This window comes from Gopherus evgoodei, chromosome 1, assembly GCF_007399415.2.
Source record: "Gopherus evgoodei ecotype Sinaloan lineage chromosome 1, rGopEvg1_v1.p, whole genome shotgun sequence".
In the NCBI taxonomy this organism is placed as follows: domain Eukaryota; kingdom Metazoa; phylum Chordata; order Testudines; family Testudinidae; genus Gopherus; species Gopherus evgoodei.
Window position 1 is genome coordinate 201,535,931 of NC_044322.1, and position 144,179 is coordinate 201,680,109.

Consider the following 144,179-nt stretch of genomic DNA (forward strand, 5'->3'; position numbering starts at 1 on the left):
TCATTTGAACTCTGAAACTCTTACATTCAGTTGGGTGTGTATCTTGCACTTCTCAGTGGCCTACCTTTTCAGGAGCAGTATGGGCGTTGGGTATTCATTTCTGAGGCCTCAGAAGCATTGAATGCTTGCAGCTCTAGCTGAAGTCCAGCAAAAGTTGTGAGTAGTTGGTACTTCTGAAAATCAGATCCAGCATGTCTCAAGGAATCCAAAATTAGTGGGCAGTTTTGAACATTTGGCTCAATCTGTAGCTGTTGCAGTCAGAGAGCAATAGGGGAGCCTTCTGGTGGCTAATCGAACATCTGTAAATTCCAGTGAATGGTAAGAGCAGTCCCTGAAGCCCAGTGGATGCCTGGCATCATCATGTTACAAAGGTGGTTTCTGAAGACTGTCATTTAGTCTTTACCATAGATAGGGTACGCTGTCGAGTTGAAATTGCTGTGCTCTAACTGCAAGTAGTTCAATTTGTTCCTAATTTAAATTCTGACATTAGTTTTGTGGTTTGCTTAGTGTGAACAAGATGCTTTTTATTTATTTTTGTGTGTGTGAATCATTTGACAACATCAACCTAATTCACAAACTTTACACTCTGCATAATAATCATGCAGGATAACTGTAGCTTCTTCAAGTGTTCAAGTTTAAGAAGTGCTGTTGCATCTTTCTGACGACTTGAGGAAACCCTGCACAGATGGCTGGTCAGAATTACCTTCCCCTTAAAATTTACCTTGGCTATCTCATGCATGATGTAAATTATTTGGTATGGACACGTGTGGGTATAACACGGTACTGAACCATGGAATTATCTGTACATTTTCAAATGAGTTTTTGTGAGAGGTTGTGGAAGCAAGTTGGTTAGAAAATTGTGGTGTTTACTCAGTACTGTCCTAAAACAGGCAATACCCCAAAAAGGGGAGCCTTTAGGAGGCCACGTCTTGAGTATTTAACTTATTCTGTTTTATTTCAGGTACCTGGAAATAGAGTGGGAAGCTAAACGAAAAACATACCGGGAATTCAGCAAATCAACAATGATGGATTTCTGTCCCAGAGTCCCGAAACAGGATAACAGCAGTGATTGTGGGGTATATTTATTGCAGTATGTGGAAACCTTCTTCCAGGTACAGTATAAAAGTATTACAAATGTCTGCTTATAACCTTCTTCTGGGTGAAATCCTCAAATCCCTTTGAATGCCTAATGGTGAGGCATAATATATTGTTCCACTTGAGGAAGGGGAGAGAAGATCTACCCTTAACCTGGAAGCAGGACTGCAGGGCTGCCCCCTCTGGTTTCCTTTGCAGCTGGAGTATAGGCAACTGCCCTTCTGTCTCCCTTGTGTAGAGTTTTCTGGCCACTTGATCCAGTGTAGCTTCTACCCTCAGACTGTCAACTTTCCTGGTGTATTTGACATCTGTGCAGAGCATGCTTTTTTGGAATGTGGGGGCGGGGAAAGAGGGAACCCTTGCATGTTTGCCGTTCCCCTTTCCTACATCCCTGAATCAAAGTCCTGTGCATGGACAGATTTGTGTGGATCCTCAGCCCCTGGGCAAAATTCTCTGTGCAGAAGAGCATGATAAGCTCCTACGTAGATGTGAGCCAAAGTTCAGCACTGATCTTTCTGAACAGCTCATTTTCTAGCCACTTGGTAAGGTACTCTGATTCTTACCTTTTTCTCTTCATTTTAACTTAATGTTTAGATTTCACATTTTTCTTCCTCTGAATGATTAAATGTGTGATCATTTAAATAAGTAATTCAAAGAAGTTGGTTTAAAAAAATCTCGTATCTGCCCACAGGCTGGGCTTGTGGAAGCTGATTTGTGGCATCCAAGCATCTGGTTTAGTTAGAACAAGCACGTTCTCTGCCCCCACCTCCATTCTCCTTCTTCACCAGCATAATGTTGTATAGAGGTCCCAGTGCCAGAGCAAGTATTCTGTCCCAGCCATCTTGTCTGAAGCCACAGGGAAAGAGGTCCTGGCTTAACCTGCAATCTCCCCCTCTGGTGTCCTGCTGAACCCTGTAAAGGCATTCTTCATGCTTGTCATTTCTTCACCAGCAGACAGTCTGGCAGGGGAGATAGGTGGGACTGTTATTCTGTTAGAAAACTTCATCCTGCAACATACAATTTTCAGGGCCACGTGTGACTAATTAGCTAGAGTGCATAATGTGCACATGTGTGCTTTCTCTCGCCCCCCAGTGTCACCCTTCTTTCCCCTCCTAGCCTGCTGTCTTCCCACTCCTTGCTAATTGCAGAATGTTGTTTCCTCCCTCTCCGTGAATTAAGATACATTCCCAAAGGGTCATGGTTCTACAGATGCTATCCTTTCAGATGGGACGTCCTCCCTTTCTCTGTCTATGTGAGTGTTGGGCACAAGAGATGTCAGAATCTATCTCCCAAAACTAACCCTTTAAAAGGGTCTTATCCAGTTTCCTGAGGCAAACTGCTACGGTGTGTAGCTTAGGCCTTCTTATACATTTCCAGTCTTTAACATTGTACAGCGAGTAAGCTAGGATAGTGCTGTCCAGTCTCAGCAATAGTGTGCATGGAAGTCTAGTGAAAAAGCTGAAAGTGCAAAGATTTCTTGTAAAAACTACTTTTTTTGCCACCAGGCTCCTGTTGTTAACTTTGAGCTACCAATGCACTTGGAGCGGTGGTTCCCTCGTCGGGTAGTGAGGAGCAAACGGGAAGAAATTCGAGACCTGATCTTGCAACTGCACTTGCAACAGCAAAGCGGCAGCAGCAGCTAATGAATCTGTCCAGCCAAACCTGGCACAAACATTTACAAAAAAATTGCTGGAAAGCTGCTTAGGAGCGTTTAGACTCTTCCTTATGAGAAAAAAAAATGCCACATAGTATTTTTGTTCATTTGTTGTAAATTTATTCTGAGGCTTTATATTTGAATTGTATGGTTAGGGGGTGCAGGGAGGGCTGGGTGTAGGGTTTAGATAAAGCATAAATATGTAATTTAAAATTAATATTTGTTGGCTAACTGAATTTTCACTTGGAATCTGGAAGCAGCATACAGGTATGTGCCGTAAAGATGTGAAAATATTTTAATTCTAAGGAGTGTGTTCCTCCCCATTTGTTACATTCATGTAACTCTGGGAGCTGAGTAAGCATATAGGTGTCATATGTGATGCCTCCTTGTTTGACTGACTGATAATATCTCAGACCTATTATTGTAAGTTTCCCCATGTTGCAATTCTCGTGTATAGTATGAATACTATGTATTTTTTAGTTTGAGAATATAGTACTGAATCTCTTTAGAGATGCCTTTTGTGGTATATTTTGTAATAAACTGAATCAGGAGTAACCTGCACCCAACAGGAGATCAGCCTGTTGAGAATGGAAATTGCTGTTTAAGTATTTCCATCATAAAACTTATTTTCAGAGGATTTGAAAACATTTGCTCCAGGGTGAAGCTTGAAGCCTTGCAAGGTCAAAAGTGAACTTTCTTCTACATTTTTAGATCCTTTTTTTCCTTAACCAAATTTTTAGAAAATGGTCTTGATTTTAAAATATAAATACATGCTGGTTGCAAAGACAGTAAATTAAATCCTCCTCATCTTACTCTTGTGGGTTGTCCTATTGACTCTGATAGGATGACTTGCATCTGTATAAGACAAGCAAGGTTTGGCCCAGTATGTTAGTTTTTGGGGCTTTAATGTGAATTATATGCACATACCTTCACTCAGAAAGACTCATATGCATATATGTAATTTGTCTTAAGAAACTGCATACATATTACAGTGTCCATTACTGCAAACAATTAGGTCTGTACAGAACTTTACTGGTGGGAGTTGGTCCTATTGAATCCTATTGAGTAAAGATACTCAGATGTTTAAGAGTTTGAACTGGGCCTTTATTTGATAAGCTAGAACAAGTGAGTGTATATATATTTAGCCAGTTTTTCAAAGAGACGTTAGTCACAGAAAGGTTTAATGACCTTTTAATATATGTGTATTTCTCCCAGGGTCACTAATGGGAGTTAGGTGGTTGTGTTGAAAAGGAGCTTTCTTCTGTTCTCTGTGGTAAGTCAGTACATGTTTCAGAGCTGCCTTGGAAAGAATTGTATTTCAATTAATCAGCAACACTTCTACCCTTCCCACCCCAGCCTATGTTTTAAAGCAGCATAGCAGCTGAGAACCAGAAAAAGCTGGAGCCTTCAACACTGAAAGTGAATTGCAGAACTAAAATGAAAATGGAGGGAAGGCCAGAAATGTGTTGAATGCTCCTAGAACTGAGGCCCAGGGCCAGATCCTCAGCTGGTGTAAACCAGTGCAACTCAGTTGACTTAATTTATATCATTGGGAGGATCTGGCCTTCACTGTAGGAGTGCACTCAGCACAGAAATGCATTCTGTCTCAAACCAGGAAGTGCTGGATGATTTTATGGGGCGAGGAAAAATATTTTTAAACCAAGTTTCTTTGCTGAGTGCCATTACCTTCTGCCTATCTTCAGCCAGCTTAGTGGAGGCAGTCATTATGCATTTCTGGGCTTAACATAATTTCCTTTTTAGTTTTGCAGTTCACCGTTTCAAGCTTAAACTATAGCAACTTCATTTCTTATTTGCATGGGTTAAGAGCATCAGTCTTAGCCTCCATGAACATGTGTTGTTTTCCTTACCGTAGCCACAGCATCAGAATGATTATAGACGTAAGTTTTTGTATTTATTGTAGACATGGATAAAAGGCTAAGTAAATAAATGTATATGGTCACACTAAGCTTTTTCAGTTGATGGGTATTTTTTCTCGTGAGCCTGGTAAAGTTGTATTATAAATTGGTTTTTTTACTACAGTAAAATTGGTTTTCATCATAAAATAGTACTCTTTTAGATTGGCTTGTTTGTACATTTTTAAAATAAAATAAGGGGCAATCTTTTAAAATCACTTTTATGACATCGAGACCTTCCTTACAAATTGATGATGGAAATGTGTTTTGAGAATGCCAGTGTTTGATATTAAAAATCTTTAAAAGTTGTTGAACTTGATTATTCCCTTTTTTTTTATAACCAATGAGTTCGATATAAGCTGGAGTATTTTATCAACTTGTCACTTACCTACCATATCTGTTGTTAACCCATGTGGGTTTTTTTAGTTTAGTTTTGTTTTTTTTGAGTACCATAACATATCTAATTAATTTTGAACACGGCTGTTCACAGCTCCTTGAGTGAAAAGCATTTAATTCTTTTTGAACCAGATTATTGACCCCAACAAGTCTGTTTTCTACCTGGTTCAACCAACCATATTGCCTCTCCCTTTGTCTTCCCTGCATGATGGAAGCACTGTGTGTGTGTGAGGGGGGAGGAAGGGGTATGGCCAGAAAGCATTGAGCTCTGGAGATCCCTGCTTTCTGGAGTGGCACTTTGGGGGCCTGTCATAAACAGATGGTTAAGGGTTAGTGCCTCTTTTACCTGTAAAGGGCTAAAAAGTTCACCTAGCCTAGCTAACACCTGAACAGAGGAACCAATGAGGGAACAAGATGTTTCAAAAGGAAGGAGGGAAGTTTTTCCTTTGTTTTAGAGTTTCAGTTTCAGCCAGAGTGAAAAAGATCAAGGAATCAGCCTCTTATCAGAGTAATAAGTTTTAGAAAGGAATAAACAGATTTATGTTTATTTCTGTGTAACCTGTCCTATGCAATTAGAGGTAGAATCAAACTGGGTATTTGGATATTTTTTTCTGTAACTAAATTTGTGCCCAGGGGAACGTCCTCTGTGTTTTGAATCTGTTGTCTGTGAGAGTAGCTGGTATGCTAATCTCTCCCAGAGGGTTTTCTTTTACCTTTCTTTTCTTTAATTAAAAGGCTTTTTCTTAATACCTGATTGATTTTTCCTTGTTTTTAGATCCAAGGGGATTGGACCTGGACTCACCAGGGATTGGTGGGGGAAAGGAGGAGGGATGGTTAATTTCTCCTTGTTTTAAGATCCAAGGGATTTGGATCTGTGTTCACCAGGGAACTGGTGAAGTCCCTCAAAACTACCCAGGGAAAAAAGTAGTGCTTGGGGTATGGTGACAGCGATACCAGATCTAAGCTGGTAATTAAGCTTAGAAGTGTCCATGCAGGTCCCCACATCTATACTCTAAAGTTCAGAGTGGGGAAGGAACCTTGACAGGGCCATTGAAGGCAACATAAATTAGAACCACCCTGAGACTGCTCTGACTTGCATCAGGGGCCAAACTGGTACAACCAACTTTGCCCACATGTTCCCTAACCCTCCAGCTCCTGTGTCAAGCACAGTATAGTGGACTAGGGGATTGAGGGCATAGAGTTTAACACTAGTTCAAAAGCTACAGTTCATAGCAAAGTTTATAACTGTGTGTATTACTTTGGCATCAGGATGCTTTACTCTATTTAAAAACCTATAGTTTACAAAATATTGGTCTATTTAAACTGAAGGTCACCAAACTCTGGTAGTGCCAGGCCAGCAGTGAAAGCAGGTTTCAGAAGATTGCTTGAGTACCAAGAGAATGCTTTGGTACCAAGTCACAGAAAGGTCAATTCCAGAAACTCACCGCAAGAGCAACCCAGCAGAAACTAAGATGAAGATATGAGAGGCTGTAGGAAGTAAATCCTTGATTAAAATGTGTAAATGACTAGCCATCAGTAAGCATCAAAGGATTGAGGTACTCATACATCAAGTATGTGTTTTAAAAAGTGTTTTGTGGGCTCCTAGATTTGTTTATTGGAATGGAAGGCATAGACCTCTAGTAATTCACCTATCTTATCTGAGACTGAACTTCTAGGTCTTGACCCTGAAATTAACTCATTTTAGTGGACACATGCTACTCCCTAAAAGTGAAAAAGATGGGGGAAATCAGACAGACAGCACTCTTACCTTGATAATGGAGAGGCGGGGGATGCTGCATTAGGCAACGAGGGATCCAAATTCTCCTGTTTCCAGATTTAAGCTCAGCAACCTAGAGTCAGAAGAAAAGGCCTCACGGGGATTGAGAAAATTTTCTTAAACTATACAACCATACTGGTGTTGAAAATATTGTGAAAGGATAAGTGCAGGCATCCTGGCATCATGGTTTCACCCAAATTACTGAGCAAGGTAAAATGTGTGCTCTAGATCAACAGCTTCAAAGAGGAGGGAAGACTAAGACTACTACACTGGAAAGCTTGTGAGCAGATTAAATTTAGAAGTGTTAGATTAATTTAGTTGACTATTTCATTTCCGAGTTGCTGGTGCTTACTCAAATAATGCACAATAATATGTTGCTAAGAGATTGTCGTATGATTAAGATGTTGCATAAAGTGTAATCAGACTCCTAGCAATCAAATCACAAGAGACAATTTAGAAGCTTATCATCTGAGCCATGGAAGAGGGGAAAAGACAGGAGGATTCTACAGACACCTAAGTCTTAGAACTGTTAATCGTTGACATATCTTGGACATATCTTTATTTTGCATTGTTTATTTTCTGATAAATGATCTTCCCTGTTACACTCAGCAGAAATTGTGGTTGAAATTTTTCTATGTTTCTGTGGTCTGTTTAATTCAGAAAATATATTTGTTTGTTTTCTGTATGCACAACAAATACCAATAAAGAAATTATTTTAATGCTGTGTGTTTAAAATGATGTATTCGACAGGTTTCTGTTGCCCTGCAGAAAAATTGTAACACAAGTCATATACTTGCTTCTTAGCAGTGACACAAAGATAGTTAATAGGAAAATAAAAAACGTGTTAGAGCTTAAATGGCCATGAGAAATGCTAAGGCAGGCTGTGGCTAAAGGTAGTCAAGCTTTGTACTATCCAAGTGCTGTGAGTGGAGCTGAGTACCTGACACTCTTCAACACCACTCAGAATTTGCCCCTCTGCCACCGTATCTGTGCGAGAAAACTTTGTACCTGTTTTCCAGTCAGAGTGCAAGCTTTAAGACATAGACAGTGTTCAGGCGTTTTTACCACTGTCATAAAAATGTGCTCAGACTGGGTTTTGTTGGGATGGTCATAGTGGCGGTAGTATCTGAGCCATTGTCTGCATTAGCGTTTGTAGCGTTGATCGTTTAGGACCAACTGTACAGTGGTGGATAATGGGAACAACATTTTCTCGTGTAGATAAGGTATTTGTGGGAGCCAACAACCACCAGTGTTGTTGCAAAAAGAGAAAATGTCTAATATCCTCAGGAATCTATAATTTGAAATTTTCTAATCTTCACTTTTAAAGGAAGATATGAGGAAGATCTCACTGCTTTGTAATATCATGACCTCTGTTACTTAGCATAAGGAACAGACAAAAGCAAAAGTGACTTATTTGACCCATAAGAACTTACTACAATATCCTAACATTCATTTGGGTCAAAAATCATTCAGCCCTGATAAAAAATAAGGATTGAAAGGCTAACCAACCTACTTTTTTTGTTGTCTGGTGTGTGTTGTCCACATACCCCTAGTAGGAGCCATCTGTTTCCCTCCCCATATGCTGTTCTTGATTCCTTTCTGCCTGTAGACTATGTTCTTAGGACAGGATTTCTCATATTTGTTCATAATGTGGATGATGATGTAACAATGAGATTGTCTTATGGGCCACTCCCTTCCCATTTGCGATTATGCTGATGATCTTCCATTCAGGATTGGATAACATCCTAGTGATGATCACAGCAATTTCCTTATATGAAAAAATGACATTCGGAACTTATGTAATTTTCCAACACAGCAGGACCAGCCAACTCTCTTTGGACCATGAGCAAGTGCTCCACAGACCACAGTTTGGGAGCTTACATGTTAGGAGCAATTGATATTGTGGTCAGAATACTTGGATTGGTGGTGATGTCATGCCCATTTAGTAAGTTCTCAGTGAACCTTAACACTCCATGACACATTTCTCCCAGAAGGCAATCTGAAACGGCTTCTGTTGCTGGGTGTGTCTCATTGCACCATGTTATGGTAGCATCCCAATTTGCTCTACTCTAGTTCCTTATTACATTTAAAGTTGCTGACTTGTTAACCAAACAGCTGTTTAGACTTGGTGTCTGTACAGATGCCTTGTTTATACTATTCATAGGCTGGTTAACGTTTAAAAAGAGCGGAGAGAATCTGGGAGCGAACTCCCATTCTGCTATGCTAAGGACAGGGGTATTACAGAGTAAGGTCTGCTATAATCTAATGTAGCAGTACTTTGCTAGCTCTGTCACCTGAAGAAAGAAGTGAGTAGAGACACATTGCTTCATTGCTACCTACGCGGGGGGTGAGGATCTAAGTCAATCAGCATGTTCTTTTAAAGCTTCCCAAATATTTGTAACTAATACAAGTGGAGGAGAAGCAAAGACGTTAATGACGAAGACCTTCCACTGAGGAACTGTTCTTAACGTGAATTGATATTGTTTGGCTAGCATGTGTAAAAGGGAAGGAAATTGAAGAGCCAATGAAAAATGTGCGTAATTAAGTGTGAAAGGTACTGTCCTTGTTAACGACATGACAAGATCCGGTAAAGAGCTTAGCTGGCCAGATTAAAACTAAAAAATTGTCTCCTCAATCCATCTGCTAACTCCAAGGAGCTTGCTTTCAGCACCTTTTGTTATTTCTGAAATGAAGTGGAATACTGTACTTCCTTTGCAAAGAAAATAATCTCCGAGACATTTTGGCTGACTTTTGTTGTGGTTTAATAATAATAATCCTTTTGTCAAAGACAATTACATGTGACGTCAGGAAATTTTCGAGAAGGGAAGGCACCTGACTGTGTGTTAAAAAAGGATTTTTTCCCCCTTGCCTTTGTTTTTTAGCCAAAATAAATATGCTGAACTTACCTTGGAAAATCCATCTGGGTGTCTTGATTTTTGTGTTGATAGAAGGGGATCTTCAAGTATTTACAGGTAACACAACTCTTATCTTCATTCTCATGTCCTTGTTTTCAATGGTTTAATGATAGCACTATCTGAACATGAAAACAGCTTTTTAGTTTAAAGTATGATAATATGGAGAACTACATGTGACCAGGTTCTGCTCTCTAATAACAGTGTAAATCGGAAGTAATTTCATTGTCTTCCACAGAGTTATTCTAGATTTTCATTGTGGTAACTGAGTAGATGTAGCGAGACTGTTAAATTTTCATATGTGACCCTTTCCAGGTTTTGACCAGCATGAAATACCAATGAAACCATTTTTTATTTGTTGCTTTTTCTTTATAACTTACAATGGAAGGTCTTAATATCAGAGATCCTGCAGCTTTGCATAGATGTTTAAGATGTTATTGTAGTTTAGAAAGAATAGGGGTTTACCCCCGTGAACCTAGCCAGCATTTTCTTTTCTTTTCTCGTGGTTATGCACAATCTGGCTGTGGCTTTCTACTCCAGAGGAGGCTGAATTTTGGTGGGTATGTACAGCATACGGGGCTTACTCCTACATACATTGAAATGAAAAGCAAAGTTCCTGTTAACTTTAATGGTGCAGAGTCAGGGCCATGGTCTTAACAGCACTTTTGGATTGAAAGTACTCTATCTATCACCACTATTCCTGTAGTGAATGCTTCTGATACCTTATTATTCTTCCTCTACCTCACTTTGTCTGCTAACGATATTCCCCTGGACTTGTAGAATTCCCCTTGGACTTGTAGTTCTGGGTCATTTGACTATATGATAGAGAATTTTGCTGACTATGGTTACCACTAGACAGGCCTCTTCCAACCCCACAGCCCCCATGAAGTTGTGGGCTTTTTGTGTTTGGGCGCTAATTAAAGATAAAAGTAAAACAAGTTAAAGCCTTTAGGATAATCTTTTTCTTTCTTTCTTTACTGTGCCATGTGTTGGAACTACATGGGGGAAGGAGATATAATGGCTGACTGTTAACATGCTTCACAATTCAATCCAGAGATATGAAAATCAAACAAGATTTGTGTAGAAAGGGAACATGCAATAGAGAGTGCATCTCTACTCCTTAACTTAATTGTTCTCTTTCCTTATTTAGACTCTGAATCAGCAAGCCCTTAAGCACACATCACTTTTCTCAGAGGGGTAGTTCCGCTGACTTCAATGGGCCAACTCATATATACAAGGTTAAACATGTGCATTGGTGTTTGCAGGATCAGGGTGATAGTGCTGATAGTTCATTATCAAGATGCTGCAAAGAAGTTAAAATTCTTTAAAATACAGATAGGTCCAGCCAGCCATCATCAGCACAGAATATTTGGGGTAGACTACTTGTAGTGTGTCAGAAAACCACTGGGCATAAAAAGTTGCCAGCTCTAGTGGTAGCTTTTTCAAGGATGCCTACCTATTTGGAACTAGATTTAGACCTTAATTGGCAACATGAGAGAGACCAAGGACTGAATGGGCTGTAAAGACAGAACTCCCCCCACCTGGTCTCTCCCAGTGAGGAGTGAAAGTTTTTGGAGCAACAATGCAGGGGAGGCTTTTGCTGCTATGGCCTATGCTGTTGCCTGTTTTGTGTGTAAATGGAGTACTTGAGTCTCCATGGTGGTCAATATAGCACTTTCCACAATGCCAGCACTAAATTAATATTTAAATACCAATTCATAAGCAGTTTTTCAGTTGAGACCACTCCAATAGGAGGTAAAACACTGGGCTTACCTTGATTTTAAACTTTTGCCAAGTGATCATGTGAAACTAATTGCATGATGAACCAGACAAATGAAAATTCAGCTAGAAGGTATACATTCCCTTGATAACGTGGTAAATTCAGAGGAGCTGGGGAAATCACAAACACCTTTCCTATGATAAATGCTGCTCATTCTCTGCTACCCTGCCCACTTGCACCAGTGCATCTGAGAGGAGAAATGTACCCTTTTAAAATGGCTAATGAAAAACCAAATCCCTTTTCGCCAGATTCTATGGTTCTTAGTCAAAACTGCCACTGAAGTCAACTAGAGGTTTGCCCAAGTTAAGGACTGCAGCATATCAGCTATAACTGTGCTGCCCAGAAATCCAGGGCAGTGTGTTGGGATATATAGAATGGTGTAACTCTGTCAGCTGAGTCTTGCATATGGTTTAATTTTACAGCAGAAATTTATTCCACTGCAGAGGAAATCGAAGGTAAGGATGCTAGACCAACAACTCAACCCAATGGCTGGCAATTAGTAAATCCTTCCCTGTCTCCTGAGTCAAGACAACGTACTGAATTCACAGGAAAGGAACACCTCAACAGGCGTGTGTTGTTTCGAAGGAAGAGGTCCATCCTGTTTCCTAGTGGAGTTAAAATTTGTCCAGATGAGACTGGTGAGCAGGTCATTGCCAACCATCTGAAATACTTCAGACTCCGAGGTAAGTGAGCGCAGGGAAGCTGACACAGTGCTCTATAGCAGTGTTACGGTAAGTAAAGATGAAACCATTGCATGCTTAATAAATAATTGATTTTAAAAATTCATTTTAAAAGTGTAGTATCTGTTATAAACATTAATACTTATCGTACAAAGAGGCCCTAGGTTAAGTACATTACCTAAGAAATTTTGCTTTTGTTCCTTGATAACTCAAAATAATTATGTATGAGCTAACAACCCCCGCTAGCCACACTTACATTATTAGTGGGAGGGATAGCTCAGTGGTTTGAGCATTGGCCTGCTAAACCCAGGGTTGTGAGTTCAGTCCTTGAGGGGGCCACTTGGGGATCTGGGGTAAAATCAGTACTCGGTCCTGCTAGTGAAGGCAGGGGCCTGAACTCAACAACCTTTCAAGGTCCCCTCCAGTTCTAGGTGATTGGAATATCTCCTATTATTATTATTATATTTATATCGTGAAGATATCTCAGTCCCTGCAATCAAAGATCCTCCATAATAACCAATACAGTTATACCAATATGACTTCCTATGTGGACATTCTTATTCCAGAATAGGAGGGGCTTTTTCAATTGAATCAATGTTGCTTTGAAAGGGGTTTAAACTTAACTGGGAAAAAACAGACACTTTTTTTTCTGGATAAGGGTCCATATGGGAAGTTATAACAGTATAACTGGTATTACTTACCCATGTAGGGAAAGTTAGGCTCCTAAGTTACACAGGCCTGGTCTACACTCTGGGAAATTAGGTTAGTGTATCTATATGTCACTCAGGGTGTGAAAAATCCATTCCCTTGAGCGACAGTTAAACCAAGCTAACGCCTGGCGAATTCCCCCAGCGACCTAGTTCCTGCCTCTCAGGAAGTGGAAAACTCAAACTGACGGGAGAATCCTCCTGTCTGTAGACAATATCTTGACTTAAAATGCTACAGTGGTGCAGCTGCAGCACTTCACTGTAGACAAGGCCTTAGACATTTTTGGAAATTCTGTCCTAAGTGATTTGCCTAAGTCACACACAGTCTGTGGCAGAAGAGGCATTGGATCCTGGGTCTCCCCAGTCCCAGGCTAGCTCTCTAGCCACTGGATCATTCTTTTTTCTATGCTCAACAGTCTCACATCCCTATCCCCTCTCAATTTTTGAAGTAGTAGCCAGATGTAGGACTTCCTGTAGTGTAGCCCTGTTGAAATCAGGATCCCTTTCACACACAATCAGTAGTGGTGCTAGTCGATAATGTAAACTCCCGCTCAATAAAATTCCTGAGGCCTAAATGTGTGCCAAACTTCCAGCATTAAAAAAAAAAACACTGGAAGCGTTGAACAGTGGGATGACTTCTGCAGCATAAATTAAATACTCTATCCAGATTCATTTTACGGCATTGCCAACGCAAGCAAATTAGGCTGGATCATGTCAGGTTCCTGTTATTTAAATCTGGGACTGTAATGACAGTTGTCCCCCTTTAAGAAGGGACTGTCGAGAAGTATGTGGAAGCTCTCTCTAGCCATTCTTCACCTTAGCTCCCTCTCCTCTTGCATTGCTCCCATCTGATCCATTGATTTTCTCTGTTTCTGCACAGCACTCTCCAGTTGCTAAGTATATAACTGAGAAACTTACTAGTTCATTATCAATTCACAGAGACCACTTCAGAGGTCATAGCCACTGAATACTTCATTTTCTTTTATAGCTAAGCTCATCTGAACCCAACATGAGCCTCACGAGTCAACTAAAGACAGGACCCTGATTGTTGAAGAGACCCTGGATCCTGATCCAAAGCCCATCAAAGTCAATGAGAGTCTCTCCTCTGACTTCAAATGGGTTTGGATCAGGCCCATTGTGCACAAGAGGCATGCTTCTGCTTCCTTTAAGTCAGTGTTAAAGCTCCTGTTGACTTCACTAGTCAACAGGCCATGTTAGTGGAAGGTACATTGAAATAATAAATTCAGAGAACACAATGAAATCATTTATGCTCTGTAGAGCCAGAGCCTTATTTGAATATTAAATTGTGCCCTAGTGTAAGTGAGGAATTTTAAAGATTGTTAGCCATGTGCCAAACTTTATGAACTTTCCATTACATCCCTCTAGAAGCATTTTACTGGGTTTCTTAAAAATACTCAGATCTGTATGTTTTAACCATTGTTATTTTGTCAGTCCTGTAAAACACCTTCATTCTCACCATATCTGTCCCCTGAGTACTGGGGGTGACCATAGTCATCATGATATTCTTTCCTCCTATATTTTTTATCTAAAGGGGTATTCCAGTAAAGGAGGTTCTTTAGTTTTATGTGGACTACCATAAAAGTCAGTACTGCTACAACGGAGAAAGAAGTCAATTGTCATTCTAATGTCATGGATTATTTTTAAGCCATAGTCAAAACATTAATGCTGATGTGACTGTTTTCCGCGTCATACTCATTCTATCTGTATCTACTTTAGAAGGGAACAGGTAGGAATATATTTAGCTATTTCTTTTAATTTTATAAAGGCATCTTCCAACCAGGATTCCATATTTTTTGCCTAATGCAGTCTTATGGCTCCCAGCTTTACTGGCTTCTGTAAGGTTCTGAGAGCTGCTGAGGTTGCCTCTGCTTTGTTATGGGCTACAAGCTGAGTGCTCATCTCTTGTGACTAGATCTCTCCATGGAGAATTTTAAACAGAACTTCCCTGTTACTTTTTATGGGGAAATTCTACTTACAAATCAAATGTATGATGTGGCACCTGGTGTTAGACCTTCTGTAATTCACAGAGAGAACAACACAAGAGGTACTAAAAATATATGATGAAACATGAAAAATTCACAGTGATACTGAACAGGGCATATAGAAAATCAGTATTCTCTAAACTTAATTATGTCTGCATTTTCAAATCTATTATTATTAGCAGTCTAGTAATACCAAGAGGTCCATCTAAGATTACAGGCATCGTTGTACTGTGCTGTACCTCTCCATAGAAGAGACCAAGGAGCTGACAGTCTAAAAAGGAAGGATTCACAGCATGGAAGAGGCAAGCTAGGTTCAGGGAGGAAGTGACTTGTTCAAGGTCATGCTAGCAGGGCAGTGGCAGAGCCAGAAATACATGCCGGGTCTTCTGTGTCTCATTCCAGTGCCGTGTCACTCTATCCAGGTGTCAGCAACCTTTCAGAAGTGCTGTGCCAAGTCTTCATTTATTCACTCTAATTTAAGGTCCTGCATGCCAGTAATACATTTTAACGTTTTTAGAAGGTTTCTTTCTAGAAGTCTACAATATATAACTAAACTATTGTTGTATGTAAAGTAAACAAGGTTTTAAATATGTTTAAGCAGCTTCATTTAAAATTAAATTAAAATGCAGAGCCTCCTAGACTGGTGACCAGGACCCGGGCAGCGTGAGTACCGCTGAAAATCAGCTCGCGTGCTGCCTTCGGCACACATGCCATAGGTTGCCTACCCCTGCTCTAATCACATACCTAAATCGCAAAACAGCCCACTACTTGTCGTAGGGTTAGTATTTTTTTTACTTTCATTAGCAGCACTGTCTGACCAATCTAGGGTTATTGCGGCCTCTGCACTCCTTAGTGTTTTATACCGCTCTATGCTCTTTGTAGTGATAGTCATAAAGAGACTGTTTTTAAAAAAAGAGTATTTACAGATAGAAGTCAGCCTATCTAGACATTTATATCATGTTTGTCACTGTAATATCTGACCATGTAACAGAATATTTAGGTTTATGGTCTAATAGATATCTATGAATATCTGTAGAGTTGATATGGATACACAGTTTGGGTTTGATCCTGCCAACTCAGGGCTGGTGCAACCATTTAGGTGACCTAGGCGGTCGCCTAGGGCACTGGCATTTGGAGGGCGCTGGCATTTGGGGGGCACCATTTTCTTCGGCAGTGACTGCGGCGGTCGGATCTTCGGCCGCCCCGGTCGCCACCAGAATTTAGGCGGAGGGAGCTGGGGCAGGGGAGCACGGGGAGGGCCACCAGCAGCAAGTAAGGGGGGAGCGGTACGCAGGGGAACTCCCTGTCCCAGCTCACCCCTGCTCCGCCTGCTGCCCGAGCACGCCATGGCTGCTTCACTTCTCCCATCTCCCAGGCTTGTGGCGCCTAAGCTGATTTGTGCCGCAAGCCTGGGAGGTGGGAGAAGTGAAGCAGTCATGGGGTGCTTGTGGGTGGAGCAGGGGTGACCTGGGGCGGGGGGGGTGCCTCAGGGCGGAGGGTGGGTGGTGGGGAGCTGCCGTAAGGGAGGCGCCTCAGGGCAGAGAGGGAGAGCTGCCGCGGGTGCCTCAGGGTGGACGGGGGGAGCTGGTGGGGGCGCGGGGGGGGAGGGAGGGCGCAAGGCGGAAGTTTCCCCTAGGGCACGAAACATCCTTGCACCAGCCCTGTGCCAACTGCTGAGCTTCTAGCCATGGATAGAGGGGTGTATGTGAAATCAAAACGCAATAGGTGCTGACATGGGAGTTAAAGGCACTTGGCATATCACAGGATCAGGCCCTATATGAGTATATGGTGGGATTATTAACACATGCTCTTTTAAGATTAACTTCTTTGCTGCTGCTGCAAGTTTCATGTGATCTGTCAGTAATGTTTGATTGAAAGACCCTAACAGAGAGGCTGAAGTTTCAACTTGTTACTCAAACCTTTACTAAAGGTGAACAGAAGCAGGGCCGCCCGGGGGGGGGGCAAGAGGGGCAATTTGCCCCAGGCTCTGCAGGGGCCCCCACAAGTTTTTGGGGCCCCTGGAGCGGGGTCCTTCACTCGCTCCAGGGGGCCCGGAAAACACTTGCGGGGCCGGGCCCTGGAGCTTCTTCTGCTCCCGGTCCTCGCTGGCGGGGGGGGGGGGGTGTCCTTCCACTCCAGGGCGGAAGGACCCCCCACCAGCGAATTACCGCTGAAGCGAGACTTGCCGCTGAAGTGCAACTCGGTCTTCGGCAGTAATTCAGCTACGGGGGGCCCTTCCATTCCGGGACCCACTGCCGAAGTGCCCCGAAGACCTGCGGCGGGGGCCCCCCCGCCGCCAAACAGGGCCAGCTCTAGAAATTTCTCCGCGCAGGGGGCGCCTTGCCGCTTGCTGGTCCCGTGGCTCCGGTGGGAGCCTGCGGATGCTCCACCGGAGCCACGGGACCAGCGGACCCTCCGCAGGCACGCCTGCGGGAGGTCCACCGGAGCCACCTGCCGCCAGTGGCCCCAGGCCCCCGGAATCCTCTGGGCGGCCCTGAACAGAAGTAGCGTTAAAAACAAAAAACTAATCAACCTTACTGAGTGGCCAAAGCTGATAAAAGGCATTTTAATTAAAGGGGCTAATTTAGTAAATCAGTGCATCATTTTCTCTGCTTAGTCCTTTTCTGCATTGTTTCCAGCCAAGCAAATTTTCATGCCTGATTTAAAACACAGACAACACATTCTAGGGTTTGTGATGGAAGCAGTGATTCAGCCTCTCCTTCATCTGAGATCGTAGGTGTTCGCATGTGCAGCTAAAAAGCTCCATTTTCTCCAGAGATATTTTTCTCTCTGTACTGCAGTGCTATATGGAGGTGGGTTGTGTGCTGTTTGAAGACTTAGTGCTGCTGTTGTTGTGAATTCTATCTTCAGTTGTTTCCGTGTGCTGTCTAAAGGTTGCCGTGTTCAACCCCATATGCATTTCAACAGCAGAGGAAGGGATCTGTGTGTGCATATATACATATATTATAATCTGTTTGGCAAGTGTTCATGAAATCTTTGGATGAGAAGTACCTTAGAAGTGTCAATCATTGTTTTAATTACTATGACCCTGAATCTCACATCATTACAGACTGAGTCATGCAGTTCCGCAGAAGCAACAAGAGAAGATATTGACATCCTGCTGCTTCAGAATAGACTGTCCTCCCCGATTCAGAACTCCTAGTCAACCGTACACGATTCAACTCTTAAGAAGCACTAATGGGATTAAATGGGGATAAAACTCCAGCACTGCCCACTTACACAAATGACCAGCAAGCTACTCCCCCACCCCCTGCTAGGTGTCCAATACTGTCATATGTCGTCCCTCCTGTTAACCTCACAAATCCTTGCGTATCAAGTGAGATGTAATAGGCTAAGTGACTCTCTCTCTTCAGAAAGCTAAATGCTAAAACCAGAGCCAAAAACACACAGTTCCGTGGGAATTAGTGTGTCCCATACGAATGGGTGAGGGGCATGTTATGGGCGAAGTTTCAACGCAGGATTTCAGACAGAGAATCACATGGAAGTCTTAAATGGTTATTTTCAAAAGAACAGTGCAGCCTGCAGGGAAGGGAATTTTAAACAGAGACTTTTTTCCCCTCCAAAAGATCTGGTCATGTCAGTGCACTCTCAAACTGGATGTAAAACTACGCTGACCAGATAGCAAGTGTCAAAAATCGGGACAGGAGGTGGGGGGTAATAGGTGCCTATGTGAGAAAAATACCCCAAAATCAGGACTGTCCCTATAAAATTGGGACATCTGGTCACCCTATGTAAAACTTCAGTGGAGATAGTAACACTTAACTGCCTTTGTTAGAGGCTTTGAATTCTACCGGTGAAAAATATTGTAAAAATGGTAAGTATTATTCACATATGCACAGCGGTGTAAGCATCAGGTTTTAAACACCTGCACTCCTTCACCCCAGGTTAGAATCCTGGTAGTTTCAGCTTCCTTCTTTCACAATAGATCAGTTGAGTTTCACACGGTTTTAGTGTGTATAGGGTTTTCTGATACAACCTTTTAAAACCAAGGCCCTGTCGGCTCTGCGTGGGCATTAAGAGCCCATGGAACTTTTATTCATTAGAGTGTGAGTTTGCACCAGTGTCCTGAGCAAAAATTCCTGCTTTTGCCTCTAGTACAGCAAACTGGTTGTTCCCCTTCTAGCTGGGCTGTAGTTCAGTGGTGCATTAAATGATTTTTGAAGCACCACTCCTTGTGGATCAAAGATGCTATGTAAATGTAAGATATCCATTTTGAGAGAGAGGATGGGACAGGCTATCTGATTTCCATTCCTGGCTCTGCCACTGATTTGCTGTGTGATTTACTAGAGTCACACATCCTCTCAGTACCTCAGTTTCCCCATCTGTAAATTAGGGAGAGTAATACTTCCTTAGCAGTATTGTGTAAGGCTTTAGTAATTAAGGTTTGTAAAGTGCTTTGAGTTATTTGGATGAAGGGTACTAAAGAAATGCAAAGTATTATTATTTTAATATTTTCTCTCTCTTTCAAGAGTTCTGAATTACCATCACTAGGTATGGATGGAAGCCATTTCCAGTAGAAGCTTCCCTTTCCACCCACATACAACTTGTAACCTCTTTTTTTAACTATCTTGAAAGACTGGTCTTGATTTAGTGATGGTTTGTAATCAGTATCATCTGCTAAGGATTAAGGGGGGTTGATCAGAAATCCTGTCTCCTCCATGGGCTGATCCTGCAAACACCACCAGGTATAATCCCATACAAGTCCAGTAAATGTTTTTCCAGAGCAAGGACTAATGAAGACTGCAGGATCTAGCCAGATGGGCAAGCTCTTTCCATTTGTGTTGAGGGCTAGCATGTGTACTCAAATGGTTTCTGGCAGCGTCACTGCATCTGATACTGTATCAGCATTTCTGTTGATACCAGGGTTTTTCAGGGATTCACAACTCGCTTGAAGAACTTCATTCCTGACTAAACTTATCATTCATGGCCTTGGTGTATGCGCAGACTTCTCTTTCTTCATTTTACTTCACATTTTAAATATGGCTTGGCAACTAAAGTTGGCAACAACTAAGAAGTTCAGTCATCTCAGCTGCTTTTTGCATTCAAATCTCTAAAATGGCTTTGATTTCAGCAATGAACTTTGATATGAATGATGGCATAATATCGTTCCAGAAAGTCTTGAGAATGTGGATGGAAAGGAGGAAGCTTGGGGATAAGGCACAGGACTGTGATTTGCAGTATGTTCAGTACCCAGGTCTGCCACAGACTTCTTGTGGGACCTGGGGCAAGTCACTGAATCTCTCTGAGCCTCAGTTCCCCTTCTATAAAATGGGGATGATAGCACTTCCCTAGCTCACGGTGGTGTTGTGAGGATAAATACATTAATGTTTATGAGGATTATCAGATACTCTGATAATTAGGTCATACAGTATCCTAGGTAGATGGAACATACAGGAAGAGGACCACATCAAAGGGTTGTGATGCTGTATTTTGCAGAGTGATTGCGATGCATGAGTGGTGGCTGCTTTTCATAAAGGATTAAACTCGGGGAGGTACTCAGCATATGCAGTTTCCATTGATTTCACTGGGACTTTGCAGATGCTTGGCACCTGTTAGGATTTGGTTTAAGATTTGTACAGGATATGCAGTGTCCAGAGAGGGTGGGAGGGGGAGGGAATCCTTTTGTAAACGTACAGAAATTAAAACAGAATGCTCTGCTAATGTGTACTAGATTGATACCTTTTCTAACCATCTGGGTTCACCCCACCTCAGATCTTGTCTCTTTTTGGCCCTAAGTGAACAAGAAGAGAAGCCTTCCTCATTAAATGTTAATTTAAATACTTAATGAGGAAAGCTTTCCTTCGTTATGGTCCTCTGCTTGAGTAAGCGAATTTCTGCCTTGGAATCTTTTAACCTAGAGCAGTGTTTCTCAATGACTGGACCAGCACAGGTCCCTGAGATCTCCCTGACACAGTTTAGAAAGGCAGCAAGCCGGTCCCTGGTATCAAAAAGGTTGAGAAACACTGACTGCTGTTATCTTCTTTCATTATGTTCCTCCGTTCAGTTTACAGTTTAATCAGTGGTGTTTGAGTGGCAGTTAACATCTCCCTGTTGAAGGCCTGAATTAATTCAAATGCTTGATCACCACCCTTGTTTGCTTTGCACTAAATTCTTCCCTAGGAGATGCATGGCAACTCCCACTGAAGCCATCTGGAGTTGAACTTGCACATGTGAGGGCAGAATATGGCCCTGGGTAAAGAGTGATAAGTGAGACAAAACCTTTGGTAAGGCTATGTCTACACTAGTGCTTTTGTCGGTAAAGCTCTTGTTGGTCAGGGATGTGCAAAAACACCCCCCCCCCCCCGATTGACATAAGTTATACCAACAGAAGCACTGGTGTGGACAGCACTGTGTTGGTGGGAGACATTCTCCTGCCAAAATAGCAACCGCCACTCATTATGGGTGGTTTAATTATGCTGACAGGAGAGGTCTCTCATGTCGCAGAGAGCGGCTACACAGGAGACCTTACAGCGGTGCAGCTGCATCAGCATAGCTGTACCGGTGTAAGGTCTCTAGTGTACACATGGCCTAAGTGGGTTAAATGTTTTGATAGGAAACTGACAGCACAGTGGGATCATGAGGCTCAGAAAGCAAGATGAAGTCATGGGACCTGACTGAACAGTGCACGATGCTTGTTCACTAATGTGTCTCTCTTCAAGGCCACCTTACAGATGAAAGCTGAATAACCAGGCATTATGTTACTGTTGGTGGAAGAGAATTACCATGCATGGCTTTGAAAAATATAGCTCAAAATGGCTTTTGTCTTGATAGCTTTGAAGGACCCCAAAGTGGAGACCCAGGGTCAGATTGAGCAAAAAAAGAGAAGCAAGGAGCCTCCCCACCTTATAATCCTGTACAGAGCCCAGTCACAGCTGACTTGGGGAAGTAACCTACCCAAAGAAGGTGAGGGAAGAGCCTCTCTGCCTTTCCTCCAGTATGGGCTATGACCATTTAAAGGATGGAAAGTATGGGTGTTCTGGTGTATTTTGCCCTCATAGGCCAACGAATTATCCAGAATGCCTCTGGGGATTCCCACTGCAGTACAGTCCTTCTTCACCCTTCCCTCTCCGCAGTGTGAGCAGTGGCTTACAGCCACAGTCCTACCGTTAGAATCAGAAGCTGTCTTCTTCAGAAAAACACATGGGCTTGTCTAACAGAGTGTGAAGGCTCTAAACATGTGGGAATCTCTCATGCCTTCATCCTGCATACACTTCAGCAAGAAAGGGTTCTGATTTCCCTTTTTTTCTGTGAAAACAAAAGCTATATGTATTAACAGCTGTGTAAAATAACAATGACCAGTCTTAATTCTGAACTGCCTGGCTCCTGTCAATTTACTTCAAGCCCTTAATGTTGGTCTTAGCTTTTTGTCCATTTCTCCACATGGCTAGAAAAACACCAAGGCACGTTTACACTGGCAGAGTTACAGCGCCAGCAGTTACAGCACCGCTCAGAGAACATTGAAGGGAAACCGCTGTTGTGTGTCCACACTGCCAGCTGTCTGTGCAATAGCTTGTTCACATTTGTGGTACTTGCAGCACTATTTGGAAAGATGCACTCTGGGCAGCTATCCTACAGAGCATCTCTTCCTCTTCTGCCGCTAAGACTTGTGGGAAGGCAGAGGGGATCATGGGGAATCCTGGGTCCTGTCCCAATGCCCCATGATGTACTGCTTTGCATCCCAGCAATCTGTGTGCTTCCATCTGCATTTGGCGCCATCTTTCAACGGTTTGTGTACTGCATGCCCTGCCTCTTCAGGCTGCAGGAATGGATCCCGAGCTGTTGACTAGAATGCTGCTCACTCTGACCAACACGTCATGAGTGGCAGTGGCGTTATTCCTAGAACTACAAAGGCAAGAGGAGTGCAACATTGATCTTGCCACATGTACTAGCTACAACACGAGATTGCTTGTGGCATTCATGGAGGTGCTGACCAATGCAATGCCGGTTTGGGCTTGGGCAACAAGCACTGAGTGGTGGGATCACATCGTGATGCATGTCTGGGATGACCAACAGTAGCTGCAGAACTTTCGGATGAGGAAAGCCACTTTTGTGGGACTGTGTGATGAGCTCGCCACAACCCTGTGGTGCAAGGACACAAGAATGAGAGCTGCCCTGTCACTGGAAAAGCACGTGGTGATTGCACTGTGAAAGCTGGTTGCTCCAGACTGGTACCGATTGGTGCCTAACCAGTTCGGAGTGGGGAAAGACTACTGTTGGACTCTTGTTGTCGGAAGTCCGTAGGGCCATTAATCTCCTCTTGCTCTGAAAGACTGTGACGTTGGGCAACGTGCGTGATGTTGTAGATGGCTTTGCACAAATGGTCTTCCCTAACTGCAGAGGGGCGATAGATGGCACGCACATTCCGATTTTGGCACCAAACAACCACCTAGGCACTGAGTACATTAATTGCAAGGGGTATTTCTCAATGGTTCTCCAGGTGCTTGTGGATCACTGTGGGCATTTCACAGATATTAACGCAGGCTGGTCCGGAAAGGTGTATGACCCACGCATCTTTCGGAACACTGGCCTGTTCAGGAAGCTGCAAGCCGGGACTTTCTTCCTGGACCAGAAGATCACCGTAGGGGAAGTTGAAATGCCCATTGTGATCCTGGGAGACCCCACCTACTCCTTAATGCCATGGCTTATGAAGCCATACATGGGGAAACTTGACAGCAGCAAGGAGCAGTTCCACAACAGGTTGAGCAAGTGCAGAATGACTGTTGAGTGTGCTTTTGGCATTTAAAGGCCTGCTGCTGGTGCTGCCTGTATGGGAAGCTGGACCTGGCCGATGATAAGTGTGTGTTGGCAGTGTCTGAAGGAGCATGAGAAAGAGTTTTGTGACAGCGGCTGCATGGGAGGGTGGGCGTAGGCCTGACCTGAAGAGCTAGTATTGCCTGGAGCGTGTCTGCTTGGTGCTCCATAATGTATAAGAGCCCTTCTGGCATGCCACATTCTCCTTTTGGATCCTCGTCTCGCTGTTCTGCCACTCCTTCAATTCTCGTTTCTCGGCGGTGGAGTGCATCATGACCTCATGCAGAAAGTCCTCCTTAGTTCTTCTTGGCTGCTTTTTAATTCGGCACAGCCATTCAGCTGCCAATAACAAAGAGGAGACTGGGCTCCCAAGGTCATCTCTGTGAAGTTTAAATGCAACATTTTCAGAAGCAGTATTGTTTGCAACACAGAGACCACTGATTCAGTGATTTAAAAGACAGCCACTATTCACATACCTATCACTAACTGGCTGACCCCAGGCAAGCACATAAGAGCCACAAGACCCCCCAAATGGTTAGTAGCCACAGGGGCAGGGTAAATAACTCTTCCCAGACCCTGCTGTACACTGAGCACTTGGCTCTTGGGGAGAACCAGCACTGTAGGGGGAGCCTGATAATCATTCCGGTTCCCTCACTTTCCACAGGATGTGTGATCATCACGGAAGATATCTCGCTGCTGAGGGTGAGCAGGAAATCAAGGGAGGGTCTTCTTCAAGACTGTGGTTTCTGCCCTTGCCCTTATGCAGCTCACCTGTGTGCAGCAATAGTGCCCCCCCCACCTCCATTGTGATGGCACAGTGGCATGGGAAAGTTACCATTAATGGGGCAAGAAACAAAGCAGCTCTGCTGAAGAACTTGTAGCAGCGGACTGCCCAGTATCTCCACAAGAGTTTCCTAGAGATCTCTGAGGGAGATTCCCATGAAATGAGAGAGTCAATCAACAGCCTGTTCCACCACTCACACTAGGCATGCAGTGGGAGACAAGCCTGCTTTCTGCAACCCTCCTGCCTCCAACAATTCGCTTCAGCGATTCTCAAAATCAAATCCACTTACCAGGGGCCTCCTCTCCTGTTTGCACTTCGCCAACATCCAACAGCTGTGACTGGCTAGCCTTCTCCAAGTCATCCTCTGCCTCTGGGTTCCCCTCCACATCCTTGTCCAAGATTTCCTCCTCTTGGCTCAGTCCACTTTTGACTGGCACGCTAGCCACAGAAGTAGCCGTAGTGGTCTTTGCAGGGGAGGTTAGGTTGCAGCTGAGTATTGTGTCCAGCTCTTTGTAGAATTGGCAGCATGTGGGCACAGCACTGGAGTGGCAGTTTGCCTCCCGTGCCTTGTGATAGGCGTTCCATAGCTCCTTCATTTAGTTCCTGCACTGCAATGTATCTCGCTCATGGCTCTTTCTGTCATGCATCATGAAATCTGTCCAAAGGTATCATAATTCTACGACTGGAGTGCAGCTGTGACTGCACTGCCCCCTCTCCCCGAATGCTGATGAGGTCCAGCAGCTCGGCATTGCTCCAAGCAGCATTGCTCCAAGCCTGGTGCATGGAGCAGGCATCACAGCCCAGAAAGATGCACTGAGACCACTGCATGTGTCACTGAGCAAACAGGAAGGGGACTTTCAAAATTCCAAAGGAATTTACGGGTTGGGGATGAAGGTTGGTCACCTGAGGGCAGGGCAGTAGAGTTCAAAGTGATGACCAGAGAGGCATTGTGGGTCACCTCCAGGAGGCCAGTCATAGTGCTGTAATTGACCAGGATGTCTACTTTGGCACCGCAGTGCTGTAGTCCCAGGGCAGAAAGCTGTACGCCTCTCATTGGGGTGTTTTTTTTAAAGTGCTGCAACTGCGCACTAAGTGGCTTGGCAGTGTGTACACCTCAGGAGTTATACCGCAGAATGCTGCTTTGCTGCACAGAAACTTGGCAGTGTAGACAGGGCCCAAGTCTTTTGCTTTAAAGGTGGGTTTTTAATTTTGAAGACTGTTGGCCATATCTTTATCTTTTCCTAAACCCTTTTTTGGTCTCCTATCTCATTTGCTTTTATCGCCTTTGAATTTGAAAAGGGTAGTTTTTTCAGGTTTTATTATATTTTAATTTGTTTTCATTAAGTTGTGCAGTGTATAGAATACATAAGGCGAGGGAAAGGCAGAAGGAAGGGATACTTATACATAAAAATGATTTTGTACTTTTGAGGGGGAGGGGCAAGGGATATGACCTTTAGGGAGGGGCAAGGTGGGGGCGGGGCCTCGGGGGTCCAGTTACCAGGAATTGGGAAGTAGACCTTTATTTCACAATTTGACCCATTGAAATAAATAAGGTAATTTGCAGAATAAGTGTACTACTCAGTGGGAACGTGGATGGCAGAATGACTAGTTTGTTTAGGTTGGCAGTCAGCATATGCAGTCATAGTGCTGGAATCAACACCATTGGAAATCACAGTACAAGTTTGTCGAAGACTTTTATTCCTCCCCAAATCCACAGGGTCACATGGGTGAATTCTCATCAGACTATTTAGGAGCCAGAAATAATTTCTTGTCAACAGACCTGTGACTTCTAAATAGTGTCAGTAACGTGAGGCTCTTCTCTGCTTCATGACATAAGTATTAGTTAATGTATAACAAATCAAGATATGCAATAGCGTTTTTCAACAGGCTAAATCCTCCCCAACAGTTACCCCCATATATCATTGGTTTCATTGGAAGTGACTAGGTATAAATGAGGGGAGCATTTGACTCCCCATCCCTTTCCCTCCTCCATGGAAAAAACGTGACCATATTTTTCCAGCTAAGGTTGGTTAATGGCATCAGAACCCACAGATGGCGCAGCACCTGTGAGATTGGGATTCAGGGTTGGTTGGGGGGAGGACTAATTCTAATTGAAAGGAGACACAACAAATCCCTAATCTAACAGGAGCTGATTGGGAGCAAATGTGCATGCTGCAGCAGCTTGTAGTCAGGGGAAATACTGTTGATCAAATTAATTTTAAAAATGAGATTAAACATATTTAAGACTGTTAAAGAAAACTGTCTGGGATTATTACCGCTAGTTATTACTTGCATCTAGGCAGCCAGTACTTGGTCTGTTGCTGTTTGAAAACCTTGTGAGGTCAGACAGAGCCTCTGCAAAGATTTGCAAGAGATGTGTCTTTGCACTTCAACTTCCATCTGTTTCATTTCACAGTTACAGCCTGTTTGAAAACTCATCCCAACCATTTAGAATGGGAGTACGATAGATACTACACTGCATTGGATACCTGGGAGGTCCCTATACGCCACTATAGGATACAAATAACTCCCAATGAAATCAATTAGTTACTTCTATCCTGTGGTATTAGAGTAGTGTTCTGGATTTGAGGCTGATCTCAGGCTTTTCTTAAACCCTCCCATCTGAGGGAGAGCGGGAGGAAACATTGCAGAGGTTAGTGGTGATGGTTTGAACTATGTTAGTGCCCAGAGGTCCCAGTCAGGATCCAGGCCCCATGATGATCTTTGCCTACCAAAGAGTTTGCTATCTAAGAAGGCAAGTGACATACACAATCAAATACATACATTTTTCGAAATATATATGTACATTTGCCACTTTGACTTATGAATAGATAAAATTAAGTTCCACTTCTCTCAATTTGCCCTTCAACCTAAGCAAAAATTGACTGATTTTTGCATAGACATCACAAGATATATGAAGCAGTCTTCAGTAGTCATTACCCAGTTTTTATACTGCTCTACAGACCAAAGTAATCAACCTGGAAGCTGGTAAGACGTCACTGCAACTGCCAGAAAATTGATATATACTTCATGCAGCTAACACTGCATATACAGTATATACAGTACTTTATTTTGCACTAGCTGTAGCCTCTGAGTGATCTTCAAAACTACTTCTCTGTAGAGTGCACTGCAGCAATCCAGCTTGGAAGTCACAAAGATCTGGATAACCGGCAAGCTCCACATCAGAGAGAAATAGTTAAAAGTGTCTTACCAGACGATAATAGAAAAAGGTGTTCTTGCCTACCAGTGCCATCTGGGACTCCATGATCAGTCAGATGTCTAAGAGCACCATTAAATTGTGAAACAGTTTCATAAAGTTATAATTTATAAGCTCAGTACATCCAGGAAATGCCCATTCCCTGCATGTATGGAGAGAGATAATATGCATATAAAAATTTCCCAACAGTATCTCTGAAAGACACCAGACCTTTTAAATTCTTAGTTAAACCAGTGCAATGTGTTTAACCCAGAATGCATCTGACACCTAGAGGTAATTGTAACCAAGTTTTGGTTCTTGGCAGCACAGAGAGGGGTTTGCTTTTTTATTTTTTGTTTTGTTTTTTTTGTAAGCTGCTTGAAGAAAATTACTTTCTTAAGAAAGATTCAAGATCAGTTCAATATAGGGTCTGGCTGAGTCTGTCAGACTTTCCCTGAAAGCAAAGCATTCCTCTGCCAAACTACCGTATATAGCTAGTGGAGGAAAATCTCATAAATCTCTCTCCTCCATTTATCCTGGGTCAAAGAGAGGTTCTTGCATGAGCATTATGTGACCAACTGCTCTGACTGGAAAACAGAGAGAGAATTGAATTGCTAGAATTTTTTTTGAGTACAAACTAACATTATATAATACTGGTAAATTTAAATGCTGGCTGCACTTTACCTTTGGTACCACAATACTGCAGTTAATATATATCTTCTGTGTAGGTGCTCACTTTTTAAAGTTAGGAGCACAGTGTACAAGGGATAATTTTACCCACAGTTGAAATGCAGCTACTTCTGGAGTTCAACATGGCAGCTGTTTAGCAGAACAATAGTTTATGAGTGAGAACATGCAGATGAAAGATGAAGGTAGAATGTAATTATCCCAGCAGGAATTTGGGTAGAACACGGGTTAACATATTCTTGGGAAAAGAAATATGGAGTCTTTCATGACTTAAAGTGACCTGAACCTCTGTTGTACTAGTACTTAAATGGCTTACATTACCATTGTGCGAGAGTTCCTCACAACCTTTAATGTATGATACTCACAACACCCCTGTGAAGTAGGGAAGTGCCATTGTGTCCATTTTACAGATGGAGAACTGAGGGCTATAGATACTAAGTAAGTTGCCCAAGTCACACAGGAAGACTGTGGAGATCAGGGAATTGAGTGTGAGTCCCCTGAGTCCCTAATTAGCACCTAAACCACTGGATCATCCTTCCTTCCCTCTCTTTTCCAGTATGCACTGCCTCCAGCAACAAAGTGCCACCCACTAACACCATGCCTGCTCATTCTGTTAGAAATGGACCAAATTCTAATTTTCTGCAGAATTTTTTCTATTGACAGTTTTTTTCCATTTTTAAATTTGCAATTGTTATTGAAATTTCAATTTTTGATGCATGAGGGGAATTCTGCCATGACACTAAACTATCAATCAAAGTTGGTGATGCAAAAACTGAAAGGCAAAAATGCAAAATAATTAACCAAGCTAACTTCTTCATCAATAATTTACACTGAATTATTTTTTACAAAACGTTCAAATATTCATTTTTGATAGGGCTTGTTTTCGAAGGAAAATGTCCACCAGCTTTTCTGAAAAGGTATCGTTCTTTCCAGAACTTTGGAGGGGAAAATACATCATGGGAATGACTGTGCAGGTTTTGGGAATATGACAATTTGCTTCACTTTCTACCTCTTTACTTAGAGGCCTTGAAGCATGTGAGATGCAATGTTGCCTATTCTTGAGAAACTTGGTGTTTTTCTTAAAGCCCTGGCTCCTGAAATCATGTGAATACATGCAAATCTCAGCTTTAATTTAAGTTTCTAGCTCTCTTGGTTGCAGTTGAAAGCTTGCAAATGTGAACCTTGGTGTTTCAAAAACCAGAAGGCAAATAAATGATTTTTTTAAGTCAATTTCATGGTTTCTGGGGTCTAACTTCTGATTTTTTTAATACTTGGAGTTGGCAATACTGGAGATGTTTATATTTTCCAGAACACAACATGTCAATGTGACTTTTATTTTAGATTAAGGAGAACAGCAAGCAAAGTCAGAACAAATATAAAGTCTCTATTAGGGAGGCTACAATGTGTGCCTTTTAATACATAAGATCTTCCATTCTGAATCCCCCTCAAAGCCCTGCCCACTCACATATAGGCAGACAGACGTCATATTACTCAGAAAATAGAACTATAGCTATCCACACCCACAGAGACCCTCCACCTTGTATTTATATTGTGTATTTCTGCTTCTCTAGTGTGCCAGGAAGCAGTCTGGGAGGTCTTCAAGACATTCTGGGACAGACTTCCAGCACATGAAGAATATCAGTACTGGATGAGTTTGTGTGAGGAAGGAACTATGAGCATATTTGAAATGGGCACAAACTTCAGTCAGTCTGAAGAGCATCAGAGCCTGATTAAGAAGGTAAGTGCAGTAGGATGGGGTCTGGTTACCAAATCTTTTTCAGAAAACCAGCATGGATTGTTATGCTCCAGTGTGCAACTTCAAATGACAATGAAAAAGATGGATTTTTTTTTAAAGTACATGACTGAGTTTTGTGGTGCCTGGATTATTAACGTAGAGGTACTGTGTTAGGAAGATAAGGCACTATGCTCCCTTGAGGGAGAGCATTATGATGCAGAGGATGTTGCTTTAATGAGTACCTCAGTGCCAATCACTGCAATGACCTGGCTAGTGTGTATGTGGAACCATTGCCTTCTACTGGATGGCATCAGGCTTGTTCAGCTGTGTATCATAGGCTGTCTACAGCCAATAGAGGTTTTATTTCTGCTCAGATGGTAGGCATTTGGGGCTTCGGAGCAGGAGCCTCAGTTGAATTCTTGCTCTTACCAAGCTGAGCAGCACAATGACAATACTGACATTCTGGTCACCACGTATTTGCTACACAGACATGCACGTGTGCATGATGTGCAAATGTGTGTGTTTGTAGACATTAGACTCAATATTCTGCCTAGAAAGTCTGTGGCCTTGTCTACATGGAGTGTTTACACAGATTTAACTAAGGGGTGTGACTATAAAACACTTTAGCTAAACTGGTACAAACCCCTGTGTGAACACTTGTTATTTTGGTTTAAACCAGGCTTATTTTATCTTAAATCAGTTTGGCACAGCTTTAAACTAACCTGAAATAAACCACTCTTAAACCAAATTGGCATGTCATCCCACGGGTTTGCACTGGTTTAACTAAACCATTGCAAGTTTGTATGTTTGACATCTGTCCCTGTAACAATATTTGTTTTAAATGGTTTTGCAGTCCAGGCACATATTTCTTATTTGAAGGGAGTTGATGGTGGAATGTAAGACGTCATTTTTCTTTAATACAGAACAGTTTTTCATTAATGAGGAAGGCTGTTCTAAGATGTATGGTGGATTCTCTGATCTTTTTAAAGCCAAATATCTCCATTACTTTTGAAGATTGGAGATTTGTGTGTACTGATGAGTAAGTTAATGGTTGGGTAGACTTTGAGGAATCTTAGGAGCACAAGCCTATAGGATGTGTAATGTATTGGGGGGTGTGTGTGTGTGTGTGTGTGTGTGTATGTTCCTTTGCTGGTGGGAATATGAGATCAGCTCAAGTATTTGTCATGGTCTACTTGCTAGTGACTGACCCACAGGAGATATAAGCCTGAACAGCCCTACAGCTAATGGTGCTTCTATCTGTGCTCATTGTTGGTTTTCGTAGATGGATGCTGGTAAAGTCCTGTTAACCTTCATAAATATGTAAGAAATTTGGTAGTGTTGCAGCTATCCTTGGAAAAGTTTGCAACTAGATAATGAATAAAGTTCTAATGGAAAATTGTAAGGGAGTTAGTTTTTTATTTACATTTTTTGAGTTTATTGTTGAGCTACCTAAAGTATTATAGTGGTATGGGCAGTGGAGAGATGAAGGTTGTTGTCTTCTAGCCTTTACATATAAAGGCAGGCACATTCTGATGCATCTTTATGCCCACTGTTGCTTCAATGTTTTGGATTGAGTATTGAATATTACATGTGAAATCATTAAAGAATGAAGTGCTTTAAGTCCAGCAATTAATTTAGGTTGAATTGTTGTCCATTCTCCTATACAAGGATGATTCTGTCTCTCGTGCATGCACTCACACAGCGTTTCTGTTCCCATTGCTGCTTTCTACCACTTACTTCTGAGCTCTTGGACTACTTTGCTCCACCCTGAAATTTCCACATGGCTCCACACTGCCTTCTACCTTCCCAATACATCCAAATGGCTCCCCCTGAACATTTGATCTGGAAATCATTGAGATAAAATAAACATGGAACCCTACCCTACCATTTTCAATTGGTTTTCAGAGAATGCATGCGTTTTAAGGCAGCATGAGGACTTTAGTTTGCATAGATATACACTTTATGATTCTCTTTACTTTCAATAACATTTTTCCTCCTAATTGTTGCTGCTTCATCCTTGAATGGATAGTGTGGCTTTCGTGAGCCATTGGCTGACTAAGTCTACATGACTCCTAGATGACTTTCTACAGCACTGGGTTGTGTCCTGTTTCTCTTGTCCTTTTCTCCAGCTGAGATGATGATGGCGGTTGTGTGTGAAACCCTTAGTATATTTATGGAAATTTGCTTTCTCTTGTGAGAAATAATGGAATAATGGAATAATGGAATCGCTTGTCCATTATTTGCTCTCCAATGGCCTTTGTCTTGAATTTTTTATGTTCATAAGGCTGTGTGACATACCCAGGTTACAATCTGGACTGATGAACAGGTGCGTCCCTTCAGTTCTCTAACTTGGGGTGCCTTTTACACTGCATTGTTGTGAGAGCAACCACTCCTGGTCTGCTCACACACAACCTCCAGCATGTAGATTACTCCCAGTTTCACTATATGTGTTCTTTAGCCACTCACTCTTGAATTACACTGCAGAACAATACCAGGAAACTCCTAGTCTAACACTTTCCCCCAGAAATGTGCATCTTGTACTGCCCAGCTCTCTCTGGACAATACAAGCTTATAAAGAGTCCATCATTTTATTAATAGAAAATGATATGCACAAATCCTGTTATCCCGAATGGAGTTTCCCAAACACACTGGCTTAGATAAAACAATAAAACAAGTTTATTAACCACAAAAGGATAGATTTTAATTAAATACAAGTAATGAGGCATGAAAGTCAGAACTGGTTACAAGAAAAATAAAAGTAAAATGCAATGTAAAAGTAATGTCTAACTGAACAACCTAGAGTGATTTCAAAGCAAAGGTCTCTCTCACCACATGCTTCAGTAGCCTTACTGGCTGAACTTCTTTCCTTCTCCCACTCTAATGCCACTTCCTTTGCTCTTCAGCTGTTGTGGATGCCATCCGCAAAGAGAAGGGGAGTAATAATTTGGGGCTTTTGCTCTCCCTTCTTATAGTTCTTCCTCTTCTTTGAGAAGTATCTCCAGCTGGGCTTCCGGTGACAGAAAATCTGTGTGGATAGGAACTCCAAGTTGTTTCTTTGTCAAAATGTAGATTTTTTTTGGTCACACTCTCTTTCTTGCTGCTACTTTACCAGATGATGGTCCATTTGATTTCATTGACACCTGGTTGAGGCATCAGTTGGCCTTTTGTCTGTGGGGAACTGGTTTATGGCTGCTCCCCAGACTTGGAACATGTCTTACTAATACCATACAGAGGAATCTTATAACTTTACATACAATGCTGCCACACACATTTTAGCAGGACAAAACTGATCAGTCAGTCATGAGTTTTGAAATGATATCTCACCAGGCATACTTGATACAAAATATATCATAATCCTGTGAAAGGGATGAACACAGGGGTACAAACTGTCACAGCTTGTTTCTGCAAGATGCTGAGCACCTTAATACCCACCCTTGACTTCCTCTTATGGTGTTCAGCATAATAATAATAAAATAATAATAATATATGGAGCTATACCTATCTCCTAGAACTGGAAGGGATCCTGAAAGGTCATCAAGTCCAGCCTCTGCCTTCACTAGCAGCACCAAGTACTGATTTTGCCCCAGATCCCTAAGTGGCCCCCTCAAGGATTGAACTCTCAACCCTGGGTTTAGCAGGCTAATGCTCAAACCGCTGAGCTATCTCTCTCCCCCCATCTCACAGGAGCTCAGCAGGATGAAGTATGTGAATGGTCCACATACTCAGTTGCTTAACAGAAAGAATCTCTTCTGTCTTGCACTGTAGTAAACAGCGAAGCAGCATACACTTTGTTGGTAATTCTGCGGTGTATCTGCTTGTGTCTCAACCACTTAGCCCAGGGGTGGGCAAACGTTTTGGCCCAAGCGCCACATCTGGGTATAGAAATTGTATGGCGGGCCATGAATGCTCATGAAATTGGGGTTGGAGTGTGGGAGGGGGTGAGGGCTCTGGCTGGGGGTATGGGCTCCAGGGTGAGGCCAGAAATTAGGAGATTGGGGTGCAGGAGCGGGTTTTGGGCTGCAGTAGGGAGGATGTGGGGGGGTCAGGGCTCTGGCTGGGGTGCAGACTCTGGGGTAGGGCTGGGGATGAGGGATTTGGGGTGCAGGAGGGGGCTCTGGACTGGGACTGAGGGGGATCAGGGCTGGGGCAGGGGGTTGAGGCACTAGGGCTGGTGGCTCAGGAATGCTGGCTCCGGGCAGCGCTTTCCTCAAGCAGCTCCCAGAAGCAGTACCATGTCCCCTCCTCCGGCTCCTACACGGAGGCTTGGCCAGGCGGCTCCGCGTGCAGCCCTGTCCGCTCTTAGTGCCACCCCTGCAGCTTTCATTGGCTGCGTTTTCCCCCTGCGCCCCAAAGCCTATTGAAGTCAATGGGAGTTTTTCTATTCATTTCAAAAGGTTTCTGATCAGGTTTATATTGCACACCATGTCAGATTCTCAGATAGTTTAAGTCTGCATAGTTCCATTGAAGTCAACAGAGCTGGATCTGGCCCTAATTTGTCAACTGATTTCCCCAAGATGGCTGTTGTGTTCTTTAATGGCACTTTCTGTATTTGTGCCACCACACAGCTCAATAAATACACAATTCAGTGTGCTGAAAACTGACTTCCAGTCAGATTTTGTTTTCTCTGGAGCTCCATGCCGCTACTTATAGAGCTTGCAACATTTTAAATGTCTTCTTTTCCTCCTCTTCCTCCTCCTCCAAATTTTAATAGAATTATAAAAATTGGAAATGGAATAAATTTCTTCTAATCCATCCTCTGCCAAAGCAGGAGAGTTTCCTACAATATAGTTTCTAAAGCTCTATTCCATCCACATTGTACTCTAAATAAATTATCTGCCATTAGGTCCCTGCTAACCTTTTGTAGTTGAATTCCACTGAGCTCTCTATACAGCCTTCATCCTTCCCCATGTCATATCCCCATATTTCAGTAGGAAGGCCTAGAGCTCCTGGATTGCCAGAATTTGCCACTACACATGTTCACTGCTGTACTGACTGTCTTACCAGATCAGTTTTGCAGTGAGGAAATATAGCTGTGGTCACCGAAATCTACCACCAGAGGATTACACTTTTACTACTCCAAAATTGCAACACTGCTAATAAGCCATCATTGTCTTTGTTGCTGTACATTTAAAGTTGGCTGCTTAAACTTAGTGGTGACTTCTATTGTACTGGATAGTTGACATTGTCCTGGCATTCTGTTTTAGCTGTTTAAATTACCAAAACAACTAAGCGTTAGCTGCTGGTTTAGCCACTTGTTGTGACCCTTCTTACCTTTCTGGCTCATTTTTCTCATTTAAAAGTGACATTTCTTATTTCACATAAACGCTGCCATTTGGAATCTTCAGAGTATTGGTTTTTATTCTAAAAAGATGATGATGTGGTGTCTCCTCTGCATTTATTCCTCACTTCCCTATAATTTGCTAATCGCATGCAAAGGAACCTAGATCACTGAATTAACATCAGGCCTCTCTCTAGTCCTATACTAAGAAGATTAGAGGTGAGCTAATTGCCAGTACTTCCCTTATTTCTCCTTTTAACAGTTAGAGCATGCTTACATGCCCTGCAACTAGGAGACCAGGAGATGTGCAGTCTGCCTCTGAACTCACTTCTGTTTAGGGTCTAGGTTAAAACTAGGCTGGAATTAGGGTTGCCAACATTGTATTTCAAAGATATTGGACTGTTCTCTTAGCACGCCTGACCCACCCCTCTCCTGATATAATAATAGCCTTCAACCTTCCCCACTCCATATCTCAATAAATAATAATAATAAATAAATGAGCAGTACTTACCTAGATTCACCAGGAGTATTTCTTGCTGCTTTTTGCAGCACTCAGCAACTCCCGATGTTGTACAGAGATGAAAAAATAAGGGACGTCTCTTGTAATAAGAGACTTTTGGCAACCCAAGTTGTAACTGTGCCCATTAAACACTTATAAGATTCACAACATTCTTTATTTTATAGCTATAGTATAGGATTGAGTGAACCAGGTCAGAAAAAATGACACATTTCCCTCTCCTTGCTTGTATTATAAAACATTTCTAGGCTTTGGAAACCCCCATGTTTCAGGCCAGAAGCTAATTAGAGTACAACCTCAGAGTTACAAATGCCTCGGGAATGGAGGTTGTTTGTAACTCTGAAATGCTCGTAACTCTGAACAAAATGTTACAGTTGTTCTTTCAAAAGTTTAAAACTGAACATTGACTTAATGCAGCTTTATAATTTTACTATGCAGAAGAAAAATGTTGCCTTTACCCATCTTAATTTAAATAAAACAAGCACAGAAACAGTTTCTTTACCTTGTCAAATCTTTTTTTTTAATTTGCCTTCATTTTTTTAATAGTTTACATTTAACACAACACTGTACTGAATTTGCTTTTTCTTTTTTTGGTCTCTGCTGCTGCCTGATTGTGTACTTCTGGTTCCAAATGAGGTCTGTGGTTGACAGCTCAGTTCGTAACTCTGAGGTTCTACTGTACTAGCTAAAAGATAGGAAGGCACTTTCTTTGTGGGCAGGCTGCCGTAATTGTCCCTGATGGAGATTCTTGTTCCTTCCTTTGAAGCAACAAATGCTGGCCATTGCCAGAGATAGGAAGGTGAACTAGATGAACCAATCAGTAGTCTGATCCCATGTGGCAATTCCTATGTTCTTTCTTTCCATTCTCGCTTTTTCTTCTTTCTTCCCTTTTCTAAATGTCTCATCTCCCACCTCCTTTTCCCACTTTCAGAGCAACCTCTTCAAAGGCTCTGAAATGTCCTGTTATCCTATTATTTTTCAGCTTCATGGACTCCATGTTCTAGTTAGGACTGGAACTGGAAATGCTGTAACACTGGTCAGATATCCAACCAAAGTTCACTTATTTAAGGGATGTGGAGAGTGTTTAGATAAGCAATACAGATAGGCTTTTGTGATGCTTTTCTGGACTGAAATCCACACATTTTGAGACTCCCCCATCTCTAGCATATACAGTGCAACTAATACAATATTTTGTAATGGTTTTTTCATACAAATTGTATCCTAAGATGCTTTGCAGAAGTGTTAAGTATATAGTTACAGAGTTAAAAGAACAGAGAGGGAGAGAAATGTAATAAAGTACACGCAAGGGGAAAAAGATGTTTCCAGATGAGATTCAAAATAGATGTACGATCAGTTATATCCACAATTACTTTACAATGCTTGACAACAAGACGGGGCCTTGTAAAAATTATAGAATAAACACTAGAAATCTGTGCAAAAGTTCTAGCCTCATGACTTCAGTATTGTCATGGTATAATTCCCCACTCTGAACCTTAGCGTCCAAAAGATGGGGTACCAGCATGAATTCCTCTAAGCTCAATTACCAGCTTAGAACCTGTAGCGCTGCCACCAACCAGGAATTCCAGTGCCTGGTACACTCTGGTCCCCCCCAAAACCTTGCCCGGGGACCCCCAAGACCCAGACCCTCTGGATCTTAACACTAGGAAAGTAAACCCTTTCCTTCACCGTTGCCTCTCCCAGGCTTCCCCTCCCTGGGTTACCCTGGAAGATCACTGTGATTCAAACTCCTTGAATCACAAAACAGAGAGGACAATTCACCTTCCTCCCTCCTTCTCTTTCCCCCTCCCAGACTCTTCCTGAGAGAAAGTAATCCTGGCACAGAGAGAAATCAGCCTCTCTCTCCCTCTTCCCTCCTTTCTCCTCACCAATTCCCTGGTGAATCCAGACCCAGTCCCCTGGGGTCTCACCAGAATAAAAAAAAAACAATCAGGTTCTTAAACAAGAAACTTTTAATTAAAGAGAAAAAAAACAGTAAAAATTATTTTTGTAAATTTAAAATGGAATAGGTACAGGGTCTTTCAGCTGTAGACACTGGGAACACCCTCCCAGCCTAAGTATACAAGTACAAATTAAAATCTTTTCAGCAAAATACCAGTTTGAACTCCTTTCAGCCAAATACACATTTGAACTCCTTCCAGCCAAATACACATTTGCAAATAAAGAAAACAACCATAAGCCTAACTCGCTTTATCTACCTAGTACTCACTAGTCTGAACTTATAAGAGCCTGTATTGGAGAGATTGGAGAGAAACCTGGTTGCACATCTGATCCCTCTGAGCCCCCAGAGTGAACAACAACCAAAACTAACAGCACAGCACAAAAACTTCCCTCCCTCAAGATTTGAAAGTATCCTGTCCTCTGATTGGTCCTCTGGTCAGGTGACAGGCAGGCTTACTGAACTTGTTAACCCTTTACAGTCAAAGAGATATAAAGTACTTCTGTGCTATTAACTTTTCTTATCTGTTTATGACAAGTATAGTATCAGTTTTTCAAACCATCACCTAAGTCTAATATTTGGTGGCATGTTAGGATTGCACATTCCAGACTCAGATACTGAATGAGTAGTGGTATTTACATCCATGATCATATCATGAATCACATGGCTGGCTCTGGTCACAAGAATACAGACTATCAATATATGGTGGTTAGATGAAAAAAAGATTGCCTTCCAGGAGAAGAAATAATTTGTTTTAAATAATGTTTATAAAAACATTTTGTGACCTTCAGTTCTTCGAGTGTCCCCTGCATATTCCCATCGTGGGATGCACCAACCAGTGCAGGCTGGACATGAAACCTTCTGTTAGCAGTGCCTGTTAGAGCATTCATACACCCCTTCTCCCCATTCCTTGAGCATGTGCTGAGGGTGCCTGTATAAAAGAGAGCACGGTGTTGGTTTCCACCTCAGGTCCTTCCACCGCCAATGCAGAGTCTAGTATATTGGTCAGTTACGATTCTGTAAAAGAGAGGGAGGTGGATTGGAAGTGTGAATATGCAGAGTGCATCTCAAAGAACCCCAGCAATCAGTAAGTAACCTTCATTTTTTTATATTGGTCCAACTTTGTGTCAGGGCAAGTGTGGAAAGGGGTAGATGTGTGACTACTGTGGAGAAATGCAGGACTAATGAACTGGGCATCAGACTTGTTGCTGTAACATCCAGATGATGTTCACTTATCTGAAAGTGGCTTTTGGCTAATGAGGTGCGGATTTTGTTGCCTTTACACTTTGGTCAGTTAACCAATCTCTCTCTCTCCTGCCCCTCTCATCTGTAATTCTCTCATCCTCCCACTCCCACCCCTGAGCCAGACCTGCGATAACTCACACTAGGCTTGATCCAGCAAAGCACAGATGTGGAGTGTTGCACATATAAACCTAGGCTAAAGCAGACTGAGAGCAGGACACAGAGAACAGGGGAGACTGGTCCTGCATTAATGAGAGCACTTCTGTGCAGCTGCCAAGTTACTGCTGCCCAGTGGCAGGAAGCAGGCCAAAGAGGGTATTTGCAAGATGAGATTTGCAAGGGAGACCAGGAGATGGGATGGGATGGGATAGAGTAGCTGGATAGGGTATGCCTCATTAGCAGACTGAGAATCTCTTAAGCCCTTGACTTCCCAGACATGATCATTAACTGTCTATGCCTGGCCCTGATCTTTTCAGAGTAGGAAACCTGGAGGGACAGGAGGCATGAGTCTGATTTCCATGAAGTGTGGAGCCTGGCACTTAACTGTACTTGTGTCTGTGTGGAGTCTCTGCTCACACTCATGATGAAGCACAACAAATTAGGAATGTGGACAATTTTAACATCCAATTAAAAATAAATCAATAGTACACTCTGTTAGTTGCCAGAATATAGGTAGCTGACAGGAATTTTAAAATAGTATGGCATGGGCTGGCATGGTGTGTGTGTTGTGGCCCCACAGACTTGCAGGGGCCAGGAAAATTGCATTATTTACATTTCAGAACATTTGTTACTAATCAGCAGCCATGGAATCATAGAAATGCAGGACTGGAAGGGACCTCAATAGGTCATCTAGTCCAGACTCCTGCACTGAGGCAGGACTAAGTATTAAGTTCTGTTAGTACATAAGACTTGTTAATGTTAAATCTTGACTGAGAGAGTCCTAATTTTGGAGACTGTCATCTGGGCTGTCAGCATCTTTTGTTTAGAACCCTCCATTGGGCTTTTGATGAGGCCCACTGCAAGTACATATAATACCAGTACACAAAAACACTGCTGTGTATCGGTGATCTCTGTGGAATGTACCTGACACAAAACCTAAAAAGGAAGGCAATGCAAAATGAAGTCTACCACAGTACACACCCTCTCTTACCCCCACCCAGAGATGAACACCTCACAACTAGCACAACCCTCATCCACCACAAAAAATGCACCGCAACCTTAACTATGACCCAGTAAGAACACCAGTCTTCCAGCATCCCTTTCCCCAAATTCCATCCATCCACCTCCATCACAAACAGACCAGATGTCCCCCTCCGTTGTCCCTTCACTTCACAGTGTTGTCAAGTGATGCAGGTTTGGGAAGTTCATGCAGTTCCTGGTCTCTGTCAAAAGCCAACAGCTACTTCATAGAAGATCCTGGCTGTTGTAAACCTCCTGCTCTCCCAGCACGTAGGATTCAGATATGATGAATAGTGCTGACCATTTTTGCATTCTTTTAAAAACAAAACAGGAGACAGAACTGACGAAAGGCCCCAAACCTCTCCTAATGTATGCATATTTTGTAGTTTTGGGAATAGAGGGGACCAAAATATCATGGAACTCAGAATGTGAATTTATTTTGTGGCCAGTTTTTATTGAAACTGAAACTAACCAATTGATTTTTTTTTAACTCCTCAGAAAATTCAAGTATCTTTTTCACTCCATTATCCAAGTTGTTAATGAAAATACTGAACAGCACTGAAACCAAGACAGATTCCTATAGGACCCCACTAGATGTGTCCTTCCAGTCTGACCACAAACCATTAATAACTACTCTTTGAGTAAATTTTTTCAACCAGTTGTGCACTCATAGTAATTTCATCGTTTACTTCTGAGAATGTCATGTGGGACTGTCAAAATCCTTACTAAAATCAAGATATAACACATCTGCTGCTTCCTCTCGATCTACAAGGCCAGCAACCTTGTCAAAGAAGGAAATTAGTTTTTTTGTTTGTTTGACAAATCCATGCTATTACTTATCACCTGCTTCTCCTTTAGGTGATTACAGGCTGATTGTTACAAAAATTTTCCAGTATCCTTCCAAGAATCAAAGTTAGGCTGACTGGTCTATAATTCCCTGGGTCCCCTTTGTTCCCTTTTTTAAAGATAGGTACTATGATTGCTCTTCTCCAGTCTCTGGTACTTCACCTGACCTCCAGGAGTTCTCAAAGATAATCACTAATGGTTCTGAGATTACTTTAGTTAGTTTCTTAAGTACCTGAGGGCAGTTTCCATCAGGCCTGACCAACTTGAAAACATCTAATTTACTGAATTTCATCTTGTTGATTTCAGACCAATTCTCCAATTTATCAAGGTCATTTTAAATTCCTATCCTGCCCTCCAAAGTGCTTGCAACCCCACTCAGCTTGGTGTCATCTGCAAATTTTATAAGCATATTCTTCAAAATTCAAGCTTTATCCAGAGATCGTGATGAAAATTTTGGATAGATAAACTCTGTTTTTTTTATGTAAAACAGAGGTTGAAGTCCCACTTTGAGTTCAGAATATAAAGCAAATGTAACTGGCATTGCAATATCTCTATCTTAATATTTTTTTGTTGGCACAGTTTTCAAATGTAGATATGTGTAACATGGTGTGCTAGCCCTGAAAAACAGGCAACAGGACAGGCCTTCCTACAGATTTTGTTCCAGGAAGATGGCATTCTGGGAATTGTAGTTTCAGGTAGTCAGGTAACTGTAGGAAGGCATGTCAGGGAAGGAGACAGGATTGTATAAGTTTGAGGAAGACGGGTGAACAGGCCCAAGAGGCAGGAAGGAAAACAAGGAATCCCAGAGTGGGGAGAGTTGTTTATCTGGTAAAGGACTCTGTGAGAGCCCCTGGACCACGTGGTGAAGGCTTAAACTTGTTGTTGAAAGGGCTGTTCATTTAGTTGTTTTTTGGCTTCTAACACTTCCAGGGGTGGCAGCTTTTTTGGTTTGGTCAGAGGGATAAACTGCCCTGACAATGAGGGAAACTGAGGTGGCAGTTGGTGAAGTAAGCAGACGTCACAGGATGCTTTAATTGGGTGCCTGAGTCCCCATTAGCATGCTAAAATAGACACATAGACATGTTAAATGTACATTTACGTTGCCTAAATTCTGAACTGAGTGTTCAAATGTAGGATTTAGTATCTCATGAGGGTGATATCTAACAGCTTATCCACTTACTGTTGTTTCTGACCTTCTCACAAACATTAATGAATTTATTCTCACAACTCTGGTGAGAGTAGGGAAGTACTATTTTCAGTGCTGCCATCTTCCTAGCTAAACAACTCTATTCCTCCAACTCAATTGAATCTCTTGCCAGCAATCCCAGCCACCTTTTTGCCACCTTTAACTCACTCCTCAAACCCTCCCTTCTCCTGCCTCATTTCTCTCTCTGCACAGGATCTTGCTGGTTTCTTTAAAAAAAGAAGTGAACTTCCTATTCCCCTCCTACAACTCTCTCCTCCTTCCCTGCCACAGACGCTTGTTTGCTCTCCTTCACTAACTCCTCTGCTTGCTCCAGTTACCCTCTCCCATCCCATCTTCTGGTCTCCCTTGCACTCGTTCTTATTCCCTCCCTTATTAAACTTCTCTCCTCTGGTTCTTTCCCATTACAAAATAAGCATGCTTTAGTCTTTCCCATCTTAAAAACCCCATCCTGGACCTCACTTGCCATTCCAGCTACCACTCCCATCCCTCCTCCCTTTCATCTTTAAGCTCATTGAATATGCAGTCTGCAGTTGCTGCCTGGAATTCCTCTTCTCCATTTCCATTTTTAGACCCCCTCCAATCTGGCTTCCATTCCTGGCACTCCACTGAAACAGCTCTTGCCAAGGTATCTAGTGACCTTGTCTGAGCTTTGGCTAGGATGCATACTCCATCCTCCTCCTTGACCTTCTGTCCAAACTACAATCTTGGCCTATATCTTTAACATCTCCTTGTGGATATCTAGCCATTAGGTCAAGCTCAACATGGCTAAAACAGTGTTCCTAATCAGTCCCCCAAGCTCTGCCCCCCCCTTCTCTCAATCACTTGTGGACACCACCGCCACCCTACCTGTCACTCAGGTCCTGAGCATCATCTTCAACTCAGACCTGTTTCTAGGTTCCAGCATCCAGACTGTCTAAATCTGCATAACATCTCTAAGATATGGCCTTTCCTACCCCTCCACATAGCCAAAACTCTCATCTTGGCTCTATCATCTCACGTATTGGTTAGTGCAAGTTCCTTCTCTCTGGTCTTGACAAATGCCATCTCGCCCTGCTCCTATCCATTCACAATGCTGCTGCAAAGATCATTTTCCTAGCCTGTACTTTGACCACATCACTCCTCCTGTTGCATCCCTTCACTGGCTCCCGCTTCTTTACTGCATGAAATATAAGCTGATTGTCTTTATTTTCAAGGCCCTTCACAACTTATCTCCACCCTAGCTATCATCTCTCATTGACTCTCAATATGTCAACTCATGCCTCCAATTGGCCAATGATGTCAGTCTCCGTTGCCCACTTGTTAAAATTTTAAAACAAGCACCTTTGTGCTATCTCCCAGGCTGCCCTTCCTGGTTGGAAGGAGCTCCCCATAAACATTTGAAAAGGTACCTCCTTATCTTCCTGCAAATATCTCTTTAAAACTCTCTTTCGCCATGTTGACTGCAGCATCTTCAGTGGTAAGACTGATGGTGTACTGATACCACTCCCTATTACGCTGAATGTTTCCTCTTGCTGCCTGGGCTAGTTCTGTATCTCTGTCTGTCTCTTGTTTTATTCTTAGATTGCAAACTCCTTGGTGCAGGGACTGTATGTTTATTCTGTGTTTGTACAGCATGTGCATGATGGGTTCTCCAAGTGCTTGCTCATGTCCATTCCGTTGTAGGTGTGTGCGCTTGCCACATGCATCAATGCCAGAAGTTTTTCCCTCAGTGGTATCCACAGGGGGCTGGCTCTGGCGCCCTCTGCAGTGGCACCCATATGGCGTGGTATATGGGGCTCCACCGGCCCCTCCCCCCCTCAGTTTCTTCTTACCGCCAGTGATGGTGCTGGAATATCTCCTTGCCTCGGAGCTTTCTCCTCTCAGCTGCTCGCTGGGATACTTCCGTGTATATAGTCATTGAAAAGTTAATAGTTTTAGTAGTTTAGTGTTAGCTGTAGTCCCAGATGGGACTTAGCCTAGGGACAGGGCATGCCCAAGTCCCCAGGCTTCAAACCCAGTGACTGTTGCAGAAAACTCATGCCAGTCAGTGATCCTCACAGTAGCTGTTTGAGGTGCTTGGAGGAAATCCACCTCAGCAACAAGTGTCACATTTGTAAAAGTTTTAAACCTTGGACCGAAAAGGAGCGGGACATTTGCCTCCAAGCACTCCTTATAGAGTTGGCACTTACACTGACTCCAGATCAGACACTGCTCCTAGCACTGTGGCCACGGTGCAGAGTGTGCCGCCGGCGCCAACTGAGGACCGGCATCAATCCCCCTCCCCAGTTACCGGCTAGAAAGCAAACAAAGGCTGGGAGGAGAGCTTCTCCTGCATTTCATAAAAGGAAGGAGATGGCCAGGGGAGAGCAAAGACCCGCGAGGGGCAGCTCTTCACCTCTGGATGGAGGTCGGGCCCCAGCTCCTGCTGAGTGTGCTAGCCCACTCCAGGACCCACCCTGGGAAAAGGCAGAGGCATTCAGTACCTGGTGGTGCCATCCACCTCGGAGCCCTTTCAGGACACGAAGGACATTTTGTCCATACCGGTGCCACCCACACCGGCCACAGAGGTGCCCAGATCCAGGGGAAAACCTGCCTGGGGACCCTTCCAATGGTCCCCATCAGTGTGGCACCAATCCTCACCGCAGGGATTGTCCCACCAGTGCTCACAGAGCCACCATGCCCTGGTCGTGGATTGGCCCACTCATCACAGTCCACGGCGTCTGTCCCCGGACTCCGGGAAGCACTCCTCGGGCTCAGGGAGATGATCGCCAGTGGAATGGCGCAGACCTGCAGACGTGCGTCACCCATCCCTGGTGCCAGAAATGCCCAAGCCACTCTCTATGTTTGGCATTGCTCTGGTGGTTCAACCTGCTGGTCCACAGAGCCGCATTACCAGTTGCCAGAATGCCAGTATGGTTCACTCTGGGTGTGCTGACAGTCCCCTACTCACCCCTGTTGCCACTCGATGGACTGCTCGCTAAGTGTCAGGCATAGATTGCCGGGTTACCATCGCTGATTTGCCAAATGGCACTATCAGTCACCAAAATTTTAGTGCCGAGGGTCACTGCTCTCATGGAAATCTTCAGCAGAGCTCCAGGGTTGGCATCGACGGGACCGGGGTAGACAGACAGTCTCATCATCATCCTGGTCTCCGGGACATGGAGCTTCCTCCTTGGGCTCCAATAGCGAGGAAGAGTCCCTACCAGCGGGTCAAGGCCACCCATCAGAGGTACTGTTTTCCCCCACAGCACCTCCTAGTGCAGTGTGGCCTCAGGGCCAGTGGCCTGCCCCCTGGCACCTCTGGTAAACATCCTGGGGGTTTTCACAGCCCTTGCAGGGGCATAGGTTGGTCTCAGGGGCATCAGACAAGCAGTCGGTGATGGTCTCCCACCTGCCCCCCCAACACAGATGTAACCCTAGAGAGAACCCCACAATCACTCGGCCACAGTGGAGGTGCCCATACAGGAGATGACCGAGGTGGCAGAACTGCCAGTGCCCGCCTCCTCTTCATGCTCGCCTGAAAAGGCGATTACGGGGTCCTCTCACCCAGTGCCTCAGGATGACACCCAGACTCATCAAGAGCTCTTAAAAAGGGTCACTTCAAACCTGGGGCTTGAAGATGAAGAGTTGGTGGAACCCTCAGACTGCCTCTTCAACGTGCAGAGTTCGGTGGCCCCTGCCAGTGACATTGCCCGTGCATGAGGGAGTGGCAAAAATTACTCAGACTTGGTGGCAGAAGTTTTCATCATTGCCCTCCATTTCCAAGAGGGCAGAGCATAAATACTATGTCCCGGCTAAGGGGTATGAATATTTGTATGAGCATCCTGCCCTAAGTTCTCTGGTTGTGTCCACAGTCAATGAGCATGACAGACAGGACCAATCCCAAAACACCCAGAAACAAAGAGGCTCAATCTCTTTGGAAGAAAAGTTTATTTGACTTCCAGCCTCCAGCTGCGAGTGGCCAATCACCAGGCCTTACTTGATGATGATGATTATTTTAACATCTGGAAATCCAAGGCCAAGTTCTTGGACTCGCTGCCATAGGACCCCAAGAAGGAATTCCTGGCTATTCTCGAGGAGGGAAAAGAAGTGACAAGGGCAGCCCTCCAAGCGGCCTCAAATGCAGCGGACTCTGCAGTCCGAACCATGGCCTTGGCCATCTCCATGAGGTGGGCGTCCTGGTTACAGTCATCGGGCCTTTCAATGGAGGTTCAGCAGTCCATCCAAGACCGCCATTGACGGCCTGGCATTGTTCTCTGAGCAAACAGACACACAACTGCATGGTCTGAAAGTCTCCAATGCAACCCTGTGCACCCTGGGCCTCTATGCCCCAGGGCCGGCTAGGAAGTGGTTCAATCCAGAACAGAGCCAGAGGTTTGGAAGTCAACCTCAGTTACAGCCCTACCGTAAGAAGGGCAAGACCTATAAGTGCCAGCAAGGCCACCAGCCAGCATCCTCTGCTCAGTCGAGCTCCACATGTAGCCAACAGGGTGGTAAGCGGGCATTTTGAGGGTATGCTTGAGGGCGACCTTCCAGCCTGTGTCTTGGATCCTGCTTCCCAGCTTTTCTCCAACCTCCTGTCCCATTTTCTCCCTGCCTGGGCCTCCATAACGTCAGACCAATGGGTCCTCAGCACTGTGGGTCAGTATACCCTTCAATTTATTTCTGTCCCCCCGCTTACTCCTCCTCGCCATCCCTCTTCAGGGACTCCTCTCTCACGAAAGCATGCTCGCTCAGGAGGTGCAGGGCCTTCTGCAGGTGGGAACTGTGGAGGAAGTCCCCCAAAATTTCAGAGGCAAGGGGTTTTATTCCTGTTATTTTTTAATCCCACAGGCCAAGGGGGGTCTAAGACCCATCCTGGACCCTTGTGACCTCAACAAATATCTCAAAAAGTTGAAATTTTGAATGGTGTCTCTGGTTTCCATCATCCCTTGGATCCGAAGAGACTGGTACGCCACCCTCAGTTTGAAGGACACATACTACTTCCATGTATTGATATTCCACGGACACAGACATTTCCTGCGCTTCACGTTGCAGACCGCCCATTACCAGTTTACAGTTCTCCCTTTTGGCCTGGCAACAGCCCCGAGCGTGTTTACCAAGTGCATGATCAGTGATCAGATCAAATGTAGCTTCTATGTTACCTTCTGTATCTTTGGTTATCCTTTGAGTGGATAAGTAATATATCCTAGTGAGGTATGTGCATTCAAACCCTTTGAAATTAGAGGTATAGATTCTCTAAAGTCCTTGCTACAGATAAATCTACATTAAAACAAATATATAGCAGTTGTGTTAACTATAGCTTCTAAATTATTAAAAATGTTGAATTGTAGAGTTTAAGGCCAGAAGGGACCCCCAGATCATCTAGTCTGAGCTCTTGTATAACACAGGCCCCCAATACCACCCAGTACCCACATATTAAACTGGATATGTGGGTTGAATAAAACAAACACATTCAGTCAGTCTTGTATGGACAGGGTGAGATTAATGTGGGATCACGAAGGAATTTCTCAAGTCCCTCTACGTTTATTGGCAGGAAGCATGTTTTTTCCACTTCTTCTCTCTGTACCATTGCATAGGGATCAACTGTTAGGATCAGGCTGGTCTAACCCACAAAACTGATTTGCTGCAGAAATTGGTGGAACTTGATACATCTGGCCATTGTCTTTTGTGTTTCTTTGTATGTAATTAAATCTCTATTATTGCTGTAATCTTTGTGTTCATCTTAAACTACGGGTTTTTTTACTTGCATTATATTACATTGTATATGATTAATTACAGTTGGTAAGAGAAGGCGTTGAAGCAAGGGAGCCAAAATCCAGCCCACACTTCAAAAGGAATGGTGTAATAACATGATGTGAGCATCTTTTCATCAGGTTAACCTAAAAAATACATATTGCATTTGCCAAAGATAGTCCCACTGGGTGAAACTCATCCTCTGTTACCCCGATATTACTATTACTACTTCTGTAGTACTGCACTACTTGGGTAACGCTTTAGGTATTCAAAGGGTTGTATGGCCATTAACTACTTAATCCTCACAACATCCCAATGAGATAAGTAGATATGTAGTGTTATCTCCATTTTGCAAATGGAAAAATCTAGGCAGAGAGGTGAAGGAACTTGCCAAAGGCTACACAACCAGTCAGTAGTGGAGCCAAAATTAGAGCCCTAGAATGCCTAAAGCAGAGTGAAATTTGGAATTTCTGTTCTGCAGGAGACTGTGATATTTCAACATTTGTTTTAATCCCAAATAGGGCTGAAACGTGGAGATATTTGTTCTTTGCAGTGGTAAATAGTCCAAAAAAATTGATTCAGAAATGTTGCAGTATTTTGTTTCAATGGATTCAGCTGAAAAAGAACATTGACATTCTGAAATAGGTAGCTTGGTCAGAAGGGAGCCTGCATCACACGAGGGGAGATGTCTTTCTACAGGGAGGCCAGTCCACGGGAGAGAATTAAAACTGCCATGAGCCAATGTATACAATAGGAAATGCAGTTGAATATTGAACTGACTTGAAATGCTTAGGTTAGTTCAACAAAATGAAATATTCTGATCTGGGTTGAACTGACCCAAAGCAAAATATATTTTTTTCTGGCAGAAAATCAAAATTTGGGGGTAAGATTGAAATTTTCCCTGGGGGTTAGGGAGAGGGAGAAGTAGATTTCAATTTTGCGGAAACTGCATTTTTTTCAACAAATTGTTCTGACAGAAAATTCCCAGCTAGCTATACTTCCAACTCTGTGCTTGTTCCTCATTAAAATTGGGGTTTATTAGGGTTTCTTCTGATAATGGGCATGCCTTTTTAATTGACTGGGAACCCAGTACTGCAGTCTTCATTAAGGCAAAACTCTTGAAGTCAAATCAGCTAAATGCTGCAGAACTGGTCCCTAGAAATATAAGATGCTCATTATCTTATACACCAAGGATGGGCAAACTTTTTGGCCTGTGGGCCACATCTGGGAATAGAAATTGTATGGTGGTCCATGAATGCTCACAAAATTGGGATTGGGGTGTGGGCTCCAGGGTGAGGTCAGAAATGGGGAAATCAGGGTGAGGGAGGGGGCTCTGGGTTGGGGCAGGGGAGAAGAGGGTGAGGGCTCCAGCTGGGGGTGCGGGCTCTGGGGTGGAGCTGGGGATGAGGATTCTGCGGTATGAGAGGGTACTCTAGGCTGGGACTGAGGGGTTCTGAGGGTGGGAAGGGGATCAGGGCTGGGTCAGGGGGTTGGGGTGCGTGAAGGGGTGCAGGTTCCAGTTGGGGATGCAGCAGGGGTAACTTAAAGGACTTGCCGGTAATCCAGAGTCCTGTGGAGAGGGAGGGGCCTCAACTGGAAGAGGCGTGGCCTCTATTGGAAGAGGTGGGGCTTTTAAATCCCAGGGCTTTTAAATCAGGATTTAAAGGGCTCAGGGATTCAGCTGAAGCTAGAGGCTGGGCCCTTTAAATCACCCCCAGAGCTACCAGCTGCAGAGGTGGCTGGGAGCCCAGGGGTTTGGGCAGGGGTGAAAGTAATTTACATTTCTTACCCATATGGTCCAATCACAAGCAACCCACCTCTCCTACGTACTTCATGGATTGCTCCCATTGCATGACATAGATAGAGAAAATAAAGCAACTATTACTACTACCAGTAATATCTGTAATAAAACTTTACTATTGGAATAAGCCTGAAAAAGTGAAAACTCACTGTCACATTTTTCTCCGTGTCTTCCCTCCTCCTCCAGTCAGGCTGCGGACACTAGGCTCCGTGCTTTCTCCCTGCCTGGCACCGAGCAGCAGCTGCAGGGGCTTCCCTCTAGCTTGCAGCAGGGAAACTGGCTGAGGCAGGGAGAAGCCTGCCTCCTGCATAAGAACAGTTTAAACTCAGCTGTTCATGGTGCGGTTCAGTAACATTTCAAAGAGAATCTGCGAGCAGTTTGGACATCACAACCATGATCCTCTGCTGGGGAGGGAGTTGGATAGTTTTGAACTTGGAAATGGTTCCTGATTTTGATTGTGTTTTTTGTGTATAGGAGATCCCCTCATCCCAGGGGCAGAAAAGAACTGCCCCTGCCATGGTCACACACACCCTCCTCCTCCCCCGCCCCCACAACAACTGGGAGTGAAATTAACAAGGATGCCAGAAACTGTGCAGGGAACAGCTGAGTTTAAACTGTTCTTATGCAGGCAGCAGCAGCAGACATCTCAGCCAGGATCCCTACTGCAAGCTAAAGCCTAGAGGAGAACCCCTGCTGGGGAGGGGGGAGAGGAATGCAGAGACTTGTCTGCAGCCTGATTGGAGGAGGGGGAGGGAGGAGACGAGAAACCAATGTGACAGTGGGTTTTCCCCTTCCACCTGCTTTTATTAGCTCTGGATTTAAGCTGTGCAGCCAAATGCTTGTATTTGTTGTGTATATTAGTATTGGAGAGAGATCCCCTCTTCCCTGGGGGCAGACAAGGACTGCCACTACCATGGTCAAACATACCCTCCACACTCCCCCCAGGTACTGTGAGTGAAATTAACAAGGATGCCAGAAACCACTCCTTACCCCGAGGGCTGAACCATTCAGGGAACAGTTGAGTTTAAACTATTCTTATGTAGGGGGCAGGCTTCTCCCTCCCTCAGCCAGTCTCCTTTTCTTACCGGTCCTCCGCACCAGCCCGTACTGGCTTACTTTCACTTCTGGGGTGCAGGCACTGGGGTGGGGCTGGGGATGAAGGTTTTGGGGTGCAGAACGGTGCTCCGAGTTGGGATTGAGAGGTTGGAGGGCAGGAGGGGGATCAGGGCTGTGGTAAATGGGGCATGGAGAGAGGCTCAGGGGTGCAGGCTCTGGGCAGTGCTTACCTCAAGCAACTCCTGGAAGCAGCGGCATGTCACTTCTCCGGCTCCTATGTGGAGACGAGGCCAGGCAGCTCTTTGCGCTGCCCTGCCTGCAGGTACTGCCCCTTCAGCTCCCATTGGAGCACCAGAGGGAGCCATTGGAGCTGGGCCATTGGAGTGTGTAGGAACCGGAAGGGGGCCATGCCACTGCTCCCCAGCGGGAGGTCGAGGGCTGCTTAAAATGGCTGGCAAGCCAGATCCAGCCTGCAGGCCGTAGTTTGTCCACCCCGTTATACCCTGTAAAACCTGTATTAAGAGATCACTCTTCTTTGTCAATCTCTGTTTTGAAAGACTACCCCTCCCCAAAGTATTCCAAACATCATAAGTGTTCTGCTTGCTCTTAAGTAGACAGTAAGCTTTGTTACAACATTTCTTGGCCCTTTGATACGCTTTACTTTCTGTACATAATGTGTGGACCTTCAAAATGATTCTGTGAAATAATGTATTTGAACTTTCCATGGGTTTTTAGGAGCTGAAGGTTGGGCCATATATCATTTGTAAGGTCATTTCTTCTTAGGATTTACAATCAAATCTCAGATTTTATCTATCTCCTTAATGTCGCAAGGTATCAATGATCTCCACACAGGCAATATGTAGGCCTTTTTTTTGTAGATGTGCTAGAAGTGTAGTAATAAACTCCGTGAGTAGAATTCACTAATTTAAAAATGTATGTATTAGTGAATATACACATTCATTGACTGGGTCAATCTATTATTTTTAAAATAACCATCCAGAGCATATTGTAGCCTAATTTACGGCCATCAATCTACAATCCTTACTCAGGCGAACCTCCCATTGAAGCTAATGGAGGGTTTGACCGAATAAGGACCACAAGATCAGATCCTAAATAGTTATTTACTGCCTGTATTCTATAATAAAAATGTGGATATGCAGATGTCTTTGAAATGACATGACAATATTCCCATATGTATTACTGTGGGTCTCCTAACCAAGGGTGGATTAAGGGATAATCCAGCTGCTTCATACTGAGATTCCAGTTTAAAGCCAATCATGCAGTATTAAGCTCCACAAGTTTGCTACAAAATTGAATGAGAGGTCAATGGCTTTAAATTACATTTTAAAATGTAAACATGAAGGTGGGGGAATGGCACGGTATGCTTCTAATTTTAGATTTTGACGTTTATGAGCCGTTGATGATGATTGTATTTTGTAAGGAAGAATAGATTTTCGAAATGGCAAGCCCAGAAAAACTACCGAGAGATTACTATTAAAAAGTCATAATTTGCCAGTAGTTACTACACAGCAGTATCTGACATGCTGCAGTTATTTACTGTTCTAAATTTAGAAAACATATATAGTGTCTTAAACAGCATGTTAGCTGCACAATTGGGTTGGATGTTGACCATGCTGGCAGTGGTTTTCTGAAACACTTCACATGTTAGCATGTGTTGATCCTGCTGGGAAGTGGGTTCTGCTGACTCACTGAGACAGGGGGCTTGTTTCTCCACCTAGATAGAAGAGGAGTGTGAGTGGCTTTCTAGAGAAATTAAAGGGACCAAAATATAGGATGGGGCTGGGCAGTCTCTCTACACCAATGGTTTTCAACCTTTTTTCATTTGCAGAACCCTAAACATTTTCAAATGGAAGTTACAAGGAGTTCGGTGTCACCTTAAAGACTAACAGATTTATTAAGCTTTTGTGGGTAAAAAACCTTTCTTCTTCAGATGCAAATGGAAGTGCGGACCCCTTTGGAAATCTTAGACATAAGCTCTGGACCCTCAGAGGTCTGCAGACCATGGGTTGAAAACCACTGTTCTACGGTAATGACAATCTTTCGTGGACTCCTTAGACATAGTCTGTGGACCCTGAGGGGTCCATAGACCCCAGCTGAAAAACACTGCTCTAAGCTTTGGGGGGGTGGGGAGGGGGTGGAGAGGGCTTGCACTAAAAACTTCATTATCATATCCCTAAATGTTTTGTTCATAAAGCCATATCTCAGGAGAGGGTTGAGTGTTTGACTGTACGCAATATATTTTAGAGCAGGTTGAGAAACAGGACTGTAAACAGTTGGCTATCAGAAAGTGTGTGTGTGTGTGTGTGTGTGAGAGAGAGAGAGAGAGAGCATAATCTGCTCTATCCAGAGTGACAGCATATTGTACATGTGCCATCACATCAAAATACTGCGGGTAGGTGTTATTTTAAGCTTGCTGGCCTTGACCAGGTCAGCTGTTCAAGCGATCTAAAGAGAGAAGCATCTGGTAAAATAAATTTTTGCGATATAGCATTCATGTGTCACATTATAATAAATGATTAAATCAGAGAATCATAGAATATCAGAGTTGGAAGGGACCTCAGGAGGTCATCTAGTCCAACCCCTTGCTCAAAGCAGAACCAATCTCCAACTAAATCATCTCAACCAGGGCTTTGTCAAGCCTGACCTTAAAAACCTCTAAGGAAAGAAATTCCACCACCTCCCTAGGTAACCCATTCCTAAACCTCCCCCACTGCAACTTGAGACCATTACTCCTTGTTCTGTCACCTGGTACCACTGAGAACGGTCTAGATCCATCCTCCTTGGAACCCCCTTTCAGGTAGTTGAAAGTAGCTATCAAATCCCTCCCTCATTCTTCTGTTTGCAGACTAAATAATCCCAGTTCCTTCAGCCTTTCCTCATAAGTCATGTGCTCCAGCCCCCTAATCATTTTTGTTGCCCTCCGCTGGATTCTTTCCAATTTTTCCACATCCTTCTTGTAGTGTGGGGCCCAAAACTGGACACAGTACTCCAGATGAGGCCTCACCAATGCCAAATAGAGGAGAATGATCATGTCCCTTTATCTGCTGTCAATACCCCTACTTATACAGCCCAAAATGTCATTAGCCTTCTTGGCAACAAGGGCACACTGACTCATATCCAGCTTCTTGTCCATTGTAACCCCTAGGTCCTTTTCTGCAGAACTGCTGCCTCCCCACTTGGAATGGGGAGAGGGATTATTAATAGGCTACTGAAAATTATTTTTTCTGTGAATTTATGAAATGTTAATGTTTGGAGTCATCTGATCTCAGACCATTTCCCCACATCACAGCGTGCACCCATGGTCCATGTAGGAATAGGAAGTTAGCATTAGTTATGTAGGTGTGATGGGGAGGCATGTGTGCAGTGTATAAGCTGTCCTTGCTAGCACCTGCTGTGCTTTTCCCGTGCGCTACTTCTTCAGTGTACACCTGCCATTCCATGGTGCTACAAAAGGTTCAGGAAGTGAAGGTGGGAGCTGTGACACTGCTTCTCAGCACTAGCTCAGAGAATTAAAGGGATGGTCCCACTTAAGGGCTTCTGAACCCTAGGAAGAAATGAAGGGCAGGGTGGAGGAGGAGAGCAAAACAGCTGCAATGGCCTAGTGCAACTTGACTTTTTAAACAGCTAGCTAACCCTTCTCTAACTTAGCTGTTTCTAGAGATGTCACTTCTTTGTGGCTGAACTATAATTCTTCTTTTTCAAAATCTGGCTCTTTTTAAACACATGAAATTTACTGGATCAGTACATAGTGACATTAGTAAAAACTCAATTTTCTTTGCACAAGTTTCCTAATGTACTGCACCAACCGCAGAATGGCAAATTTTGCATCTATAAAATATTCTCTGTACCTTTAAAATACTACCAATGTTTATGTTTGCATGGCAGAAGGTCGCAAAGATACTTTAAAAGATTCCATAAACACAATTTAAATACAAGAAATGGCTGAGGCTGTGAAACAAACTGACAAAACCCAGAAAAGATTTGGTCTGCGTAATATTTTTGTGAATAAGTAATTTAGTAGAAAGATTCTACAAATGTAAAACTAACACCTGGAAAATGTTATTTCTGGTATCCAACATGTTACTCAGCGCCATGGTAAGCTCTGCTTATGGGGGACAGGGCTAGGATTGGATTGGTTAGAGTTCGATTGAATCCATTCTGTGTAGTCATGCTGTAGCATTGGTAAAGCCATATTAAATCCATTGCTGGGAAACCTCAGTCCTTTGCATGGATTGTGCACAGTATTTTGTTTGGATCCTGTATCATTTTTATTTGTAATAAATGTACTTTAGCAGAGATTGAATCCAATGTGTGTTGTTTTGGATTCACTTTTGTCGTATTCAGTGTGTATATATTAAAAAAAAATCTCTACAAGATTGTTGAAAAGATACTGGTCAAGATTTTCAAAAGTGACTAGTAATTTTGTGTCCTTGAGAGTGCTTAAAAGGTCATGATTTTCAGAAAACACTGACTATATATCTGAACATCAGTGCCCTTTAAGGTGATTCAAGTTGAACACCCAAAATCCCTATTCACTCTTGAAAAATTTGACCAGTTTATTTTCATCAGTTGCTTTAATGATAAATATACAACTTGCTGTCTATGTTATCGATGTTAAAATATTTCTTGGAGAAAATTTTTGGATATTAAATAAATTCCATTTTAATTCTTCCCTCAACTTACTTGGAATATTCTTTTTTTTACCCAGAAACTATCCTATATGAAAGAAGCAATGGACGGGTGAGTATTTACACTGCCCTGCGCTTTATACTATCTGGTAACAGCCATAAAGCTGAGTTGTGACATTTTGTAACTCTTTCTCTCGTTCTGGTTTCTCGCTAGTGCCTGCAGCGATTGGTCCTGTGGGTAAGTCATTTTTACTTTTTAAAGCTTGTGGCCAGATCCTGCTTAATTTAGTTTACACACTGCAGATTTTGTTGTTAGTCTTAAGTGATAAAGGGTGAAATTCACCCTAGTGCAGAGGTTTCAGAAGGACTTTAGTAGTATGGGGATCACTTGTGAAAGCAACAGCCAGAGTGTCCCAGCATGGTCGGCATGCTCAGAGCATCTTAGCCGGCCTAGTAAAGGGCCTGGATTTTTGCTTGAATGAGCACAATACTTAGTTGTGTCCAGCCAGGCAAATGTACAGTCTTTACCAGAGAGGTGAAGAGATTAGTGCAGGATCTGAACTGGGGAATGAGCCATGTCAGTGTGGCCTGTTTTTGTAGCATAGTACTCTGGCCAGTGGAGCCCTTCATGCTGGGAGACTTGAAACTCTAGAGATGGCTCTGGCACCCTTGAAAATTGGATCCATTAACGTTCTGTTTAATATTTTTATATATGTTTAAAATGCCATAAGAGATGTGCTCTAAGTATGTTATTACAGAGAAATTAGCTGCATGGCTTCCGTTGATTTTAATGGGGGGATCTCTCACTTAAAACTCTGTGTAATACTAATGACATTTTATGGTAAATATAAATAGTGCACATGATGGGGAAATGAGTCACTGAAAAGACTTTTTAAAAACTAAGGTAATTGTTCTCATAAAGATGGCATAATCACAGTATCACACATAAAAATGTAATAACACAGAGGTGAATATAATGGCAGGACTTAAACTAAAAATGAAAGTCTCTACATTCAAAGAACTCCGCCCCCCCCCCCCCCCCCGGTGCACTTGGCTGCTCTGACATACACCCCATAAAAATTAATTGACTTCAGTGATGTTTCAGGAGCTGTACATCTGTTCAGAATTTGCTTGCCATCCTGCTTTCCCTTGTGCCACTGAAGATTTCATTTTTGTAAAACAAATATTCTGGCCAATTTAATTTATTTGAGGCATCTTAAGCTTTGTGGGCCTGATTTTTTTCTCACTGACATCAGTTTTATCCCAACGTAGCTCTTATGTTAATGGAATAACTTCTGATTTACACTTGCCTGAAAAAGTTCAGAATCAGGTAATAGGATTTGTCTCAATTTGAAGGTTGGAAGTTTTAGGGAAAAATAAACTGCATGGGAAGGTTTGATTTAAAAGAAATTAAAAATCTCTTCATAATAATTGCTCTACAAAACTGTACTAAATGCAGAGAAATGTGACAGGACTAGAAATAACTATAATGAAATAGGGTTAAATCCTGCCCTGGGATACACGAATCCATGCACGGTGATGACTTCTGCCTCACACTGCTTGTTGCTGAGGGCAGAAAGGAGTGCGTAATGTTTTGTTTAATGTGAACTTTACACTAACAGCTGCCTTAAGCAGCACTCTGTGACACAGGCATTGTAAAGGAGACTGATAACCAGCTGGCTAGCTAATACAATTGAGTGCATCAGATGGATTTACTGTGTCTCGTTTAAAGTAGGTGTACTAAACATGTTGCAGTCAACCCAGTGTAAATTACTCTGAGAATAAATGGACACAAATCAGACGTCAAGAATTACAACATTCAAAAACCAGTTGGAGAACACTTCAGTCTCCCTGGCCACTCGATTACAGACCTAAAAGTTGCAATATTACAACAAAAATCTCCAAAAACAGACTCCAATAAGAGACTGCTGAATTGGAATTAATTTGTAAACTGGACACCATTAAATTAGGCTTGAATAAAGACTGGGAGTGGATGGGCCATTACACAAAGTAAAACTATTTCCCCATGTTTATTTCCCCCCACTACTGCTCCTCACACCTTCTTGTCAACTGCTGGAAATGGGCCATTTTGATTACCACTACAAAAAGCTTTTTTTCTCTCCTGCTGCTAATAGCTCACCTGAACAGATCACTCTCGTTATAGTGTGTATGGTAACACCCATTGTTTCATGTTCTCTGTGTGTGTGTGTATATATATAATCTTCCTACTGTATTTTCCACTGCATACATGTGATGAAGTGGGACTGTAGCCCACGAAAGCTTATGCTCAAATACATGTATTAGTCTCTAAGGTGCCACAAGTACTCCTGTTCTTTTTACTCTGAGGCTGTTCACAGCAGAAACTTAGAGTTGGCTTTCTCATGTCTCTTATTGGAATCAGTGGAGTGTTCTCCTTTTGCACTTTCTTTATTTAACTTTCTTTTTTAACATTTTAACTCTACAACATTCCACCCCTCCCTCAAATTTGTAGTTTACTTTGCATTTGGAGATGATGCAATGTATTGACACTTAGTCTGGCAGAACAAAAATGTGATGTAAGAATAAAGTCAACTAACTACTAGGTCAGTGCTTCCCAAACTTGTTCTGCTGCTTGTGTAGGGAGAGCCCCTGGTGGCCTGGGCCAGTTTGTTTACCTGTTGCGCCAGCAGGTTTGGCTGATCGTGGCTCCCAGTGGCCGCGGTTCACTGCTCCAGGCCAATGGGAGCTGCTGGAAGCCGCGCGGGCTGAGGGACACACTGGCCGCTGCTTCCAGCAGCTCCCATTGGCCTGGAGCAGCGAACCGCAGCCACTGGAAGCCACAATCATCCGAACCTGCGGACGCAGCAGGTAAACAAACCGGCCCAGGCCACCAGGGGCTTTCTCTGGACAAGCAGCAGAACAAGTTTGGGAACCACTGTACTAGGTGATAATGTGAAGGGGAACATATTTGAATTTGTCTTTGGAATTTGTCTTAGACAGATCTATTGTGGACCAGGTGTCAGCAGGAAGAGATTCACTATAATATACTTCAGTATATTCAAAATCTACAAAACCCTGGAATTAGGAATGGGGTTTGTGATTCAATCCCATCTCAAAACACACAATTTCTCTTCACATTCTCCATATGCCTATTGTATTGCATTGTATTGTATTAATCATGGAGATATTTTCAACCAATGTTGGTTGGCTTTCCATTGGTCACAAGACAAAAAATGGCTTTTGCTCTTGACCTCTGAAAAGTGGGCCATGATTTAGCCTGGACACTCACTGACATTTGATGTGAACGCTCAGATGAAGAGGCAGGATAGCATTGTATCCAGCTCCTATAAGCATCTAACAAGAAGAGCTGATCACCTCCCACTGCAGAGACAAATGGGGTGCCTCCACTGATGTCTCCCACTGAAGGCACAAGCTGGCTGGCTCTCCTGATGACTTCTGCACATAAGGAGCTAAGTGGTTATTTTGGGAGTCCTTAGTGGTCCTTTAGGAAGAGCAGATTCCCTAACCCTCTCCAGTCTTCAGAAGTAGTCAGCAGGCAGACTCAATCTTGCCTGCAGAGGGGAACTGTTGTTCTGTGCAAGTCCTTTGTGCAAAACTAGGGTCCTACCAAATTCATGGCCAAGAAAAATGCGTCACGGACCATGAAATCTGGTCTCCCTCTGTGAAATCTGGTCTTTTGTGTGCTTTCAGATTTCATGGGGGAAACCAATGTTTCTCAAATTGGGAGCCTTGACCCAAAGGGGAGTTGCAGGGGGGTTGCAAGGTTATTTTAGGGGGGATAGTGGTATTGCCACCCTTACTTCTGCGCTACTTCAGAGCTGGGTGGCTGGAGAGGGGCAGCTCTTGGCTGGGCACCCAGATCTGAAGGCAGCTCCCTGCCAGCAGCAGCATAGAAATAAGGGTGGAAATACCATACCATGCCATCGTTACTTCTGCGCTGCTACTGGCGGTGGAGCTGCCTTCAGAGCTTGGCTCCTGGCCTGCAGCCACCACTCTCCAGCTGTCCAGCTCTCAAGGCAGTGCTGCCACCAGCAGCAGCACAGAAGTAAGTGTAGCAATACCACAACACCCCCTACAATAACCATGTGACCACCCTCCCCCACAATTCCCTTTTGGGTAAGGACTCCTACAGTTACAATACAATGACATTTCAGATTTAAATAGCTGAAATCATGAATTTATGATTTTTAAAATCCTATGACCTTGAAAGGGACCAAAATGGACTGTGAATTTGGAAGGGCCCTATCCATAATGTTTTCTGCTCAAAGGTCTTGTGCTGTGGCTGAGGTACCAGCCCCAGTGTTGTTGGCTATTGTCCCACATTTCTCTCTATTGATCCCAGGCTCAGCAGATGTTTTGAGTTAACTTTCATACATATAGGGGGGCCGGTAACCTGCCTCAGGTCAGGTGTACCTAGTGTAAACCTACAGAGCAGCTATAGAGCGTTCACTATGTAGTTTTAATGGATCATATTGCTAAGTCCCTGCATTGTGATACAAATGTATATTTGCTGTGTTAAGTCTGTTTCTGGGCAGACATATGTGTCAGGATATTTCTGAGGTTTGCTTGCTTGGTTGGTTTCTTGCCTTGTGTGCTTGATTTTTGGATGCATCTTCCTGCCATTATGACATAAGCAGCACCTCGTTTTGCATGAAGCTTTGGGAAAAAGAAGTGGTGGTATTCTCCCTGTTGACTTTTGATAGGACTTTGTTCTTGGCTGGGGGGAGAAGGGAAGCAGACAGGCTGACATACTCTGTAACCTGTAGGACTGTCTCCCCCCTCCACCATGTACATCATCTTTGGTATAGGAATAGGCTGTGCACCTCCTTCACCAACCTAGGTAGCCTAGGTTGAAGGTCTGTGGTGTAACAAGTATCCTGTATTTTAATAAACTGCTCAGTGTGCCTGGCTCTATTTTACTCCAGGATCTCATAACTTCATAGACTTTAAGGGCAGAAGGGACCATCATGATCATCTAGTCTGACCTCCCGCATGTTGCAGGTCACAGAACCTCACCCACCCCGTCCTGCATATTGTAGGTCATAGACCCCCTAACCTCTGGCTGAGTTACTCAAGTTCTCAAATCATGATTTAAAGATTTCAAGTTATAGAGAATTCACCATTTACTCTAGTTTAAACCTGCAATTCACCAGTGCCCCATGCTGCAGAGGAAGGCGAAACCTCCCAACATCTCTGCCAATATGACCTGTGGGAACATTCCTTCCTAACCCCAGATCTCTATCTGTCTTGATACTTACATGGCCTTCATTACTGTTGTATCAGAGCATCTTGCAGTCTTTAATCTCACAACACCTCTGAGTTTGGGAAATACTATTATCCCCATTTTAGAGATGGGAAACTAAGACATTAAGCGGCTTGCCTGGAGTCGCATAGGAAATCTGTAGCATAGCAGGGAATTGACCCCTGAATTGCAATCTGGTCTTTTTTACTCATGGCAAAGAATGTAAGGAGGTTTTCTATTGGTTCCTGTTCTTCTGACTGTGATTTCCAAAGCATTGTTCTGGGGACAAGAAACTAAAACACTATTATATTTTTGTGAATTTTGATCAATCTTCCCTCCACTAAACAAAAAGCTCCTGTGTTTGTGGCTTTACATTCATGTTTATGTTTTGGGAGAAGAATGGAGCTCAAATCAGAATCTCATTAATCCTACAGTAATATCTTCTACAAGTCTAACTCCAACAGCATTCAATAATAATAAAAAATATATACTTTAATAGAAAATTTTAAACAAAGGTGTAAAATTGAAGTTTACTAAATTTCCTAAGACACCGTGTATAATCTCCTGTAGTTGCAAAAAAAAAAAGTGAGGGTATATGAGTAGGAAAAAAACTGGTTTCAGCAAGTTAAGTGCTTGCGTAGTTTAGTAGAGCCAACAGAAAAGGTAGCTTATGGTTGTTGCATAACTTATTTCCAGGAATAGCTCGCAGTCTGGTATTACACACAGTTATGTAATGCCAGAATGAAGGTTGGTTCCAGTAAAACTACCCCTTGCAGTCATGTAAGATTAACCATCAATGGTGGTAGCAATGGTTCACACTGTAGAATAAATAGGACTTGAGTCCACTCAATCACATAACCATGGTGTAAAAATGCCCAAGTCCTTTCAACATTAACACTCCACCATTGCTGTTTCCCTGTGTTTAGCTGCATGACTCCTACCTTTATTAATGGGAAGTTCCATGGTTAAATCCCATACACCATCACAAAAATATGTAATCCTTCCAAATTGAAACTCGGATGGGAACTTTTGTTCTTCTTTTCAAACATTATTGTTTATTTTCTTTTACGTGAAAGTATTTTTATTTTTAGTGGTTCATTCAGCTTTTTTGCTGTCTAGATCAGCAACCCTTAATAGAATGATCAAAAATTTTTGGACTCCTTTTTGAGCCTCATAATTTTAAAAAGAAAAAAAGGTGTATATTATGAACAATTGTAATATACATATAACTTGTGCAACAACCATAAGCCATATACATATTCATTCATATATATTTAATTGTTCATAATATGCACATTTTTTTTCTTAACTTTTTAAAATTGAGGTTCAAAATGAGTCAGAAAATTTGTGATAATTCTATTAAGGAATCTTCCGGGGGGGAGATGAGAGGAAGAGGCCCAGGGAGGACAACCTTAAGTGGTCTTGGTGGCCAGGTTACTGGTAGCTAGAAGGGTCCTGGCTCAGAGCCCGGTAGAGGGGGAGGGCCGGGGCTCCCCTCCGCACAACCCCATTGGCAGTCCAGGGTTGTGGCCGTGACCACTAGGCAATGCTTCCCAACCAGACCCTGAGCGGAGACCATTATAGAGCTATTGGGATCATTTTATTTCATATTAGAGAGCTGGGGACATGGGACATATAATTATTCTTAAATCAATCAAACAAGCAAAAAAACCCCGAGAGAGAGAGAAATCTTAACTACTAATTTATTTTTAAAATGACACAAAAGACATCAATGGTATCACAAATGCACCATCATATGACAGATCCAAAGTGTTGCTTTGCTGTTAACTAGAGGCCTGGATCCAGCAAAGCACTCAAGTATGTGCATCTCATGACTTCAGTTGGCCTATACATGTTTAGGTGCTTTGCTGGTTTAGGATCTATAAATACACAATGTATCATAAAAGAAAAAGAATCTATCTTGGGGGTACACTCTTCATGAGAACTCTTTGCTTCAAAGAGCCTTCTTTAGCCCCAGTTCAGGCTTTGGATGCCCCCAGGACTGTGCCTTTGGACCTTACCATCGCTGCCTAGGATCAAGTAGGTAACAGAACTATATGGTCTGAAACCAATTATTTCTGTGAAGGCACCATAGTGCAGCATTGCTCATCCTTCATTTTAAACTTCTCTTTGTGTGCTTCTTCCTGCTTCTCCATACATATATTATATATTTGTATATTTTGCTTAATGCTCAGCCATGCTGGTCCAGGTCTTCACTTGTGCAGGTAGGACTACAGAAATTACATTTTTGTCATGTGTTCTTTTCTCGAGTTCACAGTGGCCCAACAAATGCCTAAATTCTTCCCACTGAAGTCACAGGGTTGCCTGAATATAACTAAAGGTAGAATTTGTCCCATTGATTTCATGTTTGGGTGAACTTCAGCATGTATTGATCCAATGATTGAAAAAGGGTAAAGGAGAATTTGCATCTATATTTACCATGAAGGGCAATATACATTTGATGGTCACTAAAACACTGAGTCAATATATGTATTGTTATGTACATTCTGAATGTCTTCATCAGAAGCATCTGGAAATATCTCCACTGTAGCCAGGAGTTTCTCGAGTAAATTAACATTTTAAGCTAGGAATCCAGAAGTAAGTATTGAATACTGGCAAATCAATTAGGAAACACAAATTTGCATATGAAATGTGGTTGGTTAATATTGTTCCTAAAACCGCATTAGTTAACTGGACGAAATTCATCCCTGGTGTTACTTCATTGATTTCCGTAGGGTCATACCAGAGAGATACTTGGACCTTGACTTGTTTTCAGCCAGTTATGAGTGAAAATTGTGTGCGTAACAATACCATTTATTTCCTATTATAATAATCAAATCTCTCTGCTTGTCAATATGCATGTCTGGGTCATGGGCACTTGAATTAAAAAATGTAGCATAAAGTAGATTGTTATTGCTATAGAAGTTGATCTTGACATTACAGAGTCTGTTTGGTCCTCATTTTATCAATTGTCCAGTCTTGGAAAGACACATGACCACCACCAACATTCTTCCTGTTTTCTCCCCTTGTGGTTGCTTCCCTGTGCCTGAAAACCAGAGACTTTCCCCTCTGACCGTGTAGTCCCCTCTTCCACTCCCTGCCAGCTGCTTTTTTCTCTCAGCACCAGCTGGCTCCATCTTCCCCCATGCTCCTTGGAGTTGAGAGGAGGTGGCAGCAAGAGTTGGAACAAGCCACTTTTATTTAGGTGCCTATGGAAGCATTTAGAAGCCTAATTTTAGGCAATTGCAATTTGGAAATATTGGCCACTGAAAAATAGAAATAGAGTTTATACTGTAGCATTCTCTGCATTTTTCTAGTCTCCCTTGAGAAAAAAGGTCTTAAAAAACTCCAGCAAATTAGCTAAAAATGATCTTCCAGTAAATCATGGGGATTAAAGTAATAAAATGGTCTTATTTCCTGGCTCTGCCACTGACTTGCCATGTCACCATATGCAAGTCACTTCACCTCTGTGTTCCTGCTTTCTTTATGTAAAAGGAGGTTGATGTGAGGCTTAATTAAGATTTGTAAAGGGTTTAGAGCAGGGCTTCTCAAACTTCATTGCCTTGTGACCCACTTCTGACAACAAAAATTACTACATCACCCTAGAATGGGAAGCCCTGAAGCCTGAGCCAGCTCGAGCCCCGTTGCCCCGGGTGGGCTGGAAAGCAAAGCCTGAGCCCCACCACCCTGAATTGGGGGGAGGGCAAAGCTGAAGCACAAGGGCTTCAGCTCCAGGCAGGAGGCCTATAACCTGAGCCCCGCTGCCCAGGGCTGAAGCCCTTGGGCTTCGGTCCCAGGCAGTGGGGCTTGGGCTTGAGCTTCAGCCTCAGACCTCAGTAAGTCTATTCCTGGGGAAATTCTGCACCACTGTGCATGCACAGAATTTATGTCCCCCACAAATTTCTTTGCTTCCCCACAGAAAAATGACTTTCTGATGGGTAACTAAAGGAAAGCCACAAGAGTGGTCATCTGACCCTCCCCAGCAGTATGTTTCGGGTGCCCAGGGTGGCTGGCAGAGAGAGAATCACTATGCAGCAGAGGGTGGGACTGGGGAAGACCCAACTGGTGGCTCCTACCCTGCGCTGGGCTCAGCTGCTAGTCCTGGCTGGGCTGGGGAGGATGGGACTTCCTCTTCCCCTGCACGGCATTTGGGGCTGGGTCAAACTCACCCCGAGATTTCTCTCCTAGCTGCAGGAAGCTCTGCAAACTCTGTCTCCTACCCACTTCCTGCACCCATTACTCCTCAGCTACAGGGTGCTGCTCCCCTCTCCGCCCAACCCCAGGGTAACAAGACTCCCTCATACCCAGACCCAGGGCCGGCTTTAGGAAGTGCGGGGCCTGATTCGAATAGTTTCGACGGGGCTCCGGCAGGGATGACTCACCCAGCGGCGCTCCGGGTCTTCTGCGGCACGGAAGGACCCATCACCAAAATGCTGCTGAAGACCTGAAGAGCCGCCAGGTGAGTGAACATTAAAAAGGTGCCTAAATTAGGCACTCTTCTTTAAGGTGCAGGGCCCTCTTAGGCACGGGGCTCAGTTCAGGGGAATCGGCCTGAAGCCAGCCCTGCCCAGACTCTCCTGATGAGCCTGGCCCCCCTCTGCACTCAGAAACACCACCTGATGGGCTCAACTTCCCCTGCACCTGGACCACCCCACTGAGCCCTAAACAGCTGCATCTGGATCCCCACCCCACTGAGCCTGACTCCCCACTGAGCCCCCACACCCAGACCCCTCTGCCAAGCTCTATCCCCACCCCACCCCCGCTGAGCCCCAACCATCTTCACCTGGACCTCTCTGCAGAGTCCCATTACTATTGCTCCCAGAACCCCACAATGCCCTGTGCATCCAGATCCCCCTTGCACCTGGATCCCCCACTGACCTGCCCACACCAAAATTTCCCCACACAGACCCCTCTCATCCCACACTTGGATCCCCCCACACCAAACCCCTCCACACTTGGATCCTGCCTTGCTGAGCCTGCCTGCCCACACCTGGTGCACCTGCCACAGAGGGGCAGGGCCCTGGGGTGTTTCTGGGGCAGGCCTGGTCCTTCCACTGTGTCAGGGTTGGGTGTAGCCTCACCACTGAATCCGTGTCCCGGGGGGAAGCTGCACAGTGATCTGCTACCTTTGTGCAGCCAGTGGCCTGTGCTCCCCAGTGCCCTACTGGAGCCTCCAAATTTATTTGACATAAAATGTTCAGAATTTTAAAATTTTGTGAGCAGAATTTTTATTTTTTTGGTGCAGAATGTCCTCAAGAGTACAATTCTAAGCCAGCCCTGGCGACCCCACTAAAATGGGGTGGTGACCCACTTTGTGGTCTCGACCCACAGTTTGAGAACCGCTGGCTGGAAAGCATTATAGTTGAGCAGAATATTATTTTAAATCTATGCTGGCATGATTGTGCTTCAGTGGGAAATGCAAAACTTTTGTCTTTGCTTTCTATGAATTTTTGTGTATGAGTTTCACTGTATTGAACACTTGTGGGAAGTGAATTTTTGGTTTGCACATTCCATCCAATACTTTGGGAAAGTTAATTTCAAATTTGCTTTCTGTGAACGTTGCATCAGAAATATGACATTTAGATGCTATAGGGACAGATGCCTTAGAAAGAAACCTGATTGTGGACTTGCTCTAATGCCCTTTGAAGTCACTGGGAGTCAGAACCTGAGTAGATAAGAAGCATTTTATCAGGAAACAAGATAGCTCTGATTTCAGATTTAGAATAGGAAGCAACTAAATAAACAAAATTGATTCAAATTTATCAATTGCAGTTAAGAAAGTCTCAATTTGTTCATTGACATTGCATGAACAGAAAAAGAAGCAAAATTTGTTGACTAAATTACGTTATATATTATTCTTTCAGCTCTAATAATCACTTATCTTATAGCCTTTGTTTGAATAGTTTCGGTATGCTAACAAGGTACAGCTTTCCAGATCTCAGGAAACTTGCCACTTATTTTCTTGAAATTCTAAATGTATCAAAAAGAAGTCGCAAATTATCTGGCCTTAAATCCTTTAAAATCCATAGATTATGTAGACCTGGGACTTTGTCCACATTAAAAACAAGAGCATTTGGTCTTTAATCATTGCCTTTGTTACTTGCAGGCTATTTATAGTAACACCTCTTCTACACTTCTACCAGGAAATGTTATCTCTAGTCTGGGCATCTGTCCAACTCTTCCTTATGTAAAGACCAGTCAAAATCAACAGATCCACAAATGACTGTACTTACTGCTCTCGTCACCAGACTGCTCTTATCTCACTTTGTTGGCTGGTCTCCACAGCTCTGGACTGTGCATTGATTTGATCCCCTTAAACATTTCACTATATTTCTATAATATGATTAATGATAATTTCAGTGATAATGTCTACTATATTTGTAGCTAGTGGGGATGTTTCCTCTGCTTGCTGCTGAAAACAGGTGACAGATATCAGAACTTGGAAGCAAATATGAACAGCTGTATCTCATGTCTATAACCTGCACTTTTGAGGGTTTTTCTGAGACTTATTGGCTTACTGCTCAGGAAAATATTTTGAAGTCTTGTTTAATCAATAATATTTTCTGCTTTTCTAACCAGGATTTTTTAAGAAGTGCCATCTAAAGACAGCCTGGATGTTACTGAACAGACATGAGAAACAGTTATTTTGCCTCTCCCCAAGCTTAACATTTTCTGGGCTAACATCACAACAACTGCACAGAGCTGGCCTAAGGACACTGGAAAGCTTTAGCGAAATAAGTCCTTGGGATAAACAGCAAACTCAACGTACTCATTTTACAACATTACATGTGTGTTTGTGTGTGTGCATGTGTGTATCTTTAGTTAATTCCAGTCTCCTGCTGCAGAGGTGAAGCCCAGCTGCTTGTGTTTTTTAACATTAGCAACCTGTTCATATTAGTTTTATGTTTTCAAGGTTATCTTCTCCAGGAAAAGAATTAGACACATTAAAAATTAAAGGAAGAAAGCCAAGGATTTTTCACTTTCTAGTTCCTCCTTTATTAGTGTGAGTGGACCCAGGGGCTTCTCATGATCCAAAGGTCAGCAGTGTTGGCAACAAAGACATGTTTGATCTTGATAAAGTTCAGCTTAGAGTATAGCTGCATAATTTGAAGCATTTTGTCAGGCTCCGTTTTGTGTGTGTGTGTAGGAGAATTTTCAGCATTGTCTCCAAACTCACAGGACTATTCCCAGCAGATGCCTCAGCCACGGAAATGATATTAAATAGAACAAATGGGAAATGGTGTTCCAGGCAGGCTGCTGCAAAGAAGACCAATTCTTTTTCAACTACTTGAACCCCACTATTGTTCTGATTCCCCTAAATATAGAGAGTATGTTATAGTTCTGATTTTAAAAAAAACCTTATCGGAACTCAATTTTTTTCTTGTCAAATGTTTGAAAGATGGATGAACAATGAAGAGGGTTGGCATAGAGAAAAATCACAGGTTTTACAATTGTCCATTATGACTTCAAGTTAGCAAAATACTTCAATATACATATTTAACATAAACTTAAAGGATGTGAGGAGTCTTAATGACCTAGCTGATTAAGGGCCTATATGGAATTGTGACTTAAGGTACGTCCACACTACCCGCCGGATAGGCGGGTAGCGATTAATCTACCAGGGATCAATTTAACATGTTTCATCTAGATGTGATAAATCGATCCCCAAATGTGCTCCCTGTCGACTCCAGAACTCCACCAGGGTGAAAGGCAGAAGTGGAGTTGACGGGGGAGCCGTGGCCATTAATCCCACACCGTGAGGACAGGAGGTAAGTCGAAATAAGATGCGTTGATTTCAGCTATGCTATTCTTGTAGCTGAAGTTGCTTATCTTACATCGACCTCCCCCCTCCAGTGTAGACGAGGCCTTAGTGTAGAGTCCTGCCATTCTTTGAGGAGTGATCGAAGGTCCAATTTTTTGTCTTTATTTGGGCAAAACAACCACTGACTTCAGGGGGAATTTTGCCTGAGTAAAGACTGCAGGATAAAGCCCGAAGTAAGTCATAGAATCTTTGGGGTTAAAACCAATATGGGGGAAAAAAAGGATGTTCTCAAAATAAACAGTAAAATGCATTAAAATGCACAATTTTGAACTCTTAGCATGTTCTTGTTGAAGGGAGTTTTCTCAACTGAAAATTGTAAACAGCAAGATGATCAAGAAAAAATGTTTCAGGTAGCGTCTTCTGCCTTAGAAGTATATCAGGATGAATTCTTCCTGTTGCAATGTTAATTTTATGGCACAAATATTACAACCAATGAAATAAGATTTTTCCCTTCAGTTGAAAGAAATATTTCAATCCAGTAAACACTCATGATTTTTCTAAATTGATCACTGAATTAGAAGCTCTCTTCAGAGCTTATAGCCCAATCTTAAAGATTTTCTGTTTATCCAAATAAGTACTTTACCTGCAAATCAAGCATTGTTGTATTCACTAAGGGCCTGGTCCTGTGAGACACTGAGCATACCCTAAACTCTCATTAGCTTCAGTGCAGATTCAGCAGCTTGCAGGATTGGACCCAAACTTGCTGGTTCCCTTTCACATTGAGAAATTTTCATCTCATTTTGTTTGGGGTGGTTTTGGTTTTGAACCCCGCTAGTAATTTGAATATGAAACTCAGCTGAAACTGATGAATTTTACATCATTTTGACCGCAAACGACTGGGACAGAAGACACATGAGCAACTTCTTTTTTTGCTGCATGACGTTAAGCCAGTTCTGATCTTTGTTATAAACTTCAGTGTGTTTTAAATTAAACATGGTCTCCCCAGCAGAATTTCTCTGTCTTTGGCTGATTTATATAACTTATCTGTGCATTAAATAAACCAAACCCTCACACATGTGACTCATTACCAAATTGCTGCTGATAATTAAAATGTAAAATCTGCTTTTTATGAAGTTGTCAGTAAAGTAATACATGGAGAATTTATTCTGCAAATGTGCCTTTTGATTTGATAATAGAGACTCAGGTAAAACTGGGTGATAGAACCATAACTAGATTTAAAAAAAAAACCTCACTCTCACATTCTCACTTTAATTTCATATTTTTAATCCAGTTTCTGATTTTGTTTTTCAGCTCTGGAATTCCAACACCATCTCCAGCTGCTGATGCTACCACATTAAGAGGTCTTGTTCTCATCTGCTTATATTTATCTCTACCATCTAAGTGCTTGTATAAACTGATGTTTTAAATTTATTGCAACATTCACTTTGGGGAACTTGATGGCTTGGGACTGGTAATTAGACATGGATTCTTTAATCTCTAGGTCATGCTGATCCTGATTGGGTCCTGTAAATGCTACTGTAATACAAATTATGATGCTGTCAATGCCTAACATGCATGCATCTGGAAAGATCCTAATTTTAAAATTGGCTTGGGACACTTTTTAGTATCTTTGATTTTATACTTTGAAAATTATCACATCCTTGCTAGGGAGACCAAATTTTGGTGTAGTCCTGAATAACATATTGATTTATTTTTTCTCTACCCCATCAGATGATTCATCTGCTTTGTTCCTCTCAGGATGGTGGGAGCAGGAATAATTGCAAACATATTTTAGTGTGTTGAACAGTCTAGCAGGAAGTGTGCATAAGTGTTTGTATGATTTAAAAAAAAGTTTCTTTTCATTCTTAGATGCAGCTGCCAATGTCCCACCCCCTCATGAGGTCTCCATTGAGAGTCCATCAAATTATACCTTCAACAAGAATGAAGACTCAGATGCTAGTGTAAGTAGTTCTTCATTTGCCCTTCGTAACTGCTATTATCTTGATTTGCATTGCTTCTTAATCCAGCCTCTCTCTCTTTCACCTTTCTGATCCTGCCACAGGATTTCCAATAGTTTCAAACAAAAGATAGTAATTACTGAGGGGCAGCAGAATATAAGGAATTTACTGGAGGGACTTGATAAAGCACTGCCTTGATGAGGGTAACGTCTGAACCAATGGGATGAGTTACGCAAAGTGTTTAGTTAGTTCACTACAGAAAGCGATTATCCAGTCACAGAGGGTTCATAGTGAGGCTTCCACACAATGCTAAACATGGACTCAACCCAGAAGTCAATATGTGTGTTGCTAGTACTGCAGGACTGGGCACTGGGTGAGATTTTCAAAAGCACCTGTATGACTTAGGAGCACAATTCCTAATAGAAGACAATGTGACACGAACTCTGGTACTTTTGAAAATCCTGCTCCCGATATAATAGATGGATTTCATTTACATGGTAGTATTTATAAGCGTCCATCACCTTGGTATCTACCTAAGGCAAAACTCTTCAAACTTGAATACCTAAAGTTAGATATCTGTAAAGGGTTAAGAAACTCAGATAACCTGGTTGGCACCTGACCAATGAGGGGAGAAGATACTTTCAAATCTGTGGGGGAAGGCTTTTGTTTTTGTGTTTCTTTGTTCTCTCTGAGTCAGTAAGGAACCAGGGCAGGGAAAATACATCTCCCTAAGCCATATCTGAACTAAGCATCTAATATTGCAGAAATAGTAAGTAATAGTAAGGAAATGCATTAGGTTTGTTGTAGCTTGTGAATTTTCCCTGTGCTAAGAGGGAGGTTTATCCCTGTTTTTGTAACTTTAAAGTTTTGCCTGGAGGGGAAATCCTCTATATTGTCAATCTTTTTGTTACCCTGGGAGAGGACACTGTAGAGCACTAGGGAGCCACACACCCCAAGCCGGTTAACAAGATCCTTCTCTCTCTCTTTCTCTTTTTTTCTTTAACCAGCAGCAGCCTGTGAATAGGAGAGGTTGGTGGGGGTGGAATTGAACTAAAAAATAAATACAAGCTCTAAACAGTGTAGAAGGCACTCGCTGATGGCAATGAAGCTTTTGGAGAAGAAGGTGTGATGGGGGAAGGTTTCTGTTCCTCATGTCAGACATAGCAAAGGCTGCTCTTTAGTTTAAACAAAAGTCTCTTTGGGTTTTTTTATTATTATTTTAATCTGCCTTGGGAAAAAACAGTTTAAATAACAGGAAAAAGATGTTCAAGTTATACAAACCTAAAAAAAGTAATCCCAGAGGTTTGTAAATAAATAAAAAAGTCTCCAAATCCACTGGATTCTCCCCTGGTGATTATCACTTAATATTGGGCAATATTCTCCATTTTGTTTCTGTCAGCAGAGGGGAGCCACAGCAGGCTAATGCATTCTTAGGATGCATCAGGTGAGATATTTCCAGTAGAGACAGGGAAGTATTAGTACCATTATTCAAGGCATGGGTGAAACCTCATCTAGATGCAGTTCTGGTCTCCTGTGTGTAAGAAAGATGAATTGAAGCTGGAACAGGTGCAGAGATGGGTACGAGGATGATCAGAAGATTGGAAAACCTACCTTAGGAGAGGAGACTCAAAGAGGTTGACTTGTTCAGCCTAACCAAACAAAGACTGAAGGGAGATATGATTGCTTTCTATAAATACATCAGAGGTGTAAATACCAGGAAGGGAGAAGAGTTATTTAAGAGAAGAACCAATGTGGACACAAGAACCAATGGATATCAACTAGTCATCAGCAAGTTTAGGCTTGAAAATTAGAGGAAGGTTTCTGACTATCATAGGAGTGAAGTTCTGGAACAGCCTTCCAAGGGGAGCACCAGGGGCAAAAAAACCTAACTAGCTTCAAGACTGAGCGTAATAAGTTTATGAAGGGGATGGTATGATGAGACTACAATGGTATATCACTGATCTGCGACTGCTAGCAGCAAAGATCCCCAATGGCTGGTAATGGGACACCAGAGGGGGAGAGCTCTGAGTTACTATAGAGAATTCTTTCTCAGGTGTTTGGCTGGCAAGGTCTTGCCCACATGCTCAGGTCTAACTGATCCCCATATTTGGGGCTGGTAAGGAATTTTCCCTGGGTCAAATTGGCAGAGATTGTGGGGGGTTGGGGAGGAGTTTCACTTTCTTCTGCAGCATGGGACACGAGTTACTCACAGGTTTAAATTAGAATAACCTGTGCATTCTCTGTAACTTGACATCTTAAACCATGATTTGAGGACTTCAGTAACTGAGCCAGAGGTTAAGGGTTTGTTACAGGAGTGGGTGGGTGAAGTCTTGTGGCCTGCAATGGGCAGGAGGTCAGTCTGGTTGATCATGATGGTCCCTTTTTGGTCTTAAAGTCTAAGTTGACCTGGGCTGGGGAGCATGAAAGGGAGAGAGTACTGATCCTGTGGCATGTTCCCCCTGGGACCCTGTGGGAAGATTGACATTACAACACCAAAAATGTGTAGGCTGGGGCTGGTAGGTAGGATCACAGTGAGGCAGAGCTAAGAAGCAACTGTTCTTCATGGCACACTGCCCTACTGACCCTGCAGCAGTAATGCCAGCAAATGCCCCTGCTGCACAGCCTTCTGAGGCATCAGCCATTGGCACCAGGGTTGCTTCAGAAATTACAGCGCAGCTCCCCAGATCAAAGAGGATACAATTGGGTAGTTCTGCAGAGACCTCTGCAAATCACCCAATATCCATGCATATCTCATGAGATCCTTTGGTTACAGAAGCTGAATCCCATCCTATTTCACCGAGAGAAAAGTGGGAATACTTGCCCCCAAAATAACACAATAAACAAATAGGAAACGTGTGTGTTTCCTGCCCTCTGCATAGATAAATTCCACAAAGTGTAGAATGGCCCAAGGATTGATCTTCATATAAAAAGTAACCCAAGAGCAAATCATATAGGTCACTAAATCCCATTGTTTTCTTTTTTCCTAGATCAACAATGAGATAAAGCAGGAGGATGTGAAGCTGATGAAACCTGTTCCTGACCAGATGGTTGAGTTCAGCATCCTTATTTTGGGAGAGAAATACACTGAAGAATTGAGTGACCCATCCACTATGCAGCATCAGCTACTCTCAGAAAAGTTTATTTCCCACGTAATTTACCTTCTCTGATCTTTTTCCCACAAACTCCTGGTAGCAATGATAGAATGTGAAAACCGTGTTAGGGACAGCTTTTCCTTATGTGGTTCTCCTGAGCTAGCTAGGGATTTTGCTGCCTAAGGCATGCTGGGAAATGCCCATCACCTCACTAACCAGCGGTTACAAATCTGATACCTCAAATATCCTTGCTCTCCTGATCTACAACAGCCTGCTCTGCCTTGAATGGTAAACCAATGCTGCTGCTTTGAGATTCAGATTCTAACTCAGTGAGAATGCTGGGACATACACTCACCATCTTGTCAGCGTAGCACCGTGGGATTTTCCTTTTACACTAGAACTCTCCAAAATTATGCTTTCTGAAATGCCTGAGAGAATGCTGGCTCAACAGCTCCTGCAGTAATGAGTAGCTGAGCTTCTCCATCTCTTTGTACAGGACTATAATTTGTCTTTTTTGCAGGTAGAGATGGGAGGGTGCTTTTGGGAAGGCTGAGCTCCATACATCAGGGCAAAGGGACTCCGTTGAAGCCTGAGTTGGGAAGTTCTCTGTTTCCTTTTCTGCTTTTACTAATGTATTTTGCTTTATTATTATAAAAACATTATTGCTTAGTGGAAAAGGCTTGGCTGATAGCAACAGCATCTTGTTCTGTTGCATCATTCTGCCAGTTTACACACCTGTTTATCCCAGGACTAAGTTTGGCCCTATTCTTCCTGAGTATTTCAGTGACTCACAGATAGGGCTGTGGAGACAGGGCTTCAAGAAGTGTCAGGATTCTCATTGTCTCATTAGGGAATTCCATTTGATCTTAATAAAACTTCAGGGCTTGGAAAGGCTGTTTAAAATTTTAATGCTTCCTTATTAGTGCATGGCCTGCCTAAATTCACCTCAGAGCTCTCTAAATTTTTGGCCAGGTTTGAGCTCCTGTATAACCGAGCCAGTTTTAAGATCCAGAATATGTGAGAAGGACAACAGAGAGTCCCAACTGCTAAAGCAGAAAGACTTCCCAGCTTAATTTCAATAATCTTAACGAGTGGAATGAACCTTCAAATGACTGTAAAAGCAACTCCTTCAGTGCAGTGAATTCTTCCAAAGAGAGTGAATGACACATTAGAAAAGTTTATGAAGGTCACAGAACAACAGAGCACTACTCGGTACCATCTAGGAGCAGTGACATTTCCTGAATGGGTGGACACCCCTTACATGTAATACATCATTTGTAACCTGAGCCACCAAGCCCATACTCACTGCTCACTTAGGCCCCAGCTCAGCAGAGCATTTAAGAACCTGCCTAAATCTATTCCTATTCATCAAAGTACTCAAGTACATGCTTAAATCCCATTGAAGTAAATGGAAATTAAGCACAAAGGTGTTTTGCTGAATAAGGAAGGGCTGCTGAATCAGAGCCTTAAATCCTCCTGAAAATGCACCTCTTCTGCAATTCCCACAACTAGTGAGTCCATAATATTTGCTGTCCTAGAGCTGTATTTTTATCATTTAGAAAAAAAGAAAAAATAGTTACTGGGCCACCGATATATATGTGTCCACTGAAACTGAGCATGTGTGAGATCATATCACTGTAAATCTGGACCTCCCTCACCCCATCTCTGTTTCTCACCCATACTCATTGACGTCCACATTTTGACTATAAGCCCTTTGGAGCAGGGACCATGTCTTTCTTTTGTGTTAGGTAAGACACTCAGCACAACTTTGGGTGCTATGAAATAACAAACCATAATGGCATTCTTTTCTCTAGCTTTATTCCCTTTTCAGTCTTACTAGTTGGAGCTCTTCTTGTCGAAGTCTGTTGAATCCATTATACTGGGGCTGACTCTATGCCACATTCTGAGTGAGGTGGGAAATAGATGTACTCTATCCTTCAGCCAAAGGGTGTCACCACAATTGTCATGTATGGCCAGTTTAGGTCAGAGTATTAATTTTCCTAGCTGTGTGGCCAAATAGTGCCTTAGTCAGATGGAATAGGGGCCACCTGGCATCTGGATGCTCTGTTCCTTTGATTCCCTGCCTATTTCTCTTTGTGCTTGGACAAAGAAGCCTTTGAAAATCAGCAGCTCTTGGGATACTTAAAGTCTCACCACAGATCATTTAAAAGCAGGTCTGGAGAGTGGAATCTGGGGAGTAAAAAATCTTGCGATGACAAATCACAGGGATTTTCTGTTCCAACATGAACACAATTAAGGGTGGTTTCTCCTATTTGTGGCCAACTATTGCAGGATGGTCTAGTTATTTAGGCCTGGATACACCAGCACTTTACCACCCGCACATTTCCCCTGCCCTCACCCAGTGGATTGTTATCTTTCTCCCACTCCTGAACCCCTGATAATTCCACCTAGTTAAAGCAGCCTAGCTAGTCCAGTAGCAATTGGCTGCGTTCTGCACCAGCACCTGGTACGCTGACTCGTTGCTGTGTCTTGGGATCTGCTACAGTGTGGCCTAGAGCCTAAGACTTTGGTCTTAATCTGGCCTACATTTAATCCAAAAAATTTGTAGAGGCAGTCAGAACCTTTCGGGGGAAAAAAAGATTTCAGTTGGATAAGCAGGATAGTAGTGTATGCTGTCAGGAGATATGGAGAACTTCAGTTAAATGGGCTCATATAAAATCTGATTGTGTTTTAACCTCATGCATGTCTGTTGAAAGTCCACTACAGAATTAAGATGCCAGAGAGCTCCATTGTGACCATGCAGATTTATAGTTCCCTTTTCTCAGTGTACAGTCAGATGTTTGTAGCTTTCCTATCGGTACTGGGTGTACTAACAATTTCCTTCTGTTTCTGTAACAACAAAGAGATGCCATCTCAGCTCATTTTATGTATACAGATAAAGCATTCTATGATGTCCTATGTCTTTTTCTATTATAAATACAAAACTCATCATTTTATATAATGCAAATATTTCCTAAACATTTTTTCCATTTCTATCTAATGCTATAGGTCAACAGGAAAAAATTAACGGTATTATTTTTGTAAACTATATTTATCTATTTTTCCCAAATAGGTAAAAAATGCATTTGAAGAATTACCTGGATACAATAATATCCATGTGCTGGAATTCAGGTAAATAGATTTAGAAAGGCATACAAACTAACGCTTGTGCTCTCATCATTGACTTACACAGCTTTTACTGATCACTGTCACAGAGGTCAAATTTGATCAGCTGTTTGCCACTGAAGTCAGTTAAAGCCCCTCTAATGATGCCTGCCCCTGTTTCTTTGTCCTATGGATTTAAATACAATAAACACATCTTTTGCCATTCAAGATATGTATTTGATAATTCTCCAAGATTCTCAAAAGTTCATAATTTGACACAGGTTAGTATTTGTCACGGAGTCACCGGGCGATGCTCTGGAACTGCTCCCCACCAAGCCAGTCAGGACTTTGGGGAGCCTCCTTTCCCTTGGAGCAGACTTGTTCAGGGCAAGAAGCTTACACAGCTTCACCTTCTGGGTTTTTCCTTGGAGCATTCAGCATCCTTTGCCCCTCCGTGCGCTTTCCACAGCGAGTCCACCCCAGCGGGGTCCTGGGGAAGCCACCGGGTTCTGCACCCCCACTTTGCAGTCAGATGTGACTCTCAGCCAGCCAGTAAAACAGAGGTTTATTTGATGACAGGAACAGGGTCTAAAACAGAGCTTGTAGATACAGCGAACCGGACCCCTCGGCTGGGTCCATTCTGGGGGGCAGTGAGCCAGACCCCCAGGTCTGCCCTCCACCCTTGACCCCAGCCAGCTCCAGACTAACAACCACTCCCAGCCCCTCCTCTCTCCTCAGCCCCTTTCCCGGGCCAGGAGGTCACCTGATCCCTTTGTCTCCAACACCTTCAGCTGGCACCTTTGCAGGGGAGGGGCCCAGGCCATCAGTTGCTAGGAGACAGTGTGTCAGGCATTTAGGTGCACTGGCCCTTTGCTCTGCCAGATACTTAAGAACTGCCATGGGGACACTGAGGCACCAATACAGTATTCAGAGAAAACATTAAGAACTTTCCCAGTTCGTCACATCTCTCCCCCCTTCGAGACTGAACTGAGCGAGGTCACTCCAGCCAGTGACCTGGGGAAGTTCGAACCCACCAAGATTCCCATGGATGCCCCGGCATCTCTCCCATCCCTTGGTGTGAGTTACACCAGGACAGTTCAGTCTTACGCCCTTCCTTAGGTCGGGTGTGCTTGATGGCACTTGCAGGCCGCATGTGGGAAGGTTTATGCAGCCCACACCCTTTGCCACCCCAGTACCCCTGGGCTTCAAGCTGGGATTGGGTCTTTTCCCAGCACTCTGGTCTGTGATTCGGGCTCCCTTGGTTAAGAGCCCCCACCTTGGCCTTTGCCAGCTCTGGGCTTGGGCAGCCGCTTCCCACTTTGTGGCCCAGACACAAAACCTCTGCCGTCCCCCCTTGCACTTTCCAGCTTTTACCGTTAGTCCCACCTTTTTGAGGCAGCCCAGCCCCCTCTTCACCTGGGACACCTGTTCCTCCCAGGTCTGGCTAAAGATGCACATGTTATCAGTGTCTGCCAGGGCCAAGTTCTCCATCCCTCTCAGCTTGTCTAGAATTTCCCCAGGCCTAGGCATGGGGTCGGCATCGGACACTGTGATGGCTTTAAGCTTCTGATAACCCCCATAAAACCAGATTATTCTGTCTTGCTTGGGGATTAGCCCCACGGGTGAGGCCCATGGGCTGTAAAATGGCTGGATCCCATTTTAGCCAGCATGTCCCTGACCTCTCTCTCCAGGTTCTGGGCTGCTTTCCCAGTGACTCTGAACGGGGAACACCTGATGGGGAGATTGTCTCCCACCTCAGGGAAGAGATCCCCCCGGGGGTCTTCCCCCTTCTTCATCCAATCCTCCCTTTTCAGGTTCAGGGGTCCCCTCACTCTCCTCCCATCCAGCAGCTCAAAAGGGAAGAACCCTGTGGATTCCTGGGGCACCACCAGCTGTCTCCCGATTCCCCCCAGTTCTACTTTCCCTTGGGGAGCCCATTTCCGGTACAGGAATCCCTCCTCCTGCAGGACTCTGTCCCTGCAGCCTTCCCCAAGGGGGTTTGCAGCGCTGTGGCCAGCAAGTTCTCTCAGCTTCTTCAAGGAGGGATCCCTTTGCAGCTCAGTCTGGGATTTAGCAGCTGGGGCAGGGAGTGGGACCTGCTCCCTCTCGCTGGCTGGGCCTGGGGTTACAGCCCCCCTGAGCCCTGTCCCTGGTAGCTCCCTCCCTGCTGTGTAATCACTTCCCAGCAGCACGTCTGGACCAGGCAAACCTGGTTGGCAGCTGACCTGTTCTGCCCGGGTGTCCCCCGACTTAGCTGGGATTTTAGCTCCCCCCATGCTCAGCGCTGCCCTTGCTGTCCCAGTGGGGACAGGCAGCGAGCTCTCTGCTTTGGTCACAGCATCAGAGCCAGTGTGAGCCCCCTCTCCGGTGTGCAGGGGGGCGGGGAGCATCTTTCCCTCCCACTCAGCCCCAGGAGGCTGGTTATAGGTAGGCAGGTATCCTGAGCCCAGCAGCCCCTCCCCCCTGCCAGCCAGGTCATTTGCATTTTCACTGACCATTTTCATTCTAGCCAATTGGTTTCCTGGATTTGAATTTAAACCCTCGGCCGTTACAGGAGCGGGGCCTGGATCCTGTTCCATGGGGAGACAGTCACCCCCCAACAGGGCCTTCCAGCCGATATCCTGGAGAACCCCAACTACCAGCCAGCCCGACCCCTTTTGGGTCTGCACAGGGATTTGGGCCATAGGCAGGGCGAGGGGCTTTACCCCAGGGAACTTCACCCAGGTTTCACAGTCCCTCAGCATCTGGGGCTGCACCACCACAGTTCTCTCTGTCCCAGGGTCTTGCCCTCGCAGGCGTGTTTCCCCACTGACCCCTGGGCAGCCCCCTATGTCTCTCTGCTCCACCATCACCAGTCCACGCTGCTGCTGCTTCTCATGCAGCTTTTTCTCGGGCTCTTCCTTTTTCTTATGGTTTTTTCGCTTTTTCGGGCTCTGCTTCCATCCCATTAGTCTTCAATCTCCTGATGGGGAACCCAGTCGTGAAGACCCTCGTCTGATTGGGGACCAGACTCCCGGGGATGCCTGGCTGATGCTTCAGCTGCTTTTAGATCCTCTTGTAGCCCCATCTGGGCCAGGAATCTGCTCCTCAGAGCGGTGCTGCTTCTTCAACTGCACGATTAACTGTGCCTTGGTGAATTTCCCCATGCGTAACCCTTTTTTTGTGCACAGGATCACAATGTCCTTCTTAAGGAGATGGTGATAGGCCATCACTTTACCGTTCCCAAGTGGCTCTGGACTCACAGGCCTGTGTGCTCTTGGCTCCCCCATGGTTTCCAGGAAGAACCCCTGGTGTGCCAGCCCTTCTCGTGATCACCACCTCTTTGCCAGGGTCGAGCTGCAGACTCCTCCACCCCTGGAACTGCTCCTGCAATCCCCAGGGGAACCCTGCTACTGCAAAATCCTTCTGTCTCCCAGGGTTGAGCGGCAAGCTCCTCCGCCCATGAGACTGCTTGCTGCAGTCCTCAGGGGGACCCCGTTACTCCAACAGTCCTTCTCGCTGGTTACACACTTCCAGAGGTTAACCGCCCCCTGAAACCGTCCCACTTTGAGCCTTCAGCACGCCTGGTCCTCATTATCCCTCCTTTGTTTTACTGCTCCCCAGTCACTTACTGCAAGCAGCGCCATTCACGGGGTGCAGTACATCCCACTTCTGCCACCAGTTGTCACGGAGTCACCGGGCGATGCTCTGGAACTGCTCCCCACCAAGCCAGTCAGGACTTTGGGGAGCCTCCTTTCCCTTGGAGCAGACTTGTTCAGGGCAAGAAGCTTACACAGCTTCACCTTCTGGGTCTCTCCTTGGAGCATTCAGCATCCTTTGCCCCTCCGTGCGCTTCCCACAGCGAGTCCACCCCAGCGGGATCCTGGGGAAGCCACCGGGTTCTGCACCCCCACTTTGCAGTCAGACGTGACTCTTAGCCAGCCAGTAACACAGAGGTTTATTTGATGACAGGAACAGGGTCTAAAACAGAGCTTGTAGATACAGCGAACCGGACCCCTCGGCTGGGTCCATTCTGGGGGGCAGTGAGCCAGACCCCCAGGTCTGCCCTCCACCCTTGACCCCAGCCAGCTCCAGACTAACAACCACTCCCAGCCCCTCCTCTCTCCTCAGCCCCTTTCCCGGGCCAGGAGGTCACCTGATCCCTTTGTCTCCAACACCTTCAGCTGGCACCTTTGCAGGGGAGGGGCCCAGGCCATCAGTTGCTAGGAGACAGAGTGTCAGGCATTTAGGTGCACTGGCCCTTTGCTCTGCCAGATACTTAAGAACTGCCATGGAGACACTGAGGCACCAATACAGTATTCAGAGAAAACATTAAGAACTTTCCCAGTTCGTCACAGTATTAAATGCAGAGGAATCCAAACACTCTTGGGAAAACTTTGAGCATACCTAATTTTTTATCCAGTCTATTAGGGAAGATTGAGTGGCTCAGAAGGTTAATAATGAAATATATAACATTTCACCTCTACGTCACAAAAAGAACTAGATGAATACTTTGTAACAAATTGTTTATTTGATGTATTATGGCTGTCTTTCTGTTCATCAATATTCTATGAAAAGACTGTGTTTCTCCAATTTATTTGTTCTTCAAAATGATTCACAGTCATTTTTTTGTAAGGATTGTTTGTAAAGTGATTTATAGCAAGTGCTTGAAATTGAGATTTGAGCTGATTTGATGCACAGGTCACATGACATTTCTGTTTCCTGATTGGATTGAGGATAATTTTTAGGATTAGGTTTCTGATGTGAATACTCAGGAGTACGAATCTGAAATTTATCTGCCATTAACATTTTGCACTAGTTGATTTATAAGTCAGTGTTTCTCTGAATATTCCTGCCAGTAAATTCAGTTGCTACAATACTCACCAGAAGCAAAAATGGCAAGGGACAAAGGATACTTTTGTGTTTCGAGCACCAGATTGAGAATCAAGAAATCTGGGTTCAGTTCTCAGCTCTGCCACAGACCTATTGTGATTATCTTGAGCAAGTCATTCACCCTCTCTGTGCCTCAGTTCCTTGTGTGTACGTGGATAACACTTTTTTGGGGGGAAGGGGTTGTGATGGAGTTCAGAATCTATGGTTATGAGTGCCACAGAAAAGCTGTTACAGAATGAAATAATAAAACATTCAAAAGGTTATTTGTGGGCCTGTTTTTGGTAGGATTTGCCCATTTGTGTAGTGACAAATTCAAATCTAGCCCAGTGTGCAATGGTTTGTTAATTATTGGCAACGATTAGTTGATCTTTAGGTGTGTAAAATGAAGTGGTGGTCTCATAAAATGGTTTGTAGTTGATAAATGGCCACATCACATTCTCCCTAATATTTATCCTTGTTCGCAGTCTCTGCCTGGGAAACTAAGCTTTGCAGGAGCATGGAAACAGCTCTTTCAGTTCTCATTTTTAGCAGAAGTCAGAATTAAAACACACAGGTGTGGCAGTATAGAAAAGCTTCACGGTCTCAGCGTATGTCATACCAGTTCCATAGAGAAATGGCTTCCATCTCCATTAATGCCATTCTCATACCTCCTATCAGCCCCAGCAGCGTGCAGAGTACGTACACTACACACACCCCTAGCATGGGTATAAGCAGCAGTGTGCACGGCTTAGGTGTGTAAAGACATGCCAGAAGCCTAGAGTATATACCCTGCCTACACAGCTCTCTGTTTACATGCCCAAGCAATGCTTCCCCTGTTTACCCTGTCCCACTGTCTCCCTGCTGCTGGAGCCTTTCCCCATTGCAGCGAAAGGCTCCAGCAGTGAGATTGGCTCTGGCACTGGGGAGGCAGCAGGGAAAGGTTTGAGGAGCTGCCAGGGACTTTCCCCTGCCAGGGACTTTCACTGCTGCATGTACCTAATGCCGCACTGTAGACATTAGATTTGAATAAAGACTGGGAATGGATGAGCCATTACACAAAGTAAAACTGTTTCACCATGCTTATTTCCCCACCCCCTACAGTTCCTCACATCTCCTTGTCAATTGCTGGAAATGGGCCTTTTTGATTACCACTACAAATAGTTCTTTTTCTCTCCTGCTGATAGTAGCTCACCTTAACTGATCACTTTCCCTATAGTGTGTATGGTAACACTCATTGTTTCATGTTCTCTATGTGTGTGTACATATATATCTTCCTACTGTATTTTCCACTACATGCATCTGATAAAGTGGGCTGTAGCCCACGAAAGCTTATGCTCAAATACATTTGTTAGTCTCTAAGGTGCCACAAGTACTCCTGTTCTTTTTGCACTGTAGACAGTTTACCTTTCACTGTGACGTATAGCTACATGTGCACTACGTGCTGCTGCATGTGTGGAGAAGGCCTTGCTGGTTCTGGCAAAATATCCCAGCAAGACTATCCTACTAATTTCTGATAAATAAACATGTTTGTAAAGTAGCCCTAAGTAACATTATTGTGCCTTTTTTTTTCCTGATATATGCTAGTACAACTGCACTGACTTAGTAGAACAACTTTTAGTCCCATTGAAGCCAGTAGTGAATCTTCCATTAAGTTGAGTGAAACCAGAATTTGGTCCCTTATGTCGCAGAATAACATTTTTTATTTGTAAGCTATTTAATTTGATTTATTTTCAAATTTGCCTGTTCTATATCATGTCAGAGCTGTCACTCTAAGGAGTAAACTAGAACAGGGGCTCTGAAACTTCCTTGCACCGCGACCTCCTTCTGACAACAAAAATTACTACATGACCCCAAGAGGGGAGACCGAAACCTAAGCCTGCCCAAGTGCTGCTGTCCCAGGTGGGGGTGCCAAAGCCCAGGGGCTTCAGCCCCAGGCCGAGGGCCTGCAACCTGAGCCCCACCACCCAGGGCTGAAGCCCTTGCACTTTGGCTTTGGCCATGGGTGATGGAGCTTGGGCTTCAGCCCCAGGCACATATAACTCCAGCCTTGGCAACCCCATTAAAATGGGGTCGTGACCCACTTTGGGGTCCCGACCCCCAGTTTGAGAACCGCTGAACTAGAAGACTTAAATGGAACGACAAAACTGTTTCTCATTTAACATATTTTTCTTTTTTAATGTTTAGGTCTCCTGATGATGACAGGTAAAGGCAACATATGTACATTTATTGTTGTAATGTAAATTTAGACAGACGTGCTAATCGCATGAGACTACCAGTTATTATGACAGAGTGGTTATGGCTCCAGAATTAAGGATACATCCAGTAAAAATTTATCCCTTGCTGTAGATTTACTTTAAACTACGAGTAGCTGATCTGTTTTAGGCCTCAGATAGTTTAATCCGATTTTCTGATTTAACTGGTAATCAGAAAGAGTCACACAAGAAACTCTGCCTAAACATGAATCGGTTAGTGAACTAGGTTTTTTGTAGGACACTCTACAGCTTAACTGGTGTTTACTGTTTTTGCATTGCAATTTGTGACAGGGCACCTAGAGCCACTGATAGGTACCGTACCTCCTTTTTATTACTGTATAAAACCAAATACATTAAGACAATTGTACATCTCATGCAAACCCCATTAGCTGTTTGAAGGCCAGTGTGGATGTGAACCTGAGTGGAAGTTGTAATCAACCTTCTTCAGCTGGAAGGAGAGATCAGACTGGGCCTGTTTGGGGAATGTTTATACATATATCAAAGAGTGAGACACATACACGTTAGAGGGAGTTAATACTTGACCTTTAATGGATTAGGAGGTCAGAGTTTATTGACCTTTTGTTAGAGGTTTCCTAAAATGCAATCAAAGAGGAAGCACTCTTTGAAGCCCTTATTCATTTGAAGAATTTTGAAGTAATTTCCGATTAATATGGGCTTCAAAGAGCGCTCTCTTTGATACCTGTTTTGTCAGGTAAGTTCCCAAAAGTCAATGAACCGTGGGCTCCTAATCCATTAAAGGTCAAATATAAATTCCCTCTAATACACATCTTAACATAAAAGCTGGTTTCTGTAAACAATCTTAGAGAGAAGCAGCATTTGATTTTAGAAGGGATTGAAAAGAAAAAAATTCTGTAAAAACAGCCGAGTATTAAAGCCATCCCCTTGCTCCCATGCACTTCTGCAAGAAAGGATGCAAAAGAATCTATTCAGAGAAACGCTGCTCCAAGGAACAGATGTTTGGGCCCGTTTCTGGTGGATGACAGTAGTTATTAATTGCACTTAATAGCTGCAACTGACAGCATGGCTTTATTAAATCCGGATATTATTCTCATCCAGCATATTGGGTTCTGATTTTTGCCCTGTCTTTTCATTGTTGTGCTCTGTTTCCATTCCCCGTAGTGATACTTAGTGCCCATGATGTGCCTACAATTGGTGAAATTTAGCCAAGGTGGCAACAGCAAAACTCCAGCAGAGTTGTGGTCTTAGTGCAGCTTCATTTGGTGCTTACATCTCTCTCTAAGCTCAGCCATTGATTAGGAATGCATTCCAGCTCTACAGCAGGAGGAAAACCTATCTTTGGAGCAGGGTTTCCTGGTTCGTCATAGACAACCCCATTTTCTCACTGTGCACTTTGTACAGTCAAAGTGTGAAACACTAACTAAAGCTCCCTGGTGCTTACGCTCTGTGTATGGTAACTCTGATTACTGCATTGTCTTGTGGGGAAGTAAATCCAAGCATGCTCATGAGAAGAAAATAGAGTACGATTGGCACGAATAATTCAGCTGTACAAATTTACAAAATATAAGCTTCTTAATGAAAAATAAATGAGAGCAACTACATTCTTATAAACAGGCACTTTCCTGGGCCTATAATATAAACACATCTTTAGATCTATCAAGAGCACCATTTAAAGCAGGTTTAAATTGCACAACCTGTCCACTAGGGATGATCAAGGACTCTCAAATTTTTATATTTATTTGTTTACATTTTTCCAGGCTGATTCCATGTCTCAAAGTCATTTATAGGGTTGACAAGATCTGGTAAAAACCTGGGCTCCTCACACATAGTATTTCCACTTCTGGATATTGGTTGGCCCTATTAATAACTATGACATAAAACCAAATATTTAGTCTTGTCATGGTGTTGGAAGTATGAGATTTTCAGTTTGGGTGGCGCTCTCTCTGAAGATTTTGCTACAACTGTGATACATTTTACATTTTTATGTTTTACAGAGTTAGACAAACATAAAAATAATTACATATATTTTTACCAAAGACCCCCTTTAAATTGTTGTATCTTTTCTAAGTGTGAGACCTGGCTCCTCAAACAACCAGAATGCATGATATAGCTGGCCAACTGTTTAGCTCTGATCTAAATTCCCTTTTTCTTTATAAAACCACAGTGGTGTGGAGGTCCACTACGCTGTCACATTTGTTGGGGAAGCCATCAGCAATGCCACCTGGGACCTTATTAACCTTCATTCCAACAAAGTGGAGGACAACTCCTTCATAGAACTTGAGGATAACCCAACTGTTGTGTACACAATCAGTGACTTCAGAACTTATATTGCTGAAATCCTTCACAAGAACTCTTTCCTTGAAAACATCTCTTTGACCTTGGACTCTGACTCTCTCCAGCTCATTAATGGTGTGTATTACTTAAGAAATGCTGTGGTCCATTAATCAGAATTTATGTTTAAAAAAGATGAAGGATATGGTGTGGGGGATTAGGAGCTATTCTCTCAAAAGGAGGAAGTTATATGTAGTGGTATGGTCCACAGGGCTCCTCCTTTTCTCCTGATTTTATCAAAATCAAAGGAGATCAATAGTGATAGGATCCTATCCCTAACCCATCATTTTAGCCTCTCTTAAATTAATTTAACATTGTGATGTATAATTTTTAAGGTGTGCATTGATGATTTCAATCATATGTCAGTAACTAAAGGAAATACAAATTCCACCCAAAATATATACTTTGTATGATATTGTATATCCTCTTACAGCAGGATGATGCTGATGACATTCTGTAAAAGTGAAATTCAGCTCAGTGCAGAGGGCCCTATGCATCACTTAAATGGAGTTCAAGTGATGCATAGGGCCCTCTGTACTAGGATGAATTTCAGCCTAGTAGTGCTGACTTGGACCCTGGCAGCACAGACCAGTGCCTGGTAAGTGCTGTCTTCTCCATGTCCTCTCTGTTACCAGTGGAAATTGTTATCTATCTAGGTTGTTATCCTTCCTCTATCCTTGCTTTAAGTGTGACTGATAAAGGGCATTGCAGACTCTCAATCACTCTGGTGAGCACTTTGAGAAGATCCTAGAAGCAAATATGAGATGGAGAGAGGAGAAATGAGTGAGGGTTTTATCCAGAGTACCCTGATGCTTCTACAAACAACTTCCGTGCAGTGCTAGTGTAACCTTTCACAGGATTCTCTAAGTGCAAATTGGGATGATAAATTGGACAATGGGCACCTTCAAATGCTGAATGTTTTCTTATTCTCTGCTTTTAATTATTTTCAGGCACCCCCAGATGTGACAGCAAAAAAAAAAGACAACGAAACACACTTGACATCATATAAACTACAATAACCATTCCATATGAACTGTGATTTAACAACTTATCTTTTGTTTCCACAGTGAAAGAAGTTCTCTCCCCTGCACCTGAAGACACATCCAGGATTACTGAAAACCCAATTGTTCTTGAGTCTCCAGAAATTGATCTTGTAAGTACATTTCTGCACTGCATTCTCATTCTAATGACTCTGATTTGTCCTTCAGCCGCATACTTACAAACACAACCGAATAGTTTAACTCTAAAAGGTGGAAGTATAGTCAGAATCCCAAAACACAGCTCTCTGCCATGTTTGAAATACAGAATGAACGCTCAGAAATACACACAATACCCATACAGTCTGACGAGAGAGCTCTGTTTTGAAAGTCTTCCTTTTGGGAAATATTTGGTCTTTGGAAAGTGGCATGCCTCATGCAATAGAAGCTGATCTGTTCTTTTCAGTACAAGCCAGTACTGTGTACTTGTTATAGCCTGTCTAACTACTTCTTCATTTTAGGATTCCCTTTTGGTTTCTTGTAATGTTTTGATTATGTATGGCTAGGGAAATGGTCCTCACAACTGAAGAGTATCATTTGAGCCTTTTCTTGGAACAGAAGAGGTAGATGTGAGGGGAAATTTCACCCATGGAAGAGATTAGATTAAAATATAACTCCTGTTCCTTCTTTGCAGCTGTACTGCTATCACTCAGAAGTGCAGTGCTGTTTTTATAAAAACAAACCTACATCTCAGTAACAGCAAAAGAAATATAGAAAAAGTTTGGCCAGTAGTTTCATTTTTACATGTCCAAGCTTGCTCCAAAGTTGAAGGCATTTAAGGCAACACCTGACTATATACGTATCAAGATAAACTGAAATTAAGCCACAAAATTCAGACACCGCTTCTGAACATCCCTGAATTTGGTGGTGATCCGATCTATGTTTTCATCTGGCCCATTATGCAGATAAGTGTGTCCAGACTCTCAAAACTAATTTCAGGCCAAGTCCCTGAAGTCTTCACTCAAGTAAAACTCGAATTGACTTCATATGAGTGTATGTTATGATGTACATTATATTAATATACAGTATATTAATATGTGTAGTATCACTGACTTCAGTGGGAATCTTTGACGGAATAAAAACTTAAGAAATAAATCTATGCAACCTAGAAATTTACATGGAATTGTCATAACAGATTGATTATGGTGAACAGCATGAATGTATTGGCTAATTTGTAGAGAATGGTTTTCTATATTTACTAGAGATGAGTGAATAGCTTAAAAATGTACCATACATGCATTAATAAAAGAAATAACTTTAGCTGTGCTTACATCTCTTCTTTGTTCACTTTCTGCAGATATTCTAGCAAATGAATTTGCAGCAATTCACTTTAATTGGATTTTTGAGAATATTTTCTGGAAGGGAATTATGAACTTGTAAAAGCAAGTATTTGCACCCATAAACATGATTCCAATAGCTCTGTTTATCCAGTCAAGAAATAGAAACAATAGCATGTGACCTACATTTCCAATCAAGAGCTTCAATTTTAGATATTGAATACTTGCAGCAAGCTGCTATGTGCAATGAACAATACAAAAATTATTTAATAAACAATTTCAATAAGGAAATCAAATTGCTTATGGAGAGTTTACAAACAGAAAATAAGGCTGAATTTTTTTTAATTGCTTAGTTGCAATATCTGTTCTTCACAGCTAAAGCAATATAGGGGAAATTAAGTGCCAGTGAGAAAATGAGTCCTACTATATTTTGTATTAGCCCCTCTGTAGAAATAGTTAAAATTTTAAGGACTCTATTTTAATTTCATCATATTTTTGTGGGACTATCCTGACTTCACAAACTGATCAGTAGCAGATATCAGTTAGCTTTAAATTTTACAAATCCCCATCACTGTCTCTCTCTCAAATCCTGCAGATAAGATTTGAACCAGAGGTGGTGGTTGTATAGGCTGGATTATTGAATGTAATGTCTTTCTGGCAGCAAGAATTGGAAATTTGGTATTTTTTTGTTTTTGCAGCGATCTGTCATATTAGTAAGCCATTCAGATGATATTGGCAAAAACAGAACTTGCCACTCTAATATTAAACTTGTTAATATAACATTGTACCATAACAAGAATCTTTGAAACACATTAGTTGTCATAAGAACACCTCTCTACATTAAATAAATGATGAAATGCAGTTCCTGGCACCTGCGTGCTAACATTTAAAAATTTTGCATTGAAAAGTTATTGATACCAGTTTTTATGTTTGTTCTTTTTAATACTTATTTTGCTAATCTTGGGAAAAAAACAAAACTAACCCTGATAGTTTTACATATATTGATGATTTTTGCTCATGAAGCACATAACTCGTATATTAATTTTCAATTAATTGATAGCTTGCAATTGCTAAAATGAAAACAGCCTACAAAGATATCAGGAGTGGAATAATGGCTAGTCATAAAAATAGGAAAGGCAAATACTTGTTAAAGAGCTGAACAAATAATTCACAAGAAAACAGCTTATTCTGTGAAATGTGCATTTTTTGGTCTGTTAACAAATTGTTCAAACACAGATAATTAAATTCTCAGATTTGTTCAGCATTTGCAAATTACTTCAGAATAAATCTTAGATATAGACTGTGAAGAGTCCATTGTGAGTGTTCACAATTCACACACCTACAGATTCATTACATAAATCATCTGGTATTGTTTCTATTCCCTTATTGGATGAATTATATAACTAATGTGTTCTGCAGTGTAATTTCCTAGCATCTACTCCTCTCCTTGGTGGAGTTCAAGGGCCTGCACTAGTGAATTACACTGCAGGATAAAGGCCCACACATCAGATTGCAAGTTTTACAACCAAAGATGCAATTTGAAATTGACAATTTGAACTCAGATGAGTCTTTGACAATTATTCATGCTACAGGAACGAGCACTGGTGTGCACATTGCCCGCCTGGTTTATTTTTCTGTGCCAAGGACTGGAAGCCACGCTCCTCAATTCTAGTCACAGATAACATGCTGGCCCCCTCTTTGGTCTTGGTTAAGTTAATCTCTCTGCATTGCTTTCTCTGTGTGCTAAATGGAAACAATACTTATCCTATCTCACAGAGGTACTGTGTGGACCCATTGTTTGAGGATAAAAAGTGCTAAACATTATGATTGTTATGATGCCCACACACTAGTATAGTGTAGGAAATAAAAAGAAAAGCTTTGAAATCAAATTTGCTTTTCACCATGTATGTTGTTTGTTTACTTTCTGCATTTCACTCAGTTTGGAGATGAAAAGCACTATGTAAGTTCTAAGCATTCTTCCTCTTCTTATAGAGTCCACTGTTTTAACAGGCTTTTTAAAAAAAGCGTGTGTTGTTACCCAAATATGTCTATGAACTACAAGAAGACAGCTGGGTTTCTATTCTACAGTCAGGGGCACTTGAGTCAGCCAATGGATAGCTTATAACGTTGTTTAACGTTGTGGCGACCCACGGGCCACATCCAACCCATGAGGACCTCCCATTTTGCCCACCACTGAGCATCAGCTGATCCTTCATGCCTGCTGGGAAGCAGCAGCTCAGCTTTCTTCCCCACCCTTCAGCAGCCTAGCCTATTCTTGTAGGAAGGGTGGGGGGAGGAGGAGGGGAGCCCTCCCAACTCACTCACAGGAGGGGCAAGAAAGAGCCTTGCAGCTCAGGGCAGCTCCACTCCCTGTTCCCGCCCTGTAATACCCAACGTGAGAGAGGAGAGGGAGGTGAACCACCCCTGGAGCCTTCCCCCCATGCCTCAGAAGGGGGAGGGGGACCCTGCTGCAGCCTCCCCCCAACCTGGGCTGTGAGGGTTGGGCAAAGAATCCCAGTAAGAGCAGAGATGAGGCTGGGAAGGCCACAGGTAAGGGGGGGGGAGGAGAGGGGGGGGACTGAGAGCAAGGTGGGGCTAGAGGCAAGAACTAATTGTTGGGGCTGGGCAGATGGAAGAGTTAGAAGGCAGAACTGATGGGGGCTGGGCAGATGCACTTCCATTTTATTTTCCCACTATTATCATGCTATGTACTTAATTTATAAACTTTAAATTTATATTTAAACACACTGAAGCTAGATTTTGTTGATACTTTTTGATTTACAGGGGTACACTTTTAATCAGGTGCTTACGTAACATAAAGCAATCGTTAATTGACGTGCTTTCATAAGTTAACTCGATTGCGTCCTGCACAGTAGTTTTTCAGAAAAAGAAGAAAAAGCCCACAGAGCAGCTGTTAAAATATCAGGCTATAAGAAAGGGAAATTAGATGTCCATTCACTTAATTTCTCATGAGTTTAATTTCCAATTTTAATTTAATAGTTTTAATAGAATTAATAGGAATAGCATGTTGTTTTAATAGCATTGTGGTGTATTTGTATACTTATTTTTTTTTTGCAAGATGCTGGCATGCTTAGCCTTTTATTTTGAGATAAATAAATACAATCCGGCACACCACTTTTGAATGTCTGTGATCCCTGGCAGGCTCCCTAGAGAGCAAACACCCAGAGAGCCCTGTGACCCTAGAGAGAGACTTTTAGCCTGTCAACATAAGCAGCTTCCTTTATCTGACCTGTGAAAAATTTAATTGAATATTACTGGTTTGTAACTAAGGATAAGAGTATGTCATGGAAGTCATTGATTCTGTGACATTTTCTACTTCAGCCTTGGGACGGCAGGATTGGAGCTCCCAGCTGCCACGGGGCTCTCACAGATCTCATCTACCACCGGTGACCGGGTGCCCTCACCTCTCCTGCCGCAGGGCTTTGGGCTCTCATCCCTCATCTGGCCCATTCTGTCACCATTAGTTTTAGTAAAAGTCAGGGAGAGGTCCCTGACTTTTACTAAAGATAACCGTGACAAAATCGTAACCTTATTTATAACATATCAGTAAATTCTTTCAGTTGATAAAAGGAAAACAGATGGGCATAAGTAGTGCACATTCTAATCCACATGATCCCACTGCTATTGAATATCATTTCAAAGAATGCTGCTGTTCTCCTCTAAAGAATCTGTATATGATCCTATCCTTTGGAATGAACATGGGCTGACTTAAAATGTAGGTCACATGCATGATGAGGCATATGCAGCCCTTCCCCTATAACTTACTAACAGAGGCACCCACTGCTAATCTTTGCAGTTTGGAACCTCTTGATACTGCATGTTATCCCCTAATCAGGGAAAAAGAAGTCCATCAAGCAGAAGCTGCTACTAGTTAACAATTACTATATTAGTTAGCATATTGTGTGGAGTCCTTATGCAGACACAAGTCATACAATAATAGGTTATTATGGATTTATCTTTCAGGATAATGCCCTTTTAGCTGAGTGGCCCTCTGCAGATACAACAACTACAAGCAATATCTTGCCACTTGATTTCACCAAACCAGGTTTCACCATTGATAGTGAACAGTCCAATAGCAATGAAATCTGGTTAAGATCTGAAAACCTGGACTCTGAGAACAACTTGAATTCAACACCAAAGGCTGTCCTCACTTCTTCTCCTGGTGTGATGAGTCTAGAGGAAGGGGGCCAGATTCTTCATTCTTGCACCCCATCAATATTAGAAAATGGCTCTTCTGTGGACTCTCAGGAATGGCTGTCTATCCCTGCTTCTTCAGAAGATGGTAAGTTACTTCATTTCATTTACAAAAGTTGAAGCCTGGGTGACAATGTTACCTTGTGCTCAGGAGCCAGGGCCCTCCAAAACAACTTCCTAGAAACTCCTATGTATTCAGTCAGTTTCACCTTCAGAATGTGCATGTGACTAAAAAGAACCAACTTCTAAATTTAAATGTTTATAGCAACTAATAAGGCCTGTTTGTCCCTAAAGAGATTAATGGTGTATGTATGATCCCCGTTATTCCATTTCACAGGAACACTGCCAAGTAGTTTTAGCTGGACACAGCAGTAGATAAATCCACAATAGATACTTCTAACTTTGGCATGTAAGGAGATCAATGTATTTAACGGGGAAAAACAGAGTTACTGATCCTTGGGGAGATAAGAGAAAGAGAGTTTGACAAGTTAAATTGCATAAGCTGCAACTAAATGAAAATTGTTGACTTTGTGTTTGAAGATGCTGGAGTGCCGGAAGGCTTTCTTCTGCCTTCCAGTCTACATCCTCATCTTGCGTCAAAAGAAATGCCATCCACAGACACTTCTGTGGTTCCTCCAACTTCTATACCAACAGTGATCTCTACAGAGAAGGCAAGAGAAGCCATGCCCATTGACGTAGACTCTATATCCCATGACAGTCTGGAGGACGGAGAAGTATATTTAGAGGTGAACCCTCTGCAACCCGATCTGTATCCAGGAGGAGAAATTATGTATGAGGATGGATCTGGATCAGCATTTGATGCTTCAGGTCAAGAGGCATGGCCATGGGGCATAGCAACATTAGAGCCAGTTGTCTACCATCTTCCTGAAAGCTGGCTGAAAGATAAAAATGATTCTCCATTAATCAGAGCACAGGATACTCCTGAGGAACAGATCCTAGATTATATCATTGATTCTTTAGATAAATTAAATGGTAATCCTGAGGATGGAGGCATGACCAATGCAAGAGGGGAATTCACTGATGACTCTGAATCAAACGTACCTGGACTTTCAGAAACGGCAACTCAGCAGGTGCCTATGTTATGGACAGAAGAAACCTTGAATATGGAACTGTCCATGGAAACATCAGAGGCATCAGGCATGTCTGATTATTCTTCATCCATTGCATATGAGCCCTCAGTGGACTATTCTTCTTTAGATATGGCAGATGAACAGACCTCCATCTCACCACATGAAAAAGATCACTCTATAGAAGGTCATCTCCTTACATCTACAGGGACATTCAATGTAAAACAAGCTGATGATTCCAGCGAGGATCATCAAATAATTTATGAAGCAGTAGGAAACCAGAATAGGGAAGGGACAAAGTCAGAAGAACCATCCACAGTAATCCAGTCGGGTGTAGCTATTTCAATAGGACATCAAGACATGGATTCCTCATGGTCTGGGCTCCTCACGCCAGAAACAGTCCTGACAGCAACTCCTGTGATGGAAAAAATAGTCACTGATGTTTTAATGGAGGAGCAGCAAACTCCAGATTTGCACTTCACAACTCAGCAAGCTTCTGGATCACTTGCTGTGAAACCAATAAATATTTGGCCTACTCACAACACTGTAAGGGTGCCTGAGAAACCTGCAGATCAAGACATGCAATCTGAAGCACCGACCACGGTTGAAGTTTCAACCATAACACCTTATTTACTGGAGCTGGCCACTGGTTCAGAGGATTTCACTGGACTGTCTGGTACAGACCATGACACTAGAACCCCTAGTAGCTTAAATATGGCAGTGGGTTCTTTTGCAACAGTGACTATAACAAAGACTCCTATTGGTTCTCTGTCCAGTTTCCCTACTACACAATATACAGTATCTCAGCCTACTGTTAGCTCAACAAAACTGGGGGAGGACATGACTACGAGAGTACAGGATACTTCAGTGGAGCTGGATCATGTGGGCACAATGTTGTATCCTCATGAGATGAACCTGGAAGAAAGAAGTATGACTGTTAGTCGCATGGAGATATCTACTAATGTCCACTCCACAGAGATGGCCAGCGTAGCTTGGCCCACGCATGCAAATCGCAACACTACCAGGTCCTCACGAGCTTTAGTGGTGTTCTTTAGCCTCCGTGTTACCAACATGATGTTTTCAGAGGACCTATTCAATAAAAATTCTCCAGAATATAAGGCACTGGAACAACGATTCTTAGAACTGGTAAGATTCACTTTATAATTAATATCTGTTACTAGCAGTTACTATAAGCCCCAAGTTAAAATCTTTTCTTACAGTGCATGTAGGTAAAGGGGGGAAAGAGACACACAGAGGAAGTGTTTGCAACAAAATTACAGCAGCCTAGTACATCCCACAGGTTGAGAGTAACTCATATTTGATAGTGGATGTTATTTTTATCCTGTAGTGGGAGAATTTGGTTGGAAAATGTAATGCTTTTATTTGAATATTAGTGTCTCAAATGTTGACATTTCACTTGTGTATGGGAAAGATTTACCAGGGTAAAAATAAGCCTCTTAAATACTTAGTAATAGTGGGACAAATGCTTGGCTGCTGTAAATCATGTATTTTAATTGCCTCCACTGGCTCCTTGTGTTAACACATTTCCAAACAGTGCTTTCATTTGCTCTATCAATGGGTAAAATAATTGGGAGTGCAGAGTGATACATTATTGGATGCTCTCACCTGTTTTCAGATGCTTTTTATTTAGAACAACTATTTTATTAAAGCTGTAGCTCAGTGAATTAAACAGCCTTTAGATCTACTGATCTCTTAAATAGCCAATGGGTAGCAGAATGCCACAGGAGTCATTATCAGATTTTAAACTGTAAATCAAAAGTTTGTCTGGAGTAACCACATGTATGAAGGGTGATACCCAAGAGATAAGTCCTGTTATGTAGTCTGAGCTTGCTTGGATCAAGATGGAGCACTGCATCCAGTGGGATGCACTTCTATTATAGAACAAGAAGCGTGCAGTGATTTGCTCTATATTATGAAAATTATGTGAATCTCTCAGGCTCCTGATAAGCTGCCAGTAAGGCCTTAGCTGGGTAAAAGTTTTGATACCTTTTTTTGAATGTGATTGGGATGAAATGTCTAGTCTCTGTGTGTGATGTAATAGCATTGCCATGGGCGTAGACGACAGATTCAGAAATAAATCTTCTATCATTGTGTTTATATAGCAGTTCAGATATTGTGTTTCCTACATTGCAGCTGGTTCCCTACCTCCAGTCCAATCTAACAGGTTTCCAGAATCTCGAAATCCTGAACTTCAGGAATGGCAGTATTGTGGTGAACAGCCGCATGAAGTTTGAAAAACCTGTGCCTCGTAATGTCACGAATGCGGTCTATATAATTCTGGAAGACTTCTGCAACACTGCCTACCAGACCATGAACCTGGCCATTGACAAGTACTCCCTGGACGTGGAATCAGGTAATGACAGTGTGAGAGTGCTGCCAGTGCAGTGAGTAGCGTCTGCTAAGTCAAATATGCTTGGGGTTCAAAAACTGAGCAGACTCTCTCAGTGTCTTAGAGAAGAGCACCATCACTCTTCTCAGCCTTGGTGTCAGCAGAGTGTTTAAAACTGTGAAAACCAATCTGTTTAGCGGGGCAGATTAAGGCAAAGTGGGACCAGCATCCACCAAAACTTTACGGCCTCCTGGAGAAGTTTGGGGCCATGTTTGGTGCTGACTTGCATCCTATGCGACTCCACCAACTTCACTGTGATTGCAGGCAGAGGGAAGGTTAGATCATAGAATTTGGCCTGTTTTTCCCAGCCTCCCTCCCACTCCAGCACACTCGTGTTCCTGGCTCCCTCATTTGGCTGGACTCTTCCATGCAGTTCTTCCTAGGCAGATCCTTCCTCCCAGAAATAACTCATTCAAGGGTATAAATATACTGGGAAATTGCTTCCTGCTAGAACACAATGTTGAGTCATGGCATTAACACACTGTGTAGATAGGGTTAATGTCCTGGCAGCTGCTCCTGTTTCACTGTAACAAACATGTTAATTATCATAACTCCTCAGGTCACTATCTAATATTACATAACTTATCACTGTAGATTGACTCCAAGTTGGACTTCTCTCTTCTGGACATTCTTGCATCTTTAATCTAATTCCCAAAAGATGATGAATTTTTACTCTGGAATTCTGGGTCTGATCTCAGTAACAGTGAAAAAGATCTTTCCTTAATCAATTCCTCTGGTTATGGGGTGGGGTGTTGGGGAGAAGCTGTTTTCTATTTTGTCTTCCTCTATTTCCAGAGATAATTGTGCAAACACGTGATCTCCAGGAGATACCTCACCATAATACAATGCTTGCAATTAAGGAGTCAGCATTTGCCAAGAGTTAGCATAGATTAGCAACGGAGAAATATTTTTCCCTATACTAAAAACAGGAAATAACTGTGATACATATTGGCAAATGGTGATTACTGCATTGAAGTAGCTTGTCTCTCACAAGAGAGGGGGAGAGATGATCTAATTTGGTTAGAAAATCTTCAGTATTGATTTTTAAACTGTCCTTAATAATTAATGTCAATTGATGGTTCAGATTTCAGTGGATGTGGTGATAGATCAGGGATCAAAGGAAGTGCAGGCTCTTCCTCTGTGTGCACACATTGTCTAGCACACTGTGCGTACTGTAAGGATACATACAAACCTCACTACGCTCTTCCCAGGGCTATAATACAGCTCTTCTATAATGAATAGTGCTGGAGTTCAGCTGTTTTTTAAGCAGAGAGTAACTTTGAGAAATGGCAAAAGTTCCAATGATGGAAAGCATGAAAGAGGCAGCATAGTCCAGTGGCTAGAGAACTAAAATGGGGGATAGGAGACCTAAGTTCTGTGCTCAGCTCTTCCACTGACTCACTGTCTAGTCTTGGGCAAGTCACTTATCCCTATATTATAAACGGGAACGTGGGGTACAAAGAGGTTAACACCACATACATATGCTCTTTGGCAAAGCTCTTTCAGATCTATGCATTAGAAATGCTATATTTGTACTAAGAATGACCAGGAGTCTTGAATGATCTCCACGGTTGGTTTTCAGTATGGTAGATAACAATGCTCATTGATGTAGAGTAGACCAGGTAGCTAAAAACTATCCAACCTGTTATCTACATTCTCTGTCTCTCTCTGTTTTCAGGAGATCAAGCTGATCCTTGCAAGTTCCAGGCTTGCAATGAGTTCTCCGAATGCTTAGTAAATCGTTGGAGTGGTGAGGCAGAGTGTGTGTGTTATCCTGGCTATCTAAGCATTGAAGGATTGCCCTGTAACAGCATCTGTGACCTGCAACCAGACTTTTGCCAAAATGATGGGAAGTGCGACATAATCCCAGGACAAGGGGCCATCTGTAGGTATGTTATCCTTTGTCTTAGTGGCTTTCAGAAACAGGAAGTACAAACCTTGCTTCCCTATTCTATATCCCCATCCCCACAAAAAACTGAAACAACAAAATGGCATAATGTTGAGTGTAATGACAGAGGTCCCAAATGATTAGCACTCAATCCATTGTTTGATGTATTCATGTGGCAAAATGTTACAAATCATCATAAAGGTCACTTCGTTGGTTCTTTTAGAAAATTCAGATTTGTTAAAAATGGTACTCTCAATTGAGGAGAAACCAATATGAACAAATATCAAGATGGGGGAAAAAATCCTGTACAAATGATCAAAGACCCGAACAAACAGAGCCGTTTGTTTTCAGTTTTTGAAAGATGCTGGCCTACTCTGACAGGCAGTCTATGCTGGCATGATAACCTACACCATTATCCAGGTAATTGAGAGTGACTAGCAAAACGAACAATAGGATGATGAAGGCTAGATATTTAATAAATTTTTGTTACCAGAGACTTGAGGCCTGATTCTGGTGTAAGTCTAAGTACTTTAGTGGGATTATTCTGATTTATACAACTGTATGAGGAGAACTATCATGATTTTTGCTCCTCAACCAAATTCCAGTGTTCCTGCTACATATTAAAAATATGTAATTTTCTTATGGGAAACCATGACAATATATAAAAAAATAAACACAGATTTCAAAGCAGGGGGTTGGGTAGGGAGAGCTGATGCAAGAAAAAGGAAACTCAACACACTAATCATTATTTGACTAGAAAAAAAGTCACCTGCAATAAGTATTAAGATCTCAGGAATTAGGATCCATACTTGACTCACATAAGAGTTACAACAACCAACATTAGAGAAATTAAATAGCTTTAAAACATCCCTTTTTGTAGTCTTAAAATGTATGTCTTTTAACCACAGATGTGTATTATAGATTTAATTAGATCATCTGTAATATACACACATACCACACTTTTGTCAAATAATTAATATTTAAAATTCCCTACAAAAAATATCCCCCTATATTTGCTAAATGGCACTCCCGTAAAATTCTTAAACAACCTTAATTGGCATGTTAGCAACAGAAAGTTTAATGCTTAGTAATTACTCAAGGCAGCTATAGTAGTAAAGTATCTCATTTTTTTTCCCATTGATCTCTTGGTATTAGTATTTAATTTTCATGTTTCCTTGTTTTTTTTGCTGGTGTGGGGGATTACAGATGTCGTGTAGGTGAGAACTGGTGGTACAGAGGAGAGCACTGTGAAGAGTATGTCTCGGAGCCATTGGTTGTGGGTATCGCAATTGCTTCAGTGGCTGGCTTCCTTCTTGTGGCATCCGCTGTCATTTTCTTCCTGGCCAGGACCCTTCGAGACCAGTACTCAAAAAGTGACACTGAGGATTCATTAGGGTATGTAGAGCATCTAAAGTTCTAGAGCACTATTGGCCAGCAGCTACAGCTCCAGTGCGAACCCCAAAATTACAAACCCGAGTAACAAAAGGTGGATGTGCTCAAGGGTTGCAGGCATAATCTCCACCACTTCTTGCAGTTGATTTTCTAACCTGCCAGCATTGCTACAAGTGAAGATTTAACTTCAGCCAGCTAGCTTTCCTCCAAGCTCAATTTGCATGCAAACACTGGGTAAGTATATCCAAAGCACCAGTGAGGTCAGATGAGGCAGAGGATTATTATACCAATTATATTATACCAGTAAAAACCAGCAGGATCTTATTAAAGGGGACAAGACAAAGATGCCACATTTATTATGATAACAATTTGATTCATGACTAACAACTAATATCTTTAAAAGCAGCAAAGAATCCTGTGGCACCTTATAGACTAACAAACGTTTTGGAGCATGAGCTTTCATGGGTGAATACCCACTTTCTCAGATGCAAGGAGCTGCATCTGAGGAAGTGGGTATTCACCCACGAAAGCTCATGCTCCAAAATGTCTGTTAGTCTATAAGGTGCCACAGGATTCTTTGCTGCTTTTACAGATCCAGACTAACACGGCTACCCTTCTGATAACTAATATCTTAATTCTTATACACACACACATTATACCTAATACCTACACACACACACACACACACACACACACACACACACACACCAGATGTTCTGCAGCTGCTGCATAGTTACCAGTCCTGAAGATAGCTTAAGTTCATAGCTTGATTTTGTAGCTTGGGTTCGTAGCTTGTGGCGGCTAACTGTCCAGGAAAGCCGGGCACAAGGACAAGCTGGATCTCTGTTGGGCAGGCACTGATGTCCTTCCATGTTGGCAGCAGAATGTTACCCAGAGTCTCTCATCTCACCCTTCTTTTTTATAGGCTTTTAGTTTGAATTCAAAGTTTATAGGTCTTGCTGTGTCACGCTGCCTCTGGGTTTAGATTGATCACCCATCAATTGCAGGCGTGACTTTCAGCCTTGGACCTGGCTTTGACCTTCCTTCTGTTGTTCTGTTGTCTTTTTCTTTTTAGGGTGGATGCTTCTTACTTTGTTTAGGGCTGTTGTCTAGGTCTTCAGCCGTTGGTATTTGAACTTTATCTCATCAGGACAGGCTGGGGCTGGAGGTTGATTCCATCATTCATACATACCTCATTCACACATCTAAACTAAACTAATAAGGTTACAGCAGGGTTTGCAAAAATGAAGGCTGGAGGAAGCTTTTACAAAATGGAGTGAGTGTTTTAAAATGGGGTTTGAATTACAATATGGAACAGCATTTATCAGTTCTAACGGGATATGGAGCTGGATGTCATCAGTATATGGCAGAAACCAAAGCCTGTATTGCCTCACTTACCCTTCTACCTGCATCATCTGCACAAGAGGGATGGGTTTGCCCTGAACTTGTATGAGCAAACCCAAAGATCCTGTGAGCAACTGTCCAAAAACCACTCTGGGATTTCTTGTAGAGAAGGAAATGTAACCACTCACGGCCATCCACCCTATCTGCTCCTGCTAGGGATTGCAGATGTGTCAGCAGCACCAAAGACAGCATGAAAAGCTGATCTTCATCCATTCCTAGGATGAGATAAACCATCACCACCTCCTGCATAGTTTTTTTTTTTTTGACTTTCAGGCCTGAAACTAGGTTGACTGAGGTCAAAGAAATCCCAGGACTTCCAAGTTACCTCATCACAGCCTCTGAAGCTCCCTTCACAAATGGAAATTGGATGCAAGGTCATTAGCTGACCAGGTTGTCAAAACACTGTTTTTGAGCAGAGGCCTTTGTTAAGGAGAGCTAGCAGCCTACCCCCAAAAGGAGGCAGTGGCAGTCGACACAGACAGCATGCCCACTTCTCCCATGGCCTCACTAATCCAGAGGGACGTGAGTTGAACTCCACAGCTCTTTCCTAAAATACCCTGAAGATGTTTTGAAGAGCACTCTGAAAGACTGCAATACTTGACCTCTGTCTCTTGTTTTTCTCTCTCACAGGCAGGGTGATAGCCTCTCCTCCATTGAGAATGCAGTAAAGTACAACCCTATGTATGAGAGTGATACCACTGGGTACAGCCACTACTATCGGAGATACCCACAGCTCACCTCGTACAGCTCTACCAGTGCAGAAACATCCACAGACTACAGCAGTGAAGAGATAAGGCACATTTATGAGCACAGTGAGCTCACAAAGGAGGTGGGTGACTTTGTAGCTTTGCTCCCCGCAGTGCCAGGTGGTGGGACTATGACCGAGCCTTGTTAGGTATCTTAAAGCTGCTGGAAACTATACAACTCCTCCCAGCACTTGTGCTCAGAATACAAATACTAGACTTGTGACTGCACTCTGTGCAGATGTTTGAGAGGGAGATGGCTTCTTGCCTCCTTTGTGTACACACAGGTAGAGCTAAATTCTGGCTTGTAAGGAGTTTCACACGGTTGAGCAGCTGCACTTTTAAATATTTTAATGGAGCTTCAGTTAAAGCTATTCCTGTCCTAGCAGAGGCACACTACTGGACATTTTTTTTTTAAGTTGGTGTCCTCCCAAAAGGCCACTTGTCTTGGCTGCCAGCTCCATCCCTGGAGGAAGCAGTGCCTTCTTTCAGAGCTGTCAAAAGCTAGAATCTCCTCCAGGGATGCACACATGCTTTTAAATGTTTAGTTCTTAATAGAATCTTCTGCAAAGTTCAGGAGTGTTGGCGCATTTCCACATTTATATGTAGACAGACAAGTGTAGTCAGCAGCAATGATGCTGATCTGGGAGCCTGCAGATGAGGGGTCTAGTCTCAGTTGTTCTGGCAATCTGGCTCTGAAGCCTTGAGCAAGTCAGATTGTCGCTACTGTACAGATGGGGTAATGGGGTCTATGATGGAAATGCTACTAATGCCCTTCTGTACAATATTCATCTGCAGATCTCAAAGGTGCTCTGTAACAGTCCTAGTTATAATTTAAATGTGGGAGACAGCAGGTCCCAGGAAGGATGTTATCCTGGAGTCTGATTTCATTGTTGAGGCCTTGAACTGAAATACTGATTTTCTATGTTTAATTGAGTAAAATTATTTTTACTTTAATTTCCCCCAGTTTTAAAATCTGTATAGAACTTTCATAAGTCTAAAATTAAAGCTACAGCCATTTTTATCACCTTGGATTACCAGTAGTGTTGACCAGTTTAAGCATATACATACATATATACACACACACACACACACACACACACACACACACACACACACACACACACACACACACTCTAGAAAGAACTGTTTTTGTCATGTCTAAAAGAACATACCTTAAGGAATATACTTTCAATGACCCACTGCTGTGAAGGGGTTTTTTAAGCTGTATTTTCAGTAGTTTGTATGGCTGTCGTAAGTATTGTATAAAGGACAATTGTCATTCCTATAGTCTCTATCAATGTAGGGCATAATATTCTCTCACTCTCACTGCTGTGAATTATGAATAATTACATTGAAGTCTATATAGTTACTGGTAAAGATGAGAATCAGACCCACATTACTGGACATTCTGTTTGCGTACACACGCAAGGGTAGCCTCTTTTGAGGGTAAAAGATTTTCTCCATTCCTAATCTCTCTTGACTTTTACTAAATTGTATTAATAGCTTCCATCGATATTAGCAGACATACACTAATTTTGAAGAGTTGCTCCAATTTTACTAAGAAAATAATGACTAGAATCCCTTTTAAAGTGTTCTGCAAATTATTTAAACTGAAGGCTATACATGCCCAATAATTTACAAAATGTGCCCAATTCCAGTGTTTGTTCCTTTACTAGGAAAGTATACAAGTCAGCTGTAATGCAGAGTAAAAGTGGCCCAACTTTTCAGTGTTATTTTTTAGTATTTAGAGCTGTGCACTTTATTTTGGTTCCTATAATATTATTGTGTGTCTTGTATTACAGGAAATCCAGGACAGAATACGGATTATAGAGCTTTATGCCAAAGATCGGCAGTTTGCGGAGTTTGTTAGACAACATCAAATGTAAGTGAAATGTGTTCTCTGAATAACATTCTGGCAGTTTTCCATGTGCTTGTCTCTATTATATTTCCTGTGAAAGTCTCCTTTCTAAAGCAAGGCAAGGCAGGCTGTTCTGGGGGCGTGGAGGGGGAAGAGATGGGCAATACAGTTTGGTTGCTCATGTACCTGGGGATGTTGGGCATTTCTGTCCCAGATTCCTCATCTGAAAAGTGGGGAGGAGGAGGATGATACATCATTCGGATGGCATAGCTAGTTAGATTTGATCCAATCTCCCTTTTCAGGCTAGATTCCCCTTAATTTCAGTGAGAATCTTACCTGAATAAGAATGGCATGATTGAGACTTAGTATTTTCATACCATGTACAGACTAATATTTAGCCCTAATTCCTCTTAGATTTAGTCATTAATCATTGGCACTGAACTCTTCCAGTGTTTTGCTAGCAGCTGATTGTGTTACTCTAATTATTCATCTTATAAGGTGCAAATAGACAACATTAAAAGGGATACTAATACTGTAATCCAAAAACCATATTCATATTAGGCATAACTAGCTCTGTTATGTTCATAATGTTTCACCCAAGTACTTTTCAGTAACCAGCAATCTATTAATTGTCTTACTGTAAATAGAGCTTGCTTGAACTAACAATATACTCAAAACAGGTAAACACTAGCCTATTCCCCCCTGCAAGTAGCCATGGGTACTAGAGCAGGATATGTGAGACCTTATATCTAATGGGGAATAGTCCTTGACAGACACAAACAGCTTCAAAAGATTGTTGTTATTCCTAAGAAGAAATGATTAAATCAATAATATACTTGTTGTCCCAGGCAGGGCTGACAAGAGGGGGCTGGAAGCGGGTACAAATTAGTGGCACCCAGCTTCATCAGCTGTTTAGCCAGTCTGCCCTTGCTGGGGGGCCCAAAATTTTTTTTTTCACTGAGGCCCGAACCCGCTCTTGGCTGCCCTGGTCCCAGGGTAAAATACTAGTTCTTGAGCCACACCACAGATCATATTGTGCATAACGCCCATTGAACTGGTTTGTTGCAAATGTACATTTGATCTGCATATATGGATCAGAGGGAGCAATTTACTCTGACCAGTGCAATTTCCTGAGATGTGTCAAAGGATGAGACTCCCAGAAAAACAACTGTTAGAGGGAGAGATTCTTCATGGAAAGGGAACAGTGAAGCCAGGCCTCTTGCCTAAATTTTCAGGATTGGCTAGTGATTTTGGGAGCGCAGCACCCAAGATTTAAGTTCCTCCGAGATGTCAAGTTGGGCATCCAAAAACATTAGTCATTTCTGAAAAAAAGTAGATCAGGCAACAGAAGCAAATGGGTACCAGAGAGGCATGTGACATGAAATAATTGCCTGTGTTTTATGAAACAGATTAACAGAGCCTTTTCAGGATCTCTGGTTAATATTCAGTGGTTTCTCTTCAAAATTGGAGTTTGAAAACTGTCAGACAAGCAAATTTTACCAGTTTGTCAGATTCAGCACTGCAATGAACTAAACACTCAGTCACTGGCAGAGAGTATTATCTGGAATCGTGGGTCCCATAAAATTATAAACCTGTCATGTTAACATCTGAACTTAGTCTCCACAGCTTCGGGGACTCAAGGCCTGCTACTGGAAATTCTCTTAGAGACAGGAATCAGTAGGTTGCTCTATACTAGAATCAGCTAAAAGTAATCTAACTCATTCTAAATATATTTTAATAATCATATTTTAGGTTTCTATAAATGTGTTCTAAATAGTACTTTCTGGTCCACAACAAAAACTAGGAGATAAGATTCCCATAGTTTTAGCAATTTTGTGTATTTCTGGAAGGCAAGTACTACACTGATAATCTACTACTACCCTAATACTTGCAATTCAATTTATTACTGCAGGAGTTTTTAACCTTCATAAAAGGTACAATAGATTTCTAATAAGTGTAAACACATAAGAGGGCTTACAATGATAGAGACCTGATGCAAGCAGTTAATAGATTATGAATTTCTACCTGTTGCATTAGTGCTATTTTAGCTATCTGAATGTTTGTTTAAAACAGCTGTAATTTAAGAATATTGGAGTAAAATATTTCAGGGGAATAGATTAAAAGTAAAGATCTGTCAGCTACAGAAGCAAAATGTTGTGGGACCAACAAGTCAGGCATTTCAAAGCTGAAATTCCTTCATTTTAAATACGGGCCATAGTTATTCTAAATTAAACATCTTTTAAATTTTCCACAGCTGGAAAGTAAGAAGGGTTGCCCTGTTATGAGCTTTGAAACAAAGCCTAGAGAAAAATGTAATCACTACTTGTCTGTCTGTTTTTTTCATTTCAGGAAGCTGCTTTAAAAAAAAAAAATTGAAACCAGAAGAAGTTTTGTGGAAGATGACCTTGTTGCCCTAGTAACAGGGCACAGATGTAACTGCAAAGTTACGTATAGTCTTTATCTTAAACACTGCTGGTTGGATGCAGATGTTTTCTAAATGAATGATTAACTGTAAGAATGTTTATCTCTGGCTTTTCTGAGTACAGTTATGGGTGACGAGGTCATGAAAATTCACTTTTACTTATCAGGGAAAAAGCAGTTCCTGAACTGGACGTTGAAAATTTGTGCATGTATTTTCTAATCTCAGAGATTTTTTGCTTGGTATGCAAAGAAAAAGTTAAACTGAAATACAAATTTTTAAATGTTAGTCTGGTCTTTTCCTCTCTCACTGTGGATGTTTAGAGGTTTCAAAAGTAAAATATTATCGGGGGAAATATTTGGGGTGTAGGTAAGAGGTTTGTAGGATGATACTGGTTCTGCACAAGTGATCCTAGCATTATTTTGATATGGCCCAATACTAATCCCAGACAAAATGTATTACTGTCTAGCTAGAGAAATTTGTTTTGTTTGTTGCTCACCGATTAAAATAAATAGTCACATACTTCATAATGTTCAGCTTGCAGCTCTCATGACAAATCTCATGTCTCTTTAATCGCTTTTAAGACAAAATTCAATGTTGCTGGCTTTCAACTGCAAGATGTTAGCTTGGGGAGATTGTGCAGTACTTAGTGGTCACTACCACAAAACATACTAGAATGAGTATTTGTTCTGCTTCTCTCCCAGTTCCAGACTCGGGAAAACAAGGGCTAGACCCCCTCCCCGTCTTTGCAGAACATTTCTAGAATATTACATTACTAACTATCATCCTAAATTATTTTAAATGTAGAGAACTTTTATTTTTTGCTTCTTTAGGTTAATGAATGCAGTATTTACTGTACAGTTATTTTGTTCCCTATGATTGGTTATTTTCATAAGTCTTTGTAGCAAAATTAAGCCCTTATCACACCATTCCTATTGTTTATTCCCTTGGCACTGAATTTTTCTTCTTAGAATTGTATACAGCCATCATTCAGCCAATTAAAATTCAGCTGACATATTTGAATAGTACACTAGTCAATCACTAGCTTTATTTCAAAATCAGACCCTGTTTACTTCCACATTTGAGTCAGATATTGTAGTATTTACCTGTCAATACAGTTTATAGTTTTGCCTCCCCCCTTTCAGATGTCAGCAACTTCTACTGGGGAAAAAAAAGTGACCTCACTTCTGGCTTAGGGGAAACCTAAGGTTAAACCTTTAAACTGCTTTCCAGATTTAATTACTTAAACAAATTTATCTTTCTATAAAATCTGCTCTTAAAAATGTGCTTCCAATGCAAATTTGGACCTGTATTTTGAACCCTCAAAAGTTCCTATGGGTTTGGTACAGCTTATTGAGAGGGAAGGTGCCAGCATGAAATTTGGCTCTGGATCCAGGTTTAAAGTCCAAGCTCAGGGATATTCACATCTTTAGTATTTAATACTAAACAGTAACATTCTCCCACCTGATTTAATACCTACTGAACAATGAAGTTAGTCCAGAGGCCCACCAGTGCCAACAAACCCCTCCTCACCACTTTTCCAATGCATATTACAGTTTAGTCATGGTGAGAGCTACTTACCTTCCTAACTTAAGACAGCTAGGGGGGACTCCTGTGAAGAAAAACACTTCTTCCAAATGTTTTTAGCTGGTGTGGGAGAACATTTCACCAGACTGGTGAATTATCCTCAATTTCCATGCCAGGGGTAAGGACTCATGGCTTAAGTGTAAAGCTGGAAATCAACTTTTAACAGCCCATGAACAGTAATTGGGTGGTGCTTAGTAATGCTGTAGTCAGTGAGCCAGATTCTGTGGAGTAGTGATATCACTAGGTGCTGCGCTGTCTGCATAATCTGTTTTTAAAGATGACTTTCGTGGCTCTACTGCAAAGATGATCCTCTGGCACTGTAAAGATGCACTACTTTCCCTACCAGCTGCAGAACAGAAAGGAGGCATAGCTGGGATATCCCTATGTTACCCCAGTCCTCACCTTCTGTTTTAGGCCCCTGTAATCTAGTCTAGTTGAGAAGAGTAGCAGAATCAGCATGGATGCAAAATTAAACTTTGATACCTTTGCATAGTACCCCTGCACTTTTGTGTTTCTTTGAGGTTGGGTTATAACTAAGAATCTGACCCTAAAACTTATTCTGATATAAAAAGGTGCATTTTCAATATGGTGCCCAGAGAATAAACCACTCCCCTCAACCTTGAGGATTCATGCCTTCCTATGTGCTGTACTGGCAACTTACTTCACAATCCAGATTCAAGTTCAGGTTAAATGAGCGACATGTCTGAATCCAGGATCTGACCAGTACTAAAGTTTAGGATTAGGGGGGGGTTGAAATTTGAACCTAAAGCTGGATCTAAATTTCATAGTGGTTAATCCCTTCCCTATAGTAAATCTGAAACAAAATTGCATCGTTGAGGGTTGAGATGAGGAACGGAATCTAACTAGAGATGGGCTCAAGATGCAAAAGCTAAACACTTGCCTAGTGGACCCATCCATAAGCAGTAGCCTAGAAGAGGTCCTGGTCACACTGAACTTGGTATTTCATTGTACATACAGGGAATATTTTTCTTTTTGTATATAATGTCTGATTTTCACTGCAATAAACATTTATTTCAAGAATGTGTCTGTATTCCCCCAGCACACCCTTGCCACCTTAAAATCTTGACCAGTTTTTAAAATTGATGTGGAGACTATGAAAACATATTGGGATGGAATGGCAAAGGCATTTATTTTACAGAGTTGTAAGTGAACATTTGCACTACTTGGAACAGGTTTTTAATAAATCTGATAGAACTGTCAAACTCATTTGTTAATAAAAATGCCAAGTATAGTTCTCAGTGATTTATGGCACCATATTAGCCTGAAAATGTATACTAGGCAGTGCACAACTCTTTCAGATTTGTTCTTTAATAGCAAACAAAAACTTTTGGGGGTTTCTGGTTTGTGAGAAATCAGAGTGAAAAAAGTGTTTCTTAGGTGACCACAAAGTCTGAAAATTATTCATTCAGTTTGACAAATGAGTAATTAAAATAAGTCAAGCGGAGTTCAGGCATTTGTTATCTTGTAAAAAGGTATAATTAACAGTTTGACTAGCTTTTGTCTGTCTGATCATTTAGAGAGTCAGGTACTATTAAATAAGAACTCTCAGATTTCAGTCCCCAGAGAGGTCAGAGTCTGCTCTTCAGCCTCCTGCTCTATGTCTAGAGGAGAGGGTAGAGACCAAGAACTTCAATCCACCAGAAGAAAGCTGCCAGTGTCCCTGCAGCTGTGGGCTGTAAGCACCTTGATCAGGGAGGGGAGAGAGAAAAAACAAGTCAGCACAAGTAGAGCTGGCTGAGACTTGTGATTTCCAATTTATGGGAAATTTCAAATTTAGTCAGAATGAATTTTTTTTTAAACTCCTCACAAACCAGAAATCTCCAAAAGGTATTGTTTCAGTAACACCAACAGATGGTGTTTCTGCAAGAAAACAGGTTCCCCAGGACAAGCTGGAGCTGACAGCAATTGACATTCTTGTTGATTTCATACAGCTATTCAGTAGTATTCAATAGCAGCAGTGAAAGTGACAGGAATGTCTATTTCAGCAGCTGCTGGAGCTCTTAAGGTCTGCAACTCTGGGGCAGCCGTTCCACTCGCTGTCTTCCCTGTTCAGAAGTCAGGCAATACAGATGGCTAGCTGGCCCAGGAGCATGGAAGCCCTGGGGTCCCCTAGCCAGGGCAGTATGAGGTCACACATCCCAAGACATCCACACTCCTAGCTGACAGCCCTTCTGTTTCCTGGCTCAGCAGCAGGGAGGCTGACTCAAACTGGAGCAGAGAGACTGAAAACCTGAGCTTGACAAGACTGCTACCAACTCGGGAAACCCAGGACCCTAGCAGCCTGGTTTCCATCTGAACCCTTTTTTGATGTGATTTAATTAAATCAAATCACACTCGACCTGTTTTCACAGACAATTCAGCTTTGACAAACCCATTTTCTGACAAAACTGTTGCATTGGAAAGTTTCCATCCAGCTCTAGGCCCAAGGCTCCAGGGCTTCTTATTAGAGCTTCTGTCATCAGTAGGAAATTCATTTAACACATATGGTTTGTTCCTTTTTAGTTCAACAATTTAATTAGCTGTCATAAAGAAAGAGTTGGGGGGCTGAGGTTAGAAGTTCTGAGGCTGGGACTCTGAACCCAGTAAATAGGAAAATAAATAAAAACCTGATCTTTTTTCCAGTGTTATCTTTAAAAACAGTCTCATAATATTAAATGCTAATAGTGAGTATGTACCTGAGATTAAAATTTGCAAAAATATAGAAATTTAATAGCAAAATATGTAGTTTACATACTAAAGCTCCAAGTCCCTGGCCTAAGTAAATTTTGAGAAACCTAATTGGTATATTATGAATCACATATATAAAATACTATGATAATATGAATATTGTCACACACAGACTAGCTTATTTTTTTCCAGTCTGAATGATCATTTTAAATAAACACAGATGACCAAAAAAGCAGCTGGTTCATTCTGGTCTCACAATGGTATAAATCAAATCAAGAGTAGCTGTTTATACTGGTAATTCTAGACACTTCGGAAGACTTACACTAGTAAAAGTCAAATCAGAATCAGACAGTCCATGAAAGATCAGTGTGCGCTAAACTGTATTATGCTGCCTTACAAAATGCCAGCTTCCCCTGCAAACATCAGACTAATAGAAATTTAAAGACAAATGGGTATGTCTATGCTGCAACCAGGAGGTGTGACTACAGCCATATAAACATACCTGAGCACGATGGATCAAAGCTAGCTCAAGTATGGACTCCGGGTCCTGGGTAGGCACAATGCACTCATGCAGCCACAGCTTTACTGCTACTTGCGCTAGCACTGTAGACATACCCAAAGGATCATGTAACAGCTACAGACGCAACAAACTAAAGGGTGTGGATTAAGCTGACTGGGACCTTAGTTAGTGGTCACCAAAGGCCTCAATGGATTCCCACTATTACATCTCAAGGTGATTGTTAGCATTCATAGAATCTCTACAATCACAGAGACAGATGCATACTCAAATGGGCCCCTCTCCCCACACACTTAAAATTTCAGAGATAGACCTGGGTTTGCAGGAATTCCATCACGCTGTATACTTGGGGCCACTCACTGATGGCAGAATCTTTGCTTTAAAACTGGTCTGCAGAAAACTCATTAAAAACCTAAGATGTAGCTGAGACATTCTCTACAGTCCCATCTGTGGCAGACTTCAGTGATTATGATCAAGAAAGGGCTTCTTCATCCCAGTCTTTTAACAACAGATTATCCTTATTGGGCAATAGATGCATCCCATGTTTTCCAGTCAGTAGGGGCCTGATTCAGTGCAGTCAACATGCTGGCCAGAGTAGAACTTCCTGACTCCTATTAATACTGAGATCAGAACACAAAGAATCTAAACAAACCATCCTCTTGACTAGAGTCCTGAAGTGTCCTAGTGGAGGCTGATGAAAAACACAAATGTTTCTTCTCCCAACTTTACAAAAGCCCAGGCTTTACCTATATTTCCTAATCAGTTTATAAATCAATTGCTAAGTTAATTGTGTTAAAAAAAATACCAAAAGCATAAGTAGAAAGGACAACACACCATAAGCTGAAGTTTGTACTTCAACTCACATTCCTTTTCAGGTCAACTATAAATTTCTTGGCTGGTATGGGCCAAAAATGCAGCTTCAGTAAGTGGGCAGAAGCAACTCCCCCTGCCAATGCCATGATTATGATTATAACCAAGAAGTTATAAGCAGACTGAAGTGGCTCATCCTCTACACAGGTTCTGTGCCTCCATTGCCACAATACTGGGGAACTTTGTTCACTCATCCAATCAAAAACCTAGCAAAACATGCAACAAAAGTGCTAGTCATCACCACATTCATAAATTTGTGTGATAGCACCACATCTTAGTCTGTAAACTCTCCAGGAGAGACTCACTGACTTTGTTTGTCTAATACCTATAATAAAGGGTTTCCTATAGTGAAAGTGTTAGCAGTTAATGTGCAGGCATCACGGTGCTGCAAGTTTGTCGGTAGACCAGCTCAATTCCATCCAGCACTTGCCTAGTAGATGATGCTATCTGACCTAGTTTTAAGACAGGCACCCTAAATTTAGGTAATATGTAAAGCTTGGATTAATGAGGAATTTTCTGTCACTGTTTTTCAACAGAAAATGTTATTTCTACAAAATCAAAATTTTCCACAGGAAAATCTCAATGAAATATTTTATTTTAGGTTGGGTTAACCAAAAAAACAATCAATCTGGTTATGACAAACCAAAATTAATTTCAGGTCCACTCTCTGCATTAATTTGTGTCTGCCTGTAATACTCTGATGCCTCATGGGAACTGTAGTTTGAGTCCCTCATATCGCCATTCTCCTCTATGGAGTGAGTTCCCCAGGCCAGATTACATCCTTCATAATGCACTCCAGTCTCCCCTCTGCTTGAACTGATTCAGTGCATCATGGGAGATTCAGCTCAGCCAGAGACCCCAGCCCACAGAGGAGAGTGAGATACAAGGCACAAGCTCCCATGAGGTACTGTGGTAGCTCAAGTAGACACAGTTTAATTGTAGACTTAGGCAAAAGAAAATTTCCATGTATCCAAATGGAAATTCTTCTAGATTTTTCATTCAGCAAAAAATTTGGCATTTCTACTTCGTATTGTGATTTGAGACAGACATTGAGATATTCCAACTTCCTGATGTTTGACCAGCTCCACTGTGAAAAAACACTGGCAAAACAGATTGCAGACAATGCTCCTTTGTCTCAGCTGCACTGGATTCACAGGGCAATCTGCAGTAAAACTTGTCCTGCCGTGGTACTTAGCTGGGTCTTGTTTATACAAGCGAAGTCAGAGGCTTTATCAAATCATGAATGGATGGATGGATGAAGTTTTTTATCCAAATATATTGCATTAAACATGAACCAAAGACTATTGCTCTCAGTGAATACAATCCTACTGAGATATCGGATACAAGCAGCAGGTCCAAGGTGACATCTTTCACTAGGTTTCCATTTGACACTGTTTTCCCTGCCTGACTTCCACTGCCCATAGCCACAGGAGTCAAGGACCTCAATCTCTCTCAACACACACCCATCTCAGCTTTCATAGCTCCAGCACAAGCATCCATTTTTCTACATTCTTGGCAACCCTAACATAGCTACGTTGCTATGCTGGCCACCTGAAAAAGCACTTCTCAGCCAAGCCACAAAGTGTGTCCCCAGCACTAGTTCATTCTCCTTAACTCTAAAGAATCCAGACCAGAAAACCCTGCTTCCCACCCTCAGTCAGAAATAGATCTCCCACACTCACACTTTGGGATTCTTCATCAACCACCTGCTTAAGTGCCACCACCTAGCTAAGAGCTACATCCCCCAAGATGCTCCTAGCCTCTAAGGCAGAGGGACCTCACCTACTGCTAAAGTCAAGGGGAAAAACTGTGTCCTACCACAACTGCACATAAGAATGGCCATACTGGGTCAGACCAAAGGTCCATATAGCTGAGTATCCTGTCTTCCAACAGTGGCCAATGCCAGGTGAGGCAAAGAGAATGAACAGAACAGGTAATCATCAAGTGATCCATCCCATCGCCCATTCCCAGCTTCTGGCTAACAGAGGCTAGGGACACCATCCCTATCCATCTTGGCTAGTAGCCATTGATGGACATATTCTCCATGAATGTATCTAGTTCTTTTTTGAACCCTGTTATAGTCTTGGCCTTCACAACATCCTCTGGCAGAGTTTCAAAGACTGGCTGTGTGTTGTGTGAAGAAATACTTCCTTTTGTTTGTTTTAAACCTGCTGCCTATCTTCTTGTGTTATGAGGAGGAGTAAATAAAACTTCCCTATTTACTTTTTCCACACCAGTTAAGATTTTGTAGACCTCTATCATATTCCCGCTTAGTTGTCTCTTTTCCCAGTCTTAATATCTCCTCCTTAATGGTTCCCAACATTGTTTGATTTTTTGACTGCTGCTGCACATTGAGTGGATGTTTTCAGAGAACCATCCACAATGACGCCAAGATCTCTTTCTCAAGAGGTAACAGCTAATTTAGACCTCATCATTGTATATGTATAGTTGGGATTATGTTTTCCAATGTGCATTACTTTGCATTTATCAACACTGAATTTCGTCTGCCACTTTGTTGTCCAGTCACCCAGTTTGTAGCTCAGGCTCTTAACCACACAGGTTAATATGCTTTCTGTATGGTCTAGGACCAGCCCGTCTCTAGAATAATGGCAATGATCCACACAATGCTGGTAACGCTTTTGATGCCTGCAGGACACAATAGACAGTTGATATTTAGAACAGGGTCACTTCTGTTTCAGTTAAATGAACTGACTTTAAATTCCATCTTTAAACATCAGCAACTGGTTACTCCAAGCACAGAAGGGGAAACTCCGTCCCTATGGAAAGCATGACAGTTCTGAACTGAGGCAGCAGCAGCAAGAGTATCAAATGGATTTAGAATCAGGTCCAACATTTTAAACAGTGATGAAAAGATCAAGTAGAAGAAGTGAGGACGAGTGAAAGAGGATAAGGAAAGAGGGAGTCATCCAGGAACGAATGTACATCCCATCCAGGCAAAGGGACATACATTTCTCAGTGTCGTCTTAGAGAAACAGCTACAAGGAAACTCACTCGGCTTTGCTTAAAGAGGATTACACAAAAGCATATTGCAGATGATTAATGGCCTCTCACAGAGAAGGAGGGGGCTCACGCCCTGTAAAGGGCTAATGGATGAGTTCCCTAGTGTGACTGGCAGGTAGCCATTTGCTGGATGTATTTTTTACATTTCTAATAGTTTGTTCAGTAAGTGAGCAGCTCCATTATTCCCTTCTATTCCTGTCAGAAGGGAAGATGGATATAAAGATAAGAGGTTTATGATTAACAGGAATGTTTTCTATAGTTTCAAAAAAACTACGGCACCTCGGAAAAACAAAGGCCTGTTTTGGGTTGGTTAAAGTTCCATAAAACTTTCAGTAAAACTTAGCTGCAGATTACTTGTTTTTGACGTCATCTTCCATGTGCTTCTTTACGTGGTCTGTCAAAAGCACCTGCTGCGGAACAGTGGATTATGGTGTTCTTACAGAGCTCCTATGATTTTCTCTTCACCTTATGAATATTGCTGGGAAATACAATCTCCTGCTTACCATCCACATTTTCTGCTCCCCATGACATGCTCATCATGTTCGCAGTGACATCACTGGGAACTTCATCTGTGCATCCAAGGGCAGAATTTGGTCTTTGGAGAGTCTGGCCTCATGTGCTTATATCACAGATAGAGGTAGTTAATGGACAGATACTAGGTTTAATATTCGATACACACAACTAAATAAGAGCAGACTCAGCAGATAATTTCAGTTCCACCAGGAGTCGTCTAAGTGTTCGGGCCTACTCCCAGAGCTTCCCTAGGATCCTACTGACTTTGAAGGGTGGACTGTGTAACATCTCTGCATGCTTGCTAAGAACAGAAACAGTAGTTGCTGATATGGCTGTCAGAGTCGAGAATCAGTCCACAGTCTGAAGGCAGAATAATTCACTTTCTAAAGAGGGATTATTTAGCTTGGAAAGAGGAAGAGTAAATTTAAATGAAGGGAGACAAGATTTATGAAGTGCACAGTATTAACTGGTCAGTCATTCTCCTTTACTGTGTCTCACAGGATGAGAAAGGGAGCACTCCAAACAATTCTTTACAAGTTGCTGGTAGTTCTATGTGAATGTAAGCCCAATACCCTGCTCGATTTAAAGTACCATCAAGTATTGAATTAGGGTGACCAGACAGCAAATGTGAAAAAATTAGGACAGGGTTGGGGGTAATAGGAGCCTATATAAGAAAAAGACCCGAAGACCGGGACATCTGGTCACCCTATTGAGAGGGAGTACTCGGCACCTTGCAGGCCTTTAGTGACCATATTGCATATCTGCATATTGCAAAAGGGAAGGCATGATTTGAGGGTCTACTTTAGGTGAATGAAGGAGAAGGTGGTTAGGTCAAATTATGACTCCTATGATATTAGTGATAAGGAATGTGCTAGACCTGAATCCTGACTGGGTTTTGCAGCTTCTCTGCTTAGCACTTGTTGCTCTGTAAGTTGATGAATAGCCATTGTCAAGGGTTCTCAATTTAATTTCACGTGTTGACCATAAACCACTCCCAATTAATCCTCAAAAGCTCACAGGAATACTTTATGTGTAAGCCCACTGCAAATATTCCTGCAGCTCCTCCTCCTCAATTCAATGTTTAATGGGCCATTCTTGGCATCTGAGGAGGACCTGCTTAGAGGTGTCTGAGCAAAACCACTTAAGCAGAATACCTCAGACTGAGAACTGGATACAAGAATCTGATGACCTACTAAATAGTTCCAGATGTCTCCATTGAGGCCACAACCAACATGTGGTCAACTAATGGCCTTTATTTTATTTCCTGCATTATTAAGTGATCAGTCTGATTGGGTCTTGAAATACTAGGGACCAATTTGTAATTACATAACCTACTCTAGGAACAGCACTGAATTACACAAAAAGTTCACTAATGGAAGAAATCAATGTTCCATGCAGCTTTTGCCATGAAACAAACTGCTCAGCTGTGCTGGATGACATTGTTCTTGAATGGGCAGCAAAATCCCTCTCTGAGCTTATTGAACTCCCAAAATGGATAATTTAATAACGCGAAAAGCTAGAGTGCAATGGCACTCGATGTGAAAAACTAAAGCAATATTTAACATTGTAACAATAAGTCAAAGAAAATTCCCATAATAAAATATTTTGCATTTACACATCCTCTTTCATACTGAGTTTTCAAAGCTTCTGATAAATGATAAATTAACCAATTAACTAAGCCTCACTACTCTGTTGAGGTAGGCATGTAGACTACCCATTGTGCAGATGGGTAAACAAAGGAACAGGAGGACTTGTCCAAAGTTGCACAGCAAGTAAGTGACACAAGCAGGGATAGAACTCGAGTCCTGCTTACCTGTCCAATTTTCAATACTAGTCTGTACTCTTGCCGCCATGGAAAATATGTAACTCCTTCTAAAGAAATACAGTTAATATGCAAGCAATACTTACACTTTTACTTTTCTAAAGGATTGTTTCAGTTCTTAGACTTTCCCACCTTACTAGGGTCACTTAGTAGGCACATGGCATCAGTTCAGCTGCATTAGTCTTATCTCATAACCCCACCACTTTGAACTTTCTCCCTTCTTATTAGGGAAACTATATTAAGAGGGGTTTAACTTTAAAGCCCCTAATGTTGAACAATTCAATTTAAAAAAGGCTCATCCCTCTCTGCTGGCAGTCATACAAGCAGAGATAGCATGGGGCTAACTGGTCTGCTAGGGTCTGTCTCACTTTGGTAAAAATCTCTGTACAGGGGCAGAGAGACTTTGTTAGAGAGGGAAAGTGATGACAGCCAGAAACTTGGCTGGAGTTTGTGTCAGTGATAGCAACCAGAAATTCAGTATTGCGTTAGATTGGCCAGAAGACACTGTTCTCAGAAACTGAGTTGTCCATTTCAGAACAGATGGAGCCTAGATTAGTTCACTGCCCTAAATCCAACATTACCTTCCCAGTCCTTGCTGACTGAAGGGCAAAAGGTAAATGTGTTCCTAAAACAGAAATACCAGACCCAAAATGCCTCTGAACTTTGGGGAAGTTCAGATCCACATCTAAATTGTGCAGTTTCAGATCCATATTAGCAAACATGTGCTTTAAAAACATCTGTTCTGTTACAATGAACTGTGCATGGAGGAAAATAGAAGTTAAAACCAAACCTCTCTATAAAGAGCGAACCAGAGTAGAGTCAGATCTTGGGGATGTGTGGGAAAGAGAAAAGGAGTAGCTCAGGTTCAGATTGGTTTCAAAATTCTGAACTTTGAAAAGTCTATTTTTTCATTACTTGGACTCTCTGCTACCAAAAAATAAAGGAAGAACATATATTCCTGCAGTTTTAATAATCTTAGTTGTCTACCTTCTTAACTCGCTCCAATAATTAAGCATTTCTGTTTATAATCGCACCACTGATGAACAAGACTATACAGAACATTGTATTAACATGTAAAATCCTACTGCTTGAAATAGAAACACAAAATCAAGTCACCCTCACAGATGCACAGAATCAGGTCACTCTGACAAATCCTTAGTCATGAGAAACTTTCCAGCTACTGCTGTTTTAATGCTTCCTTAACTCAAAGACAGAAAATAGCTCTGTGTGTGTGTCTCTCTCTCTTGCCCAATCACAGTTTATCTATTTTTCCTTTCATAAAAATGAAAGGAGAGCTTGCTTGAGAGTTCTGTTCAAAGTTGCACTGTATCAGAAGCACAGTTAAGGACCTCTACAATATAGGATTGCTTTTGTGATGATTTTTATGGCAATCTAAGACAAATGGACCTGTACTGGGAGAAGGTGTTTTTTTGGGGTAGGAGGGAGGGAATGAATATATTTCTAATTAAACAGAACTAACTTTTGTACTTCTAGGTTGACAATCTTAGACCTTAGTGACATTTCTCTACAGATGCAGCACAGGACAGTGATACTGCAAGTTCCTTCCTCTTACATGGTTCAGTTAGGGTTGCCACATTCCTAATTGCTGGTAACTGGACCCCTGAGGTCCTGCCCCTGCTCCGCCTCTTCTGCCAAGGCCCTGCCCCTGTAGCTCACTGGATTTGTCTCAAAGAGCTTGCCTGCAGCTAGGAGGTGGCCCTGGCTGAGCAGGGGCTGATGCGGGGTAATGACCTTGTGCCTCCTCCCATCCCATGGTGACTGGACTTTTGGTTCAGGTACAATTTAGGGTTGCTAGCTCCCCTTTTCAGCCAGACTTTTCAGTTGAAACCAGGCACCTGGCAACTCTAAATGGCACAAGGACAGACACCAAAAACCAGACTGTCTTGGTAAAACCCAGATAGGTGGCAACCCTAGGTTCAACTGTGTTTTGAAGGAACCCACCTCTGTGGGTGAGAATAGTTTAGTCTCTAGGCGGAGTCACTCATTGGTTCTCCTGAGCACCAACAAGGAGCCAGCTGTGCTGGCAGCCTGTGGAGTAGGTATCATTCCAGTTTAGAGTGGAGCAAGACCAATCTATTTGGTTTAGAGGTATTATAAAAATCCCTTAAAGCATCCAATTATCACCAATACAACAATATCTGAAGCTCTTCCCAGGCTCCACACACTGGAATTCTGAACGTGAGGCAAGAGATTGAATCCTTGTTCTGGTATAACTCCCACTGGCTTGGAGTTTTGTCTGGTAAGAACTGTGCAGGGACTTCAGGTTTAGGGGCAACGTATCTTAGGCTAAATATGAACTATTACAGTTCCGTGTTTAGCTCATGCAGAATTTTCTAACACATGTGAGAACATACGCCTTATGCTCCTTCTGTTGTAAGGTGTTTTAGCTTCCATATTGCAATAAATGACAAACTCTTGATAAAGGTATCTGTTAAATAGGTAAGTGACTGCTAAGATTACAGAGTTCAAAGGGGCTCTGTGCTGTATTTCCTACCTTTGTTAACCTTGGTTCAGCACCACCAGTGTTCGGCTTAGGTGCCCTAGCATAGATGGGCTGCTGTTCTGAACACCTGCTTAGAACAGCGATGGCTGCCACCAGTGGCCTGCATACTGTAGGGCTCCCGAGGCTGACGGAGCTGAATCACTGCTTGGAATGCTGTGAAATGTATCCAGAGTGTCCCTTGTGTGGGCAGCACCATAAAGCTCAAACTCAGTGATAAAGATAAATGAAAGCTCTGTTAATTGTCTCGTTCATTTCAGATGTCTGAAGATATCTATAGAAAACATTTAAGGAAAGCTAACAGTTCCTGAGCCTGACCCTGCTTCACAAGATGTTAACAGCTCGTATGATCTCTGCCTCAAAAAAAGAGAGGTTGTTTTTTTGTTCTAAACAACAACATATGGTCATGATTATAAATGCCTCCTGTTCATCAGTATAGGCCTGGGAAGTTTTTCAATCAACCACTTATATTTTTCTTGCTTTTACTCTAAATTATTTTCTTTGACTGCTAATTTGAAAATCTTAAACTTAGATTTCTGAACCTACCAATTTAAAGGACCATTCTGCTTATTATAATACTGGCATCTTTCCATAACAAGGACTGTCACAAAAATGTTTTTGGAGCTACAAATACATCTATTTGGCTTTTCTTTCAGAACAGTCTTTTGTTGACTGATGAGTTTCTTTAAAAAACTATTTCCACAGATCCATGGAAGACTTCAGTCAGCAGCACTGAATTCAGTACTAAGAGCCACACAAGAACAAATACAGCACAGGCAGTTTCATTGTAACCTTCCCTCACACTGTCACACTAACACGGCTCAGTTTTTCTGGAAGCACCACTTCTGGACCGGTATGCCTACCCAATCATGTTTCTCTGTGCTGAGATTGCCACTCAGGATACCAGTTGTGGTGGTGGACACCTATCCACTGGAAACTGGTCTGAAGCCACTAGTTCATTTCCATAGGCCGTCATCCACCATTAGATAGCAAGGACTTTTGGTCACCACTGACCAATACTAGATTTTAAACAGAAGCCCCAGAGATGAAAAGCAGTGTTCTCATAGAGCCTTGCCTGATTTGAACATTGCCTACATGGATAAAGAGTATTAGTAATAGAAAGATGGTGGCATTAAAAGCTTGTTGAAAATAATTATTATAGGGGTACTGAATGCTTCAGGGGATTAGCAATAGCATATGGTGCCTTTCACCTCCTGATTACTGGCTCAAATCCAGCTAGAGCAGCAGGACTGAAAGTCTTTGCCATCTGGTGATTTCCTAGTTTATACTAAACGAACTAGTGGTCCCAGCCCAGTTTAATGTGAACATCTGTGCACATCACAAAAAATACCCAAAATCAACATAATTGGAAATCTTGTTGGTACTGTCAGTAGAGTGTTCAAGGACCAAATGGGCCCCAGAGGCTGAAATCCTGCTGCCTCCTCCCACCACCAAACTCTCTAGGTCAAAAATGAGAAAAACTGAACTTAGCAAACTACTAACCATGCTGTAACCCCTGTCAGTACTGAAAACTACAGTAAGACCTTTATGTAGCCTCAGTCTCTTTTCATTAATGATAGGATTTTACCTTAAAGTTCTTCTAATCTAGAAGATTTCATAATTGTCATCTTTTAGACTGGTTGTCAAGAAACCCTAAAGTGGTTAAGTGCCTGAATCCCACTGAATTGCACTTTGCATATCAGTTAGAAGTTTTACATGCAACAATACTGTTTAAGTTTTAAAATGAACCACTGAAACCAAACATTCTTCCAGGGACATGACTAATTTATTACAAAAAATGTAATTTTTTAGGTTTTAGTTCAAGTACAGCTGTGTGAATAACTGATTTTCTGGATTTACTGGTAGTTTAGAATTTTTTTTTTAAAGTGTGTTTGATCAAACAAAATTTCAATCAACTCAAAATGAGAGGTCTCATTTCGATTGAGATCTTTTAAACTTTGGTTAAAAATAAAATTGAAGAAAATTTTAAAATGAAAAGTCACTTCACATTGAAATATTGAAATGTTTTTAAAATGTTGGAACAAAAATGTTTACCCTTCTCAGATTTTGGGGTTTTTTTGGACAACACTAACAGGCTGGTGAAACTGACATGAATAGGCAAAATATTTTGGTATCGCCAAATTGGCATTTTTTGCCCTACAAAGTTTCAGCCAAAAACTGTGTGCAACTCATCTCACAACTTGCTACACCTGCCCACTAATCGCTAGTTTAAAAAAAAAATGAAGAAAAATTTATGGCTGATGTACAAATAGCCTGACATACTCTTCATATCTAGCTGGCCTGACAATAGAATTCCAGCCTATATGTACCGCGCGCGTGTGTGTGTGTGTGTGTGTGTGTTTTCCCTCCTCGGTTAGGTTGGCACATTGAGTAAAAAGAGATTTTGGACCACTCCACTCACTTGCTAGATAACTGGTTTGGTCTCTTTAAAATTATGTATTTGTGTCTTTTGCAAGCCTATTGGTTGAAAAGCTGTAGGTGTTCTTGTTTTACCACACCCACCCACACTTTGAAGAGAGACCGATAAAAGTTTGACAATGTAGTCCAGAGTCTAAAAAGTCTCACTGTCCATTTGTGCCTCCATTGGCTCCTTGGTCAGTATCACTAACATGAGTATGAATAAGGAGATGTTAGATAATACCAAGATAGATTTGTTAAAGTAAAATCTTTCCAGAAGTATTATGTTATGGATCCCAGTTCCTGTTGTCATAGACCAACCACACTGCTTCCCCAGACTAATCATTTTGGTTTCCTACAATGTCTAATGTAATCCCAGTAGATATCCTTCTTGTTCTTTTGTGTGCATGTACTGGACTTTTCCAGCTCCCACTGAAAAGTCATCCAGCACCAAACATACACCAGGTGCAGCATTCCTTCAGTTAATAGCTGTTAAACACCCTGGGTCATTTTCATCCCTGGTGTAATTCCATTAATTTCAGTGAAGAACAGCTCATGAGATTTCAGCAGATCAAAACTGACTTTTAACCACTGTTCTGATTTGGCCTCAACCTTAAACCCCAACATTTAGTCTAAACTTAATATTCATCCAGATCTGAACATCAATTCCTCCGCTTGTTTCTAATTCCTGTATACTCCTGATATTACAGCACTTGAACTACAAAGAAAGGATTCAGTGAATTCCGATTTATCATTTCAAAAGGAGTTACGCATCATAGAAAGTACAATGCAGAACCAATACCACTTAAGTGTTCCTAATGGACAGCAGCACAAAGGTTCAATTGCCATCATGTCTGTCTGTTAGAAAAGATTAAACATATTTTAAGGTTTGCTTGGCACTTATCCATCTTTAAGATCTTAATCTCCAATCTTTGTCCTTGAGAGCCTGCTGTACATTTGCTTTACAAACAGCAAGACACCCTCCTTCACATTCAGATTCCCACTTTGTAATGCATGTCCAGCCTCCTGTTCAAAGGAATGGGTCCTCTCCATTCACTCATTACATGGCTCTATTCTTATCACATTCTTAAGTGAAAGGGAAAAACAAATTCTTAATCATCAGAAAGGAAGATTAAAAAAAAAAAAAAAAGCTGGTCTGGCTGAAGCAGTAATGGACTCCTGAAAACAGATAAACGATCAGATACTCCTTTCATGGTTACACCAATGTAACACCATGGGCTTGCACTGGTGTAACCAAGGATATGTCTTCACTGCAGAGTTAATCTGGACTCTTATTCGGGTACTCTTAACCCCTCTCCCATCCACGTTCAGTGGTTCTTTCACTACAGATTGGTTGACTTGTCTAGAACTGTAGACTAAAGCCCAAATGAGGCTTTTACTTGGGGTGGTGTCTCACCCACTGTGCAGTGAGGGCACAGCTAAAACAACTCAATTGCTGATAGCTGTTCAAAGCCTTCCCACAACTCCCTGCATGCCAAGGACGACAGAAATTCTCTCACAAGTCACTGGGAACGAATCAGAGTGGCTCAGTTTACTGCAGCACAAAGAACAATGGGATACATCTCCTGAAGCCATAACACATGGGGGAGTGCGGCTGCGTCCACACTGCAGTCAGAAGCACGCCTCCCAGCCTGGGTCGGCAGATTCACATTAGCTGGACTCAAGCTAAACACCTTAAAAACAACAGTGTGGACATTGCGGCTCTGGTGGAGACTTGGATTAACCTCCTGAGTTCAGACTCAGTTGGGCCCTCAAGAGCCCACGGGATCACCCAAGCTTGCAACATCCCCACTGCTCTTTTTAGAGCCCTAGCCTGAGCCCAGCTAGTGTGAATTTACCCACACAGGTGGGGAGGCTCACTCCCAACTGCACTGTAGACTTACCCAGTGAGGACACTTTGCAAAATTTCCACCAGAGTTGTTTGGCTGGATGCTCCCACCCAGGCTCCAATCACCCAAGTTAACTCTGCAGTGTAGATATCTCCTAAGAGAAAAATTGACCCATGTACCTCATAACACAGAGCAAACAGAAAAACAAGTTGTATTTTATAAAAGCATGATAGTGTTTAGAATAGCTTTTCCTATAGTGAAAGCTTTAATTAAGGTTACACTCAGACTTCCACTATAACCCTCTTATAAAATACCCACAATTAGGAGACAAAAAGTTACATATATAAAAGCCGGGTGAATAATCGGTTATTTACTTCCACTTCCTGTTGTCATCATACTTGCTTACTGATGGTGGTGTGTGTAAAATAATTTCTGTAAGTAGTTCTTAGTATGTGGCTTCCCTAGAAGAAATTCTGCTACCCTGATTCACGTTATGTTTGGACTCCCCAGTTTCACTGATTTCTACGGGACTAGTAATGGACTAAAATACTCCTCAGCATGAGGAAGGGTGGCAGAGTCTGGCCTTCCACAAGCAGTTCACTGAAAGCGTCCAATGTTTGTCCACAACACCACTTGGGATTACATTACATATTATGGTAGGTTTGTTCCGCAAAGATTAACTAAGAATCGGGTTTTTGGTATGAACACTTAACTTTACAGGTCTGCAGTCACATTTTGTACTAGTCACTTAAAACCGTCTGGCTTCGGTGAAGATTCCTGCCAGCAAATGCATTTTCTAGAACAGGGGTTGGCAGCCTTTCAGAAGCGGTGTGCCAAGTCTTCATTTATTCACTCTAATTTAAGGTTTCGCATGCCAGTAATACATTTTAACGTTTTTAGACGGTCTCAGGTCTATAATATATAATTAAACTATTGTTGTATGTAAAGTAAATAAGGTTTTTAAAATGTTTAAGAAGCTTAATTGAAAATTAAATTAAAATGCAGAGCCCCCCCCCCCCAAGACCGGTTGCCAGGATCCGGGCAGTGTGAGTGCCTCTGAAAAATCAGTTAGTGTGCCGCCTTTGGCGTGCGTGCCATAGGTTGCCTACCCCTGTGCTAGAATCTTCAAGGAAAGCAGTCTCCCAGCTCCACTCCTCACTTTTTAGGGAGAGGGGGGAAGGAGGAATCTATTTTCTATGCTTTATCTTGCAGGTGCTCACATAGTTGGGAGGACAATGCATTCAGTTACTTAGTTATGGAATAATGAAAGTAATTTTAAGTGAGAAGAGTATACAATTTTGCTCACCAGACTTGACATAAATAGCTATCCCAATCCTCCCCCCAAAAAAGAGGATGCCAAGTATGAAAAGACAAATTAACTTATACAGACAACTAAGACTTTGTACATGAGGTGTTTAAACCCCTTCTGCCAGCCTACTGGAGATCCCCTGCAGTGCCAAGAGATTATCGAGCACCCACAGGGCCTAGCAGTTGAAAAGGCCACAGTGCTGGCCTCTGACCTGCACTTATGAAGTAGTTTACCATACCACTCATTGTGACCTATCAAAAGGGAGAGGGTGGACTGCACAAGGCTCATGCTTAGTCCCCCCCGCCTGACATACAACTTGAGGTTTTCCCCACCTTCTTCCCTTCCCCATTGGACTAGATTAGACTACTTGCATGAATAAGAATTACAAGATCAGGCATTAATTGCTTCAACACTGCTGTCAGGGAAAGAGTAGCAGCAAGTAACCTTAGCTAGTTTCATAAAGCCATGCACAGTTTTGAAGTGCATTACCATATGTAGCCATTACTACTCTGTTTCTGAGCTGCTGAATTTAAAATAGTCTTATAAAAACACTTAGGAGCTATTTTGGCTTGACAATTTTATGTGACTTCAGAGCATCCATGCCCTGTGCTGGAATAGTTGTGCTCAGGAAAAAGCATTCCAGACAGCCCCTCCCACCACACATCCTAGATCATCTCTATCCTGCACCAAGAAATCACTCATTAGAAAAAAACTTCTCCCCACACTGCTTGGAGTGAGAAGATCCAAAACTTGCTACTAATTACTTCTGGTTGCAATTGTTAATCTGTTCTTAAACAGACGGTTGAACATAAATCGGTAAGATAATTAACACTAACAAGGATCTGAGCCTTACTGGAAAGATGTTTGGGTTATACTCAGAAGCTGATTTCCAAGACTGAAAGCAGATGGATACCAGGTGTTAGAAATTCAGGTTGTTTTAAAAAAAAATACTTCTAGCATTCTTTGTTTACGGTGATAGAGGATGGACAAGTCAGTCAAGCCAACCTTATCATTTTGGATCATCAGTTTAAGTAACTGTCCCCTCAGCTATAAAACTGAAGAGGTCATAGCCTTTCTATCATCTGTTTTGCTGACATATCATGATAAGACACATTGGAGACAAATTATTTAAGTTTTATATTTCAAGTTTTCCTTATTATCTTATGTGTGTGAAACAATTCATATATGATAAGAGCACCAAAAAGTCAGACCTTGAATAAGAAAGAATCTAGTTTGGTAGTGATTGGGATGATAAATAAGTCAGAGGAACACATCTTTATCTAAAGACAAACATTGTTTAATTGGCTGGAAACTTTGTTTAGAGGAAGAAAATTTGGTGGCTTTACAGCAGTACAGTTTATATTAGGAAACACAAACATTTCCCAATGAAGTCAATAGGACTAATTGAATGAGGACTACAGAACATGCATGAGTTTGATTCCTCCTGTTCTAACTTCCTCTGACTCCCTCCCCTCATCACAATCCCTCATCCTCTTCTTTAGGGTCATCAACTTCCATGTCAGTGACCTTCACGCACTTTGTCCTTTCCCTGGCATCTTTGTTTGACCTTATACTCCAGATTGCACATTTCCCACTTACCATGGTGGTCACTCACTCAGCCTCATCTACATTGAGCTCCCCTCTGATAATTTTCAGATCTCACTCCACCACAAAGTCCTCGAATGATTGCCAATTCATTAATAGTCACTACTCTTCAACCATGCAAACCCTCCAACTCTTCTTCCCACTCAACTGATGGCTCTTCACTCTGTGCTCTCTAAAACTTCTGCCCCTCTTCTACTTCAAGGTTCAGCCAACCTCCAATCCTTCCTCACTCAGCACTCACTTCTGCTGTTTATGCCCTCACTCTGTTGGAGTGCCCAAGGAGAAAAACAAATTCAGTGACTATACACACTTCCTTCACTGCAAGTTTGAATCATCCTCTCAGTTTTGCCATCTTCCAAACCAATCTGTGCTACTTCTACACCCCAAGTGAATCCCACACCCTCCATCCTCACCTGCTTATTCACAACATTTGACTCTCTCCTATAACCCTCACTGCTTCCTAGTCTCTCCATTCCTTTTCATACAGGATCTTAATGACTTTTTCAGAGAAAAAAAGTTTGACAGGATGACAATGGGACCTCTTTTTCCACAGCACTCACTTTGCCTGCCCCAGTGACCCCACACACCTCTTGACCTCCTACACCTTTCTCAAACCACCACTCTCCTTAGGGTTTCTCTCTCACAGGGAAAGCATGCTCTCATTTTCCTTTCATAAAAATGGCACTTGATGTCAGCTGCCAGTACTGCCCAGTCTCCTTTGAAGTTCATTAGAGGCCACATGTACACCTTTTGGCTCGAGTTCCTCTTCTCTACCAGCACCCTAGACCCTCTCCTCTATACGACCTGCTCTCTCTAAAGTCTAATGACCTTTTCTTGGCTAAATTCCAGGGCCTGTTCTCCATCCTCAAGCTTCTTGGCTACTTTTGATGCAACTGACCAGCTTCTGGTCCTCCCTTGGCTTTCATAAATTTGTCCTCTCCAACCTCTGACAATTCTATTGTATCTTTGCTCTTTACACAGCAACTGAACCATACAGGCACAGAGGTATTCAAATAATTAACTATATACAACATGCACGGCTTACCTACACATGCACACAGCTGCTTTGATGGGGTTCTGGCGACTTCTAAGACACAGAAGGAAGTCAGGGTCTCCAGAGGGCTCACAAACAATTAAAAAAGGGATATTAGCCCATACATACACTGCAAGTTCCTTCAGCAGTTCAAAGTCCTCCTCTTTCCCTTTTAGTAGGAGTCTTACAGAGCTCCCTCCTCGCCTTCCTCCCCTCCACCATCTTTGTCCACTTCCATAGTTTTAAATACCTTTATGCTCTTGACTCACAAATTTACTCATGTACTTCTGCTCTGTCTCCCTCCATACAACTTTATAAGCTGGCCTTGCTTTGGCATCTCCTAATTTACTACCTGCCATGGAGTAAACTCAATATGGCCGGATGCCAACTCTTATTCTTTTCTCCCCTCTTCTCCACTACTACAATTAACATCATCCTCAGGCTTGTAACCATGGTGACATCAGACTCTTTAACAGACCTTGTATAAATCTTGCATTTACTTATTACACCATATTTTCAAGACTCAGCCTTCCCTATCCTCCTAGTCAAAAACTCATCAAGGCCCTTAACAGTCATCTTGACTGCTCCAAGCTGCCCATCACTGGCCTCCTGACACTCATCTTACCCCCTCAGGTTCAATACACTTCTACTAAGACAATTTTCCTGGCCTGTAGTTTTGACCACATCACTCAGAGTTCCTTCAAGGTTCAAGTTAGCACACCCCACTCCCCTGAGAATATGCTTATCTGCTTCTGCATCTTACCTCATCACCCCGGCCCCCACATAGTCCATTAGTAATGCCAGTCTCCATTGCTCAGTTGTCTGATTCACCTCTGTGCCAATTCCGTGAAAAGAATGCCCTCAGTTGAGCCAGTCAGTGAAGAGGCTACCATATACTCCTTCAAATCAGTTGTCAAGATACATTTTTCCCCACAAGGCCAACTGATAATGGCTAAGGGGTGGGCAACATGGGAACTTTCCACAAATAAGAACTGGGAAAATTTGTGGCTATTCACTTAAGAATCCAGCTTTCCTGAAACATTCTGAATTTTGATTGTGTGCGCTAGCTCTTGAAAAATACAAGAGGGAAAATGGAAATCAATTTTAAAAGTTCCCTGTGATAAAGTACTGAGAAATACAACTATTTCTCATTTTTAGTATATTCTGATGTTGTCCTTGGTGTTGTACAATTTGTTTTGCAACCCAGTTTAAATCCTTGTACTTCAAAAAGGGAATAGAGGACACACTTGCAGTTAAGATCAAAAGATCTGGACACCATTCCCAGTTCCACCACAGGTTTCTTGTGTTATCTTGGACAAGTTACTTAGTTTCTGATTTTCAGGAATTCTGAGCATGTGCAACTCCAGTTGAAATCACTGGGAACTATAAGTACTCAGCGTTCCTGAAAAATCAGACTTACCCTCTGTGTTCTTCAGTTTCTCCATCTATAATATGGGGATAATAACGATTGTTGAAAAACAATGAAAATTTGAGAAGTGCTTATACAAGTGCTGTAAAATGTCTATAAATAAAAATACATTTAGTCTTAAAAGGTTTAAAACGTGGAGAGGCAGGAAATATGTGAAAGATCTTGTCAGTACTAGAACATGCATGATCTTTACTCTTGTGTAACATTACCTAATAAATACTACAGTTCATACTTTTCACCTTTGCTGTTCTCCTTTCTGCCCAGACATTTAACCTTGTAATTCTACCTTTTTAGCTGTGCTATCAGTCCTGGAGAGTGGGGTCAATAATGATCTTTGGTTTAAACCTAAAACTCCACCTACACGTGCCTACTCTCCAGTGCTAGCAGATGAGTGGGGAAAGATGGGATACAGGAGAAAATTGGCCAAACTTCACTTCAGTTTTTATGTACTTTAAAAGGTAGGCAGGAGGACAGATGGTATGATGTGACATTCCCATATAACTGCTGAGTAAACAAAACTAATCCATTAAGCTAAGAGCCTTATTTCTCCTCCTTGTCTCTGCCGTGTGATTGGGAAACAGTCTATTGCAAGGTTTCCCCTTCTTACAGGAAGACTTCCCCAAGAGCCCTGGAAAAGTTTAAGCTTTCCCATCAGATGAGCCTCTTTATCCCATTTGGTGGGCAAGCCTTTGTTATATATAGGCTGCCTTCCTTCAGATTGCCATCTGATAAGGCAAGTGTGAGACAAAGACTTGTCAGAAAGGACTGATCGCAATACCAGTTAATTAGCTGATGACTTTTCAGCCGGACATTGCTGCTTGGAAGAGACAGGAGTATACTTTCAATAGCACAGAAAATAAATGAGAGATTTGTCTTTACCTCCAGCTCCTTTAAAAATAAAACAACCCCTCCCACTGATATTACAAACATCCCTTCTGTAAAGAAAATATTTTTAACCTAACCCGCCTTTTAACATGCTTCTGACTTTCTGAAAAATGTAAACATTTCTCTTTTTTTTTTTTTGACTCCCCAAGACATTGACATAAGCAACACCCACCCTGCCAGCCTATATTCGGCAGATGGGTCTTCGCCAGTTATCACAAAGGTATCAAGTCAGATATTTTTATCATTGAAGGCGAGTTCTTTTCCTAGAGAGGGTCACCAGTTTAACATCAGGAACACATTACTCATAGCAGAGGGAAACTGGCCATCAGCAGATACAACCCATACTGAGTGGGCAGAAAAACCATTTATGCACTGGGCACCTTGTGTAACCTGGTAACTGACCTAAGAGACAGGTAAAAAGCTTGCAGTCAGATACTGAGTGTGCGCTCTGCAGGCATTGTAACAAGGACTGGAGAAGTTCTGAGAATATTAGATGGGCTAACGTGGAAGTTTTACTGCCACAGCAGAAAATGGATAGTATTTTTGGTTTGGGGATTTGTTGCCAAGATCTTGGTTTGCTTGTTCAAAACTCTTTGCCTTAACATGTGAACATGTATTGAACACACAAACCTGGTTAAAAAACTATAAGTAGAATACAATAATGTTCTTTATTTCCTCTCCTGGCTGTTTAAGCTGGGCTCTTGTTAGGCAAATGGCAAAGCAAAGACGTCAGGAATGAAGTAGGAAGAAGAAAGTGAATGGGAATGACAAGTGGTGGAGATGTAGTAGGAGCTTGACATCTTGTTCTTTTCATTGTTCTTTCCCCTTGTCTGGGAATCTTTGAGGATGAGAAAAGGGAAGGCCCAATGGCACAAATGCAAATCCCTGAGTTCTAACATGTGTGGCTGATTTTTTTTTTAAATATAAAAATAAATAGGTGACATCTGGCAACTGCTTATACTTGGCAAAGTGCCTAGCCATATAACTATCATTGCAGTGTTCAAAAACGGTAGACACCCTGTCCCATCAAAAGGAAGCATCTCGTGAGCTGTACACATTCTTACTGAGCAAAGTCAGTCCCACAGCTAGGGAGCCTTTTGGTCTGGTACTCACAATTATGTAGTCTCAGCAAGACCCTTGAAAAATCCTGGTGAATAGCTTTTAGTTCAGGAAGAGCTCAGTTTACATCATTCCTTTGGCTTTGCCCTGTGTTTTCTTTCAGCTATTTTACATAACATACTCATGGGTCAAAGTGACCTTTCTGCCACCTTATCCCCACTTTGGACAATTTAGGGCATGGGTCTCAAAGTCCCAGCCTGCAGGCCATCTGCGGCCCAAGTACCTCCCCACTGTGGCCCACGGAGGAGAGACGCATTACAGTCATGCTGCCCGCAATATCTGCTGCAGGCGCCGCCCACTGCAGCTCCCATTGCTTGGGGGAAAGGGACAGAGATACCATCACTAGTCACTGGGCAGAGTCAGCCATGGAGGCAGAATCATTAGTTGCTGGGCAGAGTCAGCCATGGAGGCAGCATCACTTTTTTCCCCCCCCAATGAATATAAACAAGTCAAAATACTGAACACAACTATCTGATGCACACCTTGCTGCAGTCCTGACGGTTTCAACTGCTCAGTCACTGAGGCCAAACATCAACAAACTGACAGAACTGAAGTGTTGCCAGGTGTCTGGCACACACTGAAAACTCTCTGGCAGGTGAAGAATTATATAAAGCTGTATGACAGTTTTATTATTTCTAAGAAATTCAAAATAAAAAGATACAAGATAAACATTTTCTTTTCTGAACACCATCTTCAGTGACATTATTGGTCCACTGGGAGGATGTGAGGGCACTGGCCCTAAAGTAAATTGAGTGTGAGACCCCTGATTTAGGGGTTCAAGTCAATATTAGGTTCAGCACAGCTTCCCATCTCCCTCCATTGCAAGAAGGATAGATAACTCTTCAGGCAGGCATATGGGGGCGGGGACCTGGGATAAAAGTTAGGTTAGGTCCGTTTTCACTGAAGGAGCAAAAGGAAATTCAGAACAGAAAGTTATGAAGATGTGACATTACGGTTGAATGAATATATAGACTCAAAGTCAGCAAATTCAGAATTGCTGCACCAATCGTAATGCTGGCCACATAGCGCATTTATAAAGTAAGTTAGGTTAAAACATATGCTCTACTGTAATGCATGAGTGCAACTAGGGCAGTTTATGGACCCAATCCTGAGGAACAGACTGAGCATGGCGAACAGCAGTGTAAATTGGTCAAAAAATGGAAGCAACATAGCTTAGTTTGCACATATCTGGCATTCAGTGGATGTGCCAAATGAGCAACTTATACACCAAAGGGACAAAAGGGAAGATTTAGCAAGGATAGCAATTAACTGAGATATGGTAGGCCCAAGTTCTCTGATCAATGTACAGGTATTACCCTTTTGTCATCTTTGAATTGGCCAGACTTGTGAGAAGTAGTTTAAATGGCTGCAATTCCACTGTCTCAAAGTTTGGAATCCAGTCTGCTCATTCCAGGCGCATTCAACCTTTTCGAAACAGTTTTATATAAAATGTGAGTGTTCACAGACCTGTTTCAGTGTTCTTAAAGCATAATCTCTGTGAAAGTTTTAGTGTATATACAGACAGGGACCAGGCCTACTCCTACAGTCCTGTCTGTGGGTATGTCTACCCTGCAATTAAAAACCTGCGGCTAGCCTGTGCCAGCTGACTCTGCTTGCGCGGCTTGGTCTAAGGGACTGTGTAATTGGAGTGCAGATGTTTGGGCTTGGACAGCAGCCCAGGCTGTAGGACCCAGAGCTCAGGCTGCTGCCTGAACATCTACACTGCAATTAAACAAGCCCGTAGCCCGAGTCAGCTGGCACGAACCAGCCACAGGTTTTTAACTGCAGTGTTGACATACTCTAAGTAAGATCTGTTTAAGGACCACAAGATATGGCCCATAGAAAGAGACCTCAACCCTTGGTCATATTTACATAGACAAGTAACCTACAGTATATACATGTCTCCACTGTAACTTATGCTCTGAGCATCTATGTTACACTTGTCAATTATCTAATGCCCTTGATTCTCAAAGAAGGTAACTCTACCTTTTTAATGGACACGAGGTTTTATTATTGTTGCTTTTACTGCTAAGCACTGAACGTGTGACAATTTCCTCCCAAACGGGAATGCAGTGCCTTCAAAGAACCTGTAATTTAATTAAATATGGACAGTATGGTTTGGACACATCATGCACAGGCTGAGGGTACAAGTTCAGGGAGCTGTAGGTATCTGTTTCTTCGCCCTATTAACTGTCTGGATTGCAGAATCCAGATTGCCATAGAAAGAATTTTCAAGAGGGATTTGAATGAGCGTTATAACTTCCCAGAGGAAAAACACCAGACTTTCCAGAGTGAGCCTGAGAAATGGTGCCTGTTTAGTTCATTTACACCACTTAATGCCCCAGCGGCTTTGAGAAAGTATTCCTGTGGATAGTGAAGGTCCCAGCCTCTACTAAAAGACATCCTAGCACCCACTTATTATACTATCCTGGTCAGGAACCTTTGGATGTCATCAGAATTTCAGAGCAATCAGGGCAACTGGCCCCAGAGAATCCACCCTAGTTTTACACTAAGTCCAGTGCATGCCAAGATAATAAAGCAGAATCAAAGCAAGTTACACCTTTGGGTCTTCTGGACGTTCTGAACAATTCAAAATTACTTGGAATTTATTCTCTCCCTCTCTTTTCTATCAGTAATTTACCAACTCAGATACATTAAGGGACAGATTTTCATCTCATACGAGTGTAAATTGGGAATAATCCCACAGAAGCTAATGGCATTTCACAGGCAGAAGACACCTGGGAGGAGAATCTGGCCCTAGTACGCTGAACAGACTATGCAGACTATGCAGCCAGCCTGCGAGAGTGCAACAAAGTCTCTAGATCCCACCCTACAGTGGGAGGTGAAAGTCAAATCCCGCTTCAGAGACAAGGGAAAGTCCTCAGGTGTCTGCCTCAATCCTTTACTACAGTCTCTGAAGGGATGGTAGACTGCAGGTGATAATGGCTGCTGAAAGGAGTAACTGCTGAGAGTTTCTGCGAAGTTGCTTTTTCACCAAAATACCAGGTTGGAGGACCTAGGAGTGGAGAACTGAGACACACCAGGTGAGTGTTCAGCTGCTTGTGGAGGGGAAACCGGATGTTTTTTCATTTTGCCCTGGAGAGGAGCTGCACTACTTTACATTTCCTCTTTGGTACCATGTAGAAAGGTACTTGTTTTGTTAATTAACCAGAACATCCTCCCAGTTGTGAACTGGCCTATGGAATTGACTAGATCCTGATGTGTCAATAACCCCCTTGCAGAAAGCTGCAGATGCTCAATTTATGACAGTGCATTTCTTGTCCTCCTTTATGCGACAGAGGAAATGTAAAACCCGGAACTCAGGTATTGGCAGCTAGGTGAAGGAGAAACTTATTTTACTTTTAAAAAATTGCTAAGCAGTGCATTGTCCAAACATGTATTTTGTTAACTAGGATCTTCAACAATATTTAGGAGTCTTTTTTTAAATCATTTTCTTATTAAATATAAATTTTGCTGCTTCTTGGGGATTTGTAATGACAAGTGTGTACAAGTAAAAAACAGATCTGTAGCTGAAAGATGATCAAGTGAAAACAAGAGCAGCTTGCTTCCCAATCTGATGTTATAATTCACATGTGTTAGGAACAAGAACAGTTTAGGGCATTGATAGTACATACTTTCCGCTAGCCTGAGACCTGCTGTTTGTCCATATGCTGTTCCTTCTACTAAGTGCAATGAGGATCTACTGATCCTATTTGCGGAGCTGCGTGCAATCAAACTAGATTACTATATCTGTGCTGATGAGGCTCAAATGAACATGCAGCCTAATCACAGCCAGACAACTGTAGAACACAAGAGCCTTTAAGGTAGAGAAGAAAAAGTAAAGCTGATATACAGCCCCTGCTACCTATCTCAAATTCCACGGATACTGCTGCTGGTTACCCGAGCTCCACAGGGATAGCCCAATGTGGCAATGCAATGCTGGGATCAGGAGTTCTATTATCCGGGGCCAGGAGAGGGGCGGATCAGCTGCTAAGACACTGCCCTGCTCCAAGCAGCAAGGGGAAGAGCATCTCACATTGCTTTTGAGTAACCTCACTCTACCTTCTAACCAACTATTGGAGCAGCATTACTGGGCTTTGGGGCAATCATATTCAGACCCTTTGAGTGCAGTGGGGGAAAGAGGGTGCTTAATCAGTCTACACTACTAAGTGGTGACAAATGAGAGGGTTTTATCTGACCTTGCCTACACTGAGCATTTTGGAGAAGCCTCCCAGTGGTTCTAGCAAAGGTAGACCCCTAGTCTAAACTGACCACTGGCATTGTTGTCATCATGCTATTTAGACCATTGTTATTAGAACCAATGTAGCTGCACTAATGCTAGAACACTACTTGGAGATTTTCCTACAATTTCTATTGTAGGGAAGGCCTCTGACTGACAACGAGCCTTTTGTATCCCAACTTCCATATTCATTTTGTGATCAGTGATGGACTATAGTAGCTCTGACAGTGGAGGTTCTGGGAAAGGAACTAACAACATCTAGATTATTAATTTGGATAGAAATGCCCAACCATGGATAGAAATGCCCAACCATGATAAGATAATGGCCCCATTATTCTAGGCACTATAAAACACAGGAGTTAAAATACAATTTTTCAGTAAATGATGTGCCTACGTTAAAAAATCCCCAAACTTACTATTACTTCATGTGTTTTGCTCGTAGAGCAGTGTGGTTCATTAAAACTAACTGAAGGTGTGTCTAAATCCCCTCATCCTTTGATTGTATTGCAATTATGCACTGAAATTTTCATTTTTTCCATTTTGCTCTGAAATCAGTTTCCAATGCTTCCATCTCAAAGATGGGGACAAGATAACAGTTTTTGCAAAACGACTTGTCCTAATTATTTGGAACATTGTTGTAGCCCTGTAGGTCCCAGGACATGAGACACACAAGGGAGGTGAAGTAATGTCATTTACCTACCTTTTTGTAACTGTTGTTCTTTGAGATGTGTTGCTCATGTTCATTCCATTCTAGGTGCGTGCGCGCCCACATGCACAGTTGTTGGAGATTTCAGCCTTAGTGGTATCTGTAGGGCTGGCTGTCGTGCCCTCGGAGAGCTGTGCTCATGCGTCGGTATATCAGGCACCACTCGCCCTGCGATCTTTTGGTTCCTTCTTGCCAGCAACTCCGATAGAGGGGCAGGAGGGTGGCTAATGGAATGGACATGTGCAACACATTTAGAAGAACAACAGTTATGAAAAGGTAGGTAACCCGCTTTTCTTCGAGTGCTTGCCCATGTCGATTCCAATTTAGGTGACTCATAAGCAGTATCCACGGAAGTGGTCTTGGAGTTCACAGCTTAGCAGCTTGTAATACTGCCCTACTGAAGCCAGCATCATCCCGGGCCTGCTGTGTCAGTGCTTAGTGGGATGTAAAGGTATGGACGACCAGGTGGCCACTTTACAGATGTCCTGGATAGGCACATAAGCCAGAAGGGCTTTCAAAGAGGCCTGTGCCCTGGTAGAGTGAGCAGCGATGATTGCTGGGGACTGTACCTTTGCTTGGTCATAGTAGAAGCGAATGCAGGCAGTGATCCAAGAAGAAATTCTGGAGTGGATACAGGGCAACCTTTCATCTCATCGGCCACAGCGACAAATAATTGCATCGACTTCTGGAACAGTTTGGTCCTGTCAACATAGAAGGCCAGAGCTCTCCTGATGCCCTGACCATTCATGGAGAGATGAGAATGTCTTGCTGAGGTGATCCACCAAAGCGTTCTTGGTCCCTGGAAGGTGAGTAGCTACAAGATGGATGTTGTGCTGCAGACAAAAGTCCCAGAGCCAGAGACTTCCTGGCAGATGACCTGGCTCTTCCCTGCGTGTTGATATAGAAGGCTGTAGCTGTGTTGTCCATCAGGATCTGAACCATCCTGTCTTGTATCTGAGGTAGAAAGGGTTGGTAGGCTAGTCAAACTGCCCTGAGTTCTCTGACATTGATATGCAGTGAGCGAATGCTGCTGGACCAACAACTGTGAGTGTTGAGAGTGCCCAGGTGGGCTCCCCACCCCAGGTCCAAGGCATCAGAGACAAAAGGTCACCAACAAGGCTGGGGCCAAGAAGGGAACTCCTTCCAACACCAATGTGAGATCCTACCACCAGAGGAGGAATGACAATACGCTGTCCGGGATCCTGACCACCCAGTCCATGCTGTGAGGGTTGAGGACGAAGAACAACGCCAGCCATGCCTGAAGGGGTCAGAGCCAGAGTCATATGTGCTGGACCACATAAGTACATGCTGCCATGTGGCTCAGCAGCCTCAGGCATGTGTGGACGGTTGCGAGCAGGTGGGCCCGCGATGAGGTCCACCATGGCCTGGAACCGAGGAAGGCCCTGGCCTGAGTGGAGTTGAGGACCGCTTTGATAAATTCTATGCATTGTATTGGGATTAAAGTTAACTTTTTCTCAATTATCATCAGCCCCAGGTCTTGACAGGTGGAACATACCAGGTTGAGATGTCACCGCACCTGATCTCGGGACCAGCCCCTTATAAACCAGTCACTGAGGTACAGGTATATTTGGACTCCCTGATGTCACAAGTTAAGTGGCTATGGGCGCTATACACTTTGTGAACACTCTCGGGGCTGACGAGACACCGAAGGGCTTTGCCATGAACTGGAAATGGCACCAGCACCACATGAAGTGAAGGAAGCGCCAGTGCCCTGGGAAGATGGAAATATGGAAGTATTCATTCTTCAAATTGAAGGTGGTATACCAGTCTCCCAGGAGGGAGGGAAAGATGATGAAGACCAGGGAGACCATGCACAACTTCTGTAGGGACTTGTTGAGGTGACGCAGGTCTAGGATGGGCTTGAGGCCCCCCCCTTTGCCTTTGGGATTAGGAATTAGCGGAAGTAAAATACTCTTCCTTCCCCGTTCCGAAGAGCCTTTTATACTGCCCCCAGGTGCTGGAGGTGAGAGGGGTCCATGAAGAGGGATGGTCGTCTATAAACTGCAGGGTGTAGCCCAACAAAACTGAATCGAGTACCCAGGAGTCCAAGGTGACACAGGACCAGGTCAACTGGAAGCGGTTGAGGAAAGGGAGGGTTGGATCCAGTACTTTGGTTGGGGCACCATCCTTGTGCACACCCTAACAATGACTGCTTCTGGCTTCTGGGAGGGTCAGGTTGGGCAGACAGGCAGGAAGAGATAGGTAACATCTCTTAGGCCCCTTATCCTTTTTCCTGTAGGAGCCAGACCTGGGAACCCCTCCAGGACCTAGACTGTGAAGGCAGCAGCAGTGAAGGTCAGAATGCCTTCTTGGACTGCTGAGGGGTGTGCAAACCCAGGGAGTGGAGAGTGGCTCGAGAATCCTTGAGCCCATAGAGCCTAGAGAGTCAATCGGCTCAGAAAAGAGGCCCAAACCCTCAAATGGGAGGTCCTGTATCAGGCCTGCATCTTCTGGGAGAGCCCAGAAGCCTGCAACCAGGAGTTTCATCTCATGGCTACTGCTGATGCAACCACCCTGGTAGCCGAGTTTGTTGCATCCAGGCCATCTGCAGGACTCCCCGGGCCATTGCCATGCCTTCGCTCACCGATGTGGTGAACTCTTGGGCATGGTCCCACGGGAGGGCATCCATAAACTTATTAAGGGAGCCCCACAGGTTAAAGTTATAGCATCCCAGCAGGGCCTGGCGGTTAGAGACCCTAAACTGTAAGCTAGCCATGGAATCAACTTTCCTGCCCAACAAGTTTAGTTTTTTGGCCTCTATTTTTTCCCAGGGTAGCCACATCTGTCCCTCTCACTCATTGCAGAAAAGACCAATGAAGCTGCAGGGGGATGAATATACATATTCTTGAAGCCCTGGGACTAACTATATACATCATCCAATAGAACAAAGTCTATGAGGAAAACCGCTACTACTCTTGCGATGCAAGACAAGGCGCTCCAACCAACCGTCACGGGCAGTAAGAAGGATTGAGAAGGCTCAAGCCAGCGGTGCCAGATACACTGTCACATGGGGAGCACCACTCCAGAGGATGCCACAGCCGGCCCTATGGGTACCACTAAGGCAGAAATCTCCAGCAACTGTGCACACAGGCATGCACACACCCAAAATGGAATCAACATGAGAAAGCACTCAAAGTCTTATATAGTCTGTGACTACCTGAGACCCCACCTCTCACCATGCACTACTGTAGTCAGGGTGCATAAAATTCAATGTTTAAAAAAAAATGGATTTTTAAAATTTAAAACAGATTTTTTTGATAAAATGCTTTTTGAGGAAAAAAGCCTATCTAAAAGATAGTTTTAATTAAGATACATTATAGCTCAAAGATATCTCATCATGGAATAGGGATTATAAATTCTAATTCTAGAGTATGAGACAATATATTCATGTAAGTTTTGTAAATGAGTTCTAATAGTTCATGAATTAGAGACCCAATCTTATGGGGTCCCAGGGGCTTCTGTACAGATTATTTAAATTAATCTTTCTATCTACCCAATGGGTCTCAGTGCTCAGTCTAGAAGATATCATCAGAGATGCCTAGTTTTGCAGTTCTCAAACTGTGGATTTGTGTCTCCGGAGATAACATGCTTGTTAATGGCAAAAATGTTTTAAAATAAATAAATATATAGAGGTGAGATAACAGACCTCAACCCTGTTGTCCCTCTACAAATGTGTACACAGAGTCAATCTCTTACCTCTCTCTAAAAGTGCAAAGTTTCAAAAAGTTCAATGAATAGAAGATTGTTGGGGGTGGAATAGATCTGGACAAGGAGAAGTCTGGAGATAAATGTGAGAAGGGAGGGACAGGCAGTAGAAACAGAAGTGAAACTGTTTGAGCAGCATATTCTAGAAGTCTTGAGGTCTTTCTGAGTGTAGCCTTCATTGATTTGAGATCTACCCAGAGGCGGATCCAGGCCCCAGCACACCAAGCGCGTGCTTGGGGCGGCAAGCCACTGGGGGCGCTCTGCAGGCGCCGCGAGGGCGGCAGGCAGGCTGCCTTCGGCGACTTGCCTGCGGATGGTCCGCTGGTCCCGCGGCTTCGGCGGACCCTCAGCAGGCACGCTGTTGAAGGCAGCCTGCCTGCCACGCTTGGGGCGACAGAATGCCCAGAGCCACCCCATGATCTACCATACCATTCTCTCACTAGAAGGGAAAACCTATAATGGCAGAAGGCCATAAAAAAGACCTAGTTTGGGAATAAGAACCATTCAAGAAATATATGTTTGCTGATGAACTGGTGGAAGTCACTTAAGCACCTGGATTCAGAGACTATTGAAGTGATAATCTCACTTTTAACAGCAGTAGCTTCTTCTGCTGATATAGAAATAATATTTTCTTCCTTTCGACTAATTCATTCCAAATTGAGAAATCATTTGGGACCTGACAAAAGCAGGAAACCTTGTATTTCTTTTCCAGATTATGAACAAACAGGACAATGAAGGTGAAGACGACTGAGTTAGCTGCAGAAGCCAAAATTTTAAATTTCTCATGTTTACCTGGCTGACATGGTCAATTGAATTTTTGTTTTTTAAATATTTCATTTAACTATTTTAGTTAACAATTTTAACAAAAACCTGATTTCAAAAAAATTGAATGTTTAACTAAATTAAAAAAAAATCATATGCTTATTTTGTTAAAATATTATATGTTTGCTGTTGACGAAAAAAATCCAGAATATATAATGTTGTTGTTTCAGTTAAATAAAACAATTTAAAATGTCTGTCTGTGATGTTCTCCTCCTAATACAGCATGGCAAGAAAACCTTCCAAATATTAATGATTAAACTGTTGAATTGGAGATAGTTCACCTCCCAATGACTTCATAAATATTTGCTCCAGTTACCTTTGGTAAATGAAATAACCAAACAATCATTCATTTTTTGATATAGCTATAAAAACTAATCTGAAAAGTTTTCAGAATAAATCACTTTAAAAATGTATAGTGTGTACCTTCTAAAAATGAAACATACATCTATCTCCAAGTTATGAAGAATATGTACTAAGCTTATAACAACCAACAAGAATGCACTTTTATGTAGAAATCCATGATTAAAATAGAGTCTTCCTGACTAGTGATTTAAGTCATGATTTAAATCAAATCCACCCTGACTGTAGTAGAACAAAAGAGCCTGAAGCATGGGCCTGGTGCAAGGCCTGAATCAAAGTCAGCAAAAGTTATGCTATGAGCAACCGTCAGGCCCTGTCAAAAGCAGATGCTTGCCTGCAAGCCAGTGTCCAGTACATGAACTCAGCACCAGTATTGCTAGCATTGCTAAAACACTCTGAATACATAAACACATTCCAATAGGCCAGCACAAGAACACCCCAACCTAGCACACAATAAAATAGTTAGAAAAAAGGTGATGAATAGTGATATTTTGTCTGAAACATCAGGAGTGAAAGTACAAAGGAACGTAACAAACGTCATGAAATGCGTAAGGTGATACATAAGGTGATACATAAGCAATCCTAGGTTGTTTGTCTATAAATGTTGGAATACCTCGCCTTAACCCTTCATCTAGCCTAGGGGGCAGCAGAAAGTCCTGCCACTGACTGAGCGGCATCCATTGTCATGTGCTAGTGTAACTACAGACATTGATCCGGAGAGGTAGGACCATGATTCATCAACAATAAACCTAGCTGGGCGCCTTCGCTACTAAACCAAGTCTTGTGGTCATTGGGCAGTTCAGTCGAAGCACACACACACACACACACACACACACACACACACACACACACACCCCCGAACACCCGACGACAAATACTTCCAGAGCTGACAGCACCACAGAAACTAGAGCAGGAACCCCTTGAGTTAAATGGTATCATAAACAGATAGTTAAGGGTTAATAGAACAGGAGTACTTCATGTCTCTTTTGACTGTAAAGGGTTAACAAGTTCAGTGAGTCTGGCTGTCACCTGACCAGAGGACCAATCAGGGGACAGGATACTTTCAAATCTTGAGAGAGGGAAGTTTGTGTGCTGTGCTGTTTGTGTTTGGTTGTTGTTCACTCTGGGGGCTCAGAGGGACCAGACATCCAACCAGGTTTCTCTCCAATCTCCCTGATACAGGTTCTTATAGATTCAAAATAGTAAGTACTAGGTAGATAAAGCAAGTTAGGCTTATGTTTGTTTTCTTTATTTGCAAATGTGTATTTGGCTGGGAGGCGTTCAAATATGTATTTGGCTGGAAGGATTTTAATTTGTACTTGTATACTTAGGCTGAAAGGGTGTTCCCAGTGTCTATAGCTAAAAGACCCTGTACCTATTCCATTTTAAATTTACAAAGATAATTTTTACTGTTTTTCTCTCTTTAATTAAAAGCTTTTCTTGTTAAAAAAAAAACCAATCAGGTTCTTATATTCTGGTGACACCCCAGGGGACTGAGTCTGGATTCACCAGGGAATTGGTGGGGAGAAAGGAGGGAAGGGGGAGAGAGAAGGGGGGGGAGGTGAATTTTCCTCTCTGTGTCAAGATTCAAGGGGTTTGAATCACAGTGATCTTCCAGGGTAACCCAGGGAGGGGAAGTCTGGGAGAAGCAACGGTGAGGGAAAGGGTTTACTTTCCTTGTGTTAAGATCCAGAGGGTCTGGGTCTTGGGGGTCCCCAGGCAAGGTTTTGTGGGGACCAGAGTGTACCAGGCACTGGAATTCCTGGTTGATGGCAGCACTACAAGTACTAAGCTGGTAATTAAGCTTAGAGGAATTCATGCTGGTACCCCATCTTTTGGATGATGAGGTTCAGAGTGGGGAATTATACCATGACAAATCGGAATCTCCTGCTGGCTTGATGTCTTCTGTGAGGATCCCAACATTTTGGATCTCCTTCCCTACCTTTAGATGAAATAGCCTGGAACTCTGATGGTTTGCTGCTTGCCTCAAAGTTCTGCTTACCCCTCATAGCATTTGGGGAGAATGGGACTTTGGGGAAAAATAGGATTAGTTTGCCCCACTGCTCTGGTGGCTTGATTATTTTCTATTGGGTCAGCACAGCTGAACTAGCTTTTAATTTGTGGAATTATACACTTCATATGATGTCGTATATTGATGGACATACATGCATGAGTAGAGCTAATGGACAAAGGCTTTTGTTTGTTAGATTAAATGTACACCTGTTGGAAAGAGGTCTGCTTTGTAATTTGGCTGTAACATTATGTACATCCATTTATATCATGCTGAATACTTATCCAAAACTGACACTAATTCACTATTGCTCTAGTTATGTTTGTTATATTGCTCATTCAGACACTGCTATAAACTGCTATAAAAAAAGAGAGAAAAATATTTGGTTTGTAGTATGAATAAATATAGTGTGCTGGAGAGATTATAAATACACCTGATCTCACTGACCTTCCAACAGAAACATTATATACTCAGAAAGACAACTGAATACTGGTATGTTTGAAAAACAGACCCAAACTTTGTCTTGAGCACCTACACAGTAAAGGTACTCCCTTCTGAGAATCCTCACTTTGTCTCATCTACTTTGCTTCATACCACAAGAGAGCAGCAGAGGTTCACAACTGCTAGGCATTTTGTAGAACCTCCTCAAAATTAACTTTAGTCAGTAAAAGGATTAAATACTGTGATCATCAATTTAAAGTGAATGAATGAAACAGATCAACAGGAGCACTTGCCCAGGAACTAACATCCCGCTTTTATTCTGAATCCCCCACCTGCACACTTAGGCTTAGCATTAATACTCTTTGCATTTTTAAAGAATTTTAAAGTGGATTTGTGCATCATGCCTTGACAGCTGAAGAGTGAGAAATACTTATCTATCCACAGACCAGGGTAGGTATGGCAATTCCTATCAAAGTTTGTGCTGCAGCCGTCCATATCAGACCTGTGATCCATCCAGTTCTGTATCCCATGTGACAGTGGCCAGTACTATCTGTTTGAGAGGAAGATTCAAGAAACCCTAAAGCGAACAATAATGTTTCATCCTAACCCCAGTTAGAGGCTGCCCAAAGCCTGAAGGTTTTGATCTTTTCTTTCTAGTTAATTGGATGTTCCCATGCAAACAAGTGTTCAATTCTTCTAGGAATTCCATTAAGCTTTTGGCCTTAATGTTAGCAGTGAGTCCCACAGGTTAGCTGGAGTGGGCAAAAAGACAGTTTAAGAAATTGCTACCTTTGGTGGATTGAAAGGGCTTTTGTTTGCACATATAGGGGCAGGCAAGCCCA

At 42.5% G+C, this 144,179-nt stretch overlaps 1 protein-coding gene across 1 annotated transcript; it reads left to right on the forward strand.

Annotated features, from left to right (window-relative positions):
- Positions 1 to 1,037: 1,037 nt before the first annotated feature.
- On the forward strand, positions 1,038 to 107,438 carry IMPG2 (interphotoreceptor matrix proteoglycan 2). The gene is made up of 22 exons (XM_030582514.1): positions 1,038 to 1,112; positions 9,718 to 9,807; positions 11,950 to 12,210; positions 29,928 to 30,094; positions 52,841 to 52,936; positions 55,619 to 55,650; positions 55,753 to 55,776; positions 69,854 to 69,903; positions 70,412 to 70,503; positions 73,488 to 73,649; positions 76,666 to 76,724; positions 83,733 to 83,750; positions 85,944 to 86,188; positions 87,178 to 87,263; positions 92,409 to 92,727; positions 93,180 to 94,873; positions 95,882 to 96,101; positions 97,816 to 98,026; positions 99,232 to 99,420; positions 101,452 to 101,650; positions 103,370 to 103,449; positions 105,775 to 107,438. The coding sequence occupies exons 2-22, from the start codon at positions 9,729 to 9,731 to the stop codon at positions 105,785 to 105,787; spliced, it is 4,296 nt and encodes a 1,431-aa protein (XP_030438374.1). The 5' UTR covers positions 1,038 to 1,112; positions 9,718 to 9,728; the 3' UTR covers positions 105,788 to 107,438.
- The last annotated feature ends 36,741 nt before the right edge of the window (positions 107,439 to 144,179 follow it).

What these genes read in the sequence shown, in the direction of transcription:
- IMPG2 (XM_030582514.1), top strand. Translation starts at nt 9,729, where the DNA reads ATGCTGAACTTACCTTGGAAAATCCATCTGGGTGTCTTGATTTTTGTG. An exon ending in ATCAGAGCCTGATTAAGAAG is followed by an intron (nt 30,095 to 52,840) that starts GTAAGTGCAGTA and finishes TTTCTTCTTCAG; the next exon opens with ATGCAAATGGAAGTGCGGAC. An exon ending in GGACAAGGGGCCATCTGTAG is followed by an intron (nt 98,027 to 99,231) that starts GTATGTTATCCT and finishes GGGGGATTACAG; the next exon opens with ATGTCGTGTAGGTGAGAACT.